The sequence below is a fragment of the Rhinoderma darwinii genome, chromosome 4 (assembly GCF_050947455.1).
Source record: "Rhinoderma darwinii isolate aRhiDar2 chromosome 4, aRhiDar2.hap1, whole genome shotgun sequence".
Classification (NCBI taxonomy): domain Eukaryota; kingdom Metazoa; phylum Chordata; class Amphibia; order Anura; family Rhinodermatidae; genus Rhinoderma; species Rhinoderma darwinii.
In genome coordinates, this window is record NC_134690.1 from 373,281,314 (window position 1) to 373,392,521 (window position 111,208).

The 111,208-nt window shown below is 43.0% G+C and overlaps 2 protein-coding genes and 1 pseudogene across 10 annotated transcripts; 2 read left to right on the forward strand and 1 right to left on the reverse strand.

The window, feature by feature from the left end:
• The first annotated feature begins 10,981 nt into the window (after positions 1-10,981).
• Positions 10,982-11,051, forward strand: LOC142761470 (U2 spliceosomal RNA; annotated as a pseudogene).
• Positions 11,052-16,209: 5,158 nt separating this feature from the next.
• AFTPH (aftiphilin) lies at positions 16,210-80,198 on the reverse strand. 2 transcript variants are annotated; one of them, XM_075863126.1, is made up of 10 exons: positions 79,752-80,198; positions 54,587-56,313; positions 49,388-49,536; positions 46,530-46,665; positions 43,933-43,989; positions 42,258-42,380; positions 38,366-38,426; positions 33,175-33,258; positions 21,494-21,617; positions 16,210-18,977 (listed from the first exon to the last, which is right to left on the reverse strand). In XM_075863126.1, exons 2-10 carry the CDS (start codon positions 56,276-56,278, stop codon positions 18,833-18,835), a joined length of 2,571 nt encoding a protein of 856 aa, XP_075719241.1. In that variant the 5' UTR covers positions 56,279-56,313; positions 79,752-80,198; the 3' UTR covers positions 16,210-18,832. The 2 variants fall into 2 exon arrangements, with proteins under 2 accessions (XP_075719241.1, XP_075719242.1); XM_075863127.1 differs by lacking the exon at positions 33,175-33,258 and having other exon boundaries at positions 79,752-80,197.
• Positions 79,974-85,488, forward strand: SYS1 (SYS1 golgi trafficking protein). Of its 8 annotated transcripts, none has more exons than XM_075863133.1 (4): positions 80,110-80,127; positions 83,000-83,043; positions 83,194-83,341; positions 83,730-85,488. In XM_075863133.1, exon 4 carries the CDS (start codon positions 83,764-83,766, stop codon positions 84,238-84,240), a length of 477 nt encoding a protein of 158 aa, XP_075719248.1. In that variant the 5' UTR covers positions 80,110-80,127; positions 83,000-83,043; positions 83,194-83,341; positions 83,730-83,763; the 3' UTR covers positions 84,241-85,488. The 8 variants fall into 8 exon arrangements, 7 of the variants coding, with proteins under 7 accessions (XP_075719243.1, XP_075719247.1, XP_075719248.1 ...); XM_075863130.1 differs by lacking the exon at positions 80,110-80,127 and adding an exon at positions 80,143-80,334; XM_075863131.1 differs by lacking the exon at positions 80,110-80,127 and adding an exon at positions 80,143-80,334 and having other exon boundaries at positions 83,749-85,488.
• Positions 85,489-111,208: the final 25,720 nt, after the last annotated feature.

Consider the following 111,208-nt stretch of genomic DNA (forward strand, 5'->3'; position numbering starts at 1 on the left):
GTAATAAACACGACATCCCCTCCAGTTAGACCAACACCTTTGTTTAAAAACAGCACCTGCAAAAGCTCCAAAGCCTGAAGAAGGTTTAGAAAATTAACTCCTAACTGACTTAACCTGCTCTCAATATGGTAAGATATACCATTCTATATTTCTTACTCATGTCTCCCTCTTTCACCATGATAGGAGTTTAGTAATATGATATTATGATCAAATTAAGTAGTATATCGTCCATAGAGGCAGACCCTGCATCTGCCATGGGGCGCGTGGTAAGAGGAAGTCCCCCACTGCTTTCCCTTACACCATTGTAGCGTTTGCTAGCATGTGTTTCTAGGGGGGAGCTCACTGCATAGAGATTTTTGTAACTCATTTCGATAGTAGTTGTGTAAAGCCATATGTAGTTAGCTCCCTCTAGTGGTGGCTGCATGCATCCAGAGGTTTATCACTTAAAGCAGTTTCCCAACCTTTTCAGGCTCGAGTCAACCCTTGAAAAAAAATGTTTCCTCAGGGCACCCCTACCAAAAATTGTTTACAAAAATACAAAAAACGGCTAAAAACAAGCACTAAACTCTTAGGGTATGTTCACACAGCGTTTCTGGAATTTTGATGCAGATTTTGAATTGACAACGTTGGTTGATGTTTTTTTTTTTGCAGTGTTTTTTTGCCTGCATTTCTTTTATGCCATTGAAGCTAATGAACAAAACACAGGCAAAAAAGCACCCCAAACAATCGCAGCAGTTTGTTTCTGCTCCTATTAATTTCAATGGGAGATCAAAGGTGGAAACCACTCAAAGACCATCAGCTCCCCACTCACAGTAAAATGACCATCAGCCCCCACTCACAGTAAAATGAACATCAGCCCCCCACTCACAGCAAATTCTACCATCAGCCCCCACTCACAGCAAAATGACCCGCAGCCCCCACTCTCACTTGTAGCAGACGAGCGTGCGTCACGTCTGCTACAAGCATAGTTATTAACAGTCGGGTGTGGAACGTGTAGCAGTCTTGCGTTCGTCACATCTGCTACAAAGAAAGGTATTTTTCTTTTTCAGGGCAGTAGGTGAGCGGAGTGTCGCGGCACCCCTGGACGGTTCTCACGGCACCCCGGTTGAGAACCACTGACTTAAAGAGTTATTCCCATTTTACTAATTTTGGGCAAATAGACAGGATATGCCAAAAATGTCTGATAGATGCGGGTCCTACCACTGGGGCCTGTACCTATCTCCTGTACGGCGGTTCCATGACCTCGGCCCGCCTGGTGAGGCAGCGACTGAAAAATAATATTGAAATTATAGTGAACATTAAAGAGTTTTTCAGCTTTTACTTTGTTTTGTTTTTTATTTGCTTATGTATATAATAGGAAATCATACATTCTTATAATATACATCTATTAGAAGTTCTGCTCACAGCTCTTCACAGTAAAAAGGTATAACCCACAGACTAATCCTGTGTAATGCATCCATGGGCTAACTAAATAAGGATAAAACATGGCACCAGTCATGTACACACACAGTTTTGATCCCCAATCAAGGCATGGGATCATGTGGCATTATAGTGACTCTCCAGTCTTCCTGGGCCTTTGTGGGGGGAAATTAATCATTGGTGGGATATGAAAGAAAACTACTCACCTGTTTCCCTAAGGCCCTGTTCACACAGAGTTTTTTGCAGGCAGAAAATTCTGCCTGGAAAAACCAGCCCCGGTTTTTTTTAACTGGTTTTGCACCATAGGCGTTCTTTGACGTGCTTTTCTTCAACAGGCAAAGGCAAAAAACGTGACTGGTGTTTGCCATAAAACGCGTAAAAAAACGCATCAAAGAGCGCTTCGGCCGTTCGTTGATTTCAATTGGGTTTTTGAGGTGGAAAACACTTTTAAGATAGGGCAAGTCCGCTTTTTTTTCCCACGTGGGAAAAAACCACCTCCACCTTCCATTGAAATCAATGGGAGGCAATTTCGTCCGTTTTTTTGCCGCGGTTTCCGTTTTCGCTGTTTTTCTTCATCACCTCCATAGAACTGGATCCTGGGAGACCCTCTTTATTTTTGGTGGACATGACCAGAAGTCAGGTTAGTACAGAAGCTATTTAAAGGAACACTAAAGATAGAAAATGCACTAAAAAAAATATCCCAGCAATTCCTCCTTTAATCTTATCTTTACCTTTTAATCCTATTTTGTCTCATATTGCAATTGATACTGATAAATATACTAAGAATTCTCTATGTGTCAGCAATTCCCCCCCCCCCCCCCAATCTCCTTACAATACTGTGCTTGGCTGTAAGGCAACTGGCTGCAGCAGGAGCCTCCCCTCTCTCTCTGTCTGTCTGCAGTAGGACACACATTATTAAGCCCCACGCCTTTACTGAGCCGCACATCCTCAGCAGTTCACCTGTCAAAAATGGAACATATCAGCAGGAAATAACCCCTGTGTTCTCTGTAGGATTTTTACTAGAAAGTTTTGTTTAGGAAAATGCAGAAAATTTCAGACTGACCAACAACATGTTCATATTTTTCATTACTTACACATTTGTCTGCTTCAGGTTTACAAATTCCCCAATATCTCTTAAATAATATATGCCAGTAAAAAAAACACCAAAGAGTGAAAACCTGTGAGATCCCAAACATTTGTTTGTGTAACTCTTTGTCTGTTTTTATGTTTGTATATGTTCAATTTCAACAGTTAGAGGAGTCCTATGGAATATGTGATATTCATTGTACACTAGAGTAATTTTATATCTTTGTTTCTCTGCAGTTGCTTCCCCTATATATATATATATATATATATATATATATATATATATATATATATATATCTCCCTCCCTCCCTCCCTGATTACTACTAAAATGTATCACTTTTACCTATCAATATTGACAGATATTGAATAACTCAAATTGTGGTATTTATAATTAATACATTAGTTTCACCAATATTATTATTCAGTGGATATATAACCGCCGTGTGTTAACAGAGGATTCTGAATCGGGATGTGATTACAACACCTATCATTGCTGCAAAACGGTAACGTAATAATACTCCTATAGCTGAGATATTTATTATTAACTATTTGTAGCCTGTGTATTATGGCGTGTAAACGCACTCGTGGAATTTTTAACCATCTGTAACAAACTATTACAAACAAGAAATATGTTTTCATTACACCAGTCACACGAACGTATTTTTTTCCTCCCGTAAATACTGGCGTAAATACGGGTCCTTTGTCACACGTATTCCACCAGTATTTACGGACCCGTGCGTGTAAATACGGGTCCGGTGTCACCAGTATTCCACCCGTATTTATGGACCCGTTTTCTCTGCACTAATTGGCAGCCCCTTCTCTCTATCATTGCTGGAAAGAGAGAAGGGGCAGCCCTTTCGGGCAGAGTTTCCGCAGTGATTGAAAGTAAAAGAAGTTCATACGTACCTCCCTGGATGACGCGGCAGTCCATGTGACCGCTGCAGCCTGTGATTGGCCTGTGATTGGCTGTAGCAGTCACATGGGATGAAATGTCATCCCCGGTGACGGGAATGGAGGAAGAAGCAGGGAGTTCTGGGTAAGTTAACTTTTAATACTATTAACTCCAGCGGTAGTCACTGTCCCGGGTGCTGAAAGAGTTACTGCCGATAACTTAACTCTTTCAGCACCCTGGACAGTGATTATCCCCTGACGTCGCCTAGCAATGCTCCCGTAATTACGGGTGCACACACGTAGCCACCTGTAATTATGGGAGCCTCATAGACTTCTATGGGCCTGCCAGTGCCGTGCCTATTACTTTTGTCTGATTTAGAAAATTAATCCAGCAGATATAACAAGGACAGTGATTTTATTATATGCATTTATTTTCCACAAGCTCATGTAACATTATTATTAGCACTGGTATAACATACTATAAATATACATACATATTTACATGACATAAGTAAAGCATCTCCAGACAAAACCCGGACACCAGTTTGCCACGGAGCCTTTTAAATCCTCCCTAGATACCAGTTCTTGCTTTCTGCTCTACCTGCATTCGGTGCCTGGGCCCTTTCACCTGAAGAAGAGAAAGATTCAGCATTGGATGTGCTCCTGCTGCATCAATCTCTGTTAGCTGAGAGTCATATAAGAGGCTACATACAAACAGCAGCTGGGAACAGACTGCTCACAGTGAGCTTGATACCAGCACAGGGTGAATCTTAGGAGCGTGCTGACCCCAGAAAGATCAATTGCTAAAATGAGTGCTGATCGCAGATATCAGTCGTTAATATTCCTTGCAGTTATATTTTACAATAATCAGGTGTTTTTTTCGTAATTGCGATCATTCGTGTGATCGCTTAGCTTTCGCCCTCTCATGCCGTTTTCCTTACAAAGGACAGGCGGATACCTATTTGCACAAGGGGATGCACTGCCAACAAATGATAGTTTTTAAGTCAGCATAAGTGTATGTTCACACGCAGAAATGAAAACGGCTGAAAATGACGGAGCTGTTTTCAGAGAAAAAAGCCTCTAATTATCAGCCATTTTTGAAGAGTTTTTGAGGCAATTTTTCGGAGCAATGAAAAACAGCTCCAAAAACGTCTCAAGGAGTGACATTCTCCTTCTATTTACATGGCTTTTTTTTTACGCGCCGTTTTTTAAGATGTCGGCATAAAAAACCGCCACGTCTCAATGAAATGCTGTTTTTCCCATTGAATTCAATGGGCAGATGTTTGTAGGTATTCAGCTACCGTTTTTTTCAGGCGTATTTTGAGGAGTTTCTGCCCCGAAATACGCCTGAAAACACAGCGTGTGAACACACCCTAAAAGATTCAATCAACAGCAAACAAGTGAATTATCGCTGATTGTTCGCCCTCTTCACATGTTTACAAGTGGACAATGACTGGAAAGGTTCGTTTGATCTAAAGATCGTTTAGGGATTATCGCCCTGTGTAAAAGTCCCTTAAGAAAAGTGTGCTGTCTGTCAATTTAGCATCTTGCTTGGCTGTCACTTTACAAACTGAAATGCCGTTGATGCAGCCGTGTAGCCCCAGTTCACTATTGGTAAAGGACACACCTTTTAGAGATTGCCAAAACAGTATTATTTATACATGGTATGGCGGAATTATTTAGGCACTGTATGGAATCACTATTAATACATTGTATGGTGTTAGTATTTGATCACTTTATGACAATATTAATAGTACAGTGTGTAGCACTATTATTTCAGGACTGTTTAAGGTCTTAGGTGAGTGCTGTATGGCAAGGTAATTTGGGCATTGTATAGTAGTATACTATTTTTGCATTAAAAGACACTATGTTGGACCATTTATGGTGGTATTACATGAGCCAGGTATATTTGTATATAATGTTGAATATTTACATAGGCCGCATAATGGACATACTGTGCAGATGTAGCTGTGCCTTCACAGTGACATTGAATCTAAGTGTAGGGACGATGACACTGGTCATTCAAGGTACACTATATGGACAAAAGTATTCGGTCACTTATACATTACACCTACATCCCAATCTAAATGCATTGGTATTAATACGGAGTCATTCCCCCCCCCCCCCCCTCACACACACACACACACTTTGCAGCTAAAATATCTTCCACTCCCCTGGAAGAGTTTCTACATGATTTTGGAATGTGTCTGTTGAATTTTTTTCTCATTCATCGAGAAGAGCATTTGTGAGGTCAGACATTGATGTTGGACGAGGAGACCTGGCTCACAATCTCCATTCTAGTTCATCCTAAAGGTGTTTGATGGGGTTGAGGTCAGGGCTATGTGTGGGCCAGTCAAGATCTTCCAAGCCAAACTCACCCAATGATGTCTTTATGGACCTTTCTTCGTGCACTGGGGCACAGTCATGCTGGAACAGTAAAGGGCCGAACCCCAAACTGTTCCCACAAAGTTAGATGCATACAATTGTCCAAAATGTCTTGGTATGCTGAATCAGTAAGATTTCCCTTCACCGAAACTAAGACACTTAGGCCAACTTCTAAAAAACAATTTTATTGCATTTCCCTTCCTCCACCAAACTTTACAGTTGGCACAATGCAGTCAGGCAGGTAATGTTTTCCTGGCATTCACCAAACCCAGCCTCGTCCATCAGACTGCCAGAAAGAGAAGCGTGATTCATCACTCCACAGAACAGGTTTCCACTACTCCAGAGTCCAGTGGCGGCGGCTTTACACCACTCCATCCAACACTTGGCATTGTGCTTGGTGATGTAAGGCTTACATGCTGCTACTCAGTCATGGAAACCCGTGCCATGAAGCTCCCAGGGCACAGTTTTTGTGCGGATGTTAATGCCAGGGGAGGTTTTGGAGCTCTACACTTATTGAGTCAGCAGAGCGTTGACGGCTTTTATGCACTTTGCGCCTCAGCACTTGGTGACCTCACTCTGTAACTTTACGTAGTCTGCCATATCTAGAAGGGAAGAAATTTCAGGAACTGACGTTGCAAAGGTGGCATCCTATTACAGTACCACACTGGAATTTAGTGAACTCTTTAGAACAACCCATTATATCACAAATGAAACGTCTAAATTCAACGATTAAGAGGTGTGTCCCAATACTTTTGTTCATATTGTGTACGAATAGTATATAAAAGAGAGGGTTCTAGTGTTAGGCTATGGTCTAGTATCTAGGATGCTGGAGTACAGCGGCATAGCTGTAGGAGATAAAGTGGTACCAGTCACACCCGGGCTCTGGTGCCTGAGGGTGCCCAAAGGCCTCTCCGCCACATGAGATGACACCCGTATTATAAATGGCGCATGGTAGATGGGGTCCCTGTTACAGGTTTTGCATTGGACCCAGTAGCTTCAAGTTATGTCTCTGTGGGAGTAGCAGATTTCCAAGGTTTTACTTGTACTTTTAAACCCCTGTAAATTAAAAAACCTGAGTGATGTGATGGTACAGTTATTACTAACCGCACACTATATTACCCCCAGATCTCTCTCTCATTCCTTATTTAAAAAATTGTTAAACTACAGTATTAGAAATTAATTCCAGATTTTTTCCTTTTTCTTTCATAGTTCAAATTTTTCATGGCCGATGACACATCTTAGAGTTTGGATTCTTGCACTGTAGAGGATTGTAATATGACACGCTCCATTAAGAAGGAATTTATTCAGAGACTTTTGGAAGTTGGGGAAATGTTTATGCCACTTGTGTACTACTTTGAGGCTGTACAGTAAAGGTTTTACAAGGCTCTCTAGTTCCCGGGCACGTGCCTCTCCTGACTGGGAACCTGATGAAGGGACGGGATAGACCGTGTACATTGTTGGTTACTATGACGGTGTCTATTTATAGGTCCTCTCCGGGTGTGTTATGCTGAATTCGCTTGTGAAGTTTAGTTACGGTTCGTGGAGGATACCTTCTTTTTAGTTTACATTGCTATAAATACATGCTATTCACAATGTGACAGCTGAGAATTATTTTAACACATTAATCTCTGGCAGTAATCGAGGTACAAACTACACACCGGGCATCAACTTTTTATTCTGAAATAGATACTTTGGTTTTATATTACAGCTCAATACCAACTATGAGAATTAAAAATCTATGGACCTGAAAGCACAAACGATAAAGTGAGCAATAAACCACTCACTGTATTCGCAGGGGAAATCTCCCGACCAGGGCGGACACTGACAGCAAAGGGTTCCTGTGAAAGGAATGTGTGTGGGCCCATCTCCCTTCAATTCCAACAAAACCACACAAAGGAATAATATATTATTCATATACAAAATAATAATTAGGGGTAAACAACTTATTATGCCTATTACTCACCAAAATGAGAATCTCAAACCTTGAGAATCAATTTACCAATACATATTAGTGGCTGGCATATCTGGTGAAACAGGCAAAAACTTCTCACCTCTAATAGTAAAAGTAATAAAAAATATATGGTATGAATAAAAAAAAAACATGGTGCACACAAGCATCATCCGCAATTCAGATACATGCCGCACACATACAGTACCACTAACCCGCTAGACACGGACAGTACCACCAACCCACTAACCCGCAAGACACTGATAGACTATCACTCACACTGTAGTGCATACCAGATTCCTTAGGCCCAGTACTTCTCTACTCCTGGGTATAAACCATGCAGGCAGGAGAGACAAAGCCACACTTTCAACATGGGTAAGCCAACCTGCTAAGCCATGACCCCTCTCCTTCACAGCTTCTGCTTACCAGTCCTGACCATATGGACAGAAAGCCCCCCCCCCCCCCCTGTTGCCCTTGCGGCTTGCTCCCAACGTATATTCCAAAAGTGTCCACATCCTTTAATGGGCCCAAAATATGTCAAGAACTTGTCCATTTGGCACACATTCTTTTTCTTCTACTGTATCGAAGAGCATAATCTGCACGTATGTTTTAAAAAACAGCATGCACGACTTTCATCTATTTTGCAAATAAAAAACACCGGTTGAAGTCTATGGAGGGGTGTAAAATATGGAGGCATCCGTAGGTCATCAGTTTTTGTATACGGGCTGTCTTATGTAATTCAATTTCCTCCCTAAAGGACAGCCCATCCGTATTAAGGATACTAATGCAATATCATCCGTAATAAGTCCATATTGTGTATCCATATTAATCATATTTACAAAATGTTTGGGATAAAATGGCTTGAGCCATGGGCATTGCTGCTTGGAAATTACTTTGAGACATTGCTGTATGGATGTCTTTTAAAGGGGAAATAAACCTTAATTCCCCCACAAAAACTCTCCTTGAACAGTCTATTAAACCATTTGCCTTATGCACATTGCCATTTTTTCTCTACTTTCATCTGAATCTCCAGGATCATGGGTGGCAAACCCATGGCACTTGTGCTGGAAGTGGCACATGTGAGAATTTTCCTGCCACACACTACACTAATGAAACATAGGCAACAGCTCCTGACAAAATCTGCAAGCAAGGACGGGAGCTGCAGGTATGAGACGCCTGCTGGAGCAGCCTCTGGACCAGAACCCTATTTAATGCTGCACCTCCTGCCATGTCGGCGGGCGCTGTGGCTCACTCTTCTTGTTCAGGAATGTGGTGTGGTGAATTTGAGGAACTTTGCGCCGCTGAGTGACATCTGGAGAACAACTGCACTGACGGCCCTTTACCTGCCGCAATCCACCAAACTACATCACAGAGGCTACATTGCTCCACCCAGGACCAGCACCCTTAAAGGTATTTTTTTTCTTTCAATATATCCGCTTTAAATACTGTTGACTTGTCCCTATTAACCCGGTATACATCAGCTGCATTTTCTTTTTTGCTGTATGGAATAGTGTAGTAGACAGTAAAAAACAAAAACCTGATACATGTTTTTGTTTTTTTTACAATAGGAGCATATTAGCGACATCTCAAACTGTACACCTACACAGTACGATATGTTGCATCCTTCCTTTGGAGGTATACATCAGGGGAACCTCCCAACATATACATCTGACGTTGTGTGAGCAGAGTAGTTATCTCTCCCACTACCACTACGTCTATAACAGGTAATTGACCGATGTGAATAACATCGTCATCTTTTATGGCCTACTTACTAGTCCTTCTTAATGAATTAGAATATCATCAAAAAGTTTTAATGTTTTTTAGTAATTCAATTCAAAAAGTGAAACTCATATTATATAGATTCATTACACAGAGTGATCTATTGCCTGGATTTTTTTCTTTTAATGTTGATGATTATGGTAACAGTTAATAAAAACCCCAAATTTAGTGTCTCTGAAAATTAGAATATTGTATAAGCCCAAATTCAAAAATGATTTTTAATACCGAAATGTTGGCCTACTGAAAAGTATGTACAGTATATGCCCTCAATACTTGGTCGGGGCTCCTTTTGTATGAATAACTGCATCAATGCGGCGTGGCATGGAGGCGATCAGCCTGTGGCACTGCTGAGGTGTTATGGAAGCCCAGGTTCCTTTGATAGTGGCCTTCAGCTCGTCTGCATTGTTGGGTCTGGTGTCTCTCATCTTCCTCTTGACAATACCCTATAGATTCTCTATGGGGTTTAGGTCAGGCGAGTTTGCTGGCCAATCAAGGGCAGTGATACTGTGGATATTACACCAGGTATTGGTACTTTTGGCAGTGTGGGCAGGTGCCAAGTCCTGCTGGAAAATGAACTCAGCATCTCCATAAAGCTTGTTAGCAGAGGGAAGCATGAAGTGTTAAAAAATTTCCTGGTAGACGCTGCGCTGACTCTAAACTTGATATAACACAGTGGAGCAACACCAGCAGATGACACGGCCCCCAAACCATCACTGACTGTGGAAACTTCACACTGGACCACAAGCAACTTGGATTGACACCTCTCCACTCTTCCTCCAGACTCTGGGGCCTTGATTTCCAAATTAAATGGAAAATTTACTTTCAACTGAATACAGGACTTTGGACCACTGAGCAACAGACCAATCCTTGTAAAGGCTTAGGAAACCTTTACAGGTGTTTTGTGTTGATTCGCTGATTCGCTGATTCGAGTGTCACACCACGAGTCTACAATATTCAACTTTTACTCAATATTCAAATTTTCCGAAAGACTAAAGGTTGCGTCTTCATTAACTGTTAGACATAATCATCAACATTAAAAGAAAAACAATGCTGGAAATAGATCACAGTGTGTAATGAATCTATATAATATACAAGTTTCACTCTTTGAATTGAATTACTGAAATAAATTAACTTTTTGATGATATTCCAATTCATTGAGAAGGTCTAGTACCTAGGGCTTGACTCTAGACAAAGAACCTTGCTTAGACGGGCACTACGATTAGAATTTCATATATTACTACTGCCTAGCACAGTGCTATGGTGGACCTTATCCCAGGATGTTTTTATCTTATTTTGGGGTAAATTCGTTAGTCTTATTTGTATGCATAAATAAAGACTGACTTTTTCTAGACAATTGGCTTTGTCTTTCACATGCACCTTATTACTAGCTTGGACAGTGTGGGTTATTATTGTATGTTTTTGTCATGTTGCTTTGGCTGGCAGTGCTGTTCAGGTAATATATAGGTCAATAAATCGCTTCTCGGCCTTTTGGCTAAGATCAAGTGTAGTACCTGCTCAAGCTGAGGTTAGTAATCATCCCTGCCGGTGGTTGATGGGCCATCGTAGGGGGATGACAGAACGCCGAAGTGAGGGCAGGGAACCACAACAGTCATCACGCTGGTGTACGCACTTGGTTTAAAGGTACCATTTGTAGGTGACCAGGCGACCGCCGGATCGAGGTCAGGAGGTCGGGTAGTTTGAAAGCCCGAGTTGCTATGTGCCCCAGGGCTGGTGACCCTGGGGTGCCCTAACTCACTGGGGGTGGGATCCCACTGAGTGAAGGCACATTTGCACGCACTCTTCTTTCACACTTCTAAGCAAACACCTTTATTCTCCCGGCCTTCTGGCTGGGAGATGAGGAATTTTTTTATACCTGGCGGATGTCCAGGCTGTATCACAGCGCACATCCACTTATTTAATTTTGTTTTTCACTGTTTGTGTCACGTTTTGTCACAAGGATTTTGGGATGTGGTGCCCTTTTGGGACCCTCCTGAGGTCTAGGGGGAAAACGTGTGGCCATCTGGTTCCGTTTTCCCCTGCAACCCAGCCTCCCTTCTTCGGAGGGGAGGTGCACCTTTGATGCAGGCTCCTAGGTGGACACTGGGGTGGCAGCCCACGTAGAAGCCTAGGAGTGTGTTTGGGTCTCCCTAAGCTTCGGCGAGGGGGGGGGGGGGGGGGATCATCGATCCTTGATCCTCTAGGCCTATGCCTTGGAGGGTCGAGGAATGGTTATGCAGGGCCTCTCTCTTTTAAGAGAAGGGCTGCGATAGACCGCATCCTTGTGCACTTTTTGTGTGGCACCTCTGCACTTGGGTGATAGACAGCACGACTCGGGCTTTCGAAAAAAAAAAAATTAAAAAAATAGGTCAATAATTGCAGTAAAAACCTGCTGGAATATTTGTAACTGGCAATATACATCAATTGACTCTAACCATGTAGTCCCAGCCTTATTGGTAGCTTGGCACTTGGGCTTTTTGCAAATTTGGGCACACTCGAGACAAAAAAAGGTTCACCAAAACTGACCTAGTTCAAGCATGCGTCCCTCCAACCTATCCCAGGATTTGGCACCATCGTCCACTTCTGGCATCATGGGTGAGGCCTCCCTGCCACTGAGGCCCTGCTGAGTTATATGTGACCACAGCATTGAGCTCTGCTAAGAGATTAGCTTGTGGTCACAGACACAGGAAGTGATGTCATTTGACGGAGGATGGCAGGAATAATTTGGAGCAGAAGGGGCAGTACACAAGAAAAGGACTATAATCATGTTCTAGCTGTTATAGACGTCAAATGTTTTGTCGGTGAACTTTGCTGCAAGTATACATACTATTATTCTGGCATATTTTCTTTTGACAATACCTTCTAACAATACTGCGTAGGCACTGCTCCTAAATAACATTATGTGACAATACTATAAACCAGGGGTCTCAAACTCGGCCGGGTAAGTGGGCCACAAATAGAAAAACTGGGAAGTTAACGGGCCGCATTACTTTCAAATTTGATACAATCCAAAATTATTGCTAATCAATTAGTTATTTGAACTACTATAACACTATATTATTATAATACTACATTACTATAATAATACCGCTAGGTTAAAAATTTGAGATATTTCTCCACGTGCTTATTTCAACAATCCAGTTTAAGTGTCGCTAAATACAGTCCGGCGGCTCAGTTGACAGTCACACATGTCAAGATTGGGCAGCCCCTTTTTAGATAGTGCCACAGAGTCCGCTGTAGATACTGCAACACACCCCTAAATAATACCAGTGTCCTCTGTAGCTGCTGCCAGTGTCCTCTGTAGATACTGCACCCACCCACTTGTAGATAATGCCACAGTGCCCTCCGCAGATAATGGCACACACCCCAAGTAGATAGCTCCATTGGGGCTCCCTCTAGGAGTGGAATCCCCAGCCAGAGTGTCGCCGCATGCTTTTCACGCGGGTCGCACGGACCTATACAAGTCTATGGGGGCATGCAGACAGTCCGTGAGTTTTGCTCAGCGGGAGTGCGCTGAAAAAAACTCACGACATGTTCTAAAAATCTTCGTTTTTCGCACATCACGCACCCATTGAAGTCAATGGGAGCGTCAAAACCACGAAGGTCGCACGGAAGCACTTCCGTGCGAACTGCGTGATTCGCGCAAGAGCTGTCAAACTGAATGTAAACAGAAAAGCACCACGTGCTTTTCTGTTTACAAACATCCGAACGGAGTGTCTTAGAGATGAGCGAACCGAACTTAACCGCGTTCGGCCGAACTCGTTTTGACCGAACCCGGCAGGAGACAGTCACTGTCCAGGGTGCTGAAAGAGAAACTGTTTCAGCACCCTAGACAGTGACTTCCGATCCTAATATACGTGAACGTGTAAAAAAAAAAAAAAGTTCTGACTTACCGATAACTCCCGGCTTCTTCCTCCAGTCTGACCTCCCGGGATGACAATTCAGTCCAAGTGACAGCTGCAGCCAATCACAAGCCAAGCACAGGCTGCAGCGGTCACATGGACTGCTGCGTCATCCAGGGAGGTGGGGCCAGATGTGAAGAGAGGCGCGTCACCAAGGACGCGTCACCAAGGCAACGGCCGGGAAGTTCTCGGTAAGTACGAACCTCTTTTTTTTTTAAACAGGTTACTCGATATGGTGATCGGAATGCACTGTCGAGGGTGCTGAAAGAGTTACTGCCGATCAGTTAACTCTTTCAGCACCCTGGACAGTGACTGACGTCGACTAGCCTCATCTCTATGATGCCGGCTGCGCGAAAATCACGCAACCGCGCATCATACACGGATGACACACGGAGCTGTCAAGTGCCTTTTGCGCACGCCAAACGCTGCGTTTTTTTGCGTGCGCAAAACGCACACGCTCGTGAAAATGAGGCCTTACATTGGTTCTTTCATCGGGTGAAATATGTGCCTACTGGTATTTTACAACGCATGTCAATACTTCTAGGATGCCATGTTGTCAGGGAAGCTATATAAAACTAAGGCCTCATGCACACGACCGTAGCCATGCGCACGGCCGTGATTTCCTGGTCGGTCAGCCGGCCACGGAGTGACTGCCGCGAGTCGCCCACAAATCGTGGGCTGTGCACATGGCCACGGCCATTATTTTCAATAACCACGGTCGTGTGCATGGCCCCATAGAAACGAATGGGGCCGCAATTCTCCCGTGGATTTTCGGGGGAATTGCGGCCGCAAAAGCACGTTCGTGTGCATGGGGCCTAAGGCTTTTTAAAGAAACATATTAGCCTTTAATTACATTAAACAAAAGTGAGAATACAGGATACAATGCAGCATTTTTCCATAAACATAACATATGCATATCCTGCAGAAAGAACGATCCAAATTTCCAATTTCTTTCTGCATGCTAGCTGAGGGGAAGGTCAAACCCTTGATGGACACTTCAGACTTTACATCTACAACCGTCTGAGCGGTAAAAAACTATCATTTTGTCTGTTTTTTGTGGTGTTGAGGATTTCACCTCTTTTTTACCTGCTCCGGTTGTTCATCTCCTTGTTGAGATATGTCAGTGAGTAGAGAGCTGAGTTGCATATTTGATAACATATGCATATGTTCCAATACATTATTACATATAATAAATATATATATATATATTATATTTTAGTTACAATTTCCTTTATATTGTTTTTTCCTTCTTGAGATTCTGTCTGTGTAATTTTTACGCACCCGAGTCATAAATAAAACAAGCAGTGCCCCCTACTGGCTGTACCAGTAAATTTCACAGCAACAACAAAAGGGGAGTACACATGTGTATTTTTCATCATTTTGCATAGAAAAACTATAATGGAAAGATTTGTACGTCTTCCGTGTTTTGGCTTACAAATAGTGACCAAAATACGGGCGTGTGAAAGTGGCTTAAGGCTAGTTTCACTCAAGCGTATTGGTTAGCGTCCGAAATACAGATGTCGGGCCATGACTGTAGAAAAGTGGTGTTTTTTGTTTTTACACAGAAACAATCTAAATGTACACGCTGCATAAAGATGTCAGCATATTCCAGGTATCCGGCCGCTGCTGTATAGTGGTGCCTGTGTACGCAGTCAGCACAGTTGGAAAGGGCGTTGCAGCAAGTTTCGTTTTTCTTTTTTAATAAACAAATGTCATTACTAGAAGCCACAGGATACTTTTTAAAAGAGTGACTGCGCTTTAAAACTTTTGATCTTTGGATAGGTGGGGGCCTGGGTGCAGAGACACCCCTCCCCCCCCCCCACCTTCAGCTGTGATCCGCGTTTCCCGTCAGTCTGAATACGGGTTTATAGATATTCTACGTGAGCGATCTTCAGAATGACGATGAGCGCTAATCACAGCCAAAAGGTGCAGGGCGCTCAGCTGAGCACTTCTACACCTTCGTCTCAGCAACGGTTGGGGTCTCAGCACCCAGACCCTCCGATACAAACTTTTAATATGTTTCTAGGACATAAAAAAGTTTGACGATTAAGGACCATTTCATCACATTATCACTTTTGTCATCTGGAATTAACAGTTTCCAAAATAGGTTAAAGAAGTGATTCCCAACCCGATTTCCAACAAGCAACCCCTGAATAATTTTTCCACTACCAGGGAACACAACCTTATTACTACCTCAAAGACATTTGATGTAAGGCCACATAGAGTACCCCATCATTCTTGCCTACCGTTATATTCTGGACAAGACGTATTTACCATTTTACCAGGCATCTTTCAGCAGGTTAAAATCAGTTTGCCACCTCTGTAGTAAAAGTTACAGTACTTGTGTTTTGGGGATCCCCTGACCAGGTTGCGAGGTACCCTGGAGGCACCCTGGTTGATAAACACTGGATTAAAAGGCACACTCCATGCAAAATGTTTACACTGTTTTATGTCCAATGCAGGACCTGAGGGGAGGGGGGCATGATAGAGGGATTCACTTTAGTATTCCTTGAATAGTTGTGTCATGCACTGCCCCCAGAACGACACCAATACTCACCAAATGTAAGGGTATGCACAATATGATCATTTTAGGATGGTCAAGGGCGTTACTATCACGAACTTAACATACCAAGTAAAAGACATTTTCTTTTTTCATTTTTTATTTCTGTGTAAGCTAAAAGAAAATGTACACGCTTACATTTCAGAAGAACTTGGGCATGCACTTGGACCTTGTTGCTACAGATCAAAATTAGTTTTTTCCATAGGAATTTTCCCATAAATTTACATCCCAAAGTCCTCAATGTATGTACAGCCTAAACCATAGCAACCTATGATTATGATTTTATTTATTTTTACACTGTGCAAATCAGAAGGATAGTGGTACAATAATACACAAATAAAACTAAACAGTAAACTAAATAACAGGAAATTCATATTATTTGGTCCTTCTTAACCCAAATCAAGCGGATTAGCCCCAGAAACTGCAATTGTATTTCAAACACAAACAAAATGGAGCAGGACAGACACATGGATGCTTTAGTTTGATTGTAAAACCCTGTATACCCTGCCTTGGCAGACCATTTTAAACCCTATTCCACCAACGCAATTACTTCTGGCAAGGCATGGCTAAAGGAGCATTTTCATCAAAAACATGGCCTGTAAATAAAAGTCCTTCCTGTGACCTCTTCTGTTACGCTGTTAAAAATTCTATTAGTAGTGGACCGGTCTCATGGCAGGTCTATATCGGCAAATACCTGCATTCACCATGAAACCATCACGGAGCATCTTTTCTTAGAATGGTGTAGTGCCGTTCCTCTGTTATTCCTTCTGGAAATATATGAATTCAGTGACCACTGCGTGTGACCATCCCCCTTGTCAATAGGGTGTGTCCCTATACACACACTGACACTGTCCAATCAGTGCAGACAGTGCCGGGGCACACCATATTGGCAAGGGGAACGGAAACATCTAGTTGGGAATTCATACATTTCCAGGAGGAATAACAGAGGAAAAGCACAATACAGACTTCAAAGAAAAGTTGTTCTAACATGGTTATATCTTGGGGAATGCAAGTATTTACTAAAATAGAGATGCTAAGAGAGCAGACTGGTCCTTTTTAAGTGGTTTATTAGTTATATCTGTTTCGGCAAACCTGGGTTAAAATGCCTACACTGGGGAGAAGATACACGGATATTAGTTACACTGTGATATTAAATATTGGTATTGTAATTAATTAACGTTCCAGCACATAGTTCTCTGCAACTAAAAAAATCCTCCTGACCTTAAGTCCTATGTCATAGTAGGAGGAGGTGACCCTTCCAATTATCAAGTTGGGTTGCTTCTGACCTGAAGTGCCACGTAGGCGGAGGAGGACAGCACACTGTAAATGCACCAGATTTGCACAAATACCACATTTGCGGGCAGCAACAGTGTGGATTGTAAATATGGTGGATTGGGACATCAAAAAGAGAACAGGCTGGTCTACACCAATCTCTCCCATCTCTAATAATAGTTGGAGGAGATGAAGACCCAGATGGACAGTCAGCAAGAGAACACTGCCAGCACTTCTACATGTGTTGTAAATGTGGACCTGCATGAAAATGGGCGCATCACACTAAACTCTTTGCGCCCTGTGAAGCAGACCGTTACATGTATGGATATAGTATTAGAAAGATGGACACTATTTATGCTGCCGTCATCTGTATGACTGAATACAACATGTGTTAGGGTTGATCACAAAGTAATTCATGTGCAGCCCATAGCATTGGGCACGCAGTCCATTTTATGTGCTGGACGTATGGCCTTTCCTGGTTCCAATCACATTCACAACTCCATATCAACGATCCGCGTCAGAGCTATATAAAAATAAGCAGATCCATCAGATTTAGAACAAAAGCATAAAATCTGCCTTGGGTCTGGTACAGGTCGGTGACCGCTTCTATGGCGGCTATATTGGTTGTCACCTAGTGTTCCCATAAACAAATCTAATTAAAAAGGTTCTCTGATTTGGACAATCCCTACTTCATAGAAAGTGAAAGTCCCTTAACAAAAAGCTGTTCCCTTCCCCTCTACTAGGACCGTCAGCGATCAGCTGTGATCTGTGGGGAAACATAGCAGTAAGTGTCCAATTTTCCTGCAGCGCTACAACAGGGGAAAATTAAAAATTGCACTGTGCCCATTCATATCAGTGGGTGGTCTGTATAATGCAGGACAGGTCCTCCAGAGTGAGAGGCGCTCTTTGTAACCACACTTCACTCTGGCCCCGAGATGAGGATCCTGAACAGGGGACTCCACTCCTTTTCCCAAAAAGGAGTATATGGAAATGGGTTTTCTAAACTAGCCAACTCCTTTAAAAAACAGCCAAGAAGAACTTTTAAATTGCTGTACAGAAGAGGACAACTAAAAGACCTATGAATTTACAGGCGATTTATTTTTTTAAATGCTCCTAAAGCAAGATTCTGCAGTCAGCTCCATCTCAGTTAAATTTAAGTTAAACACACAAAATAAAACACTAAAACATTTAGATGTAACAGTACAACAACTTCAATACAACCGGGAGAAGAAAAAAAAAGTTACCACGACAGGCTCACAGGCAGTGAAGGTTTTGCATGTTCACTTTTGTCTGTTTTTGATTTTTTTTTTTTGTAAGAAAGGATCCACCAGTGTATGTACCCAGCACATAAAAGAAAAAACATTTCCCCTTGACTTTATATACAAATTAATTTGGAGATTTCATATAAATGAAGTATTCAGTGTTGAAATATACATCAGAGTGTATATACCCTTTATAGTGCTGCTTACCGACAAATCAGCCAAAGTGATTTTATGAAAAAGCAAGAACACTTTTATCCTCTTTAAAAAGTTTGGATATAAAACATCCAATGGATTTTGGATTCTTGACTATTTTTCTTAGTTTTTGTGTAATCAGTCAACCTTGTCTTGAGAACTTGTTAAAGGTGTTAATGAAACTGGGAACATCAACACCTTAGCATGCATGAAAGATAGGTCGGGGAGGCTGGCAATGACCTTCGCAGCCTCTTCACTAAGGTTTTCATCCCTTCTAGGTTTCCTGTGAGGAAAGAGAAGAAACAATGTGAAATACCAAAACAGGACCAGTAGCTTAAAATCAAAATTATTTCAGTTAATTAATAAACTGATCTAAACTATAACGGTTAATACATCATTAGCTACTTCTGCTTAAAGTGAATAGTGATCGGAGACCTGTTTTCTGATTCAGAGCTCCAAAATCACCTTCATAGACAGATTTAATAGACAGCAATTTCGATGCTTGCAGCTGCCACTAGAGGGCACCTACTGCATACAGTGTTATTATTGAATTTAATGTATAACCGTATACAGTAAACTCCCTCTAGTGGCAGCTATAGGTAGCCAGAATTTTCATATTTTAAGTCTATGCCTACGCATGAGATTAGGAGCTCTGTTTCAGAAAAACAGAGCTCCAACTGCTATTAAGATATATTAGGAAATTAATCACCTCCGCATTTTGAACCCAAAAATAACAGGATTACAAAAAAGTGGAGATTCACATAGGCATCAGACATGGGCTAATTTCCATTTAATAAAACACAACAAAGAATGTTGGAATATATACATTAGATTTCTACAACTCCCATTATTTAGGATAAACCACGTTTTTCTGTCCTGTTAGGATATATGGATGTTATACAGAGGAGGTACCCTGCTAAGGCTGCAAAGAGCAGGTGCTACTTTAGCATACTGGCCACCATGTAGTACATGTCCCCTGCAGATGGCGCTGCAGGTAAGTTGGCGGCTGCCTGCAGTTTCCTCCGGAGCTTGCCAGTGGTTAGGGAAGTCTGATCTTTTTTTAGGACATTGATCAGAACACCATTTTGGACCTATTCAGATTTTAAAAACAATACAAAAAAGCAACACCAACACTTTAAAGAGGACCTGTCAGACTTCTGGATGATATGACAGTAAATATCCTCAAACACGTGCAAGTACTGCAGACAACCCTTAGAGAAGAGCTGTCCGCACTCCTGACACGTTTGTTTTAGTAAATAATTGTATCCCCCTTGAAATAACAATTCTGGATCTCTTCTTAGATCTCTATGTTGTGCCGTTCCTCTGTTATTCCTCCTAAAAAAGTACGAATAAATTGACAACTGTGTGTTACCAGCTGGGGGGGTGTCCCTACACAGAATGACAATGTCCAATCAGCGCTGACAGAGTGAGACTGTGCAGGGACACACCCCTTTGACAAGGGGAATGATCACACCCAGTTGTCAATTGCTACATTTCTAAGGCCTCATGCACACTGAATTTTATCCGCAATTATAGATCTGCAATTGCAGATAAAAATACTGATCCATTAATTTCTATGGACCGCGGACAGCTTCCCGTATATACGGGTAAGTGTCCAGGCCGTAGAAAGGACCCGCAAAAAATAGGATGTCATTTTTTGCATTTACGGACCACGCTCCAAGACTTTTTAAAGTGAGTACGGCCTGCAAATGCAGGTGACCGTGAGTACAAACAGTTAAATGTTGTGAGATGTAAGACGTGTGTTGCAGATTTCTGGATGTAGCGGCAGATACTAGGGTGACATGTATACCGTGTACAGCGCGTCTCCTCACTTATTTTCTGCTTTTGTTAACAGGTGATCAAACATGCAATACAATTCCCACAGGACAGGCCCGGGCTTCACGACAAAGCCACAGCATATGTAAAAATGAATCCGATCGCTGGTTTACATAAGCAGCAAATGCTCAGGCCATCGGCAGCAGGCACCTTGTCTAGACGCATAAACCCGGCCTGCTGTATGAGCTGTACAAGTAAGTCACTCTCTCTCGGTTGCCATAGAGACCAGCAACAGGGTTAGATTTGATGCAGATCCAAAACAGCAACACACCCAGTGCAGGAAGAAATCTCAACCTGCCTGAAAAATATAGTATTGCATTTGAGTGGTTAATATCAAAATTATTCCCCAAACACTCTGCGGCTTGTTGCTTCCATTTATAGGCCGTATTACAATGATGAAATTGCTAATGTTCTTCAAAAAGTCTACAGTCAACAGGGATCATTTTGTGATAAACTGGCGGTTCGCAGTGACCACTTGGGGGAGCGAAGGGGCCGTATACAGACTCCAGAGAGTTATAATTGAGTCCAATGGGAGCTGTATAAATCTGTACGCAGACAGTGCCCACTAGTGGAAGCTGCAGGAAGCCAGCATCGCATCATTTAACCCTTTTACTCTAACCCCTATATGTTATGAAAATGAATAGGCACAGAGTTTTGGACCTAAAGCTAAATGAGGGCTTCTCAAAACTTCTCCTGCTGGGGCCTCAGCGACCAGAACATAGCGATACCTGGGCTTCAAAGCCAATACCAAGGATTAAACAAAAATGTATCTCAGCTTATCTTTTGTCTCCTGAACCGAGTAGATCAGTAAAATAAGCACAAAAGTATTCAATGGTCAGCAAAAACTGGTGGTCGCCTCAGTTTGAGAAGCATTAAACTAAATGGAGGCATATAAGAATTTTATGTAGTAGCATGGACCGGTCAGATTATCTATACACCGGGACCTGTATCTAGAAGGCTTACCTTGCCGATGTGCTTGTGGTTTCTGCTGTGGACATCAGTCTTGCAAACGCATCCGTCACCTTGCTGCTGGAATTGGAGCACTCCACTTTTGCAGTTGTCAGCGCGTATAGCTCAGGATCCACACCTTTCAGTATAAAAAGGATAAATCAATGATGTCAGAAGTCAGAGATCAGTCGCCTCACCGATCACAAGCACGCCACAAGCCTCACACTCCTCTAAGTACCTGAGTATCAGGCTTCAAATTCAATGGGGGCTACTGCGTCAATTCATGCAATGTCCACGATTGAAAGGTCTTTAGATTGCAATAATGGAAGTATATTACACATATATGTATGTCACAAGAAAAGGAAAGCTGGAGATATGGTCGCGACGTAAACATAGCTGAAAAGGTCTGTAAACCACTCTATATCCGCTGACATAGGCCTATAAATAAGCCGTGAATACACTCAGATACTTAAAGTAGTATGCAGAGGACACGCACTAAAACCCACTCTACTGTAAATCTACTGCCAGTCACTACGCAAGCTTGCTGAAGCACTAGGGACACCAACAAATCAAGAGAGACAGGTCATAATATTATTTAGGAGAATAGCCTTCTTCAGAAGATTGGCACATGAGGATTGTTGATCAAGTACTTCATTAAAGGTCAATTCCAGAAGCTTTTTCATTATGAAAGGCGTAGTAAGAATATATATATTATTATTTTTTAGAATCATGCCCAGTAATCAGCTGATCTCTAAGGGTCTGGCTTCATAAACTCCAAAGATCAGCGGTCATCGCTGAGGGAAGATGTGGCTGGCCTTATATTCTACTATATTAATCTAGGATTACATACTGGCCATGTAATAAATGGATGGGCCAGGTTTACCGAAGAGGGACCCGCTCTTACGAAGCAGCTCTCCAGAGCGGAGAATAGGGGATGGGGTCAAGCCCTATAGGAGAACCCTTTTAAGGTGTATTCACACTTGCAGGTTTTGATCAGGTTTTTCGATGCAGTTTTTGAAACCCAAACCAGGAATGGATTTAAATAATTGTAGAATCTATACTTTACACTCTCACTCTTTGTGATCTACATCTGGGTTTGGCTTCAAAAACTTAAAACCTGCACATGTGAATACACTCAAACACTTTTTTGCTATTCTACTACAGCGGCAGAAAATACCATAAGTAGAATACAGGGGCTATAATAAATGCAGTGAATTTAATTCCTCTCCTTTGTCCTGCTCTGTCATTGGAAGACTGAAGAAGAGGCTTCTTAAATAGACATATATTAGGGAATTGCTATCAAATCAAAGATGAACCTGCACTTTAATACACAGGTAAGGCTCCGTTCACATCTGCGTGAGGGTTCTATTCATGGGTACCGTCAGACCTTTCTGTCAGAGGAACCCACGAATGGAAACCATAGCTTTCCGTTTGCATTACCATTGATTTCAATGGTAAAGCTTCCTTTGCCAACGGTTTCCTCTTGTCTCCGCTCCGTAAGGTTCCCATTTTTTTTTGGGGTCGGGTTCAATGACGCAGTAGACTACGCTATTGATTCCGCCAAAAAACCCAGAAACCTTGTGTAATGAAGACAAGTGGAAACCATTAGCAACGGAAGCGTTACCATTGAAATCAACGGTAATGCAAACGGAAAGCTATGGTTTCCGTTTGTGGGTCCCCTAACGGAAAGGTCTGACAGAACCCACGAACGGATCCCTGACGCAGATGTGAACGAAGCCTTACTAAGTATATTGGAGACCAATGTGGAAACATTTTTAGAACAGTGGTGCCAAATTATGGAACGGGAGTCTACCCTTGTGAAGCTCTATAATAGCGTCTCATCTACATGATTCAACTCTCCATTCTTGTTCCTAGATAAGCACATCGAGAAGAAGCATAAGAGATTAAACACCATTCACCTGCAAAGCCACCAAATCCCCACTAATTTGGACAACCACCACTGCACCACCAACTGCTATCACATGCCTGGGAACTGCCATAACAAGCTGACCAAAACAACTATACTCCTTTTACTTGTGATATCTTAAAACCAAGGAGGAAGGGATTAGGATTTCATTACGGCACTATAAAAAAAACAAAAAAGAAAAACAGTTTCCGCTACTGTAATCTGTTTAACTGCAGTCAGCATAAGACCAAGTGAACGGTTTGGCACAATTGTACTTGAGGGCAGGTCAGCCTGGGAGTTCCGAGGCATGGTCGCTACACAAAAAGAGCCACACCACCCCCAAATGTTTAGCAAGCTGTAACAAATGACTTTCCCAGAAACAAGCAGAACATTGTGTTAAAAAGTGAGTTTGGAAACCATTGACCGTAGATGAGACAATGCCTCATCTTCCATTGGCAGGGTTTCTGAAAAGACTGCTAAGAGGGAAGATTTTTTTGGGATATCCCAAAGTGACCAAAAGTTCCTGAAGAGTTAAAAAGTGTAGCATTAGTAAAGATGTTAGTAATGTCAGATGAGTAGTTTGGCAATCCTCGTAGGGACCAAAAAAAAATCAGCTTTTTTTAAGAACTGAAAACTACAGGTGAAACATTTGGGGGACCCATGAACTCCATTCTAATATCCTAACATCTCAGTCTGGTCTGCAACTGATGAAATGTGAAAATTTCCTGCAGTATTTTAATTTTGGAGAACAACAAGCCTTTTTTTGAGAAATAAAGTAGTGGATGTTTATACTTGTGGCTTTGCATAGCCCTGTATCCCACACTACATTCATGTCCGACAACAGTGCGGATACAATAGAATATATATATATTACAATGTGTACTCAAATTCTATATAAAATTGCAGTGACAAAAAGCAAATATTTGTGCTCAGATCTTATTAAAATGCTATGGATTCCAGCCATAAACGCCATTCCCAATATAATTTGTTGAGCCATTTCTTAGTTAGAAATGTTCCTTTTCTAAAAGGGACAACAGAAAACAGCAGCCACCATATTTCCTATAGGGGTTGTCATGCAATGCAGAAATAAAGGGTCAAGCAGAAAATCAATTCATAACCAGTTACATGAAGGCTACCAGGAGTCTGGACAAAGTGACCACCTCTAGAGGAGCTGTAATGGCGGCCTCTTCAAGCCTCATTTATAAAACGCCAGCTTTTATCCGCATGTCGTTTTTAGGTCCGAAATTCTGTACGGAATAATTACCTAATATAGCTTTATAGGATACAGAACTACATATTCCCTGCATAGACACTAGAGAATGGGAACTTGGGTTTACACGGGCAGATCTGTGCCCTTAACGGGGGTAATCGGCGATATTTACAAGCCAATCATTGCTCATTTAAAGGCCCTTTACATGTATGGGGATGAACAATCACGAATACAATTGTTCTGTCCTATACAGTTATAGAACGTCTGCAGCAGATTCCCTGCGTACACGAGAAGATGTGCTATAGACAACGAGGATTTTCAGGGTAGGATAAAAAATAAAAAAAATCAGCCAACGAACGAGCACTTGCTCGTTCACCCGATCAGTGGCCCGTCTAAATGGACCTTCATTATGGAGTTCAATGTAGAATAGTACGCAGTTGATTAGTCATAGGGGGGGGGGGGGCGCAATCCTCGTAGGACTCTATAACAGAGTCCTGCTGTAATACCTGGACAGCCATTCATTTAAATGGCCACATGCAATACGACTATATATCGAAACAGTGGCCATGAGCAGTTCACTCCTAAATCTGCTCTCATTAAAAGGGCTTATCTCATTAGAATCCCCTTTAGAGTGTTTTAAAACATATTGGGGAAAGAAATAAAGCTTGAAAATATCTTCTGTTCCAGGCATATGATATAACAGCCTTCAGTGCTCAATGATCATAATCTGATCGCTTAACACAGGAACAAGGTATCTACACTTAAAGTGACCCTCCAATCCCCACAAAAAAATAAAACTAATGATAGTAGAATGATTTGATTTTTAACTTACCTAACATCCATCCCTTTGTTTCTTCTCTCTCTCCACTGCTTCGTTCTCGGTTCCCATTGTATTGCATATAAGATGGCCGCCGCTGTCTCAGACTTGCATAGGGAGTGTAGTCTGCATGTCTGGGACACGCCCCTTCCTCCTCCTTCACTGCTCTCTAATGGACCAGCGCTGAGGACTACTTTAGAAGGTAGTGAAGGTGGAGGAGGCGTCAGATGCAAGTCTGAGAGAGTGTCGGCCATCTTGGATGGAAGACAACCGGGATCGAGGCAATGGAGAGCGAAGAACCAAAAGGGATGGACACTAGGTAAGTTAAAAATCATTCTACGATCACTAGTTTATTTTTTTGTGGGGATTGGAGGGTCGCCGTAAAGCAGTATTTCCGTTTTGTAAAGCGCTGGAATGGGGGTTCGGCCTGTAGGTTCCCAATTGCCGCACAGATTCAGACCGCTTCACTGTTTTTCCCTCCACGGTGGCACTCCGTCCACCCACTACGCAGGGAACAGCAGCACAGCACCATTCAAGCGAAGAGCCACTGTGCAAGGAAAACAGAAGAGGTCAGAACCCACCAAACATAAAGTGATGGCATATCCTAGGGCTAGGGCACCACTTTATAAAGATGGGAATAACCCTTTAAAGTCCATTTAGTTTGTAAAGGTGTAATTTAACACAGAACTTCTGGTAGTTTACATTTAACTTCAAGTAACATTGTGAGAGAGCAGGCTTGCTATCAGGGTATGTTCACAAGATGTGTTTTCAGATGTAATTCAGGTAGTTTATGACTCGAATTACGCCTGAAAAATGGCACCATTACGCCTCCAAACATCTGCCCACTGCTTGCAATGGGATTTACGGTGTTCTGTTCCCACGAGGCGAAATTTTACGCGTTGGTTTCAAAATACGGCGCATAAAAAGAAGTGCCGGTCATTTCCTGTGACGTTTTTGGAGCCGTTTTTCATTGACTCCATTGAAAAAACAGCTCCAAAAACGTCCGTAAAATACGCAGGGAAAAACGCGAGTTGCTACAAAAATGTATGAAAATCAGGAGCTGTTTTCGCTTGAAAACCGCTCCGTATTTTGCAAAGCCGTGTGAACATACCCTTATACACACAAGATAGAAGTTGCGGAACGGTTTCGCTCTGTTATTATATACATTCATACTCCATGGAGACGGGCATTAGGAAAATAAAATACATTGTCTGTACTGGATGCGATCTTTCTTTTCGGCAGATAAGAATAGTTTGTTAGTGCACTGAGAGGACATTACGATGGGCAATGTAAAACATGATACTGCCGGAATGTGGATGATAAAATGTTATGTACTGTAATGTGATTGATACAAAGACATTCCACAACACTACATAAATCAGACACAACAGAGTATAACACACACACACACACACACACACACACACAATTAATATCACATTTAAATGTATTCGGCTTTCTTAAAGGGGTACTCCAGGAATCAAAAATTGCAGTGGTTCGTTTCAGCATTTTACTTGTGCTTTAATTTGCTGACACTGTCCAAATTTACATCCTGCTTCGGGTCACTGAGCAGCGATTTTTGGAATCACGGTATACGTAGAGGTGTTTACACATGCACATCCATAGAGAAAGCGTCTGTGCACCATTTGTGATAAATGTCCTGAATTATGTAGCTCACAAAGTAAAAGTGGAGGAGTTACCCAAAGCAACCAATCAGGTAGTAGCTTTCATTTAAAAAAAAAAATGTAAAAAAATTAAAAATTGAAAAAAAAAAAAGTCCTTTGAATAAATGAGCGCTGCAATCCGATTGGTTTCTCCTCCAATTTTTCTTTGCACCAGTTTTGATAAATCTCCCGCAATGGGTCTTATTTAAAAAAACAAAACGTTCTGGCTCTTTTGCCCATTGCAACCAATCAGAGCTTGGTTTTCATTTCTTCAACGGCTTTGGAAAAATCTGAGCTGCAGAGTGATTGGTCGCTATGGGCATAGAGGTCGGTTTCTGTTAAACAGTTTTGATAAATTAGGTCCATGTAAGGAAGGACTTCAATACATTGTGTTCCCAGATATCTCCACTGTGCGACCGTACCATTGCAGGATGTAGATTAACTGCAGCAATCACTGAGCCCTGGACGACCCTTTAACCCCTTCCCTCTTTAGCCACTTTTGACCTTCCTGACAGAGCCTCATTTTTCAAATCTGACATGTGTCACTTTATGTGGTAATAACTCCGGAATGCTTTCACCTATCCAAGCGATTCTGAGATTGTTTTCTCGTGACACATTGGACTTTATGTTACTGGCAAAATTTGCTCGATATGTTCAGTATTTAATTGTGAAAAACACCAAAATTTAGCGAAAAATTGCAAAAATTAGCATTTTTCTCAATTTAAATGTATCTGCTTGTAAGACAGGCAGTTATAATACACAAAATTGTTGCTAATTAACATCCCCCATATGTCTACTTTAGATTGGCATCGTTTTTTGAACATCCTTTTATTTTTCTATGACCTCACAAGGCTTAGAACTTTAGCAGCAATTTCTCACATTTTCAAGAAAATTTCAAAAGGCTATTTTTACAGGGGCCAGTTCAGTTGTGAAGTGGTTTTGAGGGCCTTATATATTAGAAACCCCAAAAAAGTCACCCCATTTTAAAAACTTCACCCCTCAAAGTATTCAAAACAGCATTTAGAAAATGTCTTAACCCTTTAAACATTTCACAGGAATTAAAGCAAAGTAGAGGTGAAATTTACAAATTTCATATTTTTCTGCAGAAATACATTTTTAATACAATTTTTTTTATAACACAGAAGGTTTTACCAGAGAAATGCAACTCAATATTTGTTGCCCAGTTTTTGCAGTTTTAGGAAATATCCCACATGTGGCCGTAGCGTACTACTGGACTGTGGCACCGGACTCAGAAGCAAAGGAGCACCTAGTGGATTTTGGGGCCTTATTTTTGTTAGAATATATTTTAGGCACCATGTCAGGTTTGAAGGGCTCTTGCGGTGCCAAAACAGTCAAAATCCCCCAAAAGTGACCCCATCTGGGAAACTAGACACCTCAAGGAAATTATCTAGGGGTGTAGTGAGCATTTTCACCGCACAGGTTTTTTACAGAAATTATTGGAAGTAGGCCGTGAAAATTAAAATCAACATTTCTTCAAAGAAAATGTAGGTTTAGCGATTTTTTTTCTCATTTCCACAAGGACTAAAGGAGAAAAAGCACCGCAAAATTTGTAAAGCAATTTCTCCCGAGTAAAACAATACCCCACATGTGGTAATAAACGGTTGTTTGGAGACACGGCGTGGCTGAGAAGGGAAAGAGCGCCATTTGGCTTTTGGAGTTCACATTTAGCAGGAATGATTTGCGGAGGCCATGTCACATTTACAAAGCCCCTGAGGGGACAAAACAGTGAAAACCCCAAACAAGTGACCCCATTTTGGAAACTATACCCCTTGAGGAAATTATCTAGGGGTATAGTGAGCATTTTGACCCCACAGGTTTTTTGCAGAAATTTTTGCAAGTAGGCTGTGAAAATGAAAATCTACATTTTTTAAAATAAAATGTAGGTTTAGCTAATTTTTTTTCATTTCCACAAGGACTAAAGGAGAAAAATCACCATAAAATTTGTAAAGAAATTTCTCCCGAGTAAAACAGTACCCCACATGTGGTAATAAACGGCTGTTTGGACACACGGCGAGGCTGAGAAGGGAAAGAGCGCCATTTGGCTTTTGGAACTCAAATTTAGCAGGAATGGTTTGCGGAGGCCATGTTACATTTACAAAGCCCCTGAGGGGACAAAACAGTGGAAACCCCCCACAAGTGACCCCATTTTGGAAACAACACCCATTGAGGAAATTATCTAGGGGTATAGTGAGCGATTTGACACCACAGTTTTTTTGCAGAAATTATTGGAAGTAGGCCCTGAAAATAATAATCTACATTTTTTCAAAGAAAATGTAGGTTTAGCTAATTTTTTCTCATTTCCAGAAGGACTAAAGGAGAAAAAGCACCACAAAATTTGTAAAGCAATTTCTCCCGAGTAAAACAATACCCCACATGTGGTAATAAACGGCTGTTTGGACACACGGCAGGGCTTAGAAGGGAAAGAGCACTATTTGACTTTTTGAGATCACATTTAGCAGGAATGATTTGCGGAGGCCAGGTCACATTTGCAAAGCCCCTGAGGGGACAAAACAATGAAAACGCCCAAAAAGGGACTCCATTTAGGAAACTACACCTCTTGAAGAATGCATCTAGGGGTGTAGTGAGCATTTTGACCCCACAGATGTTTCATAGAATTTATTAGAATTAGGCAGTGAAAATAAAAACAGTCCTTTTTCTTCAATAAGACGTAGCTTTAGCGCAAATTTTTTCATTTTCTCAACAAATAAAGGAAAAAAAGAACCCAACATTTGTAAAACTATTTCTCCCGAGTACGGCAATACCCCATATGTGGTCATAAACTGCTGTTTGGGCAAACGGCAGGGCTCAGAAGGGAAGGACCGCCATTTGGAGTGCAGATGTTGCTGGATTGGTTTCTGGGCACCTGTGGGCCCAAAACAGTGGAAACCCCCCAGAAGTGACCCCATTTTGTAAACTACACCCCTCAATGCATTTACCAAGGGGTGTAGTAAGCATTTTAACCCTGCAGGTGTTTTGTAGAAATTAGTGTGCGCTCAATGTTGCAGAGTGAAAATGGGATTTTTTTCCATAGATATGCCAATATGTGGTGCCCGGCTTGTGCCACCATAACAAGACAGCTCTCTAATTATTATGCGGTGTTTCCCGGTTTTAGAAACACCCTACATGTGGCCCTAATCTTTTGTCTGGACATATGACAGGGCTCAGAAGTGAAGAGTACCATGCGGAGTGGAGGCCTAATTTGGCGATTTACAAAGTATTGGTTCACAACTGCAGAGGCTCAGATGTGAAATAATAAAAAGAAACCCCTGATAAGTGACCCCATTATGGAACTGCACCCCTCAAGGCATTTATTAAGGGGTGTAGTGAGCATTTTCACCCCACAGGTCTTTTCCATAAATGAATGCGCTGCGGATGGTGCAAATTAAAAATTTATATTTTTCCCTAGATATGCCATTCAGTGGCAAATATGTCATGCCCAGCTTATGACACTGGAGACACACACCACAAAAATTGTTAAAAGGGTTCTCACGGGTATGACGGTGCCATATATGTTGAAGGAAACTGCTGTTTGGGCACGCTGTAGGGTTCAGGGCCGAGGGAGCACCATTTGTCTTTTGGAGAGCGGATTTTGCTTGGTACTATATTTGTTTGAGTATTGCTGGTGTTTTATAATGTGGGGGTACATGTAAGCGGGGCGGAGTATATAAGGGGCATAGTCAGGTGGTATAAAAAAATAAAAATAATCCATAGATGTGTGTTACGCTGTGAAGCAATCATTTCTGCACAGGCCGGTGTCGCACTGATATATGGTGTCATTTCTTATCCCCCTTTTGGTCCACACTCCGCGCCTTTGTAGTTTGGGGAATTTTGCTGGGAAAGTATTATCCTGGTATAATACGGGCACCGTCGCTTCCATCGGATATGATTGGGCCCTCCCTTCCTGGTTCCCTAATTTTAGGTCCTTGATAAATCGCCTCTTGAAACAGAAGAAATGTTCTCCTCGGGCACAACTGCATATTTTTTTATTTCCTGACTTATTGGAGCCATAACTAATTTTATTTTTCATAGACGTAGCGGTATGAGGGCTGGTTTGTTGCGGGACGAGCTGTAGTTATTATTGGTACCATTTTGGGGTACATGTGACTTTTTGATCACCTTTTATCCTATTTTTTGGGATGCCAGGTAAACCAAAAAACGCAATTCTGGCACAGCTTTTTTTGTTTTTTTTTTATACAGAGTTCACCACGCATTATAAACTACATGTTACCTTTATTCTGCGGGTCAGTACGATTCCGGCGATACCTCATTTATAGAACTTTTTTATGTTTTACAACTTTTTGCACAATAAAATTACTTTTGTAAAAAGAATGTATTTTTTCTGTCGCCAAGTTGTGAGAACCATAACGTTTTAATTTTTTTGTCGACGGAGTTGTATGAGGGCTTGTTTTTTGCGGGACGAGCTATAGTTTTTATAGGTACCATTTTTGGATACGTGCGACTTTTTGATCACTTTTTATTGTAATATTTGTAGGGCAAAGTGACTAAAAAACAGAAACTCTGGTAACGTTTTTTACGGGTTTTTTTTACGCTGTTCACCGCGTGCAATAAATAATATAATATTTTGATACCTCCGGTCGTTACGGTCGTGGCGATACCAAATACATATGGTTTATTATTATTTTTCAATAATAAAGGACTTGATAAGAGTAAAAGGGGGATTGTGTGTTATTTGATTACTTGAAACTTTTATTGTTTTCAAACTTTTATTTTTTGCACTTTTTTTTACACTTTTTTATACTTTTTTTACACTTTTTCTCAAGTCCCACTAGGGGACTTGAAGGTCCAACGGTCAGATTTTTTTTTTTCTAATACATTGCACTACCTATGTAGTGCAATGTATTAGATCTGTCAGTCATTCACTGACAGCAAGCCGTTTAGGCTTCGCCTCCCGGCGGGGCCTAAATCGGCTTCCGTAATGGCAGAGCAGGAGACCATTGTGTCTCCTGTTGCCATAACAGCAGTCGCCAGTCCCGATTGCCTGTCAGGGCTGGCGATCTGCTTGTAACCGCTACGATGCAGCAATCGCTTTCGATTGCTGCATCGAAGGGGTTAATGGCAGGGATCGGAGCTAGCTCCGGTTCCTGCCGTTACAGGTGGATGTCAGCTGTACAGTACAGCTGACTTCCACCGCTGATGACGCCGGATCAGCTCCTGACCCGGCGCCATCTTGCCGGCAGCTACGGAAGCCGATCAGGCTCCGCCGCCGGGCGGATCTTGACCGGCTTCGGTGCTAGGCAGACCGGGAGGCCAGTATTAGGCCTCCGGTTGCCATTGCAGCCACCGGAACCCCGGCAATTTCATTACTGGGGTTCCGATGAGCTGCAAACACCTTAAGTGCAGCGATCGCGTTTGAGCGCTGCACTTAAGGGGTTAATGGCGGGGATCGAAGCTAATTTCGGTCCCCGCCGTTACAGTCGGATGTCAGCTGTAAGATACAGCGGAGATCCGGTGATGATGGGACCGGCTCAGCTTCTGAGCCGGTGCCAAACGTTTGACGTACATGTACGGCAAGATGCGGGAAGTCAGTACTTTCCATGACGTACATGTACGTCAAATGTCGGGAAGGGGTTAAGGAAAAGTGGGGGGAAAAAAAATAAATATATATTTGCGCGGTCAAAAATTTCCCGTAGAATTTCCCGAACATGCAAAACCACAGAGTCACAATCTGATAGGAATTAACAACAATATACCAACTGGGATATATTGTTTGTATGACTTTATTGTGATTTTTGTGAAATAGACATTTTGGACAGGTGGACTGCATAGAATAACACTTTTCTCTACAGATAGACTCCCTGTAATTTACGCTTTCCAAATCTCAGGACTAAAATCACTCTAAAGTCACAGAATGATACCTTGGTTTACAAAGATTACCCCAAGTCCCCCCTCCCACCTTTACACCAGGAGCAGGGTTCTGCAATGTTCCCTTAAGGTGCTTGCAACATACATTGATAATGACGCACGAAAGTCAAAACCGAGACCGGGTTTCTTGTTTGTAGGAAAGCCACAGTGAAGTGCCCATGCTTTCTAAGGCAACCATATTGACACTCAGCTGACCTGGGATCGTGGTGGTGCTGCTAAAGCCACTGTCATCCACGGGTCCAAAGAAATCAAGATTCAGAAGTGCAGACCCTCCACTAGCTTGAAATTCATTGACCGTTTTCAGCCGTAAGGAAGGGAAGCCAGGGGAAGGGGGTTTTTGTGTAAAAAGGGGGGTAAGACACACACTTAAACATGCATGTTATCACTATCATATAATCTACAGGGAGAAAACATCTTATATGGTTATTGACAAACCTACTGAAGAAAGTGCAGAAATGATAAAATTAAAGGGAAACAGCCCAGTGTATCTGCACAACAGCCTGCTTGTAAACATACGTGCGGTGTAGAAGACGATCCGCGATTCACTGGGATATTCCACTTGTATTCTATATATCAATATTCTATACATCCCGTGGATATCAGTCGCTCTGATATGTACAGAAGATTTTAACTGGTGATTAAAGGCTATGTACAACTTTGAACCCATTATCTTTTATTAATAAATCAATGTTTTATAGTGATTTATAGCAACTTCTAAAATGGACTTTAATAAAGAAAAAAAAGTTTACATTTTAAGATACTATCCTGTATACATATAAGTTGTATAGTTCCGTCAGGTCAGTTGAACTGAGGGTTCGGCTGAAATCGGCTTTGACTGAACGCTACAGTTTCTATATACAGGATACAATGAAGCTGTATCTTAAGTTAAAAACAAAATTGTATTTAAAGTCAAAGTTGCTTTAGAGCCTTTACAAACGCAGCCTATCAAATCACTAAAAGTCAATGACATCACTAAGTCATGACTTGATGACCTCACCAATTCTTACACAAATTGAGTACACGTAGTTCTCAAAACCAAGGCTGGATTTACACGATCGTGTTCGGTCCGTGATATATGGTCCGTGTGTCGGCAGTATTTCCCGGACCAAACACACTGCAGAGAGCTGGGCTCCTAGCATGAGTTATGTACGATGCTACGAGTCACTGCCTCGATGCGGGAAAACGGTCCCGTACTGTAATCATGTTTTGAGTACGGGACAGTAGTTCCACGGAGAGGCAGGAACACCTAGCGTCATACATAAGTACGATGCTAGGAGCCCGTAGCCAGTGTGTTCGGTCCGGGAAATCCTGTGGACATACGGACCGCATATCACGGATTTAACACGTTCGTATGAATCAGACCTGTGATATAAAAAAACAAGAAAAATCAGATGAGAAGAAAGACCGTGTATGCTTGCACTCAGCACTAACAACCCAACTGATTTCTACAAAGTAGAGTCCTATTATTATGACCATCAGCCGATATCCAGAGTAACCGCCGTGTGCAGCACGGACAGCAGCTAGACGGGCTGGGAGTGACTCAAGGTGCTGGTCGGTTGTCTCAGGTATCTGGAGCTGTGCTGACTGCAGTGCATCCCACATTTACTGGAGGGTGCGGGGGGGGAGGGGAGGATCCATAGAGCGAACAAGACAACCGAGGTGGTCCTACAGATGCTCAATTGGGTTCAATTCTAAGTCCGAATCAGGGGGCCCGGGAAGTATTTGGAAGTCTTGGTCGTGGTCTTCCAACTACTGTCGGACATTTCTAGCCGTGTGACATGTCGCATTGTCTTGCTGGAAGATTCCATCTGCCCCAAGGAAGACAAACAGCACGTATGGGAGGACGTGAACTTCAAGGATGGATTAATACCCAAATCGGTTCAGAGTGCCTTCCACATGGATGAGTGGCCCAGAGAATGGCATGAATAAATTCCCCAGAGCATAACGCTGCTGCCACCAGCTTGTGTTCTTCCAGCAATTGTTGCAGGGTGTTTGTTCTGATGTTTCTCGCCTGACAAGACAATGTCCCAATGAAGCAGAAAACGTGACTCATCGGAGAAGGCAACCCTTTGCCAACCATCAGTGGTCCAAATCCGATACTGACGTGCAAATGGAAGCCTTTTTCCCCGATACACCTTTGTTAGCATAGGACCAGTCACCACCCGTCCACTTGGGAACCCCATACACAGTCGGGTTCGCTGAACTGTTTGAGACACACGTCTGGTAGCCCCCTGGTTGATTTTCACGGTGAGCTGCTCCACCGTAGCGCGTCGTACGGCCCTCGAGCACCTTCGTAGCCGATGTTCACCTCTCACATCAATGGCACGTGGTGCTCTGCAGTTTCCACGTCGGTTAGTCCCAATGGTGCCATTTGTCTACTCTTGTTACACTTTCACCACAGCAGCACGCGAACAGTTCACAAACTGCGCTGTTTGAGAAATACTGACACCCTTGGCCCAAAAGCCAATAATCATCACATTTTGAAACACTTATGAAAATCGCCACTTTTACCCGTGGCAACAACGAGTGCTATGTGCTCAGACAGCCTATCGCACGCCTTACATACCCTCCAAGCATGCCCGCAACACATCACGTCCTTCATGGGCTACCGACGTCAAAAGTAGAAGGTGGTCATAATAATGAGACTCAACTGTGTATATAGGCAGCTCTATCCTACGAGCTACAGAAAAAGACGTATCTATGCACACAAAGCCTATTTCAATCTTCAGTTTGGTCTCCCAGAGGAGCTACATTTTGATAGCTTACATATTACAAGTATGATGACTACATTTGCTCACACAATTTAGCCCACTTTTTTACAATTACTTTAGGGCCAATATTACATGCAGATTACTTTCTTAATATATCTTTATTGCGGTCAAAACTCTTTAAAGCATACTGTCTTATTAAGGTCAGTGTATAAGAAGTCTGCTGTAGACTCCTCAGCTCCCCCTAGGGGTGACTGTAGACATCCAGAATTTTAACTATGTCTACTCTAGGTGTTTATCAGAAAACTAACTCTAAGCTCTAACTAGTCTAAATGGCTTTAAAATGCTGTGCTAATTAATTAGCAAATATATAGAATACATAAAAAAAAACTGTACTCCCAATAAACAAATAACTGTCTATTTGGACAAGAACATTAAAAGCATCTCCATATCTGAACGTTTCACCAATAAAAGCTATTCTATACTATGATCAAGGCTTTAAGTTGGAAACGCATACGCGCCACTTTATGATGGGAGTGCCTTTATACGTCTGTGTGAATTAATGTTGGACGCACATAGACAAACACACCCCAAACATTAATAGTAAACCATTTAAAGAGGTTTTCCAATTAGAAGAAATTGATGGCCTATTCTCAGGATAGGCCACTAATATCTGATCGGTCAGGGTCCCACCTTTCAGCACCCCCCGGCGATCAGCTGTATTGAAGGGGCCGAGGCGCTCAAGCTAGCGCTGCGTTCCCTTCATTCGTACTGTGAATCGCCGACACACTTGTAGCAGCGGTTCACAGTATTACAGCCTTCTCCCATTCAGATATTGATGCGAACAGTCCGAGGAGACACAAGAAATAGAGCTTCAAATGATTGTGAAAATGACCTGGAGTGTTTCCCTCTAACACACTAAAAGCACACTAAAAAGCCCACATACAAAAAAAAAAAAAGAAAAAAAGAAAGGAAACACCAGATGAAAAAAAAAGAGCAAGACAACAGTCCATTCAGGCTTTCGATCATGAGCTGACATACACTGTGTCCTGTAGGCTTCTGGCTACTGAAAGTGAACGATAACTGAAATCAAGGACTGAAGGTCTTCAGTTAAAACAAAGCAAAATGGAAAATTAAGCTTTCGATCACAGCGACTTTTTTGTTTTTTTAGTTAATTCTCATGGTTACTACCTGGAAACCACTGGCAAGCATGTCATCTGCTGCTGATGGATCTTATTAGGACTACTTGTATTCTGATAGGGCTTGCTTCACTCACACACGAACATCCAATACGAATAAATGAGTGAAACAATCCCCCACAAAACCTCAGTTAAGCTGGCAAACAGATGCACTTATCTCTAGTAACTGAAGTTTGCAGATCACTTTGCTCCGTTCTACTCATTAAGAAAGGACGTTTAAAAGGAGTATTCCGTATTGGATGAGGCGCTACACAGCGTCCACTGAAATCAATGGGTCGACTGAGTACTGCACGGACGAGCTGGGTCCTCCAGAGCAGATTTTTGTATCAGCTCTCTGCTATGACTAATAGGGAGTAGTCCCGAGCAGAGGACAATCCTGTACTACATCCATATGTTCTAATAAGGAAAATGGATAGAGGTGGTCTATAGACAACCCCTTTAACCTCACAATAATAAAGAGTTATACTAAACTATCTATAGTGAGATTGGTATTTTAATGTAGAAATATGGTTGAATGAGCACCAGCTCCCCAAAAAATGTTACGAAGGAGTTATATTTAAAAACGTAGGTAACGTTGTAAACTAGGCTTTTTCTGAGGTCTCTTTTCTAAGGAAGCAGTCACATCCTTACCATAATGGCATATATTGGTCAAGTACATCCTAGTGTTTTTTTTCCTTCATATATTCCTTCGCTGTCACGTACAGCAGTAGGATTTACAAAGATGAAACAGTGGCAAGAATGAGCTGTAAGGCGTGGACTAGTAAAAGAGAATTTAGGACTAAGGCCCCATGCACACGACCGTAAAAAACCTCCAAAACGGAGCCATTCACTTTCATTGAACACGGACACCTTTCCGTAGCACTACGGAAGGGTGTCAGTGCCGTGGAAATGTTCCGGGAATTATGGAACATGTCCGTTCTTTCGCATTTTGCGGGCCGTGCTCCCATACTTTGTATGGGAGCACGGCCCAAAAATGCGGCTGTCAGTCAGCGGCCGGCCGTGCCCGCAATCGTGGGCCGTGATTGCGGGCACGGTCGTGTGCATGGGGCCTAAGAGTAGAGAAAAAGTTTGAGAATACAGTAAAAATTATACCAAGAAAAAGAAGCAAACTGAACATACCTTGTTCTTCAACTGGCAATAAGTTAATAAAATAAATAAATGACCAATTAAAATTGGATTGGTGTACATTAAATAGAAACGGACCGCTACATTCCAATAAACATATACAATATGATGGAAATATCGGCACTGATCTGCCTGCAGCTGCAGATTGTCATTGTAAGAAGCGTTTTACAATCTGCCATTGTATAATACAATAATCGAACGGTTCATGCCGAGCGAAGAATGAAGAAAGAAAGCCTGAATTTCCCAAGAAAACACTAAAAAGACAAGAGGGAGGTCAGCAGAGAGAAGACGGTGTGGACTCTGGAGCATTCTTATGTCTAGCTCTGTTGCTAGAGGCTCTGAGGAGAGACGTACCATCTAATGGGTTGGTAAGGCCACTGCTACTCCAGTCAAACTGGACAGGTGGGAGAGATTCCTGCAGAAGAAAGAACAAACCGATTAATAATCAATTGCGTGCAGAGGAGGATAAAAAAAATAAAGTAGTTCTCTTTGGAAAGGAGATCCTGATTTTTACTTGTCAGCCCTTTAAACCTTGTATTATCCACAATTTACTAATTCATATCAATTATTCAATCACTTACTATAAAAGTATCTCCTGCAGGAGACGTCAGCAAAATAGAAACCGAGCTTATGGCAAGTTCCAAATGGTGTAAGTGGAAAGACCACTGAAATAGGACAACAGGTCCCGCTCTCTGCTTGGTCCATTAATGGGAATCTTTCAGCAGTTTTGAGGCCTTAGGCCCGATGCGCACAACCGTAAAAAACCTACGTTTTTGTGGACGGCAATTGCGGTCTGGAAAAGCATACCCGTTCACTTCCATTGAATGCGGACACCTTTCCGTAGCGCTACGGATTAGTGTCCGTGCCGCAGAACTGTGATGGGAATTATGCATGTCCGTTTTTGGTACGCAATTGCGGCACGGACTCCTCCAAAGGAGTCTATGGGGAAGCCAAAATTGTGGATGGCTACGGATATGCGTTCCCAAATACGGATAGCCATCCGTAAATACAGAAGTGGTGCTAAGCGACACAAAGGGGATTTCCCATCAACCTGGCCTCTTTTTTTTGTGGATCCGTATATATGGATGCAATATGGACCGTATTTGTGGATACCATTCAGCAGAAATGGGTATATTGCGAATGATTTGCTTTATGACTATAAAGCAATACGGAACCGTATTTACAGTCAGTATTTGCGGATACGGCCGTGTGCATGGGGCCTTATGGCTAGATTCCCACAGCGCAAAAACGCTGCGCAAGAGTACAAAAAAAAATAAATCCCTCTGTTCTGAGTGAAGACCGGCCTTCTGGGCGGACGCTGTGACCGCTGCACCAGTCACATTGGATAAAACGTCATCCCAGGAGGCCGGGCTGCACTTAGAACAGAGGAACGTGCCACTATGACAACACCCGGGGGTGCATTTTTTTTTTTTTTCTCATTAATTTGAATTAAAAAACAAAAAAACCTAACATCCCCATTGAATTCAATGGGGCGAACCCGCAACAGAAGCGCAACCAGTCCGCAGCATAAATGGACATGCTGCTGATTTAAAAACCGCACCACAGGTCAATTTATGAACGTTTTCGCTGCTGAGTGTTCAAGAGATTTGTTCAAATCCCATCCTCTTTGCTGCTACTGTCAATGCTGCAGAATTTCCAAACAGAATTGCGTTGCGGAAATTCCGAAGCGTTTACTCTACGTGGTAACCCGGCCTAAAACTGCTGATAGATGAGCTGATCATGGGGGGGTTCTAGATGTTGTAACCCCAAGCAATCAGGTTTTACGGCAGGGTGAAGCAGCTGCTGCAGGAAATTTGGTATTACATGGAGCCCATTCAAATGAATGTGTGACTACATAATACATAGTCTTGCAGAGTACTTCAGAGCTCTCCACTCTGGATATTAAGGGGGGGGGGGGGTGTCATGAGTAGGGGACCCCATCTAGAACATCAAATATATCTTCTAAAGAGAGCCATTTGTGTAATGAAGCAATTTCTAAAGTTATTCTTTAATAAAGGGAGAGCTAGACATCAGTGTTTATCTGTGTCCTGATTTCCGCTTCTCAGCACACTTCATTGTCTATCGAAATCAGTTACGTAACTTAGAGATAGATGGAATTTCAGCGGCTGCATTTAGATAAAGTCACTTGGAAAAGGTTTTGCTTACTGGTAGAATAAACATTTTTGTATGATAGTATTTACATTAAGGCTACACTGATTATTTATGTAGATAAACCGTTTTCCAGCCAGTAAAGCAACATTCATATTACTCTATGGCAGAAAAATGTAGCAGAGCTTTTCCACCAGAAATTATGTAGTCGAGCAATTTAAAAATGTTTTTTTTTTTTTTTTTTTTTAACTAAAGCAACTGAAGGTCTCATGACAGCGCTGATGTTAGGCTAAGTTCACATCTCGTTTTGTGCACACGTTTGTGGTATACGACGAAGTATAAGTTTTTAAAGTTACAAAAACATATGCATTTGTAGCATACTTACTTTTTTGTAGTATACGTCGTATACATTGGAGTCCGTTCTTACATATAAAACCGTATATATATATATTTTTTTATTCCTTTAGCTGAATCAAACTTTGTAAAGTCAAGATTTCCCATATATGGTGACAATAACGTATACGTTTAACGTATGCAAACGTAGGGTTTTAGATTGCATAAGTCGCCATGGACTTCAATACAAATAAAAAAAAACTTATAAAGTTGTGGAAAAGTACTGAAAAGCATAGCAGACTATGCTTTTCAGAACATAAGAAAAAAAAAAAAATAGAACGTAAGCCCACAAAACATATGCACAATCTACACCATTAGGGCGTTTGTCCTGACCATAGAAATCAATGTGCACGCTGAGGTACGCGTTTTTTCATTTCAAAACGAGCACATCAGCGGTACAGTAAAAACGAGCTGTGAACTTAGCCTCAAATGGGCTTTCCAGTGAGAACAAAATTGATGGCGTCAGGATAGGCAATCAATATCACCATCGCTTGACTCACCGCAGCAATCAGGGGCGTAGCTAAAGGCTCATGGGCCCCGATGCAAAAATTCTTACTTATCCTCAGGATAGGCCATCAATAGCTGATGTGTCGCCCGGGACCCGCAAATCAGCTGTTTTGAAGGGGCCGCAGCACTCGTACGAGAGCTGCTTCCCCTTCATTTCACTACTCGCTCACACTGTGAATCGCCGACACCGATTCACAGTGTGACCGGAATGAAGTGACCGGAATGAAGGGGAGCAGCTCTCGTACGAGTGCTGCGGCCCCTTCAAAACAGCTGATTGGCGGGTCCCGGGAGTCGGACCCCGCCAGTCAGGGCTATCTTACCTTCCTCTTCGGCCGCGGCGGGAGTTCTGTCGTCTCGATGCGGTGCGTGGCGCATAGCGCTGTGACGTCATGCGCTGCGCACAGCGCTTGACGTCAGGACCTCCGCTGCGATCCGGAACCAGGAAGGTAAGTAAAGTATGTTACTATAGTAACAGGGGCCCGCGGCCCGAGTTACTATAGTAACTTTTTATTGATGTGGTGCGGGGGGCCTTGGGCCCCCCTGGCTTCGGGGCCCGGTCGCAATTGCGACCGCTGCGACCCCTATAGCTACGCCAGTGGCAGCAATGTTGGTTCCAAGTGAACCATTTTGGGGTAGATATAGGTTAGTGCTTAACTTCTATAAGATTTATTTTGATGGACAAAAAAAAAAAAAAAACATAGCCGCCCTAGCGATGTTGTGGGCATCGTCCAGGTTTCCTGGATTTTATTCTTTGTTTTCTAAGCGCTCTTCTAGATGAGGAATAGGAGGGTCTTTTCTATTACTTTGTTACAAACTCCCTCTCTCCCAAGAGCGACTGCATGTAAACTTTCCAGTGACGCGCAAGTCTGTGCATCCCCCTCCCCTTACAGTATGTGCGATACACCTGTACCTTCACAGAAAAGGAGTCCCCACTGTAGCTGTATCATATACTGACAAGTATGTGGCACGGCTGCAGCACCCTGTGCAATGAACGAGACACCCGTATGTTGTACAGAGAGTTTGGACCAGAGTGGCGCTGCAATGTTGACATGCAGCAGGCTCTGGTGGAGGGGAAGGGGTTTATTTAAATTAAATCATTGAAAATTAGAGGTTACATTAAAAAAGAAAAAGTATAATATATATATATATATACACACACACACACACACACACACACACACACACACACACACACACACACACACACACACACACACAAGGTTTTGGACTTATGTACCTGTATCCGATCAGAAGAACAAATACTGTCATCTGGAGGAACAGGAGACGACTGCCCTATTGATGCTATTTTTTCTGCAGCAGATAAAGGCTTCAGAGGTTCCTTGGTCGGCTCCAGCATACCCTACATCATCATCAACAACAAAAAACTACGATTACATACATAACACAAATGCGGTTATTATTACATGGTTCTTTGTAAAACAAGGCGCCATGCGCCCTCTTGTGGCCATACACAGATTAAGTTATTGCTACACCAGAACGCATTCGCATGTGTAAAAAAACTCCGTCCAGTGCGTGAATGAAGACAGATAATGCTAGTAGAAAAAAATTAGACGTTGGAAGGAGATTTTACTTGTTATTACACTTCGCATTTATCAGAAAAAGTGCATCTGTCAGAGTGCAGTCACATGTGGCGTATTTGCCTCGTATTTCTGTACAACGTCCAATGGGAAAAATATTCTGCAAATCGGACTCTTGCATTGCAGAATATTTTTCCCATAGGCTTACATTGCATATCCTGATTGATGCAGTGCGCAGCTCTGGGACCTGCCCCGATCTTAAATTATCACTGTGCTGTGCGATTTTCGTAAATCCCATTCACTTCTATTGGAGTTACGGAAACAGCGTAGCTCAGCATGCTATACCGTTTCTGTAAGCCCGGACACCTCTCCAAACAATCTCCATTTTGATGCTGCGGCCAGTGACTGCAACGCCACAGGGAACCCACAGTCTCTAGATAGGTGCGGGTCCCAGAGCGGAAACCCCCATCTATCAGACATTTATAGCATTTTCTGTGGATATGCCATAAATGTCTGAATTTGCTTGTGATAAAATAATAAAAAAAGTAAAAAGCTCATTTCTATTGCCTGCTTCCCCAGCAAAGTCACAACTAACCGGGTTAAAAAAAGACTGGCATTTGGAGGAAGATTGCCAACGACTTTCTCAGTTGTGTCAGTCCGGATATGATATTACTACACTCTTTGGTAGATTGTGGCCGACCATTGCAGGACGACTGCTTTGACTTCTGCATAGGCTAGCTGTACACATTACACCGTAGAGGAACAAGCAAATACAAGATTCTTTGCACATATCCTTAGATAGCAGCATTAACCCTTGTATGCCTTCAAAAATTCAGGGCTTTACCCCACAAACCCACGCTTCTTAATAAATAATGTGCATCTCTAGCTGTCCGTGCGCCAGGAAGGGAAACCTATGCCAGCTATGACGGGAGTAGATTATCGATATAGTTTACACCAGTTTCTGGACCAGGGCCGCTTCTAGGCACAGTTCTACTGTAATTCCGACCCTGCCAAGATCTGTATCTCTGTGCAGGACAAATCTATGTAATTGAGAGCCCACAGGTAAAAGCCTTGAATCTGGATACATCTGTATATTGAAAGCCACGTTAGAATATACATTGCTTTGGGATTTCTATAACGAGTTTACTAGGAGGTTCCACGCTAAAGACAGGAACGCAACATGTCACAAGTTGCAGTGAGCAGAAGCTCTGCCGGGTGAGCGCCCCCCTAGTACCCTGCTGTTGTATGCACCGGAGTCCAGGTCACTAGTTCTGAGAAGTTGGCATCAATAAGTGACGAAGGTAAAACAAAATTCTAGAAAAAGCATTAACAATCATCGGTTACATATCTGTAGAACAGTAAGTTACGGCTTACCAGACCAGCTGCATACATAGGAACAATAACAGGCTGCTTCTTGTTGCCTGTAAAGAGCTAAAAACAATACAATAATTAATACAAAACCAACACCAAGAAGAAAGTAGAAATGAAACATACAGCCAGTAAAAACTCTGCAAATTCTCAGCGTTTTCAACACCTCTGCTTGCAGCCATTCGATAGGGGGCTTCACTGTTTACTTCCAAAGGATAACAACCTGTTCTGGTCACATGGCCACATTTTTCTACCAGACACTTACTTGCTATTTTCCGCTTGTACTGGATAAAGGGTAACTAAACTTTCAGAGAACTTCGGATAAGTCCTAGTGACAGGTCAGAAGTTTTGATCAGTGGGGTTTCAAGCACTGAAACCCCCACCGATCGCTCAGGTGAGAGCTGAGCCGCTTAGTTTCTGACTGACTTTTTCCAGAAAGCTGAGTAGTTCGTGTACGGGCTCAGACTTTCTATTGAGTCTGTACATTGTTACCTTGGCTTATCGAGAAAAGCCGATCAGAAACCTTGTATGGACTCATTAGAAAGTCTATGAGCCCGTACACGAACTACTCGGCTGTCTGTAAAAAGTCCATCAGAAACTAAGCGGCTCAGCTCTCACCTGAGCGATCGGTGGGGGTCTCAGTGCTTGAACCCTCACCGATCAAAACTTCTGACATGTCACTAGGACTTATCCGAAGTTCTCTGAAAGTTTAGTTAACCTTTAATGTTAGAACGTTATTTTTTTATACTATTAGACATTTTTGCATCTATTACTGCGTGACAAGGATTTCCATTTTTTTTTTTTTACTATTTACACACACATACGAGTCAATTTACTAAGACTGGTGTGTTATACGTCAGTCTTACACGAAGAGGCTGTCTGTGAGCCACAATTTAAAATCTACGCCAGCTATAAGCTATGCTATGGAGGCCCTGCTCCCTCTTGCTATCCCCGCCCACTTTTGTCGCTAATTAAAGCGCAAATATGGTGTGCGCCATAAGGTGCAACTTTTCTATACCATGAAACTGGCATAAGGGCTTTGATAAACTCCTCTCAAGGAATTCTTTTTTTCTTTTACACTAAATTTGAAAAGTGCAATTTTCTCATTCTTTACAAAACTAATTTTTTTAAATTACATAGAGAAACTCTAAAATAAAATTAATATTTGCGTCCGCTTTAGTCGATTTTAAATATATAACATGGCTTAGTTAGGGTCAGTTCAGTCATTTTAGCAGATTTTGAAATGGAAACCACGTCAGAAATGCCCCAAGTCACCCCCCCATTGATTTCAATGGGAGGCAGAAGCGATTCCCCCCCCAGGGGGCCTATGGCCACTGGCAGAAAAAAAATGAACCGGAATGTCCTTTATTCAAACGGTTTCCACCTCTGATCTCTCATTCAAATCAAATGGGAGGCAAACAAAAAACAGTTTTTTTTTTCTCCAGCGCTTCTTTCCCCGTGGTTTTTGCATTAGATTCAACAGACGCAGACAAAAAATAGCAACAATTTTAAAAAAAAACAAAAGCGCTGGCAATTCAAAATCTGCCTAAAAATTTGTGGAGGAATTTTGAGACAGATTTTTTCTGCCTGTCAAAAACACTGTGTGAACTAGGCCTTAGGGGAATAGTGTAGAGACAAGGGCCTCAGACACAGTTGATGGGGGATATTAGGGATTTTTCATAGTTTACATTTCTTTTTTTTAATTTTTATTATTGGTTTTATTTTGTTTGTACTGGACAAGTGGTACAAACAAATAAAATAAAACCAATAATAATAATAAGTTCAGAAAAGACTTTTAGGGGGCATTCATTTTTTTTTATACTATATTTTCCCTATAACTGGGGCCAAAGTTACAGAGGGAAAGAGCCCGGATAATGCATCCCAGCAGCACTGCCACTTGTCTCTGCAATTACGTGATCGCCGGGACCAATAGAGGCCTGAAACGCCACCTCTATTCTATGCACAGCGCTCATTGAATGCGGTCTGGACACAGGTCAATAAAGCAAAAAAAAAAAGTTTCTGCCTTCTATGCTGGCAACACAAATACTCTGTAAAACCCGTATTCTGCAACACAAATGTGAGGAATTGATACAGACAATTGAAGTACTTTTATTATATAAAGAACAACATTCGCTAAAACTGAAATATCCCTTTAATATTTTCTAGTCAAGTTATTTATATCCAGCGGTTTTCTACAGGGACATATGTTGACTAATGGACCTGAGTCACCCAGCACTGACATCACAGACTTACATTTTTAATAGGTATAAAATTATACTATTTTACTATATTATTTTCTATTCTCATACTAAACGTGCTTGTGCTTTTTGATGTGCCTTTGTTAAAATTATAAAAAATTAAAAAACGGTGGCAGCCCAAATAGGCACTTTAAAGCTACATGAAGAACAGTTCGCCGGACGCTCTGGCAATAAAGATGGGGTTAAGAATTACAGACCCAAAATGTTGTGTCTAAGCACGAGGTCTGCCAGGGAACGGCTAGTTAGTAGGTTCACTCAAGCGGCTTGCTTCTTCCCTACAGAGCCTTTATTCGGCCCTTTGGCTTGCAAACCCAGACAATAGCACAGACAGAAGATCTAACATACTATGTTCCTTGTGTCGATTCCTAGGGAGCACAGGAGCGTTTTGTTGCTATGAGAACCTCCCCACTGGTACTTCAGTCCGTAGGCATCATGAATATCCTGCAGCTCCGTCCATATGTCCAGCACTTCTGTGTGTAAGCTGTGGAAAATGAACATGTTAGAGAGCTCCGACTGCTCGTCCAGATCTACTGAATACACAGCATGACAATCACACATCTGTTGTACCGTCCCTTTAAGGACTGTTACCATAAGGGAACACTCACTCATCTGCAAATTCAGTCTATTAAGTAGAAGTGCAAAGCAGATAACTGAAAAATAGAGCAAGGCCGAATATCCTAATTCCACCTTTTATTACAAGAGCAGATGTGTATATTCTTCTCATCATCTAACCTGCGTCACCATTTATGATACTTTAGTAAGTTTTACAGGAGGTTAATCTACCAAGCAATCTATAAAAACTTTAAAAAGGGCAGATTTACTAAAGACAAGACTGGTCTTTTATACGCCAGTTTTAGCGATCTGATCCGCTGGAGTAAAATGCGACAGATTAAGAGGCGCACGTCTCTTAATAAATTTATCCCATCTTCCCGCTGGCCGTTACCCAGGCTGTGCGCCATCCAGTCTCACCCCCCAATTGGACGTAAAATAAAAATAATACTCACCGCTCGGGTCCCCTCTGCATGCTGCGGCTCATACAAGATCCTGACATCGAACAGCATCAAGGCCTTATATGCGACGCAGCACTTAACGTAATACTGATGCTGCCCGACCTCAGAACCTGGTATGAGCGGCGTCATGCTGAGGGGACCCGGAAAATGAGCAGAATTTGTGTTGTTTAAATTGTTCAAAGGGGGAAAAAGGGAGTTGCGGTTGGGGGGTTGTACAAGGCCAGCACGGGCCTCTACAATACTACACCCCACAAAGTGAAATCTACATCAGCTAGGAGCCAACGTAGACTTCCCCTAAAATTTACGCCAGTTTTCCACTCCATGTGCCGCCGTACGGTGCAAAGTCTTTAGGGGATCCCATCAATTGAATACTTCCCAAAGCCTTTAGGGGAGAATAACTCTTTAAAACCTAGGTGTGCCTCCGTGTAAGATGCGATGGGCGCTGTATTACGGATCCATAGAGCAAGGATTCATAACACAGCAAAAGTCCTGAGAATAAACTCCCGCACAGCAATAATGGAGCGACACAGTTACCATAATCCAAATCTGTTTAAATGCTTTTGTCACGGTTTTGGCGCAAATATTGTTGTGGCTTTGAATTGAAAAAGATCTAAGGATCCTTTCATGGAAGTGTGAATGGGAACAGTTCATATTCAGAACTGTGGAGAGAAAGAGAAAAAAAACCAAACAAAAACGTATAAATGTAACTTTTGCCCAGTTTGTGGTTATTTTGGCATTTCACTGCCAAAACACAAATCCTAGTCATATAGCTTCAAAAAAAACTGCTATGCAGGAAAGAGTTACTTGTGTGTAAAACGTTCACTGCCGATCTGCACGAGTTCAGGAAGCTATGGCGGTCATCTACACTGAGGGATTTGGTTTTGTCGGTGCTCCTGACACTTATTCTCAATACCACTTTACAGATGTGTCCACCCTCACCATTGCTTGAATTTGGTTAAGGACTCCAATCAATCAAAAAATAAAATTCAATACAATATCACGACATGGTAGGAAAACACTTGACACGCTGCAATTCACACTAAAACCACTGGGTGGCCACACATATAGCAGAGGAATCTCGTGACAGAGTATCGCAAAATTGAGTTTTGTTTTTTTTCCCCAAAGCTGGTTGTTTTGCACCACACATTTCAGGTTATGCGGAGATAAGAGGAAAGGTAATGGAGGACACATCTGTATATAGCAGATATGGTTCTCACCCTAGCTGAGACATCCTGAAATTCAGATTTCTAGAATGTATTTGGACATGTCAAATGTGCTCTCCAGGAATCCAACTGAAGCATATTATAGTGCTGACAAAACACTTCAGTTTAGTGTGGGAGACTGATAAGGCCGTCACCGAGTATATGTGATAACCTTTGGGCTCTATGATCGGGAAGTGATCCTGGTATAAGCTCACGTGCCTGTAGACTTTATTAGCCAAACATATGCAAAAAGAGTATCCTTTTATCACCTGTTCGGTAGGTATACTTTATTTTTGCACCGTACAGAAAAACGGACAACGCAGAACGTTTGATAATTCGCCACTACACGAGACCAGAAGCAGTAAATCACACAGAGGGAACCAATTAGAAAACTGCCCGGATCAGAAGACAGTTTTACATGATATTTTGTGCGAACATTTTATTTTGGGCTGTCATTCTGAAGGTTCTTTACCCCTACAAGAAGATTTAGAATTATTTTTTTGAGTGTTTGATAATCTAGAATTTCTGATAAAAACATAATCCTTATAAGTCCCATTGATAACAGATAAAGCAGATCTTTTATCACAATGTGCCGTCCTATTTAAGGGCAGCATATTAGAGAAAGGTCCGCTGGACTATTATACCAAACAGCACAAATTTTTTATTTTGGCGAATAGCTGCTAGGAAAGAATACAGCGGACTCAAGAGGGTGCTATTCATGAGGAAGATACTCCCGGCTCCAACGAAAGACCGCTGCCGTGTATCTGGCTGCATATACAGCGGGTATCACACACTGGGGAGGACATGGAGTGCTCTCTTAATGATTTCAGCAGACTCATAACTAAAAGTGGAGTGTAGAGTGTAGTATAATAGCCCAGCACACCCGCCCCTATAATATGCTGCGCTATTACTGCATAAATATATACCACCACAGCCAGAGAGTTAGTTTTGCCACCTCATGGTACCACTCACACTGCCAAGCTCGCCATACCTGGTGGTAGATTTGGACTTTGAGGTCACCTCCTGCTGCTCCGCACATAGCAGAAGATCTAGAGATGAAATGTTCTCATTTATTTCAGCAACAGGAGGAGGAGGAAAACAGGCTTGGATAATTCGCTCGAGACGACTCAGTAATGGATTCTACAGGAGGGAAAAAAAATATTATAATACGTCCCTACGATTCATATAAAGCGTACAGAGTTATACGATGTTTCCTGTCACTCAGCGAGATATTTCCTGATCCATATAGTCGTGTAAGGGGTTATTGGCCTGCACACTATATATATATATTTTTTTTTTAATAATTCCACTATGGATTCCGATTAATTTGCAATTGAAAACCTGTAGCATGACACAGAGGGGCCGCGCCAGGCATGTTAAGGCCAGTGGGCACAAACCACAATTACGTCTACAGGGACGGAGGCTGTAATCTAATTGAATTTACAATATTCCATCCAAAAACATATTGCTCACTGGTGCCTATACTCTGCTAAACTGAAATATAAGCAGCCCCTCGTTCATTAGGGTATGTTCACACGGCCAAATTTCAGACGTATACGAGGCGTATTATGCCTCGTTTTACGTCTGAAAATACGGCTCCAATACGTCGGCAAACATCTGCCCATTCATTTGAATGGGTTTGCCGACGTACTGTGCAGACGACCTGTTATTTACGAGTCGTCGTTTGACAGCTGTCAAACGACGACGCGTAAAAATCCAGCCTCGTCAAAAGAAGTGCAGGACACTTCTTTGGACGTTTTTGGAGCCGTTTTCTCATAGACTCCAATGAAAACAGCTCCAAAAACGGACGTAAAAAACGCTGCGAAAACGGCGTGAAAACGCCGCGAAAAATGCGAGTTGGTAAAAAAACGTCTGAAAAGCAGGGTCTGTTTTCCCTTGAAAACAGCTCTGGATTTTCAGACGTTTTTGTTGACTACGTGTGAACATACCCTTAGACCCCTGCTTACCTCTAGTTTGCTCTTAACCCCTTAATGACCGGGCCATTTTGCACGTTAATGACCAAGGATTATTTTTTGTTTTTCCACGGTCGCATTCCAAGAGTCGTAACTTTTTTTTTATTCCGTCGACATAGCCGTATAAGGGCTTGTTTTTTCCGGGACGAGTTGTATTTTGTAATTGTACCATTTTTAGATGCTTATAACATATTGATTAACTTTTATTAACTTTATTTTAGGAGAGAATTGAAAATAAGCAGCTATTCCAGCATTAATTTTCACGTTATAAATTTACGCCGTTTACTATGCAGCGTAAATAACATGTTACCTTTATTCTATGGGTCGGCACGATTACAGGGATACCAAATGTGTAAAGGTTTTATATGTTTTTTCTACGTTTGCACAATAAAAACCCTTTTAGAAAAAAATTACTTGTTTTTGCATCGCCGCGTTCCAAGAGGCGTAATTTTTTTATTTTTCCGTCGATGTGGCCGTACGTGGGATTGATTTTTGCGGGACAATGTGTAGTTTTCATTAGTACTATTTTGGGGTACATAGGACTTATAGATGAACTTTTATTTTATTTTTTATGGGGGGAATGGGAGAAAAGAGAGAATTTTGCCGTTGTTTTTTGCGTTTTCTTTGGACGCCGTTCATCCGGCGGTTTAATTAATGTGTTCATTTTATTGGTCAAGTTGTTACGATCGCGGGGATACCATATATGTGTATGTGTGATTTGTTTTGACCGTTTTATTAAATAAAACCACTTTTTGGGGCAAAAAAGTAGTTTTATTTGACTTTGACTGTAATTTTTTTTATTTTTTTTTTCACAAACTTTATTTAACGGTTTTACTTTTTTTTTTTTAGTCCCACCAGGGGACTTCACTATGCGATATGCCGATCGCATATATAATGCTTTGGTATTCTTCGTATACCAAAGCATTATTGCCTGTCAGTGTAAAACTGACAGGCAACCTAACAGGCAGATGCTGAAGACAGACCTGGGGGTCTTTGTTAGACCCCCGGCTGTCATGGAAACCCGACGGCGACCCGCGATTTGTTTGCGGGGGCGCCGATCGGGAGACAGAGGGAGTTCCCCCCTCTGTCAAACACATTAAATGCCGCTGTCACTGTTGACAGCGGCATTTAATGGGTTAAACTGCCGGAATCGGCGCGTGCTTCGATTCCGGCAGTTGCAGCAGGAGCCAGGCTGTGTATAACAGCCGTGCTCCTGCCGCTGATCGCGTGGGTAAACTGTCAGTACCCGCGCGATCACAGGACGGATATATCCGTCCTCCTGCGCGAACTAGCAGCTGCTGAGGACGGATATATCCGTCCTTCGGCGTTAAGGGGTTAAAGGGACATTACACCTAAGAATGAAGGAGATTATAAACATAGAACACACCAGTCTGTCTGCATTCTCCAGAAACCAAACATAGAAAATCTGTGGTCCATCTCCTGTTGCCCCCTCCATATTTGACTTGCAATGGGGAGAATGAAGGGCTTAAAAGGGGATGTCTGGTTTATAAGAGAAATATCAGAATGACTCATTTTGTAATGTACTTACCTTATCCATTCTGTACCACTCACACAGCACGGCTGCCCGCCGGTCCTCTACGTTTGCCTGCCACTGTGATATTTTGTCCATGGTAACACCACATGTGGCAGTGACCGGCTACCCCCTGGTCACATGAGGGGGCGCCACATGAAGGTCATGTCTTTATATGGAGTTGTAACCCCAAATAAGAGCGGATTAAGAAGGGTCGTGGGAATTGGACAGTGTTAAGGTATTTTTACAATTCTGTGACACTTGAACACTAAAACCCCTTTTACAAACATGAGATAACCGTACACCGGACAAATCTTTGTCCTGTACCCAGGACACAAACAAGTCATAAGAGGAATGAGGAATGTTATTACTACAGTAAAAGAGGGACAAGCGTCCACTAGACACCGCAGGAATCACCCGGAGAAGAAGAAAAAACAAAACAAACACCACACACACTAGATGGGTTGAAATATAATAATCTGTCTATTTCCACTGACTGTCGAAAAATAAATATTTCATGGTAAATATTGCAGCATGCGGAGGGGGGGGGGGGGGTTATGTTTTTATTTCAACAGTTTTCTTTTTTGGGGGGGGGGGGGGGGGGTTACAATCCTTTTAATAGTTCATGTTGTTCACTACAGCATAGGGGTGTGCCAGAAAGTGTTCCACTTATTTATACTCCAAGGTGCTTTCATTTTAATCATATTTTTTTGGGAATTTGGGACCCCAAATCACGAATCAGAAGAACGTTTGTGTGGATATTATAAATCCGTAGTCAGATCATGATTGGACCAATCAACCGGTCAAGCAATTACTACATTTGACATTCTCCATTGAAACAGAGATCATCACTATGTGTAGACCCAACTGCATTCCTTTTGTGAAAAACGAGTATTGACAAATTCTCTTTTTTTAAATGTATTACTATATGCCGTAATACAGGGATGGGTAATGTTCTACAAATGTGTCAATTAGAACTCATTATACACAACCAAAATATTAGGGGACTATAGTAAAGTTACTGTAATGACGGGGGTGGGGAGACAGACAAGTGAGCCCTAATCTACCCGCCACTCAGTCCCTGCCTACTTGCAACGACCCGCCCTAGGCGACGGGGTACAACTGGGCGACGGTCCCTACGCTCAATAAGTGCACGACAGACAAACAGACAAGGGTACACAGAGCTAGGGGAGAAAGGGGCAGTTGCCCACGGCAACACCGTGAGCAACAAGAGAAGTGAACAAGCCGAGTCAAACCAGGAGAGTATGAGGTGCCAAACGCAGAGCAGAAGAGTAGTAAACAAGCCGAGTCAAACCAGGAGTGTACGAGGTACCAAACGCAGAGCAGGAGAGTAGTCAGCAAGCCGGGGTCAATATGAAGCAAGGACAATAGTACAAGAAGCTGCAGCAGGGCAAGGAAACCAAACGAGAAGAATCACAAGCAAAGGAGGAACAGGAAAGGCAGGTATAAATAGACAGAGGGCGGGAGCTAGCTCCGTCTGGCCAGGCTGTGATAGGCTCTCCCACTCCTAAGCCTGCCATCCTGGGTGGTGGAAGATGGAGTCAGTCTCACAGACATAGAAGCAGGTGCAGATTGATTATCTATGGGCGTTAACCCCGAAGCTGTGAAAGGCAGATGCTTTACAGTTACATTGTCTGTCTGAAACCCGGGACTTGCCCTGAACACGCTTCCTATAAATAAAAAATAAATGACAAATATTCTTTAAGAACAGCGGCTGCCCTGATAAAGTCTACATGAATCATTACAGAGCATGCTCAAACACCTTCATCTTCTAATTTTATATCTCTCCGGTGAGGATGCAATGATTTACGTCACTTATTTTTTCTATTGGGGGTTCTAAAAAAATAAAAAATAAATAAGGAGGCAGAAAGATCGCCCTGTGAAAACTTAGGGGCCTTTTACACTGGCCTACAATCGGCCGATGCAGCGAGCGCCGATCAACGAGACATCGTTGATCGGCGCTCGTTTCCTCTTATCAAACTGAGCTATGGATGGGGACGAGCGGTCGTTACTCCGATCGCTCGTCCCCATACATAATAATCATGTCGGCAGCGCATCTCCCTGTTTACACAGCGAGATGTGCTGCCGACAACGATATTTAACTTTTTTTAAATAATACGATCAGCAGATGAACGAGTGTTTGCTCGTTCATCTGCTGATCACTGCCCTGTTTACACAGGGAAATTATCAGCAACGAGCATTATATGAACGCATGTCTGCCTGATAATTGCCCAGTGTAAAGCCCCCTTTAGACACTGTTCTCACTGGCTTCTTATCGTCTGTCCCCACATTATAAGTGGCCTATCTTGTACATGATGTGATCGGCGCTGAAATGTAGATTACTGCAGTTTTTTTATTTAGAAAAACTATCATTTTTGACGGAATTATGACTTATATTAGCTTTATGCTAATGAGTTTCTTTAAAGCATAGAATTATGGATGCAAACATTGCCTCAGTGTCATTATGCAACCATTATTTCATACTTTTACTGAAAAATAAAGGATTTTAATATAATGCAATCAATATTTTTGCTTTCCATTTGTTTGTAACCTTTAAAATATCCGCACATCAGGAATATCTTGTATAACTATTTACCCCAGGAATAGATATTTGTGGGTTGGTACCAATCTTAAAAGGAAATAAAGCAAAACCTCTAACCGTTACCTGAAAGTCAATTGTTGAATCTTCACAAACAAGCGTTGTTTCAGTTTCATGAACCGCAGGGAAGTCGATGCTTTGAGTGGACTGGTCATCATTGCTACAGGGAACGTCAGTCCTAAATGATTGCCAATTATCAGACTTGGTAGGAAACTCTGTCTTCTGATCTCCAAAGGCAGCCCAAGAAGGACTTCCTCCCTGATCATCATCATCCTCAAACGCGTTCCAGTCTGAAGGCTGCTGAATACTACCCGCTGTACTGAAGTCAGCAAAGTCATCAGATTCTTGTCTAACATTGGGTTCCTCCTTTTTTGCCAATGATACAAAGCTTCCAAATGCACTAAACTCATCTGGTTCCTCAGAAGACCACTGCTGAGAAGGTTTCTCTTCAGAAGACATTTCTGAAGGGCCTGCCTGATCCTCCTGAAAAACGCCAATTTTATCCTCAAGGCTACCAAAGTCTTCATCTTCATTTACCTCCGTCACATTCGAAGGCAGCTCTAAAGGTTCATGAACATGTTTTTTATCCAGCGTGATGTTATCGGTCACGGGAAGAGCAGCATCAAAACTTTCAAAAGCGTCCAATTCTGGCTCATCAGGAGAAACATTCATGGTATGTCCACGTTCAATGTTGCATTTAAGTTCAATCTTTCGAACAGAGGTTTCCAGCGACTCATCACAAGAAAGGGAATTTATTTTTTTAATTATAGTCTGTTTTTCCTCTTTTAGACTTTGTGTAAGTTTCGAAGTATTTTTGGTATCCAGTGAATGCATACTATCGGAAATATCGGATTCTTGTGTAACCGACATAGTTTCATGAGGAGGAACACTATCAAGTGCTAATTTATCAGGTTCTTCAATTTCTTCTTGAGGAAATGGGTCTTGTAGTACTTCCACAGCTGCCGAGGCACTGCCATGTTCAGTTCTACTTGATTCAGTGCGAACGTTAATACTTTGAGCCGGACCTTCATGTGAATCTTTTGGTGGTTGCCCCTGTGCCTCATCTAGGTCTACAGGTTCCTTGCTATAAAAGGTAGCAAAGTAGGCAAACTCATCTCCAGGGCTCGGTGGTGAAAAGTCTATACTTAAATCTGTACTGTGAGAACTGATCGACTTAAATCCTTTTGAATGTCCCATTCTGTCAATCTCCTGTAATCCCTGAGGGTTGTCGCCATCTACCACTACGAACCCATTTGTCAGATTTTCCAGGCGGTGTAGTTTCTCCCCATTACAAGTACTAACTATTTGTTCCGGACTTCTACTTATTAAATCAACATTATCAACACAAGTAAGATGGGTCTCTGAGTTTAAATATTCCTCGTTCTCCTGTGAGCTCCCTTTATTATCAAGTGCAGCAACATTGAATTGGGTGGTATCATGGTTGATGTTCGCCTCAATCACAGAACAAGGTCCCTTCTTAGAAATCCCCATCTCCGAGATGTTCTCATTGGTTGTAAGGCTAGTGAAGTTATTTACACCATCAGCGTAATCGCGTATCGGTAAAAAGTGTTTCGATGAAATAAAGTCATCTCTAGCCTTGGGATAACCGACAGAGTCAAAGTTGGCAAAACCAATTCCAGAGTTGCTGACATCTGAGAATCCTCCAAATTCGCCAAACCCGTCATCATCGTCATCATCTGCAACACTGTCGAGAGGAGGTGGTGATGAAGAATACATTCGAATAATTTCAGGTTCCATGGTGTAAAGTCTTGGTTACAGTGGCAAAGTTACACCTAAAATGAAGCAAAAAAAGGTTATAATTACGATATACATGAAGGTCTTAACGAAATAAGGACAAATCACATATGTCGATTTTTTTTTCAACCTGCATTCTTAGTGAATTTGCCAAGAACAGAATAAAAAGTTCTCAAAGTAAAAGTCGTTTAATAAACTAAAAAGAAATACAAGAAAATTACCATTTTAATGGCAGGGCTCTAAAGTACATTTCACGGTGCAACCTACCATGGAAAGCCCCAGCTACTTACTGCCCTGGCACTTCTAAAAGTAAAATACAAACATATGAGAATTCAGTTTGTCTTTATTCACAAAAGGATCTGTAGAATGATTTTTTAAGTTTGATAATGATAAGACATCTGCCAGTTTTCCATTGCTTAAAGTGTAGTTAAACGTTCGACAAACTTCTGACTTGTCATAGTGACATGTCAGAAGTTTGGATTGGTGGGGGTCCGAGCACTGAGACCCCCACCAATCGCTAGAACGAAGCAGCTGAAGCACTCTGCTTTTTCTGGAAATTAATGTATCAGTGTACGGACTCAATAGAAAGTCTATGAGCCCGTACTCCGATACATCGGCTTTCCGGAAAAAGCCGAACAGAAACGAAGCAGCTGAGCGCTCACACGAGTGCTTCAGCTGTTTTGTTCAAGCGATTGGTGGGGGTCCCAGTGCTCGGACCCCACCAATCCAAACTTCTGACATGTCAGAAGTATGTCGAACGTTTAGCTACACTTTAATTTAAAGAGACTGTCACCACATTATAAGTTCCCTATCTCCTAAATAAGGAGATCGGCGCTGTAATGTAGGTGACAGCAGTGCTTTTTATTTAGAAAAACGATCTATTTTTACCACGTTATGAGCGATTTTAGCTTTATGCTAATTAGTTTCTTAATGCCCAAGTGGGCGTGTTTTTACTTTAGACCAAGTGGGCGTTGTACAGGAGTGTATGACGGTGACCAATCAGTGACCAATCAGCGTCATGCACTTCTCTCCATTCATTTAGTCAGCGCATAGTGACACTGCGTTATTCACGTGCTGTCTTATACTGATATATTAACGTTACTGAAGTGTTTAGACAGTGAATAGACATTCCTTCCAGCCAGGACGCGGTGTCTATTCACAATCCCAACACTTCTGTAACGTTTCTGTGGTACTTACAGCAGAACAAGCGTAATCTCGCTGTAACCTGTCATTTACAGCGTGATCTCACGAGATTATGCTTGCTCTGCTGTAAGTACCACAGAAACGTTACAGAAGTGTCGGGATTGTGAATAGACATCACGTCCTGGCTGGAAGGAATGTCTACTCACTGTCTAAACACTTCAGTAGCGTTAATGTGTCAGTATAAGACAGCACATAGCGAACAACGCAGGATCACTATGCACTGACTAAATGAATGGAGAGAAGTGCATGACGCTGATTGGTCACTGATTGGTCAGCGTCATACACTCCTCTGTACAACGCCCACTTAGTCTAAAGTAAAAACACGCCCAGTTGGGCATTAAGAAAGTAATTTGCATAAAGCTAAAATCGCTCCTAACGTGGTAAAAATAGATCGTTTTTCTAAATAAAAAGCACTACTGTCATCTACATTACAGCACCCATCTCCTTATGTAGGAGACAGGGCACTTATAATGTGGTGACAGAGCCTCTTTAAACAAAGTAAAAAGCAGGAAGTGAGATGATAGTTGACAAGAGGCAGAAAGAACACTTCTTAAGGTTGGCATACATATTATACCCCAACACAGAACAGGCCTGCTGGGTAAGGTGCCATACACTACGAACACCACCAGAATATACCCGTCATAGGTCAACTCCACGTTTCCAATTTTAAATATTGTATTCCGACAGACAAGTTCAATGTTCTTAAAAATGCATCTTGATCACCTAAAATATAACTCCTCTGTCCAAGAAAGCATCGATCTGGTCTCACCTTTTTGCCCCTCCAGTGCATGTGAAATAATCGGTTTAAAGGCTACGTAAACCTTTTGTTTCTTTAACTTTGTAATAGGTTTTATATAAAAATGTATTTTAAAAAAGCCTCGTTTATACTATTTAAAATACAGCTTCTATGTATCCTGGATACATAGAAGCTGTATCTTGCTCTGAAACCCGAATCTGTGAGGTCAGCAGGACTGACCTCTTCGATGACAGTGGGTCCTTCATGTCAATCAATCATATCTAAAGTTCATGATTTAGATGTGATCGATAACAGGCGGATCCTGCGTGAGACACTATGTCACAGAAGAAGTCAGACCTGTTGGATTTGGGTTGGAGAGCAAGATACAGCTTCTATGTATCCAGGATACATATAAGCTGTATTTCAAAGTTTAAAAAAAAACAAAAAAAAAAAAAACACCACACCACTAATAAAAACCAGTTACAAAGTTGCTTACAAACACAAAAAATATACAATTATATATATATATATATATATATATATATATATATAAATAGATCGTTTTTCTAAATAAATAGCACTGCTGTCACCTACATTATAGCGCCGATCTACATATACATTATTTTTACGTTTTGAGATACATTTGTTTTGTATCCTGTGTACACAGCAGCTGTATCTAGCGCAGAGACCTGAATAAGTCAGGTCAGAGGCACTGACCGGTTCAGTGTCAGTGGGTCCTGCGTGTGATCGAGCGGTTACTGATCACATCTAAGTCCATAACAAGTGGATCCTGCATGACGACCTGCTGACACTTAACCTGTCCGTGCTGCTGATACAGCTGCTCTGCATACAAAGGATACAAAGCAGCTGTATCTCAAAAAGTAAAAAGAATTCGTAATAAAAAGTATTTAGAAAGTTGCACATTTTTATAAAAAAAAAAAATTATAACTCAAAACACCACACAATTTCAAAAACTGTACATCTTACAATCTCTGTCTGTAAAACTTTGTGCAGCTTAGGATTCTGGCATAGATGGTAGGGGTCTCTGCCAGATAAACACTTACAGACTGACAAACAAGCGTGTTCTTTCCACTGTTTTCTCATTTTTAGGTTTTGTGTCTCTTGAATATGACACAGGATTAGAATCACGCGAAGCTCTACCAGAATTGCTATTAAAGTAATTATTGCCGATCATTACGATACATGCGATCTGTTTACATCAAAGAATATCAATCACAAAGTATAAGGGCTTATTCACACAGTGCAGTCAAATCTCACTTTGTCGCAAATCACCATAAATTCTTGTGGCATATCCTTTAAAAGGATTATCCCACGTGAACCTCTTTTTTTTACTTTTATAACAAAAGTTAGGCAGAGGTTTGATCTCCACAGTTAAGAACAAGGGGCCCAAAATCCACTTCTCGGCCAGAGTGCAGGACAAGTATGTGCGGCTCATCACCATAGAAATGAATGGGAAAACTGCAAACATGCTCTGCAGTTTTCGACACTGGTGGGTGGGTGTCCCAGAGATGAGGCCACCCTTAAAAAAAAATACAAATAAAAAAAAAGGCAAGAAATTAGTTGAATAGGATGAATCAAAAAAAGATGCACTTTAACCACTAACGGGTGTTAAGTGCACTCACTAGGTAGCCACCAAAACGGGTTTGGAGGGAATTAAAACTGATCGTGCGAATTAGTCAAAAAGTTGGGGCAAAGTGATGAAATCCGTGTCGGTCTGGTGCTATTAGTACACGTAAGTGAGCATTGCTAATCGGGATCGAATCAATGCTAGTCCATAGAAAGCATAGGATTCATCTCAGACAATCATCTGCAGACAAGTACCGACTGTATACAACCAATGCGGAGGACAACCTAGATACCCCTTTAGAATAATGCAAAATGAATGCCCATGACTACTAGTAACACTAGCGGTGACTCATACAGTATATTAGAACAACCACCTAAAAAATTAGTCAAAACCGAACTATGATGAAAAAAAATTGTACTTTTTATTGACACATAAGACAAAAATAATAAGTATAATTGCTCACATGTTAAAAAGACAAGGATGACCACCACAGTGTGGGAGAAAAGGAGGCTAGACACATATATATATTGGGGCTAGTATTGTAGCATATGCATGTAATGGATGGTACAAGGGTGAAAAAATAAATAAATAAATAGATAAATTACTAGCACCTGAAAACCATCAGAAGCAAAAAGACTATGCAAAATCCCAGTTAAATGGTATATGACTTATAACTATTGGTGCAAATGGGCACCTATTTAGCAGAAGTCATTAATACGGAATACACATGCAGCTAGATGAAAGTGGCTTACCAATGCAGTATCAAACTGTTGTCTGGCGTCACGCCCTCACAAGTACCGACTGTATACACGGCCAATGAGCTGCAGCCATTTTTTTATACCTAGTGACAGATTAGGAGATTACCGGCAACCTGTCATTTTTAACTTTCATGTAACGTCCCCATAGGTCTTTCCGGACAAGAAAAACCAGCGCAGGAATCAGGGAGACCGCGCTATTCCGGTCCTAGTGACAGGGCCTCTTTTGACTAGAACACACAAAACATAGTATTCGCTGCTATAGTCAGAAGCAGGAGGGTGGGGGGGGGGGAATCCAGCAGGCCGGGTAATGGTGGTGGACAGTGAAATTGTAGGTTCCAGCACAAGTCCTACAAGGCTGAGAATGCCAGCGGTCAATACGCATGTATGTATGTATGTATGTATGTATGTATGTATGTATGTATGTATGTATCTATGTATGTATCTATGTATGTATCTATGTATGTATCTATGTATGTATCTATGTATGTATCTATGTATGTATCTATGTATGTATCTATGTATGTATCTATGTATGTATCTATGTATGTATCTATGTATGCATCTATGTATGTATCTATGTATGTATCTATGTATGTATCTATGTATGTATCTATGTATGTATCTATGTCATTTTTAACAGTCATCTAAAAACAAAAAAACACAAGTTTATTGGATTATAATTTTGCAGTAGGTGGAGCACTAGTTTACACAAAAACCAAGGAAAATATAAAATTGGATTTGGAAGGTACACAGAGCGAAACGATGCTGTGCGAGATCCTCGGAATCAGCCTAAGAGCCTACGGAAGCGGACGCATCGCTATGCAGGGGGGGGGTTTAATGTTTTTGGATCCAGACTGCAGCCTCCAAACAGCATTTCACAGCAACAAATAAACCTCCATGTGAACAAGATACACGTACGATCCAGTGCCTGGACTGCCACAGTGCTGAAGGCATTACAGAGAGGCCGCGCTGACAAAACCGACCTGACACAGTGCGGCACGATCACAGAACATTTACTGGACAGAACGATTCGGTCGCCTGGTGAATGGTCCAGACATTGCAGAACACTTATTTCACTATGAGGAAGCACACCCCATAAAAAGAAAAATCTATATGAGAGCAACGGCATCAGGGCTCAATTTAATATACAGGGTGGGCCATTTATATGGATACACCTAAATAAAATGGGAATGGTTGGTGATATTAACTTCCTGTTTGTGGCACATTAGTATATGGGAGGGGGGAAACTTTTCAAGCTGGATGTTGACCATGGCAGACATTTTGAAGTCGGCCATTTTGTATCCAACTTTAGTTTTTTTCAATGGGAAGAGGGTCATGTGACACATCAAACTTATCGAGAATTTCACCAGAAAACAATGGTGTGCTTGGTTTTAACGTTACTTTATTCTTTCATGAGTTATTTACAAGTTTCTGACCACTTATAAAATGTGTTCAAAGTGCTGCCCATTGTGTTGGATTGTCAATGCAACCCTCTTCTCCCACTCTTCACACACTGATAGCAACACCGCAGAAGAAATGCTAGCACAGGCTTCCAGTATCCGTAGTTTCAGTTGCTGCACATCTCGTATCTTCACAGCATAGACAATTGCCTTCAGATGACCCCAAAGATAAAAGTCTAAGGGGGTCAGATCGGGAGACCTAGGGGGCCATTCAACTAGCCCACGACGACCAATCCACTTTCCAGGAAACTGTTCATCTAGGAATGCTCGGACCTGACACCCATAATGTCACCCATAACTTGTAAATAATTAATGAAAGAATAAAGTAACATTAAAACCAAGCACACCATTGTTTTTCAGGTGAAATTCTCGATAAGTTTGATGTGTCACATGACCCTCTTCCCATTGAAAAAACTAAAGTTGGATACAAAATGGCCGACTTCAAAATGGCTGCCATGGTCAACACCCAGCTTGAAAAGTTTCCCCCCTCCCATATACTAATGTGCCACAAATAGGAAGTTAATATCACCAACCATTCCCATTTTATTTAGGTGTATCCATATAAATGGCCCACCCTGTAGTTTGGATGTCTCAAAGGAGGAGTCTCAATGACAGAGTTGTTACATTAAAGACACCAGAACACGGAGGAAAGGGGCCCCATTCTGAGGAACGTTGTAAGGCCCTGTTCACACTGAGGTTTTTTTGCAGGCAGAAAAATGAACCTCAAAATTCCTTTAGGAATTTTGACCTGCCTGAAAACGGGCAAAAAACGTCGCGGAAATGTATTTCTTTGCCTGCTATTGATTTCAATGAGAGAAGACCGCGGCGAGACAGCATGCCGCTTTTTTTTTTTTTTTTACCGCAAGCAGCTAAAACCCGCCACGGGAAAAAAAGCACCTCTGCCTGTCATTGAAATCAATGGTAGATGGTTTCGGAGGTTTTTTGCTGCCGATTCAGACGGGGTTTCCGCGTCAAAAAAAACTTTGTGTGAACTGGGTCCAAAACTCAGTTTTTCATCAGGAAAAACAGACGATTTTCCATCCGAGTTGTGTCAGTGTCGCGTCCGAGTACGTTCGGTTAGTCAGTTTATGTCCGCATGCCATCAGTTATCAGTTTTTCCCGTCTGTTCCCGCTTTCTTTTCAGCATCTCTTAGCAACCCATCCATGAAAACTTGTCCGCGCTCCGATAGCTTCCGTGTACTATCTGATTGTTTTCGCAGACCGATTGTCTTGAATGGGAAAGTCTAACACAAGAATCGGACCAAACCAGTGCACGCTGCGACTTTCTCTGCACGAACCAACAGGTCAGTGAATTGGGCCATCGACTTTAACGTGTCAGCGTTCAGTCTGTGCGCGGTCCGTTTTGCAGGTACATGAACAACGCTCGTCTGAATAAAACACCTGTGTCAAGGGTTCAAAAAATGTCTCATTGGAATATACCAACAGTCATAGCCGTATACCACCTGCAGAGATGGCGAGCAGTAAAACTGGAACAGCCAATCATAGGACACTTATATATGTCACATCTGCCTGTTTTCAGATCCACTTGGCGTCGTTTTATTTTTTTCTTTCTATCCAATCTCGTTTGAAAAGAAACTCTTATGTCAAATATAAAGAAGAATTTATCCATTTCCTTCAGCAATATGCAAACTTATAACCATATGTTTGGATCAGTCTGCCATGGACTTCCATTACTGAGAAGAATACTAGCCTGCGCATTTTAGTATCCTCAAAAAAAGATATTGATATTAGACGAAAGCCAAAAATACATATTTTCCAATATGTCTGCCCAACAGAAACGTATGGGCATGTTACAGTATACGTCGGTTTATGTTTTTTGGCATACAGATGTATACATCTGACATAGGTCAAAAACGTGGTTAGAACAGAGCCCAACAGCACATTCACTTATCACACTGTCTGATCGACCTTACATAAAAGAACAGGACAACCCACGCCATATGCCCTACTAGGACCTGCGGATGTCAGAGGGCGGTTCCAAGCCAGAAAGCGACCTCTAGATGCCAGAACAGAGAGCCACTCGGTTAGAGCAGCTACCGCTCTGGTAGACCAGCGTGTCCTTGCATTACACGGTCATTAATTTGAATGTCGCTGACCGGAGTTTGCCTCAGTGTGATCTTGGCCTTAAAAAGAAACGTGCACAGTTTTGATGCAGTTTTAGGCGCACTTTTTTTTGAGCCAAACACAGATGTGAGCACAAAAGAAAAAGCAGATTCATCAGTCATTTCTTTAGATCTTTCAATCGCTTTGGATATACCTCTGGCTTAAAAAAAAACAAAAAAAACAAAACACACAAACAAGCCAAAATGTGCAACAGAAAAATGAATCAAAACTGCATGTGTGATCTTGGCCTAAACGCTAGGAGTCACTGCCTCGCTGCGGGAAAACTGTCCTTTACTGTAATCATGATTACAGTACGGGACAGTTGTCCTGCAGCGAGGCAGGGACTCCTAGCGTCGTACATAACTATGATGCTAGGAGCCCAGCTCCCTGCAGTGTGTTCGATCCGGGACTTGCGGCCGAAATACGTTCCGTCCTTTACGGACCGAACATGCTCGTGTGAATCTAGACAGGTTCCGGTCACAGGTATAATGTAGAAGACTATAGTGCAGCCTCCCTGTCTGTATACTTATGGCTTCTCAGCTTATTTAGGAGAATATAGAGATAATGATAGTCAGTGTCCCCCAGAGTGCAGAAATGGTATGGTCTTTAGCAGGTCATGTGATCCTGATTATGCATCAGTGCCTGATGTCTCTGAAGAAATGAGTTGAACCCACACTCAAAACTGGGAATGTTAGAAGCAAGTCTAATGGTCCATGGCAGGGAAGATCTAGAGAGAGTGGGTGCAGCATGGGAGAAGTCCTGCAGACAAGAGTGAGAGGATGTAATAAGGAAAGGGGAGTCGTAGAGCACAAGTGGGCCGGTAAATGGATTTGAGAGTGGAGACGTATGACTGCAGCATTCTAGACAGTGTCCACGGAAGGAAAATTTATTACTAAACGTTAGCAATTCAAATGAATAGTCTTCCATTAAATACATGGATGTGCGACGTTTACCTGAGCAAGAGCCACTGCCTGTTAGCAGATCTCCACTTTGGCCTATTTAGGCTGGGACCAGAGAGCCGTTTCCCATCATGTCATCCATATGCCCTAATAGGACATATGGCAGGGGGCTCTCTTAGTGGAACAACCCCTTTTCTAAATACAACCAATATGGTCAGGGAAACTAAAATGTCTGGCCATCTGCAAAGTGGTATTATAGGTGTCCATTAAAATGAATAAGGAATGGTTGACATTGAGTCATCAAGAAACGCTCTTCCTAGCGGCTCTTTTCTGACTAATAAAGGGGGCCCTACATAGAGGATCACCCCCATAATTGGAAAGCTCCTTCAAAACAATTTTGACTGTCAATCGTATGCCGGCCATACATATAAGACCGCCATATCTCTCGACTCCCTCATAAATATGCATGTTTGGCTGGAGGGGGATACGCTGCTGCCAGATACGCCTTATATACTGGTGGAACAAAGGATTGAGCATATTGAAAACCATTATGTCCATTCCTCATCTCACCTGGATAGCACACGTTGTTAGATATCAGTCAGGATATGGCAATATTTATCTAACTTTTTTCTTACTTCCAGTTACTGATCATCATTCACATCAATCCCAATCGCCAAAGGGACCCCACGTTTATGAAACCCCCACATAAAATTTCAAATGTATACCCTGGAAGTAAAAAACTCAAACTTCCCTTTTAGGGTTTCCATTCATTTACTGAAAGAAACAGCCTGGGATGAAAATGGCAAATTAGATTTTGAAATAATATTAAATAATGTTTTAATAGAGCTCCCTGAGGCACAACTAAATAAAATATAACTGGAAATATGATATAAATAGGCTGTGTTCACATCAGCGTCGGGCTTCCGTTAGACCTTTCCGTCAGAGGAACCCAAGAACTGAAAGCCAAACGAAAACCATAGGTTCCGTTTGCATTACCATTGATTTCAATGGTAATGCTTCCGCTGCAAATTGCTTCCATAAGGCTTCAGTTTTTTTTAGCAGAAATAGCGCAGTCGACAATGCTATTGTTTCCGCTAAAAAACGGAAACCTTACGGAACGGAAACAAATGAAAACCATTTGCAACGGAAGCATTACCTTTGAAATCAATGGTAATGCAAACGGAACCTATGGTTTCCATTTGGCTTTCAGTTCATGGTTTCCTCAGACGGAAAGGTCTAACGGAAGCTCGACGCAGATGTGAACAGGCCCTTATCCAGGCTTTTGAGGTGTGATGGAAAAACAAATAAACCAGTTACATAACTTATTTTCAAGGTCTAGTCTGTCAGCGTCCGCAAGAAATCTCTACAAGTGTTAAAAAAAAAGTTGACTTCATTTTTAAAAAGCTTTTTATCCACACTAGTTTGAAAATAAATGACAGTGAAACAAACCACAGAGGACGATCAGCTGTTACATATTCCTCAGTCTTGTGTTTTTTTTCAGTGGAATTCACATTATTTGCAGGACAAGAATGCAGAGGCGTCAGAAGAAGCAGCTCAACTATATTCCCAAAAGATGAACACCGTCAAGTTCAGGGTACGAAGTGCAGCAAGCGAGACACATCCTCAAGTATTTAACCCGAGGATGTCCCGTCACCGGCCCGCTCCCCTAATGCTCTTAGTATAAGCATTCAGGCGGGTACTATCTTAGTATTTCCAGTAAAGGGTTATAAAAAAATATATATTATATATATATATATAGAATATCTTGCCGGCTCAAACACCAGCAATGGGCTGCAGGGATCACTTGACATCACCACGCAACTTTCAAAACAAGAATCCGTGGAGAACTGTGGTGAGGACCAGAGCGGACAAATAACTATACTAGAAATTTTATTTTTACATTTTGGGTAAACTGAAGGCTATTTCTACAAGTTGGAAAACGTCTGTTTAAAGGCTGTGTACACCTTTGAAAGTGTTTTTTTTTTTTTTCGGGTTATAAAATGGTCTGTGTTTGGTGCAACTTTCAAATAAGTTTTTATTAAAAACTCTTCACTTTTTGAGATACAGCTGCTCTGTATTCTGTATATAGAGCAGCTGTATCATTTGCTAAGACCTGAATCCATCAGGTCCTCAGGACTGATGGGTTCACTGTCAGAGACACGCAGGATCCATTTGTGATCGATCACATAAATTAGATGTGATCAATTACAGGCAGATCCTGTGTCAGAGACAAGCAGAACCCGCTGACACAAACGGTGAGTCCCACGGGTACAGGATTTACAAAACAATGCAGCTGCTCTGTATACGGGATACAGAGCAGCTGTATCTCAAAAAGTGAAAAGAGTTTAATGAAAACAAATTTGAATGTTGTCCCAAAACACGGACTGTCCTTCTTATATAAAAATAAATAAAATATAGAAAATCACTTACAAAAGGTTTACATAGGCTTTAAGAGGTCCACATTGGAGCTGGAGTCAGTCGGACTACAGGGGTATTCTGGGAACCCATCAGTTGGTATCAGCGGGACGATCTAGTATTTCTAAACATGGCTTTTTATTTTCGCCAATAAGGAGGATCCTGACTAATAGGAACCAGTCAGAAAGTTTATTATGCTCAGAAGGGAAAATGGAAAGTGGGAAGCCTGGAGATATTGTTTAAGCAGCATAATCTACAAAGTTCAGAAGAGTCGCTGAGCTGGAATATTTACTGGAGACACTGTCAAATTAAAAGGTTATAAAATTACCTTCAGGTGAACAAACACTATATAATAAAAAAAACAACCTGCAATGGCTCCTTAAGGGCGCCTGTACACGATACAGCCAATCTGAGCGGAGAACATTGTACACAGCAGAGCCAGCTGAATAAGAATATCGATAAGGACGAGCAGAAACTGCAGAGGGAAGGTAGTGGGGATCACAGTGGATGTAGATAGGAAGAGAGAACCGACCGCAGAGTGTGCGGGGGAAGGGAACCACACAGGCTGTATTGTATCACAGTGTAGATAAAGAGAGCACATAGCAGAATTTGCAGGGGCCCTCACACAGGGACTGTATTAGAAGGGGAAAGCAGTACAGGGATGAAGCTGTGGTGATAGATGAGCTGGTGAATTTAGCAGAATCCTGGAGACATGGACGTCACATCCAGCATGTATTACTGGGATGGACACGTCCACATTAGAAAAAAAGTCTAGCAGTAAGTTGCAAACTGCATATTGGTGGTCCAAATATAAATGTAGGAATGAAGATTGTAGCCTGAAACTTTTAACTCCAGGCCACCACTAATATATGTAAAAATCATCTTTGTCTTGTCACAGGTGTCCATAGCCATTAATATAATATGGTGCCTGTATTCTCACAATGCGCTCTTTTGATGAACAAAATAAAGGCTGCCATAAAGCGCTGCCAGCAGCAGGAGAAGCCGCAGGGAATTTGAATTCCACAGAGCTGCTCTTCTGTATCCACCCAATACTTATATTCCAAATACTTTAATCAATCCCCTTATAATACGGGATCACTCATGAAATTCCCTACAGGTGGAGCTACAATAGTAAGGTAAAAACAGTAAGACAGGAATTTTCTGCATTAGGTTATCATAACGTATTCTCAAATGAAATGGGTTTTCTGGTGCTTTGACATTGATGGCGTATCCTTAGGGGTCTGATCCTGCCAATTTGCAAAATGAAGGGCCGTTACGCCTTCATTGTTTACATAGACGCATGGATTCATCCATACAGGTGGTTTGTTCAAGTGGATGGTACTGAACTGCAGTACCAGGCACAGCCACACTGATATGCAGCGCTGTACCTGTATAAACAATGAAGTGGAGGCAAGGCAGCTTCATTCAACTGATCGGCAGGGTCCCGAGGGTCAGTTTGCCACAGATCAAACATTGAAAGCCTATCTCTGGAGATCTCATCCGTAAATGGAAACTTAACAGATTATGGTTTGCCAAATCAGAAACAGAGATATAAGAGACATCACATTTAGAGGACGTCATTGGCCTAATTTCTCAAGTCTAACAGAAAAACTGGCCTTAATTAGTGCTCAGCTTTTAAAAATGTTATGACATGTCAGAAGTTTTGACTGGTGAGTGTCCGAGCACTGAAACCTCCACGATCGCTAAAACTAAGAGGCAGAAGCGCTCGGGTGAGCGCTGTGCTGCTTAGTTTCCGATCGGCTTTTCGAGGAAATCCGAGCAAGCCGTGTATGGACACACAGACTTTCTTTTAAGCCCGTACAGCGCTCCGAGAAAAGCCCATCAGAAACCAAGCGACACAGAGCTTACCCGAGCACTTCTGCAGCTTCGTTCAATCGATCCGTGGAGGTCTTATCGTTAGGGCCACCCCCGATCAAAAAACTTTTGACAGGTCCACAATGACACGTCAAAAGTTTAAACTGCTGAAAACATGAAAGCTGCACGGTGAGTGGTTGCTATGGGCACAATAGGTTTATATGGCTTTGCAGAACATGTCGCTGTGTGCAAGGTAAAGCCATACATTTTACTAAGAGTAAAACTCATGTGAAGTCATGAAATATACCAGGACTCCTTATCCAGGAATTGTAACCCATTATCAACCTGAAAGCAAAAAAAAAAAAAACAGTAAATGTAAGCAGGAAGGTGGTTGGTTGACACGTGCCGCCGCACTGTCTCTATACGCAGAAGCTTTTATACTTGATCTCATTTATGTCGAAACAGAACAAAACAAAGACCATAGGACTTTCCATCACGTCAGAGGAGACTTCTGGTGCACGGTTACAGCACAGTAATGTAATCCACTCTGCATTTTTTATCAGGCTTCCAACTCTCACCCACCTCAACTAGCAGGAAACATCTCCATCAGGAGCCCTGGACATAGAAAACTAATAAGATTATATCCAAACGTGGAGAATACGCTGCGGGTTTTCCGGTTAGAAAATCTGCAGTGTTTACAGTAGGAGCAAAGTTGATTAATTTAAAAAAAACAAAAAAAAAAAAACACACACACACACACACACACACACACACACACATTACACACTGCGAACAAAATATGCTGAGAATACATGCAGAAATTGCTCATTTAAAATGTGCCATATTTGAGATGCGGATTCCGCATTGTAAATCTGCGGCAATTGACAGTATAATATAAGTGGATGGGGTATTCAAAAAGTCTGCTACGAAAGCAGAGCATGCTGCGAATTTTCTAATTCACAGAATGCTCATTAGGTTGTAGAGAAGCAGCAAATTTTCCCAACAATTTTCACAATGTATAGGCTGAAACCTGCGGCAAATGTGCTGCTGAATACGCATCAAAATCTGCATGTAACATGCAGATTTGCAGAAAAATCTGCAGCAGAAACGGTCTGCCACATCTGAACATGCCAAGGCTCTCCCATAGGAAAAACAGTGCCTTCCGAGAGCTACGTTCACACAGGGCGGATACGCGGTGTAATACCACACAACGTATCCGCACTGGGCACCGCAGGGAATTTCAGCCGAAAAACGGCACCATATTGTGCGGCAGTTTTTTGGCCGGAATGTCCGATGCGGAAAACGGCACAGAAAAAAAAAAGTTTCATACTCAAGTAGCCATGGCGACGAGTCCCTCGGACGTCCTGCAGGCTGGCCTCCTGGGATGACGTTTCATTCTATGTGACCATTGAAGCCTGTGATTAGCTGCAGAAGTCACTTGGGATGAAACATCATCCCAGGAGGCTGGCCTGGACGAAGAAGCACAGAATCCTGGGTAAGATTCCCCCCACTCCCCGAGTTGCAATTTTTGCTGCGGAAATGCAGTCTACTAAAGGTCAATGCACATCTTGTATGTGCGCGGTCCGTAATCACATGCCGTGTACAAGGCTATGGTCATGTGCATGAAAGGAAGTGCTGGGGTCTGAGCAATAGAACCAGCTGTCCTCTTATAACCCCTATTCAGCGTTTACACAACAGATCTCCTGGGACACGCTGAACTGCAGAAATAAAGGGCAGCGGCGGGTCAGAACACTGGATCTGCGCCTTTATTTTCTGTAGTATAATCTTGGCTTAAAGTACAAATCAATAGTGTGATGTCTTTTATACATCTGCCTAAATCCCCATCTCTCTCCGGCTGTCTTCCAGAAGGATCTCTAATAAATAACAGAGAAAGCTAGTTTATCCTCACTCTTGTATTGAACTGCTTAATAGAAATTAAAGGAGTACACGTACAAGTCTGCCCCAGTGTGTCTCAATTTTAGCATGAAGATCTCTAGGACTATTAGGCGGATACGCTGCATAAAAGCACAGAACGATACAGTGTCATCCGCGGGCCGTCCGCAATCATGGACTTTAAATGCAACCCATAAAATGACTTTTTTTTCGTTCCGGGCTCCCGGACAATGTACGGACCGTGGAAACCACAGTCATGTGCACGGGCCCATAGATATGTATGGTTCCGCAATGCATCTGCATTTTTGCGAATGAATTGCAGACCCAGAAAGACGTTCATGTGCATGAGGCCCAAGTTCAAACGTAGCGTAAATACTGCGGATTTTCTGCAACAGGTTTCATTGCGGAAAATCCGCAGCATAATACAGTAGCAGCAAAGTGGATGACATTTAAAGAGGCTCTGTCACCAGATTTTGCAACCCCTATCTGCTATTGCAGCAGATAGGCGCTGCAATGTAGATTACAGTAACGTTTTTATTTTTAAAAAACGAGCATTTTTGGCCAAGTTATGACCATTTTTGTATTTATGCAAATGAGGCTTGCAAAAGTCCAAGTGGGTGTGTTTAAAAGTAAAAGTCCAAGTGGGCGTGTATTAGGTGCGTATATCGGGGCGTTTTTAATACTTTTACTAGCTGGGCGCTGTGAAGAGAAGTAACATCCTCTTCTCTTCAGAACGCCCAGCTTGTGACAGTGCAGATCTGTGACGTCACTCACAGGTCCTGCATCGTGACGGCCACATCGGCAGCAGAGGCTACAGTTGATTCTGCAGCAGCATCAGCGTTTGCAGGTATGATCGACTTACCTGCAAACGCTGATGCTGCTGCAGAATCAACTGTAGCCTCTGGTGCCGATGTGGCCGTCACGATGCAGGACCTGTGAGTGACGTCACAGATCTGCACTGTCACAAGCTGGGCGTTCTGAAGAGAAGTGGATGATACTTCTCATCAGAGCGCCCAGCTAGTGAAAGTATTAAAAACGCCCCGATGTACGCACATAATACACGCCCACTTGGACTTTTACTTTTAAACACACCCACTTGGACTTTTGCAAGCCTCATTTGCATAACTACAAAAATGGTCATAACTTGGCCAAAAATGCTCGTTTTTTTAAAATAAAAACGTTACTGTAATCTACATTGCAGCGCCTATCTGCTGCAATAGCAGATAGGGGTTGCAAAATCTGGTGACAGAGCCTCTTTAAATATATCTCATCCACACTCTGGATAAATGAGGAGTGGAAAAACAGCTCAGAAATTGAACTGCGGTGAGGTTTTTTAACCCACAGCATGTCAATTGTATTTGCGTAATATCGCTCCATTTGTGTTGCAGGTTTTCCCCATTGAATTCAATGGGGAGTTAAAACCAGCAAGTAATAGCAGACGTTGCAATGTTTGCAGCGCAAAAGCTGCAATTCCGCCGCAAATACCGCAGCTTAGGGGAAAAAAATAAATAAAAGATCTTACCCAAAATTCTGTGCGTCTTGGTTCAGGCCGGCGTCTTGGGATGACGTTTCATCCCACATGACTACTACAGCCAGTCACAGGCTTCAGCGGTCACATGGAATGAAACTTCCTCCCGCAGATGACACAGGTAAAGCAATACATGATCAACACAAGGCAAGTGATTATGTGCACACACAAATAGATAGATATAAAAAAAAATGTAGAGCGTATAACAGCGCCAGGACTGCAATATAGATGGAGAGATGTTGGTTTATCCACCACAGAGTGAACAAGATGAGCAACGTTTCGGTTCACACCAGAACCTCTCTCAAGCCGTGAATAAGCCAACATCTCTCTATCTAGATTGAAGTCCCGGCGCTGTTATTCGCTCTACATTTTTTGCTGTTCATTACCAAGGAGTGGATTCATCCGTTCACTGGTAACGCGCACATGGCCTGATACTGTATATGGATTCATTATTGGAGGGGGGATTCATTATTGGAGGGGGGATTCTTGGTGCTTTGCAGGGATGATTGAGACAACTTCTATGCAGGAATGTAACGTAAAGAAGACAGTGCAGACAGTAAATTAAGATCATACCCTTTTGCTCTCTTCACAAATAATAAAATCAGTCCCCCGTCACCAGACACAGGTTGTTTTATAACAGTCCGCTGGCCTGTAGACAGTATACAGACTGGTATTCTGTGGGTGGATTCACAGGCTTTATGAGCAGTGCGGGTCCTACTGTTGTGAATGACAGCAAATCCTATAAACGTATCTTACCATGTCATTAATGGAATAACACAATATTGACACTAAACTATATGTAAACACACACACACATATATATATATATATATATATATATAATCTCAGGACCGCACTTGTGGTACTGCCACTGCCTTCCGCCACCACCCAGACACAATAAGGCCCATAGAGCTTAATATGGCTCAAAAGAACGGGCCCATATCATCATGGGGCCCATTCCCTTAAGGGGGAGTTCACACAGAGTTTTTTGACGAGTTTGACGCGTAAACCGCATCAGAAAAACAGTCTCGCGGGAAAAAGAAGGGACATGCCTATCTTCGGGCGTTTACATCTCTCACCTCCCATTGACATCAATGGGAGGCAGAGAAAGCGTATTTTGCAGCGTTTCTTGCTCGCAGCGCTCAATGGCCACGGGTGAAAAACGCAGCGAAAATCAGCGTGCAGTCAGAGCAAAATCTGCCTCAAAATTCCAAACGCAATTTTGTGGCAGATTTTCCTCCTGCAAAAAACTCAGTGTGTACCCGGCCTAAAAGTGGATTGGTCAAGTATTTATGCTGCCCTGTCTGAGAGCAGCATAAAAAAAAGTGACAGTCAGGCTCATTTCAGCGTGCTGTCATTTATCAGTCCATGTTAAGGAGAGGTAAGAGCTTATATTTGAGGCGTGCGGCAAGTACGAGTCCAAGTATATTCATATATTCCTGCTCCCTCCAGCAGCTTTTTTCCCCTGAGCACAGTAACATGGGGAAAAACATCAATGAGGCTGGAGGGTGAATATACTTGCGGCGGTGGCTATGCACAGCAGATATAAGTTCTAAGGGTATGTTCACATGCCGTGTTTTCAGGTGTATTTCAGGGCGTTTACTGAATTCGATCAGACGGAGTGGTTTTTTTTACGCCGCCATTTTAAAAAAATCGCAAAGAGCCCCTGCCACTTTGTCATGCCTAAGACACCCCAAGCCATCTTCTGCCTAGCCGTTTCCTACGGAGCCATTACATTCTGTCCCCCTGCCATCCACAGTACCCCTACCACCTGCTTTCCAACAGAGTCCCTATTTTACGTTATCCATGCCCCTGCCATCTTCTCCCCCTTGTCCCATGCCCCCCATAGTACCCCTACAACCTTCAGAACCCTCTCATAACAGAGCCCCTACCACCTTTTGTCTTCTATCCCCTCAACCCCCTCATCACTGAACCCTTGGTACATTTGCCTTACCCCCAACACAGAGCCTCTGCCTCCTGATTCTGTAATCCCTTTACAGGGTCCATTTTTGTCTGCACCCGTGCTCACAGAGAGGTCCTGCCACCTTATGTCCCACCTGTCTCATGCAGGACCCCTTCCACCATTCTGTGTCCCCTCACCTAACAGAACCCATTCCACCTTGTACGTCACCCACCCTAAGCCCCTGCCACCTGCTTCTGCCCCCTCTGCCTCAAACAGAGCCCATCTCCTTCTGTATTTTCAGACCCTTCACAGAGCCCCAGCCATTTTCTGCCCCCCACCAAGCACATGTCACTTTGTACCCGACCTCCCCTTCCCACAGAGCCTCTGCCAGCTTGTGTCTCACCCTGATCACCCCAGAATGGGGGGGGGGGGAGAGACCCAGACTCCTTGGCAGTATGGGGCCAAGAAATTGTTGATTGCGGCCCCTACAGTACGCGAAGACAAAGTAATGTCTCCACTGCGGCTGTGTTTAGTTCAGCCAATGATCATCTATCCAGTGATGAACACAATAATATGCCAGTCCACTGGTTCAGAATCTGTTAATTCTTTATTGAGGAAACCTGGCGGAGTTAGTCACCATTATATAAATAATCCCCACCGTGCACAAAACATCTGTAGATCTTGAGTAATGAAAGAACTGCCGGCTATGAATAAAAGCTCACATCCACCTGGAATGCAACCGATCAAGTTCTTGTATTTTCTTTCCAGTGTCTCGCTCTGGAAAATTACAAGTCTAGTGAATATTTGAGAAGGATCAGGTGCCACCTGCTAGTCACACCTCTCCCTCTGAGCCAAAAGTAACTCCGTCCCAGAGCGAGACACCGGGAGCGACTCCAGAGCAGGGGGATTCTACGTCAGATCTTACATAACTGCAGAAAAGAACAAACATTTCCTTACAACGTAGCCTCTTCAGTCTTCTATGAAGAAATATTTACCATGACGTATTTAAAGAGACACTGCCACACGTTCCTGATCTGTGTTTATTTAGGATTCAGTTGCTTATCACTTTAAAAAGATTCTCTATAAACGGCAAAAAAAAAAAAGACCACAAAATGGCTAAGGCCCTATTCACAAGCGAGTTTCTGGTCAGTGCGCTTGTCCGTTTTAACAACTGACCAGTGCAATTCAATGTGGCTATTCACACATCTGTGTTTTTTAACGGGGTATGCGTCCATTACGAGGAACTCAATGCACGTCCGATTCTGGAATGTTTTTGTGGACCGGCATTTCCGCAGTGGGAAGCAGCACTGCGGGGGAAAAATAAAAATGTTCATACTTACCCCCTCCCTCTTCTCGTAGTCCGGCCTGCCTGGATAATGTTGCAGGTCATGTGACGCTGCAGCCTGTGATTGGCTGCAGCGGTCATATGGGATGAAACGTTATCCCAGGAGGCCGGACAGCAGGAAGGAGGAGGGCATTCTGGGTATGTTTTTTTTTGGAGTCGCAATTTTGCCGGAGTACTTGGCGTTTTTGGTTGCGGGTTTTGCATTCCCATTGAATTCAATGGGGAAAACCCGCAACAGAGAATGAACAAAAACACTGCATAAATTGACATGCTGCAGAATTTAATTCTGCACCGCAGTTCAATTGATTGAGGTTTACGCTGCGTTTTCTTTCCGCAGCGTGGGCATGAGATTTTCTTACTCTCATCCACTTTGCTGCTACTGTAAATGCTGTGGAATTTCCGCAGCATTTACTCTAGATGGGAACCCGGCCTTAAGGACCAAGTGTTAACACAATGAAAACGTAAGTAACACACATCCTCGCTTATTTGCGCTTTATATCTAGCCTTGGAAGCCATCTGAAAAGATTATGGCCCACATTTATCAATGTAATTGATAAAAAAACGCATTTCATAAACATTTACCATAAAACTTGCAAGATAAATTGCAAATGAAGAAAAATAACAGTTACACCGCTAATCCACGCAGAACCTAGGATAGGAAAAGTGAAGCAATTCTAGCTAGCATGAAGTATGTGGTGACAGATTGATCAAATAGGGCAGATGCAGACATAAGGGCTTGTCCACACCTAACGGAATTGCTGCTGAAAATTTCTGCAGCAATTCCGTTGAAAGTAGCAGACTTTCCGCTGCGGCAAAACCGCACCATTTCTGGTGTTTTTGACAGCAGAAAATGGTGCATATTTTGCTCCGTTTTTCTCAACATTGGGAGATGCAATTCTGACCACTTTCTGCAACAGGAATTGACATGCTGCGGTCTGAGAAATACGCACCGCAGGTCAATTTCTGCTCGGAATATTTACACAGCGTGTGGGTGAGATTTGTTAAATCTCACCCACTCTGCTGCTACTGTATTCTGCTGCGTTTTTTCCATCCGCAATTCTGGACGGAAAAACCGCAACAATTGCGCTACGTGTGGACGGTCCCTAAACGCGTCAGGGCAAACATCAGTAAATTAGACAACATTTAACTTAAAAACACTTGTAAAAATGATGCCACTTTTGAAAAACGTCGGCAACTGTCCCTAAGGTTCACCATGTGTGATCGGCTCCAGGATTAGAATTAAAGTTTCTATTTGGCCAAGATCTCACACACGGTTTTCATGCAGTTTTTGGATCTGTTTTTCACAGTAAGGTCGGGCTCACACATAGTGTAAATAATGCGGATTTTCCGCAACGTATTTCGTTGTGAAAAACCAACAGCATAAAACTGTAGCAGCAGTGGATGAGATTTGAACAAATCTCACTTTCCAGGCTGCTGGAAAACCGTTCATAAAAAGTTTTTTTTAAAATCTGCAGGATGTCCATTTATGCTGCGGAATTGCTGCTTTTCTGTTGCAGGCTTTCCCCACTGAATTAAATGGAAAGGTAAAACACGCAACAAATCGCAGATGTTGTGATTTTTACGGTGGAAAAGCTGCGATTCCGCTGCAAAAAAAAATATTAAAACAATTATACTTTCCCAGAACACTGTGCTCCTGCGTCCAGCCCGGCCTCCAGGGATGACGTTTCATCCCATGTGACTGCTGCAGCCAATCACAGACTTCACATGGGATGAAACACCATCCCAGGAGGCCGGGATCAAGGACGCCAGAGAGACGCGTCGCCATGGCTACGGATAAGTATAGATTTTTTTGTTTTTACGTGCATTATCCGCAGTGGACATTTTGGCCAAAAAAACTGCACCACAATTTGGTGCGGTTTTTTGGCCGGAATTCCATGCGGGGACCAGGGCAGATATGCGGTGTACTTTTACATGTTTTTAAAGTCAGTCAAACATGGATCCAAAAAGCAAGAAAGGTAAAAAGAAAAGACGGATCCATCTCCTTTCTTGTGTTTCCACTCCTGTGTTTGGCTCAAACTGCGCGCGCGCGTGCGTGCGGAGTCTCAGAGGGTAGCACGATCCTTCTTGATGCTTTGACACTTATGTAGGGAAGGAGAGTACATAATATAGAGGTGTCAGGCAATGTTTACATGTTTAGGATTCTGTTACGCGTGTAAATAGGGCTAATCCACGTGCATATTCACTGGCCAATCCGCGACAGATTTTCTTTAATACAAAAAATAATTAAAAAAACACACACAACACACCTGCTTATGGCAAATCCAAGCCGTGCGCAAAAAAATATCCTCTACGCCTCTTTCTGCAAGGTGGATGACATACAAACCAGATGTTGAAGTAGATAATAAGTAGTAAATAAAGTAGAAGAAATATTCTACAAACTACCAATAAGTAGTAAATATTGCATAAAAAGTGTGCAACAAACAGCTTTTTAAAGGCACAATTAAAGGGGTTTTATACGTGAATAAAGCAGTGCCCCAGAGGCAGGAATCAGGACAAGGTGTAACTTTATAACATACGCCCCATCCCCCATCAGTCCCAGTGCTTGCAGCAGGTGCGCTGTGTAAGGCCACGTTCACATGGTATATTTTCAGGCGTATTTTGGAGCATAAAGTGCTACGATATACCATTGAAATACACCTGCAAACAGATTCTCATTGATTTTAATGGGAACACTAATCAATATGAGGCTTGTTTTTACGCTGCCGAATTAAAAAGTGCGTTGTAAAAATAGGCTTCCTAAAAAAAAGTGATGTCACTTCTTGAAACGTTTTACAAGCAGAATTTTCTCATTGACTCTTTGAAAATACGGCCAAATATACTTGCAAGCTTTTAAAATCATCCCCAAAAACGTCTGGATTCATAGTCTGTTTCCTCTTGAAAGAAGTCTGGTATTTTTCAGCCTGAACACATGCTGTGTGAACATGGCCTAAGAGCACATGCTGGACTTTTGGTCCAGGTCATAAGTGGCACCATTTTCTTCCACTGTCGGACTCTCTAATAAAATAAATAAAAGCTGATAATATTATGTTCCTGTACATGAATGGAGTTTGGCGGCTGAGATGCCAGTCGTCCGGTTAAATGGCATAAAACTTAAATCTTCCCATATGCATTTGACTGGTATATAAGTCCAGGCTCATAGCAAATAATGGCCGCAGCCATGTGCACTGCCTGAGATTTGCGGGCGGCTCGCGGCTGACACTCCGCCCGCGGCCGTGCACATGGCTACGGTCGTGTACATGAGGCCTAAGGCTCCCTGCACACGATTCTGCCCGTAATCACAGCCCGTTATTACGGGCACGGCCACCCGCATTTGCGGGCCAAGTATAAAGTATGGGAGCACAGTCCGTAAAAAGCAAAAAAAAAAACACGTCCTATCTTTTGCGAAACGTTTCTAAGGCACGGACACCTTCCCGGAATTATACGTTAAGCTGCAATATTATTGACTGTTACAGTAAGTATGGGTGACCGTGGTATTACGTGGCCCCATTTACCCTATATTAACCCTGTACTTTCCCCTCATTACCCAGGAGCCCCAATCATATTCGTTTCATGGCTATATCTAGTAGAGTGAAGTAATAAATATGATATAAAGAGTATATAAGAACATGGAGACTGCTCTGCCCCGGTACATGGCCGCTGTCTGCGCGGTAATAACTGCCTTGCTCTTTCCAGGTAAATGCCGCAGCCGTGACACTAGAGGAAGTGTCAGGCAGAAGTTGTCACGTCCTGTCATGTTGTGTACAAGGTGTCACCGCTGCCACATATGTAAACAGCACAGCGCGTCTCACCTTGCCCCCTTCTCCCGGGCCGCACAGCTCGGATGTGCCGCTCATGTCGGTCCCCGGTGTAGTCCCGACTCTTGTAGTAATCTACCAGTTACCGCAAAGATCTCATATACCGGCTCCACATCCCAGTCCTCCCCGAGCCCAGGAAGCGGCAGCAACACCACACAGCTTCCACCTCCTCCCGGATCCGCCTTCCCGTCATCCACCGCGTCCAGCCGTAAGAGGCGGAGAAGCCGAACCGCTGCGCAGGCGAAGACGGAAGTGGTACCGCAGAAAGGGCGGAAAAGCCGCAGCTGTCAGAAGCAGTTGCCAGTTCGTCGTCACTTCCTGCAGTGGCGTGACGTCATTTTCCGGTGACTGGGCTGGAGGGTGGGAAGAGGTTAGTTAGGGGAGGGCTGAGAAATATGTCGTGTTGTTCTGTATCACTGGAACTGTGTGAGGTGTATTGGGGTGACGTCATTTCCGGCACAGAGCTGTAGCTGGCGGATAGAACGGAAGTGACGCACCTCTGCGGCCGGTGTGATGGCTGGAGATGGAGGAGGCTGGAGTTGTTGACTGAGCGGTTGTGGTTTGCGGAGACAATGTGGTAAGGATGTGGCTTCTCACCGTCGCACAGTGTATTCAGCAGGGTGCACTGTACGGGTTATTGTGTGGATCTGTCCTGCTCGTTTCTGTTTTTTTCCTCTCTGGAGCCTGAGCCATTAGTGGAAATATCCCGACACGGTTGTTGTACATAGTGTTGGATTAAGGAAAACTTTCGACGTCTGACACCTTGTGTCATCATAAACTGAGGTTGCTGTGTTGTCCCCTATGCTTTACACTGCATCTCTGCTTCTTCAAATTGTCTGTTGTGCATAAGTAAAAGCCCAGCAGGAAGTTGGGGCATGGAGAACTGACTACATTAAAGGGAAGGTGTACATTTATCCATCTTCTAACATGTAGTCTAACTGTACGTGTGGCCTTTGCGCCCCCCCCCCCCCCCCCCCCACTGATCACTATAATAAAGAGGCACATCACTCAAAACAACGTGCCCATTTGTCTTTTGACTTTAGAATCTTTGGACGCCTGAATCTGTTGTCAGGATCTCCTATGAACAGCCTTGGGACTGTGTGTGCGCGTTACGTTACTATTGCAGTGAATTGGAGATAATGGGAGGATAGATCTTGGAGCAATTAAAGGGGTTTTCCGAGCTTATGGAAAATACAGAGCAGTACCTGTATGTGTGTGTGTGTGTGTTTGTATGATCCCCAGGTGATGACACCGTAGCTCAGAAGTAATTTTTCATTATCTTGCCCTATTATCTTCCACCTGCCTCCATGCTCCTCTATTACAAGGTTTAAGGTAGTGCTGTAATCACTGTCTTCTACTGAGAGCTCATGCTGCTGCTAGACTCTGCATGATCAGCTGTCCAGCGTGTGAAACACAATCCCTCCAGAGACAGGGCGAAGAGCAGGGAGCAGGTATAAGAGGCGTGTGATGTCCTGTACTAATGGGAGGTCGGAGAGGGGATATAACCAAAGTTCAGTGTACAGAACATCGCAGAAGATAAACACCAGGCGCATGGTCCTATGAGACTGGCTTACAGAGACATTTCAGCTACAGACAGCAGGTTATTGAAGTGACTCTTCTTACTGCAATTACAACATGTTTAAAGATCGGAACACCACTTAAACCTTTAGTGAGAATAACATCATCCGAATATATACTGAGATATTGAGTCAATAAGGAGAGAGCCAGCGTTTCCTCTATAACATTGATATCTATTTAGTATGACGGGCACTTCAAGGTGTCCTGCTGTGCAAAAGTTGCAGTCAATTGCAACATCTGACAACTGTCTCCTGTAGTATTGAGTTAAAGGGGTTGTCCACGAATGAACTACTGATGACCATTCCACCGGATAGGTCATCAGTATATGATTGGTGCGGGTCAGACACCCGGACCCCGCACCGATCAGCTGTTCCAGCTGCCTCCGGGCGCCAGATGTTTTGAACGATATGCAGTAGTTAGAGCCGGAAGCAGATGGCTCCGGTCCCAGAATAGCGGCCAAGCTGCTGTACTGCGGCTCTGCTCCTATTCAAGTGAGAGCTGCAGTTCTGCAGAAAGGCCGCTATACAGTTGTTGGAGCCATCTGCTCAAAACATCTGGCAGCCGGAGCAGCTGATCGGTCCGGGTGTATGACCCGCACCGATGTATACTGGTGACCTATCCTATGGATAGGTTATCAGTTGTCCAGTCGTAGACAACCCCAATAAAGGTCCATTTATATGGGCTGTGAAAATGAGACGTCTTGTTGATAGTTGGTCGTTTGCTCCTTTCACAAGCCTATGAACGAGTAAACATTAATGTTATTTACTATTGGTGTGTGGAAAAGTCTAACGCCTCTTGCACTTGACAGAGTTCGGGCCGGGAAAAACGGTCCGAGTGTCGGCCACATTTCCCGGCCCGACCGCGGTACAGATGAACGGGACTCCTGGCGTCATAAACGTTTTATGATGCCAGGAGTCCCTGCCTCCCTACGGAACTGCTGTTTCGTACTGAACAAAATTACACCGTACAGAACAGCAATTCCGTGGGGAGTCGGAGACTCCTGGCATCATAAATGTCTATGATGCCAGGAGTCTTTCACCTGTACCGCGGTCGGGCCGGGAAATGCGGCCTACGCTTGGACCGTTTTTCACGCCCCGAACGCGGTCGTGTTCTACTGCACTAATAGCGTGATGAGTAGTGTGGGGCATGACGTGGCACAAGTCATATATAGTCCTGGTTCTTGTTCCGTTATCAATGTGTATAGAACTACAAGTCTCAGGCCAGCATATATTAGGTCATTAGATGACAATGTTCTGAACCTCTGGCAGGCTCGGTCACTCTGATTTGGGGAAAGTGTTTGTTTTGGAAGGCTATGTAAGCCAAGGGGCAGAGCAACGCAGCTCTTTCATTTTAGCAATCTTTGGGGGTCCCAGTGTACAGACATCCCCCCCGATCAGACATTCATGGCGTATCTTAAATAATTATATAATGAAAGGTCAAAAAACGTTCTAATATACTTTGTGTTTCAATTACTCGCTATTTTTAAGATTTACTGACCGGCAACAAATATCTTTCCAATAGAGAGAAATTCAAACACCATTTTGAACGTAAATGATAAAATCTCATACCTTTTATAACTATTCAGCGATTTGGCATTCGTTAAAATTCAGATTACTAAGTTGTTGTGTTTTTGTCCATTTAAAACATTTTTTTGTTTTTTTTAGGTCTGTTATCTTCCGATTCTTTAACGAGAGGCGGTTCATGCCAGGTGAGATACGGATCCTTCATTTCATTCAGGCACTGTGGTAATTTTCCTGCCGCAATAACAATGCGGCATGTGCATACACCCTAAAGCCATGTCATTCACTTTGCTGCTACTGTAAATTCTGCGGAATTTCCACACAGAATTCCGTTGCAGAAATTCCGCAGCATTTGCTGTACTTTGGAACCCGGCCTAAGGCCCTTTTCACTCTTCGTTTATTGGCTACTTGAGAAGGATACGTGTGTGGCAAACTTACCCTGGGATCTACACAATGTCCAGTGCCCTTCTGGCATATGTTTGACAGGTAAACATCAAGTTGCTTTTTTTTTCTTATTTATTTCTTTTTATCTGAATAGAATAATGTAGGCTGTTGATTCTATTCAATGCCACAGACCAACAAATATGGCATGAGATAATGGAGATTTTCTTTCTCACTGACACAAAAAAATGTTTGGTGCCACAATATGGATCTGTACAACACAGATCTGTAACATGGCCGTGTGCATGGGTCCAAAGTGTTTTAGAACTTTGACTTGGAGCCACCAAGATGGATAGTTTTTCATCGTCTGAATGCAAACAAGAGTGTTTTCGTTCACTGACCGTATCCTCTCTATGCATGTCTTCTATGCACTTGCCTTGTACAGTAAATATATTATTCTACACCGTTTTTAGATGCTTCTTTCTCTCCTCAGCAATAATTTCCTGTCGTAGTTTATAGACTGTACCATGAGAATGGCCGGACAGTTCCGGAGCTACGTGTGGGATCCGGTCCTGATCACTTCTCAGATTGGATTGATGCAGTTCATCTACTACGGCGGCCTGGGCCTCTGGATTGCTTTACTGGACGTGTTGATTCACTACAGCCCCTCAATCGACCAGCTATTTAATTACGAACTCTTGGGATTTTCTTCCGTACACGGGAGGATCACCATGATGGCTTTCATCTTAAACTCTTTAACCTGCGCTTTGGGACTACTCTACTTTATCCGCAGGGGAAAGCAGTGCCTGGATTTCACAGTGACAGTCCATCTTTTCCATATGATCGGATGTTGGATATATAATGCCCACCTCCCTAGCACAATCACGTGGTGGCTGTTGATGTTTGTATGCATTGGCCTAATGGCAGTGACTGGGGAGTATCTTTGTCTGCGGACTGAACTCAATGAGATACCCCTCAGCTCCGCTCCCAAGTCTAATGTGTAGACTGTTTTAACCTCTCGGGTGTTTCTAATACTTCAGTATTTATCCTCCACACTATTAGATTTGCTAATGGTTTTTGGAGTTTGGTTAAAACTACTACTAGAATTAAAGCTACGAGATAATGGAGTATATAAGCGGTGAGCAAGTATGAGTATATCTGTCTAGCCATTCAGCACTTGCATTGCACGCTCTAGGTTTTTTTTTTTTTTTTTTAATCATTTGTAACTACGTCCACCCTGGCAGATTCTTTCCTTGTCCTCTTAAACTCACAAGAACTTTCTTGGGGCAGAATGAAAGGTTTCATCATCTTGACCTTTTATAAAGGCCCATTTTTACCAGTGCTGAAGAAGAGCCAAATCATAGAAACGTCATTGGTGAGCGCATCAAATATATAATAAGCTAGCACAGTACACAGATATAAGCCGTCTTACAATAGTCACATGTCCATCAAGTTCATCCAAGGGAGGGGAGAAGACGCGGCTGAAAGGAAGGAGGAGGATTACAATAAGACACATTGCTTCCTCCTTCTATACAAATGTCTTCCTCTATTCTTTGTCACATATAGTTGGAGTCACAGTAAGAAAATACATAATATTAAGGTTTTATATAGGTTTTATATTACTTATGCAAGATCAATGCATGTAAGTTGCTGTAAAATTGAAAATTTGGGGGAGGGGAGTTCCAGGCATGTTGGATTATTCGTTTTTTTTGTGGTGGTCGAAAGGTCGGTTGTGCCTTTTTTTTTTTTTTCCCCACAGGAAAACAACGTTGTAATTTTATCACGACTCACGGACATCTCTGTGGAGCCCTTGCCTTATTCTAGGCTCAGAAATATAATCCTTTGTGGTTTTAATGGATTTCCTTTCATAGAATAAGACTAGGACTCCAGGGTGATACCCACAAGTCACAGTAAAATCGCAGCATTACCGCTCCACGATCAGCATTTCTATGTGGGAAAACAAAAAAAGTTGCAAGTGTTCATGTGACCATTGTAAAATATTCAACATGGTTGGCTTCCTTGCGATGGTTCCCCAAAGGGAAACATTGATGTCGCTGAGGAGTCCCAGACTAATTCTAGGGTAGGAAATATATTAAAGGGGTTTTCCAGTATGAAGAAATTGATGGTCTATCCTGTGGTGGGGGTTTGATTTGTGGCACTGTCACGATAAGCTGTTTTGAAGGGGCCGCATCGCTCACGCTTCCCCTTAATTCCGTACCCGCTCTATATTGTAAATCGCCAACACACTTGTAGTGGCCGTTCACAGTATTACAGCCTTCTCCCATTCAAGCGAACGGGAGAAGGCTGTAATACTGTGAACGGCCGCTACAAATGTGTCGGTAATCCACAGTACGAGTAGATAAGGAATGGAGGGAAAGCTGCGCTCGAACCCTTCAAACCCGAGCGCCTCGGCCCCTTAAAAACAGCTCATTGGCAGGGATGCTGGGTGTCGGACCCCCACCGATCAGATACTTGAAAGCCCATTTAAAAAACCCACTATGGATTTTAAAATAATGATTTGGTACACAGAACCGAGCAGATTTGCACATGTTGAGTCGCATCTTCTGTGGATGTGGCATTCAAGTATCCTCGAACTTTGCCAAACCCTGCCAATTGATCTACCCTGCTTTGTCTTAGTACTAATGTCACTTTAGCAGACCCAATGACATTTGAAAGAGATTATTGCTGTGGGACTCCTTCCTATATATCTGTGTCTGGGAAAGCTGGGTGACGACCAGTATGGCCGGCACTGCAGGTTACGTAGGAGATGTCAGTAAATCTTGCTAGTTAGACAGTGATATAGAAGTGGATCGGGACATGTCATTGCTTTACCTAGACAAATGAACTATTTGAAAATCTGTGAACCCCCTGATGCAGCGGTAATGTTGGCCTTGATGACTGTCGCACACCTTTCCCAGAAAAAGCGTTTAGCCAACATGAAACTTTGGAAAGAAGGGGACAGCTGAAGAACTTGTGTTTTGTTTTTTTCACTAAGCAATGAGTCAAAAAGTAATGAAATGTATCCAGGATTCACACAACACGTGATGAACGCAGCAGCCTCTGTGACTGAAATGGGCTTCACACGCATTACGTTTATAGGCACTATTCAGACGGCCATGTTGTGGCTCCGCATGAGTCGTATATTTACCGCCAATTCTTTTTCATATCATTTATTTTATTTTTTTAGGGGAGAGTGGGGTGCTTACTGGATCTGTTCAAATTTACGGCACTTTAAGCATTTTTGGAACGTAACCGACCCTGCCCGACTGGCTTCTGAACAGCCGAGAATCAGCTGTTCTCACTGGGTGAAGTTGCAACAGCGTGCAAAATGTACTGGTAGGGTATGTTCACACGGCTTATTTTCAGCCGTTTTTTGGGCCGGAAAATCAGAAGCAGAACGCCTCCAAACATCTGCCCATTGATTTCAATGGAAAAAGCGGCGTTCTGTTCCGACGGGCCATTTTTCTTACGCGCCCGTTTTTAAAAACGGCCGTGAAAAAGAAGTGGATGTCCCTTCTTGAGCCGTTTTTCATTGACTCTATAGAAAAACAGCTAAAAAAAACGCAGCAAAAGATGCGAGTTGCTAAAAAAAACGGCTGAAAATCATTCGCTGTTTTCCCTTGAAAACAGCTCCGCATTTTCAGACATTTTTTAGTAAGCGTGTTGACATACCCTGAGGGTTCATACGTGGCAGATTCATTACAGATTATCCACTCCATACATCTGAATGAGGTTGTTTCTGCAGCATTCAGCTGAATGGATGTCACAGAAATTTCTGCAACAAATCTGCCACGTGTGACTATACCCTTATGTGGCAGCCATTCAAATGAATGGCCATCCCATATAGTACATGAACGGGCACAGTCCCTCTGAGCTGGAGCCACTGACACATGTAAGAGCATGCAGACATTTTATTTCTGTCTAACCAGGATAGCCATAAAGAGTTTATTCTGAATCAGATTTTTTTTCGCTTTCCATTGTTTTACCTCGTAGCTGTATCGGTTTTATTTTATATGTGAGAAGGTTTAAGAAGATTGTCCCATGCCCTGTCTGATATTCCAGCAATGCGCTTTGAGTGCTGAATGCCATTTAATAAATGGGACAAGACGAGTGTGAGTGGACGTATTTTTGTGCTCATTTGGTTTTACGCTTTTGCTGTAACTAAAAATCCAAAGTATAATATTCTAAAAGAGAAACCATCAGAGGTAGAGAATTGTATAAAATACTGTTCATTTAGCAACAACACATCCAGTAGTCAGAAGGGGAGATGGCACTCGCCAGTCTATGCAAAGTGATTGTTATTCACCTGGTGAGCACTCTTTGTATTTACTTTTATGCATAAACGCTGATGGTTGATGCCTATTTCCCTTTAAAGCGTGCTGAACTTTTCAGGTGACTTTTTAGAATAAGCTGCCATATGTGTGTACGTGAGGCATAACACTATTTGTGGCCATTACAATGCATTTGGCAGAATTCAGACGAATGTAGAGTATGTTCGTGTGGCGGCCGTTAAAAAACAACGTCCGTCTCACATACGCATGTATTTCAATGGTGCCGTCCACACGGCCGTTGTTTCAACAGACCGTGTGAAGGGTCCGTTGAAAAATAGAACATGTCCTAATTTGTGCCGTTTTCACGGGTCCCTCCATAGACTCAAGTCTATGGGGGTCCGTGAAAACAGAAACCGCACGGGGGCACTTCGCACGTGAAAAACTTCACGTTTCTCACGTCCGAGTTTCCCAACGTTTCTGTGAACCTAGCCTTATTTAGCAGTTTTCCCCTCTGCAGGCTCGAACTGAAAATAATAGCCATCATGTCTTCTGTACATATAATAGAAGAGAATCCTGCTCTCCTATCACTATATATATATATATATATATATATATATATATACTACAGCAGTATGGAGGACATTCTACAGCAGTAATGAGTAGTGTAGCTGAGAATCCAGCACTAGAATGACCTAGGAATCTAACTAGCATGTCTGTGTGTTTCTCTCTGCTCCTACTTCCTCCCCCTGCTCCCCCTTCAGTCTTAGGCCTGATTTACACGAGCGTGTGCGTTTTGCGCATGCAAAAAACGCGGCATTTTGCGTGCGCAAAATGCACTTAACATCTGCGTGTGTCATCCGTGTATGATGCGCGGCTGCGTGATTTTCGCGCAGCCGCTATCATTATGACACTCCGTTTGGATGTTTGTAAACCGAAAAGCACGTGGTGCTTTTCTATTTACATTCAGAGTTTGACAGCTGTTGCGCGAATCACGCAGTTCGCACGGAAGTGCTTCAGTGCGACCTGCGTGGTTTTCACGCACCCATTGACTTCAATGGGTGCGTGATGCGCGAAAAACGGAAATATAGAACATGTCGTGAGTTTTACGCAGCGGACTCACGCTGCGCAAAACTCACGGACTGTCTGCACTGCCCCATAGACTAATATAGGTGTGTACGATGCACGTGAAAAGCATGCGCGTATATTACGCTCGTGTAAATGATGCCTTATATGCAGCTTGTGCACCTCTGTTTCCCTTCAAAATCCTACGGAGGATTTTTCTGTTGGATTCTGTAAAATGCACCAAAGTACGACACAGAGTCCCTGTGGCTGCTGTACAGAATCCCGAATGCACACACAATGTAAAAAAATATGCTGTGAAATAAAAAATAAAAAAAATCTGCGACAAATAGGCCACGCTCTGGAATTCTAAATCCACAGCAATGCTTAGAATGCATGTAGATTTTGTACACTGTGAATTGTTAAAACCCCAATCACTTGCACTGTACTATGTAGCAAATTTTAAGTTCAAATTCTGCAACCGAAACGCCAATACATGTTATCCCAACTCTTCCTTATAGGAAAAATCCAACTTGTCTGCTCTTTCTTTCCAACAGTAGACCTAGGCCAGTAGTCTGGGAGTCCCTAAGGATATTAGCTGGGCCTGTTGGCTTTGGATGTTGAGTTTAACCAATGTATCACTGACTCGGCTGCCATTCAGTACAAATCCCTGTGCATATATAACCACACGCAGTTATACAGCAAATTGCAGTGGTTTTGTATGTGCATCATTGCCGTGCGTTTCCCAGAAGGCACAAACTGCTATGCGTACAGGCATCCTGAGTGTGGTACAATGGCTACAGGTGCAATGTGCGATTTGATTTAGTACTCTGGATCATAGAACCAGGCTTCTTACATCGAGACACACACACCAATCCTCTGACTCTGTTGTCTGTCCTGTTTGCTTTATGGTGACACAAATACAATGAGGCTACAACACAAGCTGCGGTCAGTAGGTGACTAATCTATTTCCATGCACTTGTAGAGGTTTCACTCAATGTCACGGAAGGGTCTGTGGACCCACTGGGCCGTACCGCCTTGGCGGTAAGGCAGCTGGCCAACAGGGCGCAAGTCAGTGTCTATATATAGGGTACCTGCGACAACACGGACAGTAGCTTGGTAGGAGTTAGGCAGCGGGTAGACGTCAGGCGTGGTATCCAGAACAGCACGGGAGCAGGAAACACTAGGGGACCATTTGCATAGACAAACTATAGGGAACACAACAACGCTCAGGCATAGAACTAGGGGGCTGGGCCCCTCTTATAGTCCAGGGTACTCACGGGTCAAAGTTTGTCCGTGAGGTCCGGTGCGCGCGCTGCCCCTTTAAGAGCAGGCAGGAGCGTGCGCGCGCACCCTACGTGATCCGGCAGAGGTGAGTGGATGCGAGCGCTGGCGTCTCCTGAGTAGGAGGCTGGGGCCAGCATTTGCCGACTCGTGGCTGTCGGGGAGGTTGGAGCTGACAGCCTGCAGCCACGGACATTACAGTATCCCCCCCTCTTACGCCCCCTCTTCTTGGGACCAGAGCGAGAGAGAAACTTCTTCAGAAGAGTAGGGGCATAGAGATTCTCCTCTGGCTCCCAGGACCTCTACAGGGCCGAACCCCCTCCAATCCACCAAATAAAAAGTATTTCCTCTCACTCTCTTGGTGTCCAAGATCTCCTTGAGCTCAAAGATGTCCGAGGGGCCGCTGGAGGCAACCGCAGGGCTGGGAGTCTTGAAATAGCGGTTCAGGATCACTGGTTTTAGGAGAGATACATGGAAGGAGTTGGGAATCCTGAGGGTAGGAGGCAGCCGAAGCTTGTAGGTGACAGGGTTGATCTGCTGCAGGACCTCGAATGGTCCGAGGAACCTGGGGGCAAATTTACATGACGGTACCCTCAGTCGGATATTCCTAGACGACAGCCAGACCTTAGTGCCAGGAAGAAACCGAGGAGGCTCTCTTCTCCTTGTGTCAGCCCTATGTTTCATGCGGTCCACTGACATTAGGATGGAGGATCGAGTCTGCTGCCAGATCTGCAAAAAGTCTTTAAACGTGGAGTATCAGGCACCGGGAGAGGAATTTGTGGGTGCTGGCCGTAGACAATGCAGAACGGTGTGTACCTAGTAGACTCGCTGGTGTGATTATTGTAGGAGAACTCCGCCCATGGGAGCAGCTGCACCCAGTCATCATGCTGTTTGGAGATGAAGTGGCGTTGGTAGTTCTCCAAAATCTGGTTGATACTCTCAACCTGACCATTAGACTGAGGATGGTAGGCAGAAGAAAAGTCAAACTTCACGCCAAGAGGGCCGCAGAGGGCTCTCCAGAACCTTGAGGTAAACTGAACCCCCCGATCAGACACAATATGCTGCGGCAAGCCGTGCAAGCGGAAGATGTGTTGAATAAATAACTTGGCTAACTGAGGAGCAGAAGGAAGACCGGTCAGAGGAACGAAGTGGGCCATCTTCGAAAATCGATCCACCACCACCCAGACAGCACTGCAACCAGCAGAGAGAGGCAGGTCCGTGATAAAGTCCATCGCTATATGCTGCCAGGGAGCATTGGGCGCAGGCAATGGCTGGAGCAGACCAGGAGGTCTGGAGTGGGTGGCCTTGTTGGCTGCACATACAGCACAGGAAGAAACGAAGTCCACAATATCCTTGGGCAGAGTGGGCCACCAGAAATGACGAGCAATCAAATCCCAGGTCTTACGTAACCCCGCGTGACCTGCCAGTCTAGAGGAGTGTCCCCAGCGGAGGATTCTTCCACGATCAGCCATGTACACAAAAGTCCTCCCTGGAGGAATGTCCCCAATTTGCATGGGATTGACCGAGACAATGCAAGATGGATCGATAATGTTCTGTGGACTCTCAATGGTGTCTTCCGTCTCGAAAGACCTGGACAAGGCATCGGCCCTCACATTCTTGTCGGCCGGGCGATAATGAAGCTCAAACTGAAACCTTGCAAAGAACAGTGAACACCTGGCCTGACGAGGGTTCAGCCGTTGGGCCGGTAGGTCAGATTCTTGTGGTCTGTAAAAATCAAGATCGGATGAGCTGCGCCCTCTAGTAGATGTCTCCACTCTTCCAGAGCCAATTTGATGGCCAATAACTCCCGATCCCCAATCGAGTAGTTGCGTTCTGCGGAAGAGAAGAGCTTGGAAAAGTATCCACATACCCTTGACTTGCCCTTGGGACCTCGCTGGAACAGGACTGCACCAGCACCGACAGAGGATGCGTCAACCTCCAACGAGAACTGAAGAGACATCCGGATGATGGAGGATAGAGGCAGACGTGAAGGCACACTTCAGGGTATTGAATGCGGACTCTGCCTCGGGAGTCCACACCTTGGCGTTCATACCCTTCTTAGTAAGGTTAGAGATGGGAGAAGTCAGTGAGGAGAAATTCGGAATAAACTGCCTGTAAAAGTTAGCAAATCCCAAAAAGCGCTGTATGGCCCTCAAGCCTTGAGGACGTGGCCACTCCAGGACAGACTTTACCTTCTCAGGGTCCATCTCGAGACCTCGATTCGAGACGATGTAGCTCAGGAAGGGTAGATCATCCTTGTCAAATACGCACTTCTCCAACTTGGCGTACAGACGATTCTCCCTTAACCGTAGCAGAACCTGGCGGACATGTCTCTGGTGCGTCATAGGATCTGGGGAGAAAATCAAGATGTCATCAAGGTAGACTATAACACAAACATAGACGAGGTCACGGAAAATGTTGTTCACAAACTCCTGGAAGACCGCGGGAGCATTACACAGGCCGAAGGGCATAACTAGATACTCATAGTGTCCATCACGGGTGTTAAATGCAGTCTTCCATTTATCACCCTGGCGAATCCGGACTAGGTTGTAAGCCCCACGTAGGTCTAGTTTAGAAAAAAAAATTGCACCACATATGCGATCAAACAGTTCGGAAATCAGTGGCAACGGATATTTATTCTTCACCGTGATCTGGTTGAGACCTTGGTAGTCGATGCAAGGACGAAGAGAGCCATCTTTCTTTTTCACGAAGAAGAACCCAGCTCCTGCCGGGGAGGAAGACTTTCGTATGAAGCCCCTTTCTAAGTTCTCTTTCACATAGGAGGACATGGACAGAGTCTCTGGCAAGGAGAGAGGATATACCCTACCACGGGGAAGGGAAGCACCAGGAATCCGTTCAATAGGGCAGTCATACACCCGACGTGGGGGCAATATCTCCGCCTCCCACTTGCTAAAGACGTCCGAAAAGGCAGCATAATGACCCGAGACTGAGGCAGCGAAGGCTGAGCCGAACGAATCCGCACCAGGCAACGACCTTGACACTCAGGGCCTCACTGGAGAACCTCTCCAGAATTCCAGTCCAGGACTGGGGCATGCAGACGGAGCCAGGGCAGGCCCAGCAACACCGGGTTAACAGCTTTGGGCAGGACATAGAAAGGCAGAAGTTCGGAGTGAAGAGCTCCCACTTGGAGCCTCAGAGGCTTGGTCACAGCAAAAACAGGATCTGGCAGAGCTAGTCCATTTACTGAAGCTACAGTCAACGGGCTCTCCAGAGGGGTGATGGGCAATTGCAGAAGGGCCACCAGATCTCTGCGCATGAAATTAGCAGCGGATTCAGAGTCCAGATACGCAGAGACCCGATGCGTTCTCTCGCCGGAACACTATGGTCACAGGTATGGACAATTTAGACGGAAGTCCATCTTTACCCAAGGTCGTCACTCCAAGCAACCCTAGGTTTTGGCATTTTTGGGGGCACAGGCGCACCAGATGGCCATAGAGACCGCAATAAAGTCAGTGTCCAGATGTGCGTCTGTGTTGTCTCTCATGGGTAGATAACTTATACTGATCTGTTATTATCGACTTCTTGGGAGGATCGACATCTGAGGACAGCAGGGGTTGCTGCAACTTAGGAACCAGACTAGGAAGGGCTCCCTCCCGTTGAACCACTTGGAGGTGTTCACGGATCCGTATATCGATCCGGGCAGACAGAAGGATGAGGTCATCCAGGGTAGACAGCAGATCCCGGGCGGCAAGCCCGTCTTTAATTCTGGAAGATAGTCCGTGCCAGAATGCAGCCACCAGAGCCTCATTGTTCCATAAGAGCTCTCCCGCCAGGGTGCGGAAGTGGATGGCATACTCATTCACGTAGGTGTCTCCTTGGCGCAGGTTAATCAAAGAGTCCGCTGCAGATGAGACCCGTCCAGGCTCCTCAAACACCATGCGAAAAGTCCGTTGGAAGGCAGGGAAGTCACGGGTCTCTGGTCCTTGTCTCTCCCAGATAGGGTTCGCCCATGCAAGAGCCTTTCCGGTAAGGAGAGAAATGATGAAAGCGACCCTGGCTCCATCAGACGAAAATGTCCTAGCATACAAGCTGAAGTGGATCTGGCATTGATTAAGAAAACCACGACAGGTACTTGCTTCTCCATCATAGCGGTCAGGAAGTGGCAAAGAAACACGTGGGTCAATACTGCCAAGAGGTGTAGACTGAGGATGCACATTGCCAGGAGGTGTAGTAGGAGGAACGGCAGCTTGTGCCTCCTGCCGACGCGCAAGAATGTTCAACGCCTGGAGGAGTTGGTCCTGTCGAGACCAGAGGTCCAGCATATCCGCTCGCATCTCCTGTGTCGTCGTCATAGTCTTGAACCGACCAGCGGGGTCCATGACCTGAGAATACTGTCACGAACGGTCTGTGGACCCACTGGGCCGTACCGCCTTGGCGGTAAGGCAGCTGGCCAACAGGGCGCAGGTCAGAGTCTATAGTATATAGGGTACCTGTGGCAACACGGACAGTAGCTTGGCAGGAGCTAGGCTGCGGGTAGACGTCAGGCGTGGAGAAGCAGGACAGGCATGGTATCCAGCACAGCACGGCTACAGCAAGCCCGGCACTAGATCAGGATATAGGTACAGGAACATTGGGAGCAGGAAACACTAGGGGACCATTTGCATAGACAAACTATAGGGAACACAACAACGCTCCGCATAGAACTAGGAGGGCTGGACCCCTCTTATAGTCCAGGGTACTCACGGGTCAAAGTTCGTCCATGAGGTCCGGTGCGCGCGCTGCCCCTTTAAGAGCAGCGCATCCCTACGGGATCCAGCAGAGGTGAGTGCACGCGAGCGCTGGCGTCTCCTGAGGAGGAGGCTGGGGCCAGCGCTTGCCGACTCGTGGCTGCAGCTGTCAGGGGGAGGTTGGAGCTGACAGCCCGCAGCCACGGACATTACACTCACATTCAATAGAAATGCTGGTGGTGCATGCTGATACTTCACTTTAGGTCCAGCACCAGGGAGAGGGGAAGGGATATCTAAGTTAGGCAAAATTCACACGAACGTGTGCGTTTTGCACACGCAAAAAACGCTGCGTTTTTTGTGCATTGCAGTTCCATGTGCCATGAGTGTTTGGTGCGTGGCTGCGTGTTTTTTGCGCGTATGGCATCATTATGACGCGTGGTTTTGATGTTTATAAACAGAAATGAAGGAGGTAGTTTTATTATTTCCTTCATTTCTTTAACAACTATAGCGCGAATCACGTGCGGCACACGGAAGTGCGTCCGTATAGGACATGCTGTAAGTAAAAACACGGACTGTCTGAACGGCCCCATTGACTAGCATAGGTCCCTGCAACGTGTGTGATTTTTACGCGCGTATCACGGACGTGAACTACGCTCATGTAAATAAGGCATACGGGCCCTTTTACAGCAGTCAATTATCTGTAAAATAACTGTTCACAGAGTGCTCCTTCACGATAATTGCGCTGTGTAAACGGCAACGATAAGCCGATGAATGAGCAAATGCTCGTTCATTGGCTGATTGTATCGTTTTAAATGCCCAAAATATTATCGTTGTCGCTAGCACATCTCCCTCTGTTTGTGGTGCCAACATGATAGAAATGTATGGGCTTCTAAAAGGAGCAAATGAGCACCGATCAACATATATTAGAAACCCCCAAAAAGTCACCCTATTTTAACCCCTTCCCTCTTTAGCCACTTTTGACCTTCCTGACAGAGCCTCATTTTTCAAATCTGACATGTTTCACTTTATGTGGTAATAACGTCGAAATGCTTTCACCTATCCGGGCGATTCTGAGACTGTTTTCTCGTGACACATTGGACTTTAAGATAGTGGTAAAATTTGGTCGATACATTCAGTATTTAATTGTGAAAAACACGAAAATATAGTGAAAAATTGCAAAAATTAGCATTTTTCTCAATTTAAATGTATCTGCTTGTAAGACAGGCAGTTATACCACACAAAATTGTTGCTAATTAACATCCCCCATATGTCTACTTTAGATTGGCATCGTTTTTTGAACATCCTTTTATTTTTCTATGACCTCACAAGGCTTAGAACTTTAGTAGCAATTTCTCACATTTTCAAGAAAATTTCAAAAGGCTATTTTTACAGGGGCCAGTTCAGTTGTGAAGTGGTTTTGAGGGCCTTATATATTAGAAACCCCCAAAAAGTCACCCCATTTTAAAAACTTCACCCCTCAAAGTATTCAAAACAGCATTTAGAAAATGTCTTAACCTTTTACACATTTCACAGGAATTAAAGCAAAGTAGAGGTGAAATGTACAAATTTTATATTTTTTTGCAGAAATAAATTTTTAATACAATTTTTTTTATAACACAGAAGGTTTTACCAGAGAAATGCAACTCAATATTTGTTGCCCAGTTTCTGCAGTTTTAGGAAATATCTCACATGTGGCCGTAGCGTGCTACTGGAATGAAGCACCGGCCTCAGAAGCAAAGGAGCACCTAGAGGATTTTGGGGCCTTATTTTTGTTAGAATATATTTTAGGCACCATGTCAGGTTTGAAGGGCTCTTGCGGTGCCAAAACAGTGAAAATCCCCCAAAAGTGACCCCATCTGGGAAACTACACACCTCAAGGAAATTATCTAGGGGTGTAGTGAGCATTTTGACCGCACAGGTTTTTTACAGAAATTATTGGAAGTAGGCCGTGAAAATCAAAATCAACATTTCTTCAAAGAAAATGTAGGTTTAGCGATTTTTTTTCTCATTTCCACAAGGACTAAAGGAGAAAAAGCACCGCAAAATTTGTAAAGCAATTTCTCCCGAGTAAAACACTACCCCACATGTGGTAATAAATGGATATTTGGACACACGGCAGAGCTTAGAAGGGAAAGAGCGCCGTTTGGCTTTTGGAGCTCAAATTTAGCAGGAATGGTTTGAGAGGCCATGTCACATTTACAAAGCCCCTGAGGGGACAAAACAGTGGAAACCCCCCACAAGTGACCCCATTTTGGAGACTACACCCATTGAGGAAATTATCTAGGGGTATAGTGAGCGATTTGACCCCACAGTTTTTTTGCAGAAAATATTGGAAGTAGGCCCTGAAAATAATAATCTACATTTTTTCAAAAAAAATCTAGGTTTAGCTAATTTTTTCTCATTTCGAGAAGGACTGAAGGAGAAAAAGCACAACAAAATTTGTAAAGCAATTTCTCCCGAGTAAAACAATACCCCACATGTGGTAATAAACGGCTGTTTGGACACACGGCAGGGCTTAGAAGGGAAAGAGCACTATTTGGCTTTTTGAGATCACATTTAGCAGGAATGGTTTGCGGAGGCCAGGTCACATTTGCAAAGCCCCTGAGGGGACAAAACAATGAAAACGCCCATTTAGGAAACTACACCTCTTGAGGAATTCATCTAGGTGTGTAGTAAGCATTTTGACCCCACAGATGTTTCATAGAATTTATTAGAATTAGGCAGTGAAAATAAAAACAGTCCTTTTTCTTCAATAAGACGTAGCTTTAGCGCAAATTTTTTCATTTTCTCAACAAATAAAGGAAAAAAAGAACCCAAAATTTGTAAAGCACTTTCTCCCGAGTACGGCAATACTCCATATGTGGTCATAAACTGCTGTTTGGGCAAACGGCAGGGCTCAGAAGGAAAGGACCGCCATTTGGAGTGCAGATGTTGCTGGATTGGTTTCTGGGCGCCTGTGGGCCCAAAACAGTGGAAACCCCCCAGAAGTGACCCCATTTTGGAAACGACACCCCTCAATGCATTTACCAAGGGGTGTAGTAAGCATTTTAACTCTGCAGGTGTTTTGTAGAAATTAGTGTTCTCTCGATGTTGCAGAGTGAAAATGGGATTTTCTTCCATAGATATGCCAATATGTGGTGCCCGGCTTGTGCCACCATAACAAGACAGCCCTCTAATTATTATGCGGTGTTTCCCGGTTTTAGAAACACCCTACATGTGGCCCTAATCTTTTGCCTGGACATATGACAGGGCTCAGGAGTGAAGAGTACCATGCGGAGTGGAGGCCTAATTTGGCGATTTACAAAGTATTGGTTCACAACTGCAGAGGCTCAGATGTGAAATAATAAAAAGAAACCCCTGAGAAGTGACCCCATTATGGAAACTGCACCCCTCAAGGCATTTATTAAGAGGTGTAGTGAGCATTTTCACCCCACAGGTCTTTTCCATAAATGAATGCACTGCGGATGGTGCAAATGAAAAATTTATATTTTTCCCTACATATGCCATTCAGTGGCAAATATGTTGTGCCCAGCTTATGACACTGGAGACACACACCCCAAAAATTGTTAAAAGGGTTCTCCCGGGTATGACGATGCCATATATGTTGAAGGAAACTGCTGTTTGGGCACGCTGTAGGGTTCAGAGCCGAGGGAGCACCATTTGTCTTTTGGAGACCGGATTTTGCTTGGTACTAAATTTGTTTGAGTATTGCTGGTGTTTTATAATGTGGGGGTACATGTAAGCGAGGTGGAGTATATAAGGGGCATAGTCAGGTGGTATGAAAAAAAAAAAAAAAATCCATAGATGTGTGTTACGCTGTGAAGCAATCCTTTCTGCACAGGCCGGTGTCGCACTGATAAATGGTGTAATTTCTTATCCCCCTTTTGGTCCACACTCTGCACCTTTGTAGTTTGAGGAATTTTGCTGGGAAGTGTTGTCCTGGTATAATACGGGCACCGTCGCTTCCAGCGGATATGTTTGGGCCCTCCCTTTCCTGGTTCCCTAATTTTAGGTCCTTGATAAATCGCCTCTTCAAACTGAAGAAATGTTCCCCTCGGGCCTGCACAACTGCATATTTTTTTATTTCCTGACTTATTGGAGCCATAACTAATTTTATTTTTCATAGACGTAGCGGTATGAGGGCTGGTTTGTTGCGGGACGAGCTGTAGTTATTATTGGTACCATTTTGGGGTACATGTGACTTTTTGATCACCTTTTATCCTATTTTTTGGGATGCCAGGTAAACAAAAAAATGCAATTCTGGCACAGCTTTTTTCGTTTTTTTTATACAGCGTTCACCATGCGTTATAAATTACATGTTAACTTTATTCTGCGGGTCCGTACGATTCCGGCGATACCTAATTTATAGCACTTTTTTATGTTTTACAACTTTTTTCACAATAAAATTACTTTTGTAAAAAGAATGTATTTTTTTTCTGTCGCCAAGTTGTGAGAACCATAACGTTTTAATTTTTTTGTCGACGGAGGTGTATGAGGGCTTGTTTTTTGCGGGACGAGCTATAGTTTTTATAGGTACCATTTTTGGATACGTGCGACTTTTTGATCACTTTTTATTCTAATATTTGTAGGGCAAAGTGACTAAAAAACAGAAAATCTGGTAACGTTTTTTACGGTTTTTTTACGCTGTTCACCGCGTGCAATAAATAATACAATATTTTGATACCTCAGGTCGTTACGGTCGTGGCGATACCAAATACATATGGTTTATTATTATTTTTCAATAATAAAGGACTTGATAAGAGTAAAAGGGGGATTGTGTTTTATTTGATTACTTGAAACTTTTATTGTTTTCAAACTTTTATTTTTTGCACTTTTTTACACTTTTTTATACTTTTTTTTACGCTTTTCTTCAAGTCCCACTAGGGGACTTGAAGGTCCAACGGTCAGATTTTTTTTTTTCTAATACATTGCACTACCTATGTAGTGCAATGTATTAGATCTGTCAGTCATTCACTGACAGCAAGCCGATTAGGCTTCGCCTCCCGGCGGGGCCTAAATCGGCTTCCGTAATGGCAGAGCAGGAGACCATTGTGTCTCCTGTTGCCATAACAGCAGTCGCCAGTCCTGATTGCCTGTCAGGGCTTGCGATCTGCTAGTAACCGCTACGATGCAGCAATCGCTTTCGATTGCTGCATCGAAGGGGTTAATGGCAGGGATCGGAGCTAGCTCCGGTCTCTGCCATTACAGGTGGATGTCAGCTGTACAGTACAGCTGACTTCCACCGCTGATGACGCCGGATCAGCTCCTGACCCGGCGCCATCTTGCCGGCAGCTACGGAAGCCGATCAGGCTCCGCCGCCGGGCGGATCTTGACCGGCTTCGGTGCTAGGCAGACCGGGAGGCCAGTATTAGGCCTTCGGTTGCCATTGCAGCCACCGGAACCCCGGCAATTTCATTGCTGGGGCTCCGATGAGCTGCAAACACCTTAAGTGCAGCGATCGCGTTTGAGCGCTGCACTTAAGGGGTTAATGGCGGGGATCGAAGCTAATTTCGGTCCCCGCCGTTACAGTCGGATGTCAGCTGTAAGATACAGCTGAGATCCGGTGATGATGGCAAATGTCGGGAAGGGGTTAAAAACGTCACCCCTCGAGGTATTCAAAACAGCATTTAGAAAATGTCTTAACCCTTTAGACGTTTCACAGGAATTAAAGCAAAGAAGAGGTGAAATTTACAAATTTCATCTTTTTTTGCAGAAATTAATTTTGAATCCATTTTTTTGTAACAAAGTTTTACCAGAGAAATGCAACTCAATATTTATTGCCCAGGTTATGCAGTTTTAGGAAATGTCCCACATGTGGCCGTAGCGTGCTACTGGACTGGAGCACCGGCCTTATTTTTATTAGAATAATCCCCCAAAAGTGACCCCATTTGGAAAACTACACACCTCAAGGAAATGGTCTAGGGGCATAGTGAGCATTTTGACCGCACAGGTTTTTTACAGAAATTATTGGAAATAGGCCGTGGAAATTAAAATATAAATTTTTTCAAAGAAAATATAGGTTTAGCAATTTTTTCCTCTTTTCCAAAGAAAAAAAAGCACTGCTAAATTTGTAAAGCAATTTCTCCCGAGGAAAACAATACCCCACATGTGGTGATAAACGGCTGTTTGGACACACGGCAGGTCTTAGAAGGGATGGAGTGCCATTTGGCTTTTGGAGCTCAAATTTAGCAGGAATGGTTTGCGGAGGCCATGTCACATTTACAAAGCCCCTGAGGGGACAAAACAGTGGAAACCCCCACAAGTGACACCATTTTGGAAACTACACCCATTGAGGAAATTATCTAGTGGTATAGTGAGCGTTTTGACCCCTCAGGTTTTTTGCAGAAATTATTGGAAGTAGGCCCTGAAAATTAAAATCTACACTTTTTCAATGAAAATGTAGGTTTAGCTAATTTTTTCTCATTTCCACAAGGACTGAATGAGAAAAAGCACTGCAAAATTTGTAAAGCAATTTCTCCCGAGTAAAACAATACCCCACATGTGGTAATAAACGGCTGTTTGGACACACGGCAGGGCTTAGAAGGGAAAGCGCTATTTGGCTTTTGGAGATCACATTTAGCAGGAATGGTTTGCGGAGGCCATGTCACATTTGCAAATCATCTGAGGAGACAAAACAGTGAAAACGCCCAAAAAGTTACTCCATTTAGGAAACTACACCCCTTGAGGAATCCATCTAGGGGTGTAGTTAGCATTTTGACCCCATAGATGTTTCATAGAATTAATTAGAATTGGGCAGTGAAAATAAAAACAATCCTTTTTCTTCAATAAGACGTAGCTTTAGATCCAAATTTTTCAATTTCTCAACAAATAAAGGAAAAAAAGAACCCGACATTTGTAAAGCAATTTCTCCCGAGTACGGCAATACCCCATATGTGGTCATAACCTGCTATTTGGGCACACAGTAGGGCTCAGAAGGGAAGGAGCGGCATTTGGCTTTTGAAGTGCAGATTTTGCTGGATTGGTTTCTGAGCGCCTGTGGGACCAAAACAGTGGAAACCCCCCAGAAGTAACCACATTTTGGAAACTACACCCTCAATGCATTCACCTAGGTGTGTAGTGAGCATGTTAACCCCACAATTGTTTTGTAGAAATTGGTGTGCACTCGATGTTGCAGAGTGAAAATTGGATTTTTTCCATAGATATGCCAATATGTGGTGCCACCATAACAAGACTGCTCTCTAATTATTATGCGGTGTTTCCCGGTTTTAGAAGCACCCTACATGTGACCCTAATCTTTTGCCTGGACATTCAACCAGGCTCAGGAGTAAAAGAGTACCATGTAAAATTGAGGCCAAATTTGGCGATTTACAAAGTATTGGTTCACAATTGCAGGGCTCAGATGTGAAATAATAAAAAGAAAGTGACCCCATTTTGGAAACTACACCCCTCAAGGCATTTATTATGGGGTGCAGTGAGCATTTTCACCCCATAGGTCTTTTCCATAAATGAATGCGCTGCGGATGGTGCAAATTAAAAATTTATATTTTTCCCTAGATATGCCATTTCAGTGGCAAATATGTCATGCCCAGCTTGTGCCGTTTGGGACACACACCCCAAAAACTATTAAAAGGGTTCTCCCGGGTATGTCGATGCCATATATGTGGAAGTAAACTGCTGTTTGGGCACGCTGTAGGGTTCAGAGTGGAGGGAGCGCCATTTGGTTTTTGGAGGGCGGATTTTGTTTGGTAGTAGTTTTGTTTGAGTATTGCTGGTGTTTCCGTTTATAATGTGGGGTCACATGTAAGCTGGGCAGAGTATATAAGGGGCATAGTCAGGTGGTATAATAGTGGGGTAAAAAAACAATAAAATAATCCATAGATGTGTGTTACGCTGTGAAGCAATCCTTTCTGCACAGGCCGGTGTCGCACTGATAAATGGTGTCCTTTCTTATCTCCCTTTTGGTCCACACTCCGCAACTTTGCAGTTTGGGGAATTTAGCTGCGAAGTGTTGTCCTTGTATAATACGGGCACCGTCGCTTCCAGCGGATATGTTTGAAACAGAAGAAATGTCCCCCTCCGACCTGCACAACTGCATATTTTTTATTTCCTGACTTATTGGAGCCTTAACTAATTTTATTTTTTCATAGACGTAGCGGTATAAGGGCTGTTTTTTTGCGGGTACATGCGACTTTTTGATCACTTTTTATCCTATTTTTTGGGAGGCCAGGTAACCAAAAAACCGCAATTCTGGCATAGTTTTTTTACCTTTTTTTTATACAGCGTTCACCATGTGTTATAAATTACATGTTAACTTTACTCTGCGGGTCAGTACGCTTCCGGCAATACCTAATTTATAACACTTTTTTATGTTTTACAACGTTTTGCACAATAAAATTACTTTTGTAAAAAGAATGTATTTTCGCCAAGTTGTGAGAACCATAACTTTTTAACTTTTTCATTGACGGAGCTGTATGAGGGCTGTATGAGACGAGCTATAGTTTTTATAGGTACCATTTTTGGATACGTGCGACTTTTTGACCAAACAACTGAAATTCTGGTATCGTTTTTTACGTGTTTTTTTTTTACGCTGTTCATCGCGTGCAATAAATAATATCATATTTTTATACCTCAGGTCGTTACGGTCGCGGTGATACTAAATACGTATGGTTTATTATTATTTTTCAATAATAAAGGACATGATAAGGGAACAGGGCGATTGTGTTTTATTTTATTACTTGAAACTTTTATTATGTTTTCAAACTTTTATTTAAAAAAAAAAATGTTCCCACTTTTTTATACTTTTTTCAAGTCCCACTAGGGGACTTGAAGGTCCAACTGTCTGATTTAGCTTTTCTAATACATTGCACTACCTACGTAGTGCAATGTATTAGATCTGTCAGTTATTCACTGACAGCAAGCCGGCTAGGCTTCGCCTCCCGGCAGGGCCTAATCGGCTTCCGTAATGGCAGGGCAAGAGGCTACTGTGTCTCCTGTTGCCATAGCAGCAGTCGGCAGCCCTGATTGCATGTCAGGGCTGGTGATCTGCAAGCAACTGCTAAGATTTAACGATCACTTTCGATCGCTGCATCGAAAGGGGTTAATGGCAGGGATCCGGTTCCTGCCGTTACAGGTGGATGTCAGCTGTAACATACAGCTGACATCCACCGCTGATGACGCCGGCTCAGCTTCTGAGCCGCCGCCATGCATTTGGCGTTTGGATACGGCATATGCGGGAAGCACTAGCTTTCCATGGCGTACCCATACGTCAAATGTCGGGAAGGGGTTAAAGAGGCTGTCACCTATCTCCTACCTAATCTGATCGGCGCTGTAATGTAGATAACAGTGGTTTTTATTTTGAAAAACGATCATTTTTGAGCAAGTTATGAGCAATTTTAGATTTATGCTAATTAGTTTCTTAATAGAGAACTGGGTGTGTTTTTACTTTTTACCAAGTGGGCGTTGTACAGAGGAGTGTATGACGCTGACCAATCAGTGACCAATCAGCGTCATACACTTCTCTCCATTCATGTACATTTGTACTCAGCACAGTGTGATCTCGCAGCGGCCATTCCTTCCCCGGCAAAATCAGCTGTTTGCCAGGGTTGCTGGATCGGGGCTGATCAGTTTATCACCACGGTGTCTCTAATCTATTTTGTTAGAGAAGAAAAATTAACAGTGACTACATAAGTGTATCTTAATTTTCAGGTTTTGTGCAGCGTTAAGCTTTGAATATTTTAAGACACTGCAATGTTGTTGAAGAACAAAAACTATATTTAAAGGTGTGACTGTGTGCAAACTGCATAGCATATTATTTTATGTGTAGTACTTTGTGATTACTGTAGGTGGCAGTATTCGACTATTATATCAGATAAACACATTCAGAAATCTACTTCTGTCAGAGGATACAATATATGTCTAGAAGTTTCAGTCATCATAGTTATCATTTCTCTATTGTATGCGAACAAGGTTATATACCCTTCAATACGCTGGAGCAGCTCTGACATCAGTACGAGCCATGCAATAAGAGACGGCATAGCTTCCTCACCGTTTTCAACTCAGCAGTCTTATCTAGTCTACCTATGTACAATGACTTCATACTGATCACCATCAGGTCCTGTTCAGTTTCATGTCATCACCTGCCCATTCAACTCACCCTTTGACAGGATAATTCACCAATAACAATTCAAATCTTCATAAATAGGGGTTCCCCACTTTAGACAACTCTTTTTATTAGAAGGGTCCCCAGAAAATAAGCTGAGCTCATGGTGTCCTGCTGCTGGGGGCCCCAAGCGATCAGATGCATCGGGGCACCGAAGGTTCATGGGGAACCCATGAACGGAATCCAAACTGAAACAAATGGAAACCATAGGTTTCCGTTTGCATCACCTTTGATTTCAATGGTGACGGATCCGGTGCAAATGGTTTCCGTTTGTCACCGTTGTGTAAGGTTTCCGTTGTTTTGATGGAATCAATACGGTAGTCGACTGCGCTATTCGTTCCATCAAAACAACGGAACTCTTAAACAACGGTGACAAACGGAAACCATTTGCACCGTATCCGTCACCGGTGCAAATGGAAACCTATGGTTTCCGTTCGTTTCAGTTTGGATTCCATTCATGGTTCCCCTGACAGAAAGGTACGACAAACCCCATGAACGGAGCCCTGACACAGATGTGAACGAAGCCTAACAGGTCCTCAAATCTGCTGTGGATCACTTTTTACTGAACACCACAATTATATTCTAGGGAAGACTTTTCAGAACGATGTACAGTTTCCTGATGTGGGTTGCAAATCCCAGACAGGGACTGAAAAGGTGTATTCCCATCTTCTGATATTATGCTATGATATTACGATCATTATGAGTGTTGCTGTGCAGGGAAAAACGGTGAACACCCTTGATTCTAAAGGTCGATGGGACCCGCCACCGATCAGGAAAGAACAGCATATCCTAGAAAACCCCTTTAAATGTGTATTATATGTTCCTATTTGGGACACTATATTGTTATAAGGGTTAGTAGAGCAGAAGTCATGGTGTTTTGTTTTTTTTGTTGGTTTTTTTTGTTGTTGTTTTTTTGGGGATCAGACCATTATGTCTAGTCACGTGGGTGGAGCCTGGGAGATTTGCTGCTGATGTTTTATTTGTCCCTGACTCTTTGCTATATCAGTGAGAATACATGTGTGAACACCCTGAACAATATTTACTTTTTTGCGCTGCTTAATAAACTGTAAATCTTTCCGTTTGAACTTTTCTTAAAGGGGTAAGACAGCATTACAAAGATAGATAAATAGTATTCCCAAAACCCCTTTTGTCTTTTATTATTATTTTTATATATATATTTTTTTTTAATTGACAAGGAATAGCATTTTTATTGGATTTTTACAAAATTGTGGTCAAATGCACGCCGTAGGTTGGATTGACATATCTCAGTTTTGTCCAGCCAGTTGTTTTATGCCCCAACTGGACACGAACTGATGTCACAGTTGTGCAGCGGTCTGGCGCAGGAAGATGCCCGGTGTGACAAGTTATGAATTTGATGCCAAAACTACACCTCAATTTGCAAATAATCTTGATTTGGATCAGTTCTGGCATCAATTTCCTTATGGCGTTTCTGTACCATGCCAGAGTCAAACAAAACCGCATCACCGTACATATGTGAAGAGGTCTTAAAGGGTATGTACACCTTTTTTTATTGCTCCTGTGCATTTAAAAAAACAAAAAAATAAAGCAACTTTGCAAATTATTTTGATTCAAAATATTCATTTGTTTTGTGTCTGCAGCTGCTCAGCAAAACTGTGTATCGTTGGTTACAGACTACAAACAAACCCTGTGTAGTCTGATCCTGCTGTTATACTCCCTTACATCTGTCACTTTTTTTTTGCTAACATACATTCGGTAGAGAGTATGTCAGCAGCAAGTCTTTAAGGGAGAATACCTCCATAATAGGACATCTGATAGAACCTGACTTTATTATTTGATACAGATTTATCTAGATGCATACAGAGGTACAGTAAGACCCCGTAGACTAGACTTTGATGAGTGCCATATTGTAGCTAGGTACCACCTTGACATTGTACAGAGTTGTGATATGTGTCATGTTGGGTTCGTGGTCCCACTTGGCCGTACCACCTTGGCAGTATGGCAGCTGGCCAACAGGGCGCAGGTAACAGTCTATAGTTTGTATAGGGTACCTGTGGCAGCTCGGACAGTAGCAAGGCAGGCTTGGCTGGGACTAGGCAACAGGCAGACGCCAGGTGTGGTGTAGCAGGACAGGCGTGGTATACAGCACAGCATGACTACAGCTCAGCACGGCACTTGACGAGGATAGCACGGGATACAGGTATGGGAAACACTGGGAACTGGAAGACACTAGGAGACCATTTGCATAGACAAACTTTGGGTACGACAACGACGCTCAGGCATGAGAGGAAGGGGCCGGGCCCTTCTTTTCTACCCAGGGTGCTCTGGTAGCAATCAGCTCAATCTCCCACTTGCGTGCGCTTTGGCTGCTTAAAGAGGCTCTGTCACCAGATTTTGCAACCCCTATCTGCTATTGCAGCAGATAGGCGCTGCAATGTAGATTACAGTAACGTTTTTATTTATAAAAAACGAGCATTTTTGGCCAAGTTATGACCATTTTCGTATTTATGCAAATGAGGCTTGCAAAAGTACAACTGGGCGTGTTGAAAAGTAAAAGTACAACTGGGCGTGTATTATGTGCGTACATCGGGGCGTGTTTACTACTTTTACTAGCTGAGCGTTGTGTATAGAAGTATCATCCACTTCTCTTCACAACGCCCAGCTTCTGGCAGTGCAGACACAGCCGTGTTCTCCAGAGATCACGCTGTGTCGTCACTCACAGGTCCTGCATCGTGTCAGACGAGCGGGGACACATCGGCACCAGAGGCTACAGATGATTCTGCAGCAGCATCGGCGTTTGCAGGTAAGTCGATGTAGCTACTTACCTGCAAACTCTGATGCTGCTGCAGAATCAACTGTAGCCTCTGGTGCCGACACGATGCAGGACCTGTGAGTGACGTCACAGATCTGCACTGCCAGAAGCTGGACGTTCTGAAGAGAAGTGGATGATACTTCTCATCAGAATGCCCAGCTAGTAAAAGTAGTAAACACGCCCCGATGTACGCACATAATACACGCCCACTTGGACTTTTACTTTTCAACACGCCCAGTTGTACTTTTGCAAGCCTCATTTGCATAAATACAAAAATGGCCATAACTTGGCCAAAAATGCTCGTTTTTTAAAAATAAAAACGTTACTGTAATCTACATTGCAGCGCCTATCTGCTGCAATAGCAGATAGGGGCTGCAAAATCTGGTGACAGAGCCTCTTTAAGTCTGCACTGAGCTCGCGAGCGCACCCTCGTGGTCACTGTGGAACAGGACGGCCATATGTGCAGACATCTCTGAAGAGAAGGGCGTCGAATAGATGGAAGGAGTACGTGGTCAGCGACCACGGACGTTACAATACGGCTGTGCTTATGAGCCCTAAGTCTGTGACAAGAGTACTGGAAAGTAACAATGAGGGTATGGATATAACAAAAAGTCACTGTATATTTCTCAGAGCAGAGTAGAGGGGTGGTCCGCTTTTGATAATCCCTTTTTTTTGTTGAAAGCCATCTAACAACACACAGATCACAGAGTTTCCGTCACTCCCATCCATTTTAGAGTGGCAGCACTCATGCTCGACTGCAGTGAGGAGGAACGAGGCTTTGGGTCCAAAATCTGCAAAACGCTGCAGAAAAATTACACGCAGAAATGTAAACCACATGTTTTGTAGATTTTTCTTCCACCCATAGAAATACATAGTGTCAATTTCCACAGCAGACTTTTTCACTACGAAAATACGTCCATTGCTGCAAGATCACAAATGTAAACATTTTCAAGTGTGGCCAAGACCCTTGGATTCCAACTTGTATGACATTTCAGTGGGTGCAGAAGACTACACAGAACATGTCACTAGTTTTGTCCTGGTCATATACAGCCAAGTTTACTCCCATTTAATGTTCTTCTTAGGAACGGAGCATCTAGGACTTCTTTTCAGTGCTTCTCACCGTCTGAGGGACTTATTATTGCGCAAAAATGTTTCACTGGTTGACAAACCGGTCCACAGAAGACACTTCAGGTTACCTTCTAATAAAATTCACCAACCTAATTGATGCAATTAATTTGAAATATTTTACTGGGCTTCAAGTTTGTTTTGGAATCAGGCATCAAGCAATATCCAGCTCATTTCCCAATAATGTGCTCATATCTGACCTGCCTTAGTTCAGAAAATCCACTCTGTGATAAGACTCATGTGTTTGCTATGCACAGTGTCCTCACACCCTGTGATTTATGGTATTTTTAGTATCTATGTTGTTTGGGAGTTGTATCTTGTTTACCTGAAACGGTAGGTGTGTAAAAACACAACCAAAAGCTCTTTGTTAATTCTTTAATTGAGCATTAGGCACGTAATCTGGATCCACCTTTTATAATCACTACTTAAGTATTATCATTTATATACTATGGTTTATTGTACTGAAAAAGGCAGAATATTAGAATGGTTGTATTAGGTTTGCGGGTCTGCTCTTCACCTTATCTCTGACCTGTATTTGTATGCTTTTTCTCACAATTTATATTTTTTCTTGTGCCGTTTTCTGGACTAGTTCCTAGACTTGAATTTCAATATTCTCTTGCCCACATACTGTATGGATCTTAATGAATACCTGCATTGCTTGTTACCACATTTATATCATGGATTTCATTAGCTAATGCTTACAAATTATAGAGAACAGTGACATCACTATAGCTCGCCACTGATGGAAACATATACCGTACAGTCGATTTTTTTTTTTTAAACTTTTTTATGGATCAAGGGGCTGCATTGTTTATCTCAGTCTTGGGCTTTATTCAGACGAACGGGAATTACGTCCGTGCAATGCGCGTGATCTGCACGCGCGTTGCACGGACCTATATTAGGCTATGGGGCCGTGCAGACATGTCCGTGATTTTTACTCAGCGTGAGTCCGCTGAAAAAAAGTCACGACATGTCAGTTCTTTGGGCGTTTTGCGCGAATCACGCACCCATTGAAGTCAATGGGTGCGTGAAAACCACGCATGTCGCACGGAAGCACTTCCATGCGAACAGCGTGATTCGCGCAACAGCTGTCAAACTCTGAGTGTAAACAGAAAAGCACCACATGCTTTTCTGTTTACAAACATCCAAATGGAGTGTCATAATGATGGCGGCTGCGCAAAAAGCACGCAGCCACGCATCATACGCGGCTGACACACGGAGCTGTTAAGTGGCTTTTGCGCACGCAAAAACGCCACGCTTGTGTGAATCCAGCCTTGGTGTGAGGTCAATAAGTCTGGTCTTAAATGCTTTGCCTGCCCCAGACTTTTCAAAGTAGGGATTCAAAGGAAGCAGACAGAGTCTCAGGGTGGAAGACAAGCGTCTTACCATACGGCATAGTATTGGCTACCTGATTGTATATATTTACTTCTTCCTTAAAGTACGCATAAGGATTACCCAGGATGTAAAACAAAAAGTCGAAATTAAAAAACAAGAAAATGCTCCTAACAGTCTATAAAAGTACTAGATTATATAAAATTATAACTCATCCATTGTGTGGGGGATGTCCGAAATAAATAGACACTGACCACTACACCCTTGGACCATGACAGCTCTCAAACATAAGCCAGAATACCTCCCCGATGTTATTAACATCCAACACAGGAGGGCACTGGGGTTTAGCACCCAGATCTTACCAGGGGTTCAGACAGGAATAATATTATCATGCAATTACCATACAAGAAAAAACAAGAAAAGACCAGCGCTCCGTGAACCATTATAGCATATGGATATGGAAGATAAGAACTTTATGGTACCACAAAATCTGAATTTACTTCACTATAGGAGGTAAAAGGATCACTCCAGCAATGTGTATATATAGTCTCCCTCTTTGGTAAGCCATTAAGACCAGTGCCACTGCCAAGAGAGTGTTATATCCAAGGTGCTTAGATGGTGAACATGGAAGGAGAGAAGACTGAATATAGCTAAATAATATCGTTTATTAAGCTATAAACGTTAAATATATACAACGCGTTTCGGAGGCCTTGAGGTACAGCCTTATTCAAGCAACTTCCAGGAGTGGATGGCAAATCATTTACCTCTTATAGTGAAGCTACTTCAGATTTCATGGTACCATAAAGTGCTAACCTTCCATATCCATATGCTATTATGGTTCCCTAAGCGTTTCTTGTATGGTACCAGGTTGGACAAAATTTTGCAATCGTCGTAGAGCTTTAAAGTTGTAAGCGGGACAGGATTTTCCTATAGGCACAAGCCAAGGTGACCCTAACGAAAGGGTGCCAAATTCGGAAACTCTATTCTTCTATTTTGGAACTCTACAAAGCTGACAGTCAGGAAAGGTGAAGAAAGTTATGATTTCCAGTTGACACTAGAAGAGAACTGAGGTTGATGTATATAAAAATGATATGTACACAGTCTCATGGACACATTTCCATTAAATGACTTCATGGTGCATGTACTCAAGGCGAAAGTGCGGGCAACACATAGCAACTGTCAGGTTTTGTGAATGTACTGCATAGCAACAAGTGGGGTCTAGCTGCTGGTGAACACTGAAACAACATTGTTGGCAATAGACGTGTATTAAAACATAGAATATATTCACATCTTTCTCTTCTG

Coding starts and splice junctions, on each gene's coding strand:
- SYS1 (XM_075863128.1), top strand. CDS start 83,764: ATGAGAATGGCCGGACAGTTCCGGAGCTACGTGTGGGATCCGGTCCTG.
- AFTPH (XM_075863126.1), bottom strand. CDS start 56,278: ATGGAACCTGAAATTATTCGAATGTATTCTTCATCACCACCTCCTCTC. Junction 46,666..49,387: donor AAGTCCAAATCTACCACCAG/GTATGGCGAGCT, acceptor CATTTTCCACAG/CTTACACACAGAAGTGCTGG. Junction 42,381..43,932: donor CTATGTATGCAGCTGGTCTG/GTAAGCCGTAAC, acceptor ATGATGATGTAG/GGTATGCTGGAGCCGACCAA.